General features: G+C 42.4%; 2 protein-coding genes across 2 annotated transcripts; one reads left to right on the top strand and one right to left on the bottom strand.

The window, feature by feature from the left end:
* Positions 1-9,581: 9,581 nt before the first annotated feature.
* Positions 9,582-22,364, top strand: LOX (lysyl oxidase). Its single transcript, XM_056848512.1, has 6 exons — positions 9,582-10,251; positions 11,471-11,579; positions 17,081-17,218; positions 18,391-18,547; positions 22,073-22,168; positions 22,245-22,364. The coding sequence occupies exons 1-6, from the start codon at positions 9,582-9,584 to the stop codon at positions 22,362-22,364; spliced, it is 1,290 nt and encodes a 429-aa protein (XP_056704490.1).
* Positions 22,365-31,551: 9,187 nt separating this feature from the next.
* Positions 31,552-101,978, bottom strand: SRFBP1 (serum response factor binding protein 1). Its single transcript, XM_056849000.1, has 8 exons — positions 101,949-101,978; positions 78,363-78,451; positions 71,507-71,579; positions 42,397-42,468; positions 35,829-35,910; positions 33,393-34,122; positions 32,568-32,605; positions 31,552-31,735 (listed from the first exon to the last, which is right to left on the bottom strand). Exons 1-8 carry the CDS (start codon positions 101,976-101,978, stop codon positions 31,557-31,559), a joined length of 1,293 nt encoding a protein of 430 aa, XP_056704978.1. The 3' UTR covers positions 31,552-31,556.
* Positions 101,979-144,179: the final 42,201 nt, after the last annotated feature.

The raw sequence follows: 144,179 nt of genomic DNA on the forward strand, positions 1-144,179 counted from the left end.
AAATTTATTTTGAAGTAGGTAATAAATTCTTCTGCCCTGACCTGGATAGCCCAGGCTAGCCTGATCTCGTCAGATCTCAGAAGCTAAGAAGGGTCAGCCCTGGTTAGTATTTAGATGGGAGACCACCAAGGAAGTCCAGGGTTGCTATACAGAGGAAGGCACTTGCCTTGAAAACCCCATAAGGGGTCGCCATAAGTCGGCTGCGACTTGACAGCACTTCACACACACACACACACACACAATTCTTCTATTTCAGATCCAGAGTGGCTGTCATTTGTCACTTAAACAGTGACTGAAGTCTCCTACTAGGAAAATAGCCACCACTTCTGACAGACTTCAAAGTATGTCCACAATAATGTCAAATTATACTGCAAGACAAAGATTGTGACCTACCAGGCCTGTTTTTACTTCCATTCTGTGTTGTATGGTAGTGAGACATGGGCCTGTTCTAGCAAACAAGAACATCATTTATATGTACACAGCATCCAGGAAAAATAAGAACAGTAATGAATATGCCTTTGTCCAAGCAAAGAGAGTGAAATTTTGAGTGTGCATGTGAGACAGAGAGCAAACAATTGAGGGACTGCTGTACTAGCTTAAGGAAGATAGACACAAGATGGCTACATTCCAACAAGGTAGCCATCGCTAAGAGAAAAATGGGCTGCCCATACGGTAGCTCAAATATAAGGCAGTTTGCAATCATGACTTGACAGACTTTGACATTAATGGGAAGAGTAGGAAACTCTGGCAAGCTATAGGAACATCTGGAGTTGCAAATTCTAGGTTGGCATGCAAATTTATGATGAGAAATCAAATCTATAGCACCAGAAAAAAGTGTGAGCATGAGATCAGAGCATCAATTTGTACCTTTCCATTGAAAATTGTAGCTGTGACACATCCAGATGGTCCTTCTGATTTAGATGGGCCTCTAGCCATCAGAGGAAATGAGTTTCAAATTAACTGATATCATTCAAGAAGATGCTGCAAGCAAGTCAATCTTCTTACAAAAGCAGATAATTGGTGCGGATAAATTATCAGAAAACCAATTCCACCTACAAACCTATGTGTTTCAGTAAACAAGAGAATGGGGAAGGAAAAGGCCATTAAAAACAAAACAAAACTAGAAATAATCACCAGACATCTAAAATCCTTGACAGGGTTTGATTTGTCTTGATGCTTAAATGTAAACTTAGAACAAAGGGCTATACTGAGCAGGCTGGATTCCTCTTCATATTGAATATGTACATAATCGAAAAAAAGACTTTTACCTTCGATGGCTTTACAATATAGTGATTGATATAATGACATGTAGTTACCATCTCTCAAATAAGAGATTTATGAAAGCGAGTCCCTCCAGTGCTTCAGAAAATGGAAAACATATTGTAATAGCAAACTCCAAAGCAGCATTTGCAGAAGCTTAAGGAAGGCATCTGGGCTTCGCTTTCCAGATGGCAGCCATACAGCAGAAGAGGAGATTCTTTCTAATATATATTTAAAAACTGTCTGAACACATGAGAATTTTAGGGAAAAATTGTAACATTCTCACCTAAAGACCCTCATTACTTGTAATGTGCTGAGATAATAACCACTGTACTTGAAGGATTAAATGCTAACAGGAAAATATGTATGCGTAAGAAGAGTTTGATGCCTCTGAATTAGTATTTCCCTCAACATTACTGAACCCTCTGATTTTCTACAAGGAAATCTATTACACAGCTTTCAAAATGGAATTAAAACTTGTTTCTTTATTGATCTCACTAGAACAAATAGAGATGTTCGATAATTGAGTCCTTATAACTGTCTGTAATGACTTCCTGCTCCACATGCATTGTCTTGAGTCTGTTCTAGACATTGTACGATAAGCCTATGCTCAATAAAATTAACTGTAACTGGATATCAAATAATAGTTGGGAACAAGAATTCCGGAGTTAAGCACTTTAAAGTTGCAATGAGTTCAGTTGAAAAGGGATTCTGATTTTAATTATGTCATATCAGAAATGACTGGGATTTAGAAAAGAATCAAATGTGATGAGTGGGGAATCTGCAAGAACTTGTGGAGGGCATCTCATTCCCCTCCATCACTACTTCCTCTTTCCCTTCCTTGAAAGCACCAATAGCCTCTCCCCTTTTCATGCCTTCTTCTCTCTTTCCCATCCAACTGTGAACCTACCCCCCCTTTGGTTTTCCCTCATTCCCTGCCCCTAGTGGACTCTTTCTGGGAAAGTCTGGTCAAGTTGTGCAGTGCTGTCCACCAAGCCAGACTCAGTTCTGTGGTGGGGAGCCCACAAGCACTTGTGTAGGGCCCCTCGTATTCTCCTTTACCCTACTCCCCAGTTCAGACTGTATTAGCATACATTTAAAGTTAGGGGTGTGTTTTTTTTTTTTTGTTCCAGCAAGCATCACCTTACAATTACCCAGGGCTTATCTGATTGGTTTTTGCTGCAGCTCATCTTCTCAACTCCTGTGTTCTCCCCTCCCTCCTTTACGCAGTACCATTTGCCAGTCATTGCTCAGCTGGAAAAAAATCAAAAAAGTGAGGGGAGAGCTCGGACCACCAAACAATACTGTAAGGGGAGGGGGGATGATGGTTTTAAGAAGGTGAGCTGCAAAAAACATCTGCTGCAGAAAGACTTCTACACTGAACTTTTTGCCATGTTGTTGTCCTCACCCAATTTAGAGATCCTTCTGTAGCTCTTCACAATCCACCTTGGTTTTCACCATCCTGAATAATTTGGTATCATCCATAAACTTGGTCACTACACTGTTCACTCCCAATCCAAACCATTTATGAACAAATTAAATATCACAGGTCCCAATACCAATCCTTGTGGGAACCCATTGGTCACTTCCATCATTATCAGATCTGTCTATTTCCCCCTTCCAATTCTTTACTTCTTGCCATTTAGCTTATTTTTAATCCATAACAAAACCCATCTTCTTATCCCTTGAGTGCTAAAATTATTCAGGAGTGTTTGGTGAGGTACCTTCTGAAATGTCTTTTGGAAGTCCGTGTTTATAATGCCTGGATCACAATTTAGTGCTATACTTGTTCTGTTTCCTGGTTTTCCATGTTGTCAATACATTCTTGCACACACCTGCTTTATTTCAATCTTTTTGGAAAGAACACAGGTCAAGCACATTAACATGTCATCTGGAAGTAATGGTGCACATTTTTCTGCCCTGCAAAGGACTCACCCAGAATGCTGTTATTTTTTAGCTTCCAAACCTTTCACAGGTACCATTTCCCCAGCATTTCCCCCCACCACATCAGTGGCGATCTTTTTGACTTTTTTTTAAAAAAATCAGCAACTGCTATTGATCTATAATGACCTATTGCCACTTATCTATTTAAACAATTAAATAGAGCCATTTTAGCATATAGTGCTATAGCACTGAAGTGCATGTGTTAAGAAAAGCACAAAAAGGGGTAGTGAGTTTCCACAGCAGCCATGATGAGCCAGTGCCAAGCTGCATGTATCATGCAGTCCATGTATCATACAGTCACTACTAGATTGGCTTGGATGTAGTTGCATAAATCTAGACTACCCAATGGCAATATCCAAAATAGATGGCCACTATTTCAGGTATAATGCAACTAAAATTTGCTTTGCAGTCTCCACAATTGTGGACCTAGTGCAATTATGATTCAAAAACTCCATATTCAATAAGAAAACACAAGCTCACTGGAAAAATAGTAAAAATCAGTGGACAGCAAAGTCCTCAGCCATTATTTTATTTTTTCATCAAAACGGTAAATTCGTCAGGAAAAGCACAAAAGCTATGGCTGGAATCCCATTGTGAGTGGAATTTCCCCCCCTAAAATCACACATTGGAAAACAACAAGCTGTTTGTGAAACTGGTTAGATTTATGTGAAGATTAGAAAGACAGAGGACTCATTTTATTCATGGTTATATTTTCCAGCTTTCCCAGTCTTTCCATTTTCCTCTGGCTTAGTCATTGTTGTTCATCTTAGGGACAAAGAGTGAAGAACAAGATCAAGTAACCACAATGGAAAAAGTTTAAGGGCCTTCAACTGGCTATCTGAAAATAACAAATGCAATCTGTTTTGCAGAATACTGTTCTAAGGTCTCATATACATAAACTGAAACTGTAATACCAGTAGAAATATAACTTCATCCAAGACAGGAGAGATCTCAAGTCCCTGGTCTGCCTTTCTACTAACTCAGAGAACTTCTGTCTCATCAAGATTATGTTTCAGCTTGTTCACCCTCATCCAACCCATTACTGACTCCAAGCACCGGTTCAGAATATCAACCGTATCTTCAGAATTAGGTGGAAAAGAAAGGTAGCGCAGGGTATCATCTGCATATTGATGAAACTGCAGACCATTCCTCCTCATGACCTCTCCTCGTGGCTTCATACTGATATTAAATAGCATGGGGCATAAGATTGAACCCTGTAGAACCCCACAGGCCAATGGCCATGAGGCAGAGCCGGAATCCCCTAACCCTACCCTCTGAGGCCAACCCCTCAGATTGTACTAGAACCACCATAACACAGTGCCCCTTAGTCCTGGTACCGAGGCAGCTCAGTAGGATGCTATGATCAATAGGATTGAAGGCCACTGAAAGATCCAGCAGAACTAGCATGGCCATCTTCCCCATTGAGTTCTCGATAGAGGTCATCAACCAACTTGACCAAACCAGTCTCTCTTCCAGATCCCAGCCTGAAGCCAGCCTGAAATGGGTCCAGAAAATCAGTCTCAGCAGGGCAATTATGTGCAGCTGCAATGGTGGCAGAGAAATATTGCCTTTTTGCTGTCATCACTGCAACAGAATAGGTTCTAATATCTCTATGCTGGGTTTGATCAGTATCTCTTCAAGTTGTAAAGACTCGTTGAGTTCCATTTTTATTAAGATCAGATCAGATGTCTGCCCATGGAAAAGGTGGGGATCTTCCATCTATGCACACTATATGACTATACAGGTGGAAGAGAGGAAGAAATTATATCACCAATAATATATCAGTTTTCACTCTCTCCTCCTGAATCAAGGGTTCTCAGAAAATAGGAGAAAATGGGAATTATATAAAATACTTTTGAATGTTGAATTACTGTCATGCCTTCAATATTGTCAACTGCTCTTTTTATTTAAAAGGGCACAGATATTTTTGTACATGTTTTGTCTTTGTGAGAGTGTGGGCACAGAAATACTTAACTGTGAATTCTGCACCATTTATTTTCATATGTATACTTCTGTCTAGATCACATTATATAATAGAGTTTGAACTATTACAGTTGTATGGTGGATTTTTTAAAATCTAAGCTACAACAGATATTGTTACATTGGTCCAGTAGATAAACATATTGTCAGATTGCAGTTCTTGTAATACACATTAAAATATCACAAGAATATATAGTATATGATGCAAGGACACATACTTATTGAAGAAAGCACGACAGTGAAAACTTTTTACTTACAATGAACATTTTCTTTATTTACAAAATGTATACCCCATCTTTCTGCCCTCATCAAAGCCACCAAGGCGGAATACAGATTAAAAACATACATAATAAAATCATCTCTCAAAAATCATTCAAGTAAAAACAAACACATCACACAAAAATGCACAATTAAAACCACAGCTAAAATACACAACGATTGAAACATAGGGCAGGAAGAAGGGATTACTGAGGAAATGCCAAATGAAACAACAAAAAAAGGCTTCACCTGCTGATGGAAGATGGTGACAGATGACAGCCAAACTAAATGTTATGCTAGGTACAGGTCCAAACCGTGGCCAGTTTAGAGGAGAATTTAACCATTTAAAAATCACCACGAGGAGGCTGTTTTGGCACTTTAAAAGGCATGAGGGGACGACACTCAAGATTGCCTGGTGCCAATCAGGATTGGGCCTTCACAGTAATTCTTAAATGGCTAAATTCTCCTCTAAAATGGCGCCGGCAACCATGGGTTGAACCTGTAACGTCTAGTTTGGCTGAATCTCCCTGGAGAAAGAGTTCAAGAGTTTTAGTGCCATGACCAAAAAAGCCCTCTCCTGGGTTGTCACCCACTCAATCTCAGAAGGCAGAGGCACCCACAGCAAGGCCTCAGATGACCACAGCAGTCAGGGGGGGTAGGCAGCTCTTGAGGTATGTTGGTCCCAAGCCATACAGGGCTTTAAAGGGCAACACCAGCATCTCGAATTGTGCCCAGAAACAGATGGGGATCTAATAGGATTCTCCAAGACTGGAGTGCTATGGTCCCTACGACTCATTCATCAACATGCTGGTGGCACCATTCTGCACCAATTGAAGTTTCTGAACACTTTCCAAGGACAACCCCACACAGAGAACTTGCTGTAATCTAATCTAAATGTAACTAGGGCATGTACCACAGTGGGCCAGATCTTTTCTGCCCAGAAAATACCACAGATGGCTAATAAATCGGAACTGGTAAAAGGTACCCCTGGCCACAGCTACCACCTCCTTATCCAGCAGTAGGCCCAAACTACAGACCTCTTCCTTCAAGGGGAGCGCAACCCCATCTAGAAGGGGTGACATCTTTAATCCTCGGTTAGACTTTCCACTCATCAGTAGCATTCGTCTTGTCAGGATTAAGCTTGTTTATTAGCCTGCAACCACTCCAAAACTGCCTCCAGGCACTGGTTCACGGTTTCTATAGCATCCCTGGGATCAGCTCAAAATGCAAGACAGAGCTGAGTTTCATTCCAGCCCAAATCTCCAGATGACCTCACTCAGAAATTCCATGTAGATTAAAAAAAAAAAAAAAACCCATAGGGGGCAAGATGGGACCTTGTGGGACCCTACAGGCCAAGGAGCTGATCAGCAGTTCCCCAGCACTACCTTCTGAAACCTACCCTTCAGATAGGACCAGGATAACTGCAATACGGCCACTCCCCATCCTAGCACAGAAAGGTGGTCCAGAAGGTTGATGGTATTGAAAGATATTGAGAGATCCTGGATTATCAACAGTTGCACTCTCTGTTCATCTCCTGGCACAGGTCATCCATCGAGGTGGCCAAGGCTGTTTCAGTCCCATAACCAGGGCTAAAACCAGTTTGGAAAGGATCCAATCTGCTTCATCCAGGAACACCTGAAGTTGTCCAGCCATCACCTTTTCGATCACCTTGCTCAGGAACGGAACATTTGAGACTGGTCTATAGTTATTGAAATCTCCTGGGTGCAGGTTAGGTTTACTAGTGATGCACCACAGCCTGTTCCAAGGCTGCGACAACCACCCCCTCTCAAGGTGGCATTAACTACCTCTTGGACCCAATCAGGAAGCCACCCCAGCAAATTTAAGTAGACAGGAAGGGCAAATGTTGTATAAGGTGGTCGTAGGTCTCAGATCTCCAAGAATCCTGTCCACATCCTCAGACTGAATAAACTGAAAATTATCCCAGACAGCTGGATGTCAGCTCCCTGGCAGCATCTGAGTTGTCACTGCTAATGACCAGTCCAAGTTAATATAGATGCAAGAGATTTTATCTGCAAAGTACTGAGAAAATGGTCACAGTGGGCCACCAAACAGTCCACTTCCTCCGGCAGGCCAGATCCCAGTAGGCCTCTGACCACCCAGAACAAATGCACTGGCCTACACTGTGCAAATGCAATGGGAGTGAAAAGGTGTTGTTTCTTTGCCACCGCCACCTCTATGGAATATGCTTTCAAATGAGCCTGTGTCATATTGGGATTGTCCTGAGTCTTCCTCCACCGTAGCTCTAGCTGTCATCCTTCTCTTTTCATCGCTGGCAGCCCCTCAGCAAACCAAGTTTACTGTAAACACTTGAGAGAGGGTGCCTAGGAGTGATCATGTCAACTGTCTTGGTCATTTCCTCATTCTAGAGGTATTCCGCAAATAGCATTATGGATTTCAATACATCCAGCATGATTTTTGGAAGATTTAGATCAGCTAGAACCAAAATTCTGCTCTTTGTGAGCACCAGGCAGTATAATTGTTTAACTTCTTAGGTGCTGTATAAATTAATAATTGCTGTATTACCTTTCAAGGACATGCACTCAAGATCACTTAATGTGGTTTAGTTACCCCCCCTATTGACTGTCTTTGCATAGGCAAGGTAAGATGGCAAAAGAACATAAAACATCATGTTTTTACACCATTCTAATGGCTGCTAGAAGAATGAAGTGATTCTAATTTGCATTTGAAATTGTGGATGCAAAAATATACCATGCCAGCTATGATTAATGCAAAATCAAACAAGAAATTGTGTTAGTGAATATGTGGAATAGCTTTCTATGGTGAAGCAGGAGCTAATGACAACTCACTACAGGTAACTAAATTTTACCAGGCCAAATACTCCAGTAATCTAATGTGTGTGCAGGCTGTAATGAAGTGGTTTAAATCTGCAATCCTAAATACAGGCCTGACGTTAAATACTATTAAAACTGAAGGCCCTGTCTTCAAAATAAATGTGTTTATATTGAGATGAAAAGACTCCACTCTTCTGATCATTCTTTTGCAATGATTCATGAGCAAATATACCTCAGCCTATAACAGACACTTTAAAAATGCATGGAGTGTCTGATTTTTAAAATGCCCTCTAAGGAGAGAAACAGGTTAATAATTCATTTCAATGGAATGCTGGTAACACTTTGATTAGAGAAAAGTGGGTGACGGTCTTAGGTCTTTGACCCTTCCTGTCCCTTTACTCGATGGACAGTCCATCCCACGGGAGACACGTCCGTCACGAAGTTCTCGTGACTCGCACCGAGAAAAACAAAACTTGGCACGCATGAGTTTATTTGAGGCGGATTTGGACCAGAACGAAAAGGGCATCACAGGCGAGCACAAAGCCGTTGCTTCATCCTGCCTCAACCAACTTTCCCTGCCAGAGATTAAACTGCGGGAGAAGTCTATGGCGAAAATATTTTCCCAGAAAACATGCCTCCGCTTTCTTCTCCCTGTAGTGGTGCTGATGACCTAATAGCATTTTTCTGTATGCATGTTTTGGCAATGCCCCCCCAACCTGGCAGCCGGAGTCGTCTGAGGGAAGCGGAACGGCTGCATGCGAACCCTCGCCTGGGAGATGCTCGCAGATTGCAAGAGCCTCCGCCCGGCCAAGTGCGTGTGTGTGTGTGTGTGTGTATGCAGCCAGCTCGTCTTGTTTGTCTGTCTGGAAGCTGCGGGTCAGGCAGAAGAGGCTGTCCGGGGCGGGAGGATGGGAAGGGAAGAGGGCAGCCCCGAGGGGGACTGCCGGGCCCGCACGTTTCCCATCGCATTGCGCGAACCAACAGCGAGGCCGCCGCCTGCCAAAAGGGGCTTGTGTCACTTTGCAAGCGTGCCAGAGACGTTTTTTTTTTATTTAAAAAAAACCCTCCTCTCCTCCCCCTCCCGCCCTCCGCTTCGCTCCAGACACCAGCCAGCCCAAGCGAGAGGGGAGAGAGCGCGCCGCCTTTGCAAACTTTACAGAGTACAATATTGCGAGGAGGAGGAAGAAGAAGGCGGCGAGAGGGGGAGGGGGACCCCGCTCCCTTCTCGCGCGCTGCTTGCCAAAGCCGCCTGCTGGGGCGCGTGCGTGAGGGTGGGAAACCCTGCGGCGGCGCCGACCCCTTCCTCGCCCCTCCGGCCCGCGCGCGATGCCTCCCCTCTCCTCGCCGCCGGTCCTCCTGGGGCTCGCCCAGCTCCAAGCCTGCCTCTTCTGGAGCTGCCTGCTGTGGCTGCCGCCGCCGGCCGGCGGGCAGCCGCGGAGAAGCGCGCCGCCGCCCCCTCCCGCCGCGTGGCGGCAGAGGATCCAGTGGGAGAACAACGGGCAGGTGTACAGCCTCCTCAGCCTGGGCGCCCAGTACCAACCGCCGCGCCGCGCGCACGCCCAGGAGCCCGCGCGAGGGGGCCACGTGCTGCTCCTCAGGGGCAACGACACCGCGCCGCGCAGGGCGCGAGCCGGGCCCGCCGCCGCCGCCACCACCACCACCACCACGACCAGGAGGCCCGAGGCGCGGCACTGGTTCCAGGCCGGCTACCAGCCCTCAGCCGGCAACAATGGCGGCGGCGGCCACAGGCCTCAGCCCCGCGGAAGCTCTCCGAGGGAGCCCCAGGCGCGTCCCCTGGACAGCGCCCCCTCCAGGGCGGGCAACGGAAGCCGCCTGCGGCCTCCACGCCGGGAGGACGCCATGGTGGGAGACGACCCCTACAACCCCTACAAGTACTCGGACGACAACCCCTACTACAACTACTACGACACCTACGAGCGCTCCCGGCAGGACGGCCGCTACAGGCCCGGCTACGGCACCGGCTACTTCCAGTACGGTAAGAGCGCTTCGGGAGAGCGAGGAGGGCAGCCGGAGGGATGCGCATGCGCGCGGATCCCGGCTGGGCGCGATGGATGAAGAGCGGCCTGCCTGAAGCGGCCGCGTGGCAGCTCCCGCCTCCCTCTCCCGGGGGCGCGCTTTAACAGTGGCCCGGTTGGCATCCCGCTCCTTCCTCGGCCGCTAGTCGGTATCTGGTCCCGCATCCCTTTCCCCCCCCAGTGGCAAAGAAGGACCTAGTAACCCTAGCCGTATCTCTAAATTAAAGCACAAATCTCAACCTGATAATGCCCAAGGCTACATTGATTCCTTTGTGTGGATAGTTTCTTTGCAGGGTGTGGGGGGATGGTGTTAAAATATTTCAGATAAGTTACATAAATGGCCAAAGAACTCTTCCCCGACTGTGAGTATCTAGCACAGCACTAAATATAGTTAGCAATTGGTTTTATATTAATAGAATAGTGCATTCCATACAGATGTAGATATCACATATTTAAAATAGTTTTTACTGTCTCAAAAGAATACAAAGCTTTTTCAGAAATGCCTATGTTAATTATGTTACTATGTTGATTATGATACTTTGAGATCTCTCCCGGGAACGCGCTTTAACGGTGGCCCGGTTGGCATCCAGTTCCTCGGCCACTAGTCAGTGGGCGAAAACGCACGGTCGCTTTAGCCTGCTTTCTTCCCTGTTCCAGCCAGGATTCAGCCAGGATCGAACGCACGACGGTTCAAATTCAAGAACTTCCTTGAATTTGGATATCTGAGTTGGTTGACTGATGTTCCTAATTTTAAGGTTCATCTTTTCTTCTAAAGGACTTAATCCAAAACACAGTTTGCCTAATGGCGATTAAGCTTTTTGTTTTGTTTTTGCTGCAACAGAGTTCCAGTTCCATGAAAAGAGCACAGCATCCCTACTATTTTGACCTGGCAAACTGAAGATCTCTTCAGCTGGCGTCCTTATGGGAGAGTGCCTTTAAGATTTATGACAAAGTGTTAGCAAAATGGGATGCTGTGCAGTTATCTGCTGATCTGCAAGACATGTTGTCTTTTCATACTTCTTTTGATTTTGAGAAAAAGGACTGGTGGCTTAATTTACTAGCATTGGGTGGGGGTCTTAGAGAGTCAATCTGGAGCCATCATGACCCTTTTCAGCTAAGGAAAAATGTAGTGTGCTGGGCTTTATGCTGCTATTGTTTGATTGGTTTGATGTACTGCAGGTCTTCCTGACTTAGTACCGGATCCTTATTATATCCAAGCATCCACTTATGTCCAGAGGACATCCATGTACAACCTGAGGTGTGCTGCTGAGGAGAATTGCCTGGCAAGGTAAGAGGCCACTGCCTCTTCTTGACACCATCAGATTCCTTATTGAATTTAATGGGAAGGTCTAGTGCCTGAGAATAAGGAAGCCAGTAGTGTGTACAGGGAAAAGGCACCATTGTTTATACAGCACAGATAAAGGTGGGCTTGCAAAGGTTGCTGGGGCTGGGAATCAGGGAGTTTAATTTCAACTGCTTTAAAGCAGAGAAAAATTACATTTCTTCCTGCCTTCACAAATCACAGTTTTTATTATCTGCTGTTGAGAGCTTAATGATCAAATGACACAGCTTCCATGCCCTTATTGGTTGAGACTTTTTGCCTACGCAAGGCCTTGTTTTCATTAATCCAGCATTTGGTAATTCTTTTAAAACACAATCTAACTTGGAACTGTAAAATATTTGTTTCTTTTAAAACACTTGCTATTTTTATTTGATTTTGTAATTTCCAGTTCACTGTTTTTTAAATCATTGGTGTTTAGCTCCTAGGTTGATTGATAATCAATGTCCTAGTGACACTCATTTGGTAATTAGGCTGTAGTCCTGTGCACCTTGACTTGGTGTCAGAGCTCTGAATTCTGTGACCTAATTTATGAGTAAACACCAATTGGCTCAAGCTAGGAGGATGCTAATACACAAGGCTTAAACCAGTTTGAGCTAAAAACTGTCTCTAATGCAAATGGAACACCTACATGATTATCAACATGTTTGATATTTTTATTTGCAACATTCCTACATCATATGGGTGAGGGCAACCCGAAGACAGTTTGTAGCATTTTTTTGATAATATTCTCTCTCTCTTTCTCTCTCTCACTCACTCACTTCCAATTTATGGCAACCCTATGAATTAACATCCTCCAAAATGTCCTATCATTAGTAGCCTTGCTCAGGTCTTGTAGACTGAAGGCCATAGCTTCCTTTATTGAGTCAATCAATCTCATGTTGGGTGTTCTTCTTTTCCTGCTGCCTTCACCTTTTCCTAACGTTATTGCCTTTTCCAGTGAGTCTTGCCTTCTCATAAGTACAATAACTTCAGTTTAGTCATCTTAACCCCTAGGGAGAATTCAGGCTTGATTTGATCTAGAAAAAAAACGAAGCTTGCAGGCATGTCCTGGGTTTGATGATGCTTATGGTAGGTTTGATTTATTGGAATGATTCAGTTGGAAATCTGTAGGCAGTTTAGCTAATATATACACTTGAATAAGGATCATCTCATTTTGGTTGGAGCTGAACTCAAAATGGCTTTTTGTCAAGGTAAATTAGGCAAAACTGACTTTAAAAATGAGCTTCATAGCAGTACCAGCCTAGATTTGGAGATGATATGTATCTTTGGTAATTTTAACAAACCTATTAGAACAGGCAGCAAACAAAATATTCTTAGAGGACTTGGATGCAATAGACAAAGGTATTCCACAGCAATGAAGTTAAAATGTAAGGAACATGGAATGTGAGAAATATGAATCAAGGTAAGCCCAAAATTGTAAAATGAGAAATGGAACGATTAAACATTGCTACCTTGGGAGTGAGTTTAATAAAGTGGACTGGATTAGGATATTTTCTGTCAGAAAATTACGAAGTGTTCTACTCTGGAAATGACAAACACAGAAGAAATGGAGTAGCTCTAATAGTGAGGTGAGATATAGCACAAGGAATTGGGCTATAATGCAAAGTGTGACCGAATAATAACAGTCAAGCTTCTTGGAGACCCCATCAACATAACCATCATTCAAGTTTATGCCCCAACTACAGATGCTGACGAAGAAACTGAAATCTTTTTCAAGTGTCCAAGAAGAAATTGATCACACACCTAAACAAGAGGTACTAGTAGGTGACAGGAAAGCAAAAGTGGGAAACAAAGCAGAATCAAATATAGTTGGAAGACTTGGGCTAGGAGCATGAAACGAAGCAGGAGAGTGTCTCTTACACTTCTGTGAAGACAGCAGTGTTCATTGCAAACATGCTTCAGGCAACCAAACAAATGATTATAAACATGGAAATCAATGGACATCACTTAGATTACACATTTGGAAGCAGAAGCTGGAGAAGCTTTATTCTCTCTGCTAAAACAAGACCAGGAGCTGATTGTGGTACCGAGCACAAATTGTTAATATTCAAAATTAGAATAAAGCTGAAGAAAAACACCAAAATATTCATAGTGCCAAAATACAATCTAAACAACATTCCTGAAGAGTTTAACAATGTAAAGAGCATATTTGCTTTACTAAGTTCAAGTGAATGTGAACCGGAGGAACTATTGGTTGAGACCCAAGGAAATTATCAAAGAAGAATGCGCTAATGCTATTCCTGTAGCCAAAAGAAAGGAAAAATCTTGATGGATGACTGATGAAATTCTTAAAATTGTGAAAGATAGATGAGAAGCAAAAGTAAAAGGCAACAGAAATCGAACCAGAAGTCTGAGTGCAGTGTTCCGGCAACTTGCTTGTAAAGTTAAAGAGAACTATTATAATAACCAGTGTAAAGAAATAGAACAACAAAAAAGGAAGAACAAGAGATCTGTTCCACAAGATCTAAGAAATCAAAGACAAATTTAAAGCACAGTTAGGCACGCCGAAAGATCAACATTCGTTGAACAGGACAAAATAAAGAAACAATGAGAACAATTCATTAAATAATTATACAGAAGAGATGAAAGGATGACATATTCCTTAAAAAAAGAATATTGTGAAGAAGAATCTGCAGTTTTAGAAAGTGAAGTGAAAATTGCACTGAAAGCAACTGGGAGAAACAAATCACCAGGAGTAGATGGGATATCAATAGAGCTAGTTCAAGCCACAGAGATGGAGTCCATCAAAATTTTAACAAGAATATGCCAACAAATATAAAAACAAAACAATGCCCCACAGACTGGAAATGGTCAATCTACATTTCAATTAAAAAAAAAAGAGACATCAAAGACTGCAGCAACTATTGGACCATCACATTAATTTGTCATGCAAGCAAAGTTATGCTCAAAATTTCTCAACAAAGACTGTGGAATGAGAAATGCCAGATGTTCAAACAGGATTCAGAAAAGGAAAAAGCTCTAGAGATCATGTTGCAAATTTACATTGTTTACTGGAGCATACAAGAGAATTTCAGAAGAAAATCAGCTTGTGTTTCATAGATTACAGCAAAGCTTTTGACTGTGGGGATCATGAAAAGTTATGTTTGGTTGGTTTTAAAAGAAATGGGTGTTCCATAACATCTGATTGTTTTGATGTGCAACGTATACTCTGGACAAAAGGCATACAAGAGTATGGAGAAACAGAATGGTTTTCAATTGCAAAGGATGTATTTTATCTTCTTACCTCTTCAACCCATATGCAGAACACATCATAAGGAAAGATGGAATAGAGTAAGATGAAGGTCAAGTGAAAATTGGTGGAAGGAACATCAACAATTTGAGATTTGCAGATGACACCATATTACTGGTAGAAAATAGTGAAGACTTGAAATGACTATTGGTTAAGGTTAAAGCAGAAAATACCAAAGCAGGATTACTGCTAACATGAAGAAGACAAAAGCAATAACTACTGAGGAATTATACAAGTTTAAGGATGAAAGAAAATTAATGAAATTAAAATTAATGAAATAAAAATTGAAATGTTTCAAGAGTTTCTGTTCATTAGTTCCATCATCAACCAAAAGGGAGACTGCAACCAAGAAATCTGAAGGAGATTGGAACTGCAACAGGCAGCCATGAAGGAACTGTGTTGGGAGGAGAGTTTTACAGATACCGTGGACTAAACTGGAGGAATGGGCATTAAAATGGCAAGTGAGATCCAATGCAAGTGTAAAGTGATGCATATTGGGGCAAAAAATCCCAACCACATATACACTGATGGGATCTGTGCTGGCAGCAACAGACCAAGAAAGGGATCTTGAGGTGATAGTGGATAACTTGATGAAAATGTCAACTCAGTGTGCAACTGCTGTGAAAAAGGCAAATTCCATGCTGGCCACACTTGGAATACTGTGTACAGTAAAAAGGATATTGCAGAGCCTGAGAAGGTGCAGAAAAGAGCAACCAAAATGATCAGGGAGCTAGAGCAACTGCCCTGTGAGGAGTGGTGAAAATGTTTAAGGCTGTTTAGCTTAGAAAAGAGGTGGGGAAAGGGAGACATGATAGAGGTCTATAAAATTATTAATGGTGTGGAGAGTGTGGCAGGGAGAAGCTTTTCTCCCTCTCTCATAATGCTAGAACACGGAGTCATCTGCTGAAGCTGGAGGGTGAGAGATTCAAAGCAGATGAAAGGAAGTACCTCACACAACGTATAGTTAAATTGTGGAACTCCCTGCCCCAGGATGTGATGATGGCTGCCAACATGGAAGGCTCTAAGAGGGGAGTGGACATGTTCATGGAGGATAGGGCTATCCATGGCTACTACAAAAATGGATACTAGTCATGATGCATACCTATTCTCTCCAGGATCAGAGGAACATGCCTACTATATTAGGTGCTTTGGAACACAGGCGGGATAATGCTGCTGCAGTTGTCTTGTTTGTGGGCTTCCTAGAGGCACCTGGTTGGCCACTGTGTGAACAGACTGCTGGACTTGATGGGTCTGATCCAGCATGGCTTTTCTTATGTTCTTATGACCGCCAAAAAGACAAAAAAGTGGGCTCTAGATCCACCCAAGCCTGAACTCTCCTGAGAAGCTGAAATGACTGAACTGAGGGCATTATACTTGGTTCTGCTATGAGAAGACATGAGTCACTGGAAAAGATGTTAACGTTAGGAAAAGTTGAAGGCAGCAGGAAAAGAGGAAGACCCAGCATGAAATGGATTTATTCAGTCAAGAAATCCATGGCCCTGAGTTTGCAAGACCTGAACAAGGCTGTTAACAATTGGATTTTTGAAGGTCATTAATTCATACAATTCATAAGTCAGAAGTGACTTGACAATACAACACACGAAGTGTCACAACATTCTATAAGATTCTCCACTGACATTTTTAAAACGAGAGAATTGAGGAATGGACTGTAAGCTCTGCTGAAATTATTAGGAGGGGACGAAATACTGGGAGTGAGTGTTTGCAGCAGATTTCTATACATTCATCACTGTAATTATAAATATTAGCACATATTTGAAATTAATCATGCTGTTTGGTGAAATATTTTTGCTAAATGCAGTCATCTGGCACAGTTCAAACGAGGTCCAAATCCTAAAGGCTATTGCTTTGGATTCAAAAGGTGCCCTTGCATAAGTAGAAGGCACTTCCAGTTGTAAATGGGTGCCTGTGTCCCTGATCACCAATTTCTCTTTCCAACACCATCTCTCTCTAGAAGATCTTATGTAGTCGGTTACGGTTCCCTGACCCCATGTTTTGGGGTGTAGGAGGTGGCAGCAGGAAGGAGGAGATGGGAAAGTCCCAGTCTGTAGGCAGAACTACTCATAGTAGTTAGCATAAAAAGCCATCCGGAAAACGTTAGTTGATGTCACCCTTGTTTTTAAATACGACTGCCAACTTAAAATCTATTTAATGCCTGCATGTTTCTATATCTTTGCAGTTCAGCTTATAGATCAGATGTCAGAGACTATGATAACAGAGTGCTTCTGAGATTCCCTCAGAGAGTGAAAAATCAAGGCACATCAGATTTTTTACCAAGCAGACCACGATACTCTTGGGAGTGGCACAGCTGTCATCAGTGAGTGGAGTGTTCAGTATGGTACTTTAAAATTATGTTCTCTCATTATTTGTTGTGATGTGGCTTTTTCTCTTTTCTACTGTGTGGAAAGAAGCTACAAGTCTTGGAACCCTTTCCATGAAAGACGAGTTTATGATCTTTTCCTAAGAATAGAAAATAAATAATGAGGAGGTATTTCAGATGCAACGTAAATGGGTTTGAAAATAATTTTGGCACAATTGGGTTTAAGAAACATAATTATTCAATAATTAGAGAGGAATTTAGGTGAATGACATCACTTTTCGTAATATAATGTTGATACCAAACTTGAAGTTGGTCCAAACCTCTTGTACTGGATGGAAGTTTCTTGCAATTTTTCCAAGTCAAGTCATCTGAACAGAGTACAAAGATGCAATTTAAATGGTGATGGTTTTTATGATGTAACCACCACCACACATCAGAAACAAGCTTGTGGTCCTCATCTGCTTAGACCACACACTTAGAAAAATATATCCTTTCCTGCTTTAGATCACAAGGGGAAACATTTGTTCTAAAGAACTGATTAATTCCATCTTGTATTGTATATGCCATAAATAACAATAGTGGAATGTTAGAGAAGATAGTGAACTGATTGGTGGAAGTTACCATTGAGTTACTGTTGCCATTAAAACAGTGCAGTGATAGAACAAATGGCACATAGAATATGACCGAGCAATAATCATAAATACAACAAAGCAATCAGAATAAAATTAGAGTAGGATACAAAGGTAACAAAATGGGGCTTAAAGAAAATGTTCGAATAATATAGCATAATGACTGGGGCTATTGATTTTAAAAAATCCTTCAGAGATAGAATGCCTTTGCAACGTTAGCATTTTCTGTGAGATAAATAATGCCCAGGAGTAACAATTGGAGGTTGTACTAATAGGCATTTTGGTTCTGCTTTCTCTTTGGAAAAAATAATCTGGTGCATATCTTCAATTTGTTTAAACTTTTATTTTTATATAATGCCTGAATTTGGCGAATGTAATCTGTTGATAATATAATCCCTGTACAAGATATTAACTCATTAAGTTTTGAATACCTAATAGTACATAAAGGTAATTGTGGCCCAGCAAAACACTTATGGCTGTTGGTTTTAACATGGGGTGGGGGAAGGAGATTTTTCTACTAATTTGCCTGTGGTTTGGCAGGCATTACCACAGTATGGATGAATTCAGCCATTATGACTTGCTTGAAGCAAGCTCACAGAGGAGAGTAGCTGAAGGACACAAAGCAAGTTTTTGTCTTGAAGATACTTCTTGTGATTACGGATACTATAGACGATTCGCATGTACAGCACATACACAGGTAAGACACAGTTATTAAAAATTATGGTTCCTCTTTGGTGTTAGAATACAAGCCATCTTCAGTAACTTTTAACATAGGACTTTAGCGCAGTGTACAAATAATACATGGCCACCCTTATAACTTTTGCTTGCATCTTTTTTTTTGGTCTATGGTAAATAGGTTTTTAGAGGAGAATAGTCAAGGAAGTAAACAAAGTGGTCTTTGTTGGGATTGGTGCATATACGTTAGGGCAATGTTGGGACCTGGACTGCCTTATTTTGGATGGCTCAGGCTAGCCCAATCTTGTTAGATCTTGGAAGCTAAGCAGGGTCAGCCCTGGTTAATACGTGGATGGGAGACCTCAAAGGAAGTCCAGGGTTGCTACGCAGAGGCAGGCAATGGCAAAGCCTCTCTGTTCGACTCTTGCTTTGAAAACCCTTCTGGGTCACTATAAGTCAGCTGTGATTTGACAACACTTTCCATGTCCTGTGCAGGAAAGCACAGTAGGCTTAGGATGTCTAAAAGCACCTTTTGTGAAGAAGTGCTCTGTTAGTCAAGCCAAACATTGTACAGCATTCTGGGGTTGCAACATATTTATTTAAAATATTTGTATCTTGCCTTATCTGCTTAGACAAGGTGGCTAACAAAGCAGCAATGAGGGCCTGCACGGTGTAGTGGTGAGAGTGTTGGACTATGATCTGGGAGACCAAGTTAATCCCCACTCTGCTGTGGAAGCTTGCTGGGTGACCCTAGGCCAGTCATACACTCTCACCTAACCTATCTCTCTGGGTTGTTTGTGAGGATAAAATGAAGAAAACCATTTAAGTCAACTTTGGGTCTCCATTGGTGAGAAAGGTGGGGTATAAATGAAGCTAATAATAATAATGATATACATAAAAACAATGTAACAGTCCATCAAAATGAAAACAACGCATAAGATAAAAACACGGTTCCCTTAAGATTTTTTAAGGGGTGGTGGTGTCAAATTTCACTGATTCCTCCCTCCCAATTCAGCCCACTTGGACCCCTGAAATTTTGTTCTGGGGAGTTAGTGGACCTTTAGGAATAACATGGGGGTGGTCTGCACTGGGAGGGGGAATAAGCAGAATTGCCCTTCAGAAAACAAGATTTGGATCCAGGCCACCATTTTCTCCTTCTTTTCATTAAATTGGCTAGTATTAGATTATGATTGGACAAAAATGTTGTATAACACTCAGTTTATGGAATCCACTGCCACAAAATCTAGCGAACTATGGGAACTATACAAATACATGTAAAACCGTCAGTCAGTGGCTATTAGCAGTGCACCTCTGAGTTCCAGTTGTTGAAACTGTGGGGGGGGGGTGCTGAAGAAGAAGGTTGTTGCTTTCATTTCCTGATTATCGGGTTCCTAGAGACATCTGGTTGGCCTCCTTAATAAATGGTATGTTGGACTAAATAGATCTTTCATTTTATCAACAAGAGCTGTTATATTTTGTATGGTTCTGATTTTGGGAATATTGTATTCTGTATGAAACATCTGTTAGAGAACTCTTGCAATTCATAAGTAACTGTGGTAGCTGAGCAATGATGTTCTATTCACTGCTTCTGCAAACATGTGAATTGCAGGCACCTGTAATTATGCTAGTTCTAGCATGGGAAAAAGAGGCTAAATTTGTTCTATGGAATGAAAGCAGTTCTGGCACAATTTTAATTGAAATCCTTGACTCAATATTATGAATTAATATTAGTTACAAGTCTAGATCATGAAAATTATTCATAGCATGTGGAACATACAATGTATGCCTCTTTAACCAGGCTTTTAATCCAGTTTGGATTTTATGCTCTCATTATGACTGGCCATAGATATTGACATGCTCTGGACCCTTGTACCCTGAGCTGAAGTTTGGAGGAGAATTTGTTTTTGCTTTCACTCAGCTGTTTTGTGAATCTGGTAGAAGTGTGTTGTAGGTGGCAAGCCAACTGCAAGCATGGTCATCGTTGTACTGAATAAGTTACCTAGGATCAGAGTAATCCCAAAAGAAACATTATGTGTAGAGATCATTGGGAACTATTGAATGAATGCCCTGGGGCATATGGGCCATTCCTTCTACAAACAGCCTAGCCACGAGGCATTATAAAATATGTAATGCTACTCCATTAGAGTTTTGTTACAATTTTTGTGGCTACATGTGTTGCTTCAAAATTTGTGCTTGTATGAAGTATTTTTCTGAGCAACCAAAGACTACATCCAGATTCCAGACCAAGCAAAATATGTAAGCAGTTGCCAATTCTCAATATACCCATGACCTTCCTCTCCATAGCAAGTACTTAACTCCTGCCAAGTGACACACAGTCTGTGGCCAAACATTGTACTTTTCATAGGGGCAGTCAGACTCCACTTGGAATGATTTCAGAGAGAAGAAACCTGGACCTCGCTTATTACATAGAATTTAAAGGCCTGAGTGTACATGGCTTAAATGGAGCCGTTATTTAGGACAATCATAGGTTTTGTGAAGTTAGTATAGAACCTTCTTTTAATCCATGAAAATACCAATGGGGAAATAGAGTGAGCCAGATGTGACCTCTCTGTTTTCTAAATCACTGCAGATTAGCCAACGGGAATGGTTGCCTTGATTTGATGCAGTGAAGTAAGGAATGGTTAAAGGATCCTTGCATTTTTCAAAAAGCAAAACATTTCTCTAATGATAATGACATTGATATTGGAGGAGGAGATAATCTGTCCTCAACAAAAATGAACGGTGGAAATAAGTTTCATTCTAAAACTTCTAAAAAAGTTAACACCACTTCTGAATACAGTAAAAACATCATTACCAGTCATAAGGTCTTGGGTGGGGGGTCACCAGTTAATCAAATGTGCCAGACAATCATGCTTCTTGCTTTGCCCTACCTGGAGAAATCTAGTGACCAAACACTGCCCCACAGGGAATGTCATGGTGACAGCCCCCACATCAGAGCCATGGAGTCATCTTGTACAGCAGGGAGAGAAACAAGCCAGCTGCCCTGGGAGCTCGCCAGGAGAGCTGGCTTCTGACAGCTTGAAGCAGACTGAAGGAGAGGGAGGCACCCAAGGATGACATTAGCTGGCAGGGCAGCTGTCAGAAGCCCAGCAATGGCCCGGGGCATCAGCCTGGCCAATTAGAGAAGTGGGGGTATATGTGCATCCAAAGAGGCAACAGTATGGAGGCTCAGGGGGAAGAGCTTGCCTTTTAGACCATGCTGAGCATTTTGGATAATCAAGTGCTAGATAACAAAACCTTTACTGTATTTGTCAGGGGGTAAATCAGGTTTGATATTGGAAAGGCAAGTCTTGATTTACTATTCTGTTCACCAACATGAGCAAAATCATTGTTAGGAAATTAACTGTATTAGTTTTCCAAAAGTACAGCATGGTGTTTACATAAAAATTACTCCATTGTGTTGCAAAACCATACTTTAAGAAGTAACTAAGTTTATACATCAGTTTGTTGGCATTTGTCACTTCAGGTGTGCTATTATTTGTTGAGTAAAAATAAAGTAGTCTCTCTTGTATCTGTCCAATTCTAGGGATTGAGTCCTGGCTGCTACGACACCTACAATGCTGACATAGACTGCCAGTGGATTGATATTACAGATGTAAAGCCTGGAAATTACATATTGAAGGTATCCGATTTTATTAAGCAATATTTTGTACAATGATACATAAAACTGTTAAGTATAAAGTATACTTTTTTTCCAGGTTAGTGTAAACCCCAGCTATTTGGTACCAGAATCAGACTACTCCAACAATGTAGTACGTTGTGATATACGTTATACTGGCCACCATGCGTATGCCTCTGGCTGCACAATTTCACCGTAAGTGTTTGCTCTTTTCCTTTAAATATTTTGTAGTGCATTATGGTATTTAGGAACAAGCGTATGCTGTAATGTCAGGCTTTATGAGTACAATATCGTGTGTTTCCTCAATATCTTTGCTATTTCCCTTCACTTTAGAGTTGCTGTGCTTTCAGATCAGAACAACTTCTAATTAAATGAAGTATTTTTGACCCCCCCCCCCCAAATCAGTACAATTGTATGGCCTGGAATGAACCTACAATAATGCTAATGTTCATTTTCTTTCCCAATTGAGGACATAACAGATTCTTTATAAAATAGTTTTGGTTTTGAAATCTTGTTTTGAGGATTGAAAGGGGGGTTTGCACATTCCTACTGTTGCCTAGACTCAGTGAGGTTCAGCTGTTATTTCTGGCTCCAGTCTTTCTTATAGTTTGGGTTTACAAACTCTCCAAAAACGGTTACTCCCAAAGCCATGAAAAGAATCACTAAGAGACTTGCAATCTAGTCTACATGTGTTACCTTCATGGGAGGATTGGGAGGTCAACAGGGCTCTGCATTCTACCCTGCCATGACCCTTTGATGAGAGGACAAAAGAGCCAGCGAGAGTAAAGGAAGTGCTATCACACTTCTCAACAGTCAAAAGGCGCACTACATCCTTCTTTACTGATCTCATCAGATTCAGGCCAGCAGGGAGAAGATGGGTGCCATAGTTGCTCTGCACCTGAGCCTGGCAGCAGCTGCCTCCATGTCTACCCTACCAACCCAGCAGTGATGCTGAAGCAAAACTAGGCGCCGTAGCTTTCCTCCACCGAGCAGCAACAGCTTGCCCTCGGCTGGGCTGGCCTCCTTACCCGTCCCCAAAGTTGAGTGGGGTTGGGCAGTGCAGTTCTGGGACTGTATTTTAATAGGGCGAGTCATGCCTTCAGTTCCCAGTTGCCCGAACCAGAATCAAGCTTGCTGTTGTACTGTTTTTGCTGCAATTGCTTGGATTAATTTCTAAAGCCCTTGAGTGAAAACCTGTCATCAGTGCAAGAGGATGCACAGGGCTTGAATCTCTTGCTAGTGGATTTTTGAAGGTATTCTTCCCAACCACAGCAGTATCTGTATGGTGGGCAGTAGCAACAGGCCCTGGTAGTCTTTTGTCCCAGCATATGGCTGGAGTTTGTCAAGGATGAGATGCCTGGTAGGAGTGGAGGTTACTCTGCTTGACATTTTTTGCAGAAGAAACATACCTTACTATCCATACTGTTGGAATTTTAAAACTAATCATTTACTTATTTAGAACTTTGGATCCAATACCTGCTGTTTATTTTCTCTTTACTAGATACTAATGTTTATTGTTTATTTTCTCTTTACTAGATACTAAGTTGAAAGAAAAAGTACACACCATTGCCTGAGATTTCGAGAAGTTATTTCATAAACTGAAATAGGATGTAAAAACTTTTGAAAACTGAAGAAAAAAATGACCAGAATATATGCAAAGAATTTTAATGCAACTTTAATGCATCAAAATGAATTCTTTTGCTTTGTTCATGCATTCAACTTTTGCAAAGTATGAATTGGTGCTTTATATATAAATGTTTTCAAATTCTATAGGAAAGTTGTTCACAGAAATACATTCCTTAGACTACTGGAAATCTGTGAATGAACTTACAGAACAATTTATAGGGTGCTCAGGTAGGCTGGGATACCAAAAGCATATTTGTGCATGCTCGGTCAAATCATATAATTTGTCTTAAAAGACATCTCTCCTCCCCACCAATGCCATATCACAAAATTTTGATATTGCCCCCACCAATGCTTCATCTCAAAACATTTTCACATTGCTCTCCATTTTACCAAGCAAAAGGAGGGTTGAGGAACTATTGACTAAAGCTTCTTGGTAATTGTGGAACTAATTTCGTACAGTGGTTCTCAATCTGGGGGTCGGGACCCCCAAGGGGGTCGCGAAGTGTTTTCTGGGGGGTTGCCGCCACTGTCCTGGGACAGCCCCCATCCCGGGTTGTCCAGGACTAACCCAGACGCCCTGTAACCCTGATCCGTCCACAAGGGCAGTGAAGACCCCAAGCAGAGAGGTGAGGAACTGGCCGACCGACAGCCAGAAGGAGCCGGGCTGCAGAGATGCGGCGGCGTGCCGCCGCACACCAGCTGTAGCCCCATTGCCCAGCTGAGAGGCGGGCGGTCCAGCCCTGGGCGCGGTTGCACCTGCGCCGGGCGGATGATGCGGCAGGATGTGTGGGAGGCCGAGGAAGCTCCCCTGGCTTGGCCAGTTCAGGTCTCGGAGTAGAAGACGGCGGTCCCCCTTGAGGCCGCTACAGCCACATTGTTTTTACTTTTAGCCGCGCTCGGGTGGGGCGGGAGCTTCAGCCTGGAATCCAAGTGCGCATGTCTGTAGTGTGGCTTCGCTTTTCTGCCCTGAGTCATAGTTCCGCTCTGGCAAGGCCAAGGGGGAGTCGAGGTGCATGCGCAGTTCGGGATTTCCCCCTCGAGCACGCAGGTTCGGTGAGGCGCAGAAGGAGCGGTGACTGGCGGAGGGGAGAAAAAGGCACGAAAAGTCCGAGCGGGATAAGCGGCCCTCGGCTCTTTCCTGGCCCTTCGCTCTCGTGAGGTGATTAAACGGAGCTCCACTTTGAAGGATAACTGCAGTTCTGTGCACAAACAGTGTCCCAGTCACAAGAGAGGGGGTTTCCTTGCAAGAGCCCCGGCCTGCTTGGAAGAGTTTTTGGGGAGAGAGGGGAGGACAAGGAACGCAGTGCGTGCTCAGAGGCACTCTTTCCTCCGTGCCAGGTTGCCGCGCCACACAGTCACAGCCGCTGCGCAACAGGTGGTAGTACCGTTTGCTTGTTTGTTTTAAACTTTAAAGTAATTATATATATGGATACCCTGGACTGCCAAAAAAACAAATGTGTTTTCTTTATCCTATTGAAAATCATTTATGCAAATTTATGCAAATGTGACGAGGGTCACAGGTTACTTGGCAATTGTAAAAGGGGGTCGCGACTCGAAAAAGGTTGAGAACCACTGGATTAGATACAATACTGAAAGAGCAGAAGGCTTCCGTCAGTGCAAAACTAGTTTCCCACATTTTCTGCCAAAGACAGAAAGGCATTGTTCCCTTTTCAAGAACTCTTAATATTTAATGGAGCAATGTCTGTGCACCAGTTAGTTACACCCTTATGTATGAAACATGTTTACATTTAAAATGTATTAGCAAGTGAACCATTTTTGAACGCCAAAAGCATACTGAGATTTTGACATGAACCACTTGTTGAAGAACACTAAGCAGTCCTTTCCCAATGCAGATAGTTGTATTTGCACATTTTTTTCTTACTTGGTCTCTGAGGATGGAAAGCTTTCTAAACAGGTGTCCTGAAACTGCTTTATAGGAATAGGGTTTGGGTAACCTACATCAGTATTTCCCAACCTTGTGGGTCTTCTACTCAAAGTAGGTTGGGAAGCCTAAGGGGGTCCTGGGTTTTTGCTGTTTTATTCATTTGTGCATGCTCTCTTTAAGTGGGTCACCATACCAAAAAGGTTGGGAACCACTGACATCATTAAAATGATGTATGTTCAGTTAAAAACAAAACCCTGCAGTAAGACACTCAGGTGGCATCACAAACAAACAAAAACAAAAAATCGAACCCTTGAAAATATAGCATAGGTTTAGTGGGGGAAGGAGTAAGATAATTTAGATTTCCCAAGAACCTGCAAAATACTGTAATCTGTACGTTTAATTAAAAGGTGAAGCTTTAAGTGTTATATGAAGCAGTATCCACTGAGTAGTCTGTCATAATATAACTGACATATAATGCATTGTTGACCGAGAGCCAATCTTGGAATATTTAGAAAAATTACAACCCCCAAACAACTCTGGTTGCTACTGGTAGGTGATTTATTCTCACTACGAATAAAAACCAGTGAGGATTTTTATTGAAAACTGAAATAATTTCTTACAGAGGGAGCCCCCCCCCCCCATGGCCCAGGTTGTAAAGGAATGGGCCCTGAACGCACTCATTGTTGACTATGCTTGGGTCGCTGCCTGATTTTTAAGAAGGGCTGTATTTTGACTACATTCCACATAGTACAATATATAAGAAGTGGTGTACTTAGTCTGGCGCTTACAAGGTATTTCATACCACTTCATTATTCTTCTCCTTCTCCTCCTCTTTAATGGCTTTAGACACCAGTCCTGTCCATTCGTGCATTCGGTGGCCTTTCATATGTGAACAACTACAGGTAACCACATACTACCTGGCTTGTTTAGTTGCAGGCCACCTTTTAAAAGAAAGTGCTTTAGCAATATATCAGGAAAAAAATGGGGCTGGTATCAGGTAGCCATTGACTACTGAGATCAATTCCTGGGCACAGGAATCATGATGACCATATAATGGCAGGTCAAGGGTTGACCTACATGATAGTTTTGAGTAACTGCTACACAGGATCACTATGCAAATCTCTAATTCCAGAATATTTCCTATACAAAGGTTGTGTTTTCATTTGTCAAGAGCAGAGTTTATGCTGATACTTATGATGTGAACAGGACTCATATGTTACTGTTGGACTCTGGCATTAGCTAAGGTTAGTCTAACATTAATAATTTATGTTGATTCATTGTCATATGAGAAATTAGCAATGACATATCAAACATTGTTAAGATGACAGTCATTTTCTTAACTAATCTTGGCTACTCCATAATTTTTAGTACAGAAAGATTTACTGCAAGCATTTCATGAACCATCATAAATTGTAAGCGATTTCTGATAAATAGGTACATGAGCAGGCGTTTTGGACAGTCTTAAGGTTTTGGACAGACAAGCCTGAAGAATACTCATTTCATTGGACGTGGTCTATCCTGTGCCTTAAAAGACAACCAATACATTGTTTTCATATTCCAAATATTTGAAGGTGCTTACATATTTTAACTTGAACTGAAATAAAATAGCTTGTTGTCAGGAAATCTATAAGCAACAAGTGTTACAAATTCAATGAAATGCCACTTGATATTTTTGAATGAACTTTCAATATTTACTTCAGTTTTTTTGAAATCTTTACTCTAAAACTTATGCATCTTTCTCTGAAAAATTATTTATAATTATTCATACACTAGCTTTGTATTCTTCATTGTATTTCCATATTCTTGTGCTACATTCTTGTATCATGGCTGAAAATTTGTGAGGATGACCTGAATAAAATGTTTTAAATGCTCAGTATGTCTCTTCAAACTACCACCAAAACATAGTACTTAATCCAACTCCCTCTCATTGGTTAAGTGGAATCTTCTATTTGTTAGAAATATCTCTAGGTTGGAAGACACATCTGCATATCCAATAAAATAAAAATATGCAGTTGTATATAACACAACATTGAGATCCCCTAACTTCAGGAGCTCAATAGATTAAACTCAATAACATGGGGTGGGAGGAAGTCCCAAAGCAGATTGGTGATTTCTATCTGCCTGCTATGGTAGTAATGCCAGAAAACTCAAGAAGCTTAATGCTGTGTGCACACTATCTGAAAATAGGGGCAATAACCCACACCTAGCCAATAGTGACACATTTCAAAGTGCTTCAAGATACCAGCCAACTTTCACATGATTTTATCAAACTGAACAAGAATAAATTATTGGATGAAGTAATTACACTTATGGATAATTGGAACTATACCAAGCTTCGACTGTGGCTCCCATTAATTATTACTTTAATGATACTGTTCATATGGTCAGTTCAGCCCTGAACAATGTCACACTGAGATCAAAATAAAAAGAGGAACTATCTAAATAGCCCATAAGAAAATTAGTATTTTTTAATCTGGATTGACTGGGGAAGAAATTTGGCGATTGCCAAAATCAACCCCTGCTAAAAGAACCCTCAGATTATCGAATTTAGAGACATTCCCAGAGAAAAGGCTTTATCCGTCTCTCTCCTCATTGAGCAAGTTGCAGCTAAACAAAATGCTGGAGAGTGTCTATTTGGCCAGAACCACATTGACATACGCTCTCACAGTACGGTACCCTATTTAAATAACCTATTAACTCCCCTGATGGGATGGCATTCAGTCTAGCCAACATAATCTTCTGTATCATGGGATTGTGGCAAGCTTAGACCTTGGTATAGAGGTGAGTACACTCTACATGCTCTTACTGTAGTGCTTGCAGAATCCAGTTTTTGCAGGCAGCTCAAGATGGACGAAAGTGCTTCCGATGGCCTGTGCTCTTTTAGACCATTAATTATCTGTCCCTGAAGATGTATGGATTCAACTGTTTTTCAAACAGCCTTAGGGAATTTGACTGACTGGTCCAGCTATTCCATTGAAGCCCTAATCTGTCCCTGCAACAAACTGTTGACAAATTGCTCTGGCAACATCCTTTCCTTGCCATTCAGGCCTAAGGATCGGAACTGTTTAACTACGAACTATGAATATGACCAACGGAAGAGGCAGAAAGGGTGATTTCACCCCATTCCTCCTCCCCAGTCTCTATTAGTACATGTTTGGATCATGTTTGAATATTTGAATATTCAATTTGAATATTTTAATGATTTTATTGTAATTTTATGAACTGTTTATTATATTTGTGAGCCACCCTGAGCCCAGCTTTGCTGGGGAGGGTGGGATATAAGACAAACAATCAAATAGACCAGCGCCCGGACCTTTTCCTCTGCGGCTCCTGCTCTGTAGAATGGCATCCCCCCTTAAGGTGTGCTGGTTCCAGGTCATACAGGGCTTTAAAGGTCCATACCAGCAACCTAAATTGAGCCTGGAAGCCAGTATAGAAGGAACAATAGTTGAATGATATGGTCCCTGTGACTCCCCTCCTGGGCTGCAGCTGGCTTACCAGCCGAAGTTGATGAAGGCAACCCTGGACACTGCTGCCACCTGGTTATCCAACAGGAGGCCCGGGTCCAGGAGCAACCCCAAGCTACAAACCTGCTTTTTTAGGCGGAGTGCAACTCCATCCAGAACAGGGGATAACCCATTCCCTATGTCAAACACTCCCCCCACCAGTAGCACCTCCGTTTTGTCAGGATTGTTAGCCCTCATCCATTCCAAAACTGCTTCCAGGCACCTGTTCATGGTTTCCACAGCCTCCCTGGGGATCTGTTAGTAGCTGAGTTCCATCTACATATTGGTGGGAACTCAGCTCAAATCTCCTGGATGACCTCTATATGCCTCTCACACCAACTACTGCTCTTAAAGGCCCCACAGTAGCTGTAGGGAAGAGTCACAATTCAAGGGCAGGGACAACCATGGCCAGGTAGCTCCAGTTGTTCCAGTCCCTAGGGCATGAGGCCTTTCTTAATTCTTGTAGATAGGGCCCTTCCCATCAGTAATGGTAAATGACTGCACTGAGGGGATATTAATGAAAAGTATCCCCTCTCCAGTCCTTAGATCTGACAAGAACTGGTAAAATGCGCTCCCTATAGCCTATGCTATTCAATTTTGCTGCTGCATTTTGCACCATCTTGCAGCCTCAGCACAGTATTCAAAGCCCCCATACAAAATGCTTGACACTATTCTAGCTTAGATGTTACAAAGCAGGGATCACTATGGCCTGCTTTTGATTTTCAAATAAGAAGTTGTGACTGGAAAGTAGCAAATGCAACACCATTAATGTTTTCTTTAAAGGAATCCAGAGCAAATCCAGGAAATTACAGACGAGTTAGTTTAACTGCTTTTCTGGGTAAATTAGTAGCAGAAGCTGTGCTGATAAAAACAGAATTATTAAGCACATAGATTAACAATGTTAACACAAAGGAAACTTCTGCCTCACCAATCTGGAGTTCTTTGAGAGAGAGATTACAATACTGGCTGATCTTCAGTCCCTTTCATAACAATCCCTGCCATGGTGCTTTCTTTTCACTAATGCCATACATGGAGTCCAACTTGGATAATGCAACTCAGAGTCAAATCCCTGTTTAGTCTTGCAGAATACTAAAACTACATATCAGTATGATTAACCAGTGAGTGCATTTATTTAGACATTTATTCTCAGGTTTCATTTAACCTGGTTAATGCGAATTTTAGCTTTGTGAACAGGCAACAGATACATTCAAGATTTCTACTTTGGTTATTCATATTGTTGAACCTCACTGTCTCCACTGGAGTCTCTACACACAAGAATTCAGGAAATAATTATCAAATGGAAGGAGTTCACAGGTCAAGGTAAAGGATTCTTGAGGTTTAAACACGTAAGAATTTATCCACTTGATGGGAAGCCAAATTACAGCTGAAGGTTTTTTTTTAAGCTGCCTTAATTTAAAAACAAATGAAGAATGATATTTTAGAAAAATCAGAAGGTAGAAATACAAGGCTTTAAATACAAAAAGTATATACATACATGGACATCTGTCAATAAGATTTCCAAATATTAGCACCCAAGAAACATGTCACTTTTAATGCAACTTCCCATTAAGTTATTTAAAAAGTCATTTAAGTCATTTAAAAATACACCTGCTGAAATACATGTGCCAAGAGGACTATTTTTTTTAAACCCTCTTACAGCTACTGGGTTGGATGCAGCACAAGAATTTTTCTCCCTCCCCATAACATCCATTTCTGACTCATTAAAATTTATTCCTGGGGTTGTGGGAGCCATGTGGAATAATGCAGGGCCGTGGGCTGAAATGAAAAGGGGGAAAGAGGCAACAAGGCAGATTTGTCACCCTTCAGACTCCTCACTGCAGCCTCTCAACCCACATGGCTATTTGTCCACATGGATTCCATGAACCCAGGAATAAACTATCTTGCGGTCAGAAAGGACTGCTGGGAAGAGAGGAAAGTGGGTAAGATCCATGACAGCACAGGTTGCCGGAACCAACGCAATCACTTCAAGGTTATCACTGTCTTTATCCGACAGTTAGAAAAATGAAGCCTACTACATAAAAATAATTTTTGTCCACAAAATCTCAATATTTTTATCTTACATAGCTTGTCTATTAACTACCACAAACAGAATGGAGTTTGTGAAAAAAGTGTTGATGATTCCTTTTTCCCCATGTGGCCTCATTCTCCCTTGAGAACTCTTTTTGAAAGCTGGAGTCATCAGGGAATGATGGGGATTTTCCTTTCTTCTGTAAGATCTTGGCTCTTATCACTTTCCCCATGCTGATCACAAGGCTCTCATGACCTTCAGAAGTAGTTTTTGGGAGAGGCTGCAGGCAAAGTTCCTCTCTATGAGCAATGTTAAAGGTGCAGCAGTCTGGATTGACAAGAAAAATTAGTCTTCAAATATAATCTTTTTTCCTTGGAATACTGTGATCTGAGAAGTTTGCTCTCGACGTTTCCTGCTTGCTTCCCATGAAGGATGAAGGGGTTTTGCCACCTGTTCTCTCTTAAGATCCTGCTTTATAGCTGCACGTTTGGGCAACTGTTTCTGTGGGCTTTTTCTTCCAAAAACTGTACAAGAATGAACAGAGAGTGACGTTAATACCAACAAGCCTAAAATAGGGTTTGTCTAAAACCAAATATAAACAGATGAAATTTAGCAGTGTTAAAGTGTATTTTATGTTTTGTTTTATTTTGCTATAAGCTATGTAAGGATTTTTTTGTGGAGAATGCAGTTAATAATCAAAACAAAAAAATAGCCATACGGGAAACAAAGGGGACACATACATCCAAGTGGAAGTTAATTTTCATTTTAATTAGCCATTTATGAAATACGGATACTAGTAATAGCAATTTATATCCTGATGTAGATAGCCCAGGCTAGCCTGATCTCGTCAGATCGCAGAAGCTAAGCTGGGTCGACCCTGGCAAGTATTTGGATGGGAGACCTCCAGGGAATACCAGGGTTGTGACGTGGAAGCAGGCAATGACAAACCTTCTTTGAACGTCTCTTGCCTTGAAAACTCCACCAGGGGTAGCAGTAAGTCAGCTGTGACTTGACGGCAAAAAAAATTAGCACTCTATGCCAAAAGTAATTTTACAAACTCATGTAAATGGAGAAGAAATGGTTAAGCAGTATACAAATTTGGCTTTCAATCAAATGTAAACATTCTTCACAAAGCTAGGAGAGTTACAACTGGGTTGGGTACAAAAGTCCATTTCTTCTAACTGTCCAGGAGACTCCAATCAGTTAAGGATACTTCTACAGCCAAAGGAAGGCTCCAGCATTAGAAGAAGGGACCTTTGGACCATAGTCAGTGTTGTTACCCTTTTAATGCAAAATGATACCTCACTTCAGATACTGCACAAATCAAAATGAAGCAGCATTAGCAATCTGACTTACCCATTATTTTGTTTTTGGAAAGATGATCTCTAGGAGTTCTAGGAAAGAAGACAAGGTTAGGTGACAGAAGAGGAAAACTATTCTGTTTGAGTGGAAGATGTACAATTCCTTCTTATTTGACTTTAAAAAGTCAAGATCACATTGTTTGCAATCATTTTTGATAACATGTAAACCATAAGGTGGAATTGATTAAGTATTTTGCATACTCTTTTAAAATGCTGTTTTAATGTCAAAATAAAATGTTTTGATGTTCATTGCGCTGGAGACCCCATTTGGGAGGAAAGGCAGATAGAAACGTTTTTAAATAAATAAAATAAAGAGGAATATAAAGCATAAAACCAATTCAAAAGCTATTGCTTATTATATCTAACAACCAAACTGATTTTTGGCCTAAATAATACTTTGAATGGTTTGTATGGTTAGAGCTAGAGTGGTGCAGTGGTTATGAGTGTCTGAAACCCCCCCCCCCTTGTGCAACGGAAGCTCACTAGGTGATCCTGGGCCAGCCACACTCTCTCAACCTAATCTTCCTCACAGGGTTGTTGAGAGGATAAAAGGGAGGAGAGGACAATGATGTAAGCCGGTTTGGTTCCCATTGAGGAGAAAGGTGGGGTATAAATGAACTAAATAAATAAGTAGACTGCATTTCCCCCAAAACCAGTCAACACATGGCATTTTCCCAGACAAATCTTAAACACAAATTGACCTAAACAGGGCAGTTGAGAACAACTGAACCGCTGTTGTAAGAAGCCACCCATTTTTCATTCAACTTACCCCAGATCTGCCAACAATATTATTGCAATTTCTTTTATGTAAAAGCCTTACCTTTTTACATTCTTGGATTTCTGTTTAGAGTTGGACAATGAAGAGTAAAATGTAGATTCTAGCTTCTTGACTTTTGCACTTGGATAGCTGCCTGGTACATCTGGCTTTTGAATTGAGTCAGATTGTGAACACTTTGCTTTTTTTACCATCATGCCTTTCACTTTATCTTTGGCAAGTGATGAGAGATCAGCTGCCCCCTTCTTCTTCATCCTTTTTACTTTGCCAATGAAGAAATCATCATCATCGTCACTTTCATCCGAGCCAGAAGATTGATTATAGAATCTCTCTTCTGTGCTGTCATCAAAGTACTCCTCCTCACCTGCATCTTCTTCAGTGTTACCTGCATCGCTATCCGATTCATATTCTGCCCCACACAGGAGATCTCCTGGACATTTCTTTCTTTCTGGGCATACTGCCATTTCCAGTTGACTTTCAGGAACTAATTTATGATGCTTGAAAGCTCGCAAAGTAGAATCATCGGAGAGGCATTTCTTCTCAATGTCCATTGCTTTTTGCTCCTCTTTCTTGCAAATGTGGTTCTTTCCCATGTCAGTGCCTGACTTTTCTCTCACCTCTGTTTTGCCTTGTTTAAACATTTGGTTAAGTTCACTGCTACTGGAATGCTGGGTCACTTCGGGTTGTTTGGTAAGCTGTTCTTCCGATTTATGCTCTTCAGAAGAAATAGTTCTAGCAGGCTTCTGTCTTGCATCTTTGAAGGCTTTTACAGCAGCTAGAAAAAAAACACAAGTGGCTTAAAAAAAACTGTTGCAACAAAGCCAATATAATGCATAGTAATGCCAAAGGGGCTTCAAACTAATTTTTGAGGACAGAGTTTTATATTTCTCAACATATCATTTACAAGTCTGTATGTTCCGATACCAATCAACTGGGGAAAAAATGGTAAACTATTGCCTGTCTATGCATGTGTTTTTTGGGATGGGCTGTAGCTTAGAGGTAGAGCAGTTGATGTTCATGCTGATGGTCTCCATTGCCAATAAAGGGATTGAAATTTGATGGTCTCCATTCAAAGTTTTCCAGGAGCGAAGATGGAAAGATCCCTGTCTGAATCTCACAGAGAACCATTCACTGGCAGTCCAGCAGACAGTAGCAGGCCTGAGAGACCTAAATTATGATTCTGCTTTACACACTAATGTTGGTTTACCAGGTACAGTCAATTTTATACAGCAGAGGAGGCCAAACTCTTGGGTTCAAGTGTACCACCAGCTGAGTCCAAAATAGGAAACAAGGCTACCTTAGTGCTCACTACAGTGCACATGAAGCCTCCTTTGCTCATGCCTTTGCCACTAGCCTATTGAGCCACATAACAGGCAGCAATGCTTGAAGCACTGGAGAGGGAAGAGATGATTGTCTATTTCTATTTGCTGTGCAATGACTGAGTTAATACTTCCCAGAGTATTATGCTGTAGGCAGACCCACAGACGTTGGTGCTCCTGTCCAGGCATGCCAACAAACTGATGCTGATGGGGTCACTTGTGAAACCTGTGCAGCAGGTTGGTTACCCCAGCGTACAACACAAAAAAGACAATCCAGAGAAGGGTTCTCTTCTGCTAGGATAGCCACCAAAGGAATTCTGAGATGCCAGAAGTTGCTACCAAGAATATTCATCATTACATTCAATTGTGAACTGGCTGTTCCCTATACAGATGATGAAAGTTGTACAACGGGGCCTTCTGCAGATCAGATAAAGTAAGCATCCATGCATGCGTTACATTCAAATTTCTCTGTTCATCTTTTTCAGGCAGCATATAAAACATTTACATATAAAGCTGCATTACACGGAGCTACACCATTAGTCAATCTACCTTAGTGCTACCCACCTATTTTGAGGGGTTAACTATACATTATGTTTTCCTCAAGCACACCCCAAGGACAAGAAACTTATTCTGGAGTTCTGTGCTTCCCAGGCATGCACAGACCAAACCCCTCTCCCCTCTCACTGTTTTCCAGAAATGAATTGTAATGCAGAGCCTATTAGTAATTGTAGAACCCTTAATGGGGCTTTTTGGGACTGTTTCAGGTTACAAAAATTGCCTGACAAAAGGTCTAAGCCCCTTGTCTCTGCAGTCCTGGTCCAAATCAGGGCTGCATACGACTGGTAAATGCAAAAGTCCACAACATATCTCTCAGGGGAACCCAGGGATGTCCCCTGAGAAAATGTCAGATGCAGTTAGGCTTTGACTAGCAGCAGTTCGGCAGGACTTCAGAGAGAAGGTTTTTTTTCCTAACAATTACGCCAACTGTTTCCAACAATTTCAACTTCAATTTCAAGTTCAACAATTTCAATTTCAATTCTTTTAAGTGGTTAGTATTATCTAGACACATTATAGCTCAAGGAGGATTAGAAAAAGACAACACATTTTAAAAATAGATACAATTTCAAATGAAGACTGATCAGCTGGACTAATGTGGATTTACCTTTAATATCAGCAATTTTTGTCTTCAGGAGTGGGTGAGTTGCTAGTCTAGCAATTGCTCTGTCCATTGCTGTAGAATCAGGCTGCATTAATAAAGGCAAATCTTGTTGAATGACAAAAACTTAACCAGCCACCAGGGTGGTGAAATGAATATACATGCTTTATGTTAAGAAACTTATGATTATCATTCGGAAAGCACTTATTTGTAATCTACCAATTCAAAGAAATACTTCCAAAGTACTTACAGAATTAAAATCCACTCTGGTTCTCTTAGAAAAGCAAATGGGACTAGTTTTTGTTGAGAACATTAGCTCTAAATTTATGAGGCAGAAAGCAGATCCTGCCGTCTCATAAACAGCAGCAAGCAAGGGAGCTAAGCACACGCTCCATTTATTTCCATTTGCTACACAACCGGTGTGTGGGGCAAGATGTTGACATGTTAATTATTTAACATGGGCTATTACACTTGTATTAGACCTTCATTTTTTTAAGTATTTGCTTGTGTGTGTGTGTGTGTGTGTGTGTGTGTGTTAAGTGCTGTCAAGTCGTTTTCGACTCATGGCGACCCTATGAATCAATATCCTCCAAAATGTCCTATCTTTGACAGCCTTGCTCAGGTCCTGCAAATTGAGGGCTGTGGCTTCCTTTATTGAGTCAATCCATCTCTTGTTGGGTCTTTTCATGCTGCCCTCAACTTTTCCTAGCATGACTGTCTTTTCTAGTGACTCTTGCCTTCTCATAATGTGACCAAAATACGATAGCCTCAGTTTAGTCATTTTAGCTTCTAGGGTCAGTTCAGGCTTGATTTGATCTATAACCCACTGATTTGTTTTTTTTTGGCAGTCCACGGTATCCGTAACGCTCTCCTCCAACACCACATTTCAAAGGAGTCTACTTTCTTCCTGCCAGCTTTCTTCATTGTCCTGCTTTCTCACCCATACATAGTAATAGGGAATACGACGGCATGAATTAACCTAATCTTGGTGGCCAGTGACACATATTTACACTTCAGAATCTTTTCTAGCTCCTTCATGGCTGCCCTTCCCAGTCTCAATCTCCTTCTGATTTCTTGGCTTCAGTATTTGCTTAGAATTTAAAAATATGATGTAACAGTAGTTATATTATACACTGTTATAGTTATATTATATATAGTTAAGAGAGCCACTATAAAATGGCTACGAGGGAGCTATGGACAATCACAAAATGGCTGCTACGGGACAGGAGCTAAACATGTTTCAAGCCAAACATCTTCTCTGCTTTAGAGAAGAAGGACTTGGACACCAATCAGTGGATGCCATGGCACAAAGGGGTACCACATTGGGGAGCAATTCAGATTACAGCTTCCTAAAAAACTGCGAAGAGGAGAATATATTGGTAGAACATACAACTAATATTACAGAAATGAGTCCTTCATGCTGGGACCAGATACAAACTCATTGTTACAAAAGAAAAAAATGACTTTTACAATATTTGGATAGCAATAATGAGCAGTAACCCAAAAGGATCAATGTAACCAATATAACAATAATTCATAAACTATGTGGGATAACATGAAGCCAGAAGCAGTGTTAATAACAAATTCTTATATTATTCTCCAAGATTTTGTCATATATGCAAATCTCTCTTTCACAGATATACAAACACAGCACATGGGAACAAAACTATTGATGAAAATTACTAAGTGACTTCCACATGGGCTTTTTGCTCCAGTTTGGACTCCCAACTGCAGCAGATTATTTCCAAGTTTCCACACAGCTTTGTTGAACATCCACTTTCCTTTTGTGGTTTCCCATGCTTTATCAAATCATCTTTGCTCTGATGTATCCTCCTAGTGTGCAGCTGAAGGTATGGTATGGATCAAAAGGTGCCACCCACATTTTAGCACTGACATTTTGTGGGGTGATCAGGTTGCCCAAATTTTCTTTTTAAAAGTATGTACTTATGGTTACGTGATCATTAGACAGGCATTTTAAAATGTTCAGAATGTATTTGTTATTTAATTTACTTAATTTGTTGTTGGTTCTTATAGTGAATACTTATTGCATTTTGACACATTATGAACAGCTAAGCAGAAAGGTCCCTCCAGAGAATGTGACCAGTTGGGGATGTTTCTCAATCACCTCATGGGCCAACAACCAGAAGAGACCCTTTGCCAACCCAACTATAGCCTACAAGTTCAGTGCCAGGAAACCAACTGTACAATCACAGCAGACTTGAAATAGAGGGGAGCTGGGTTACCACCAGTACCCAGTGAAAAATTAGGCGGTATGCATAAGGGACAGAGTGCTATAAGAACACTACAGCTCGAGGAATGAGCAGATTAGAGAACAATGTGGAAGCTCTGCTGCTACAGCACTTCAGCAGGAACCACGGTGGAATCTAAAATACCACTGAATAGAAAAACATTGCTGTGTAGAAGACTCCTATGTGTTGGGCCCAACATATACGGCATGCCAAATGTTAAATCTGATTTCCCTTAAGGCTAATAAATTAAAGACCAGCAGGGGACTTGCCAGACTCTTAGCCTGCCACTGCTTCTGCCAGGTGGGCACAATTCATGGCAGCAGCTTGGGCTCCCCCCCAGCTTCACAGCAACCCACGAAGAAGCTCATGGAAGAGATGGAATCTGGTTCATTCACCTCTTCCCCACTCTGCCTGCTTCCCTACCTGCTCTTTTCTGCTGCTGCCTGCCCCTCCCCTCCCTGCCACTCTGCTCCCCTGCCCCACTGTCCCCCTCCCCACCTGCCTCTCCACCAGTCCCTCTTCCTACAGGCAGTTAGACTGAATAGCAATTCCTGCTCTTCCCTCCTCTCACAGCCTCTGTCTATCTGGCTGATGTGGTGGTGGCTCTCACCCATCTTCCACTCAGGCTGAGCTAATGGAGAAGCAGTGTCTACACAAGCACAGACAATACCCAACTGTTGGGAGGATTTAACCCCTTTTTAATGTTTCAGGTTTTTCTGCAAACCTGGGAGTTCCTCTATGTATGTTTGTTGGAATATCTCTGTTCTCTCTTCATGGTCCCAGTCCTTGGATCTAAGTATCATTATATGTGTACATGTTGAGTATTAGATGTAAGGACGGCTTAGTAAAATTGTGGAACTCCTTGCCCCAGGATGTGGTGATGGCTGCCAACTTGGAAGGTTTTAAGCGGGGAGTGGACATATTCATGGAGGAGAGGGCTATTTATGGCTCCTAGTCAAAATGGATACTAGTCATGATGCATACCTATTCTCTCCAGGATCAGATGAGCATGCCTATTATATTAGGTGCTTTGGAACACAGGCAGGATAATGCTGCTGCAGTTGTCTTATTTGTGGGCTTCCTAGAGGCACCTGGTTGGCCACTGTGTGAACAGACTGCTGGACTTGATGGGCCCTGGTCTGATCCATCATGTTCTTATGTTCTTATGATGGTTTCTGGATGCCCCAACAAAAGATTCAGCAATTCTGCCAATTAATCTGTTGACACCCTAGCGGACCTCTTGGAATAGAGAAAATAGAGAACGCGCACAGGCACTTGTCACAACAGCTCCTAAATGTTCCCCTTTCTTGTCAGAGCATAAGCATTTCCCTTGTTTACTGGGAACATTGTATTACATTTCTTTTAACCAGCTTTTTGGAGGGCATGCAAAAAGCTACTCGTATCCCCAGTGGTATTTTTAACTCCCGTCACCCAAATAGCAGTACCCCATGTGATATCACAAGTGGTTTCTGAAAGTTCCCTCACTTCCAGAAGACGTTTTCCATGGAAAACTTGGAGGGGGGGGGGCTGCTACTCAACAAACACCAGTCCAAAGCCCTCAAGGGTGTGCTGTTCCACTACATGACAAGACATCATGATGATTACTTTTCCATCAAATATTTTATCGTAAGCAGTAAACAGCACAAACATTTCTGAAATAACTTGCCTTTGAAGGAAAGAAGAAAACAAGGAAAACCTTTTATGTGACCAAAACTTGTTATAGTAACACTACGCCAAAAAACTTTGGTAAACCTTCCAAAGAATTCAAGCTATGTAGAGGCATAGCACATTTAAACAAATAAGATTTTTGCCTGATATTCTTGTGTTTCTTAAAAAGTGGCCAACTGGGTTCAATGGGATTTACACCCAAGTAAAGGAAAATAGGTTTGTAGCACTTTCTCATTTATATCAGCCCGGTTACTTGCTTATTCAAAACATTCTGGGTAACTTGGCCTCATTTGTTTTTTGATTCCTCTACCCGTTACATCTACATTTAACCTACCCAATCTTAAATAATTCATAAATCGATATTTAACATCTGTCTGCTCCTTTTGACTTTAATAATGGTCATGTATAATGCTTTTATTATTTACTGAACCCTACCCAATGGGGAAATGATGTAGGTAAAATTCTTCTGGTGCTATTCATAAACCGCTTTGGGACAAAATTTATTAACACCATAACCATTCACAAAAGCCAAGTAAAATATTTTTTAAAATATACAGTGTTACGAAGTGTATAAGAATTAACCTAGTCTTGTTAAATACTAGTTATTAAATGCTTACCCCCCAAAAAGGGTTTACAATACTTCCTACACTGACTTTGTACTCATCGGAATAAACGCTTCAACATTCCTTGCTGTCTGAAGTATGCCTAACTTCTTAAAAGAACTAATAGTCTGGCAGGATTTTGAAATGGAGGGGAAGAGGGGACAAAAATTCTGATTCAGAGTTCAGCTGAATTTATCGTACCTGAAGCCATGAGAAAAGAATGACCATGTCCTGAAGAACTTAACATTGTAATAGCACATGTAAAAGCTGCTGCATAGCAGCTATTGCACAGAGTGGCCATCAGATGACCCACAACAATTGTTCCCATCACAACTATGCTCCCCGAAATCACTGGCGAGGAGGAAATATTCTATTCATGAGGCAATCCATTTGGCAAACTGCTGCACATATTTGGTTGGATCCAATGCAAAAATTTCCATGTGCAAGCAGAAACTCAAGAAAAAGACCACAGTAACTGCTTGCACTAAGTCAAACTTATCATATCCCCACTTGTTCTACCGCAAGATCTTGTACAACCAATCATGGGGTTTCAAGAAGCGTACTCAGCGGCACAGAACCATAATAAATCACAATGGCAAATTTAAAGCATCTGGTTTTATATTCTTCTACTTGCATATTGATCAACATATAGAATTAATACTTAGATATAACTCTTGCAGCTGTTTTTAAGCTAGCCCATGTCTGGCTCAAAGGCGAAGGTCACAGGACAGAATGTGTACTTTTTGCATAGTGAAGACATTAAATTAAACGTCAAAAATTCTTCAGATTGCATAAATAAGTGCACAGTTCAAAAGTACAAATTTGAGGAACACAAGGCTGAATCATCGACATTACAGGAACGGTTAGTCATAGGCAGACAAATCTTACACCTTCATGCAACATTCCCACATCACCAATGTTCTCAAAGTAACCACAGCTATTTGAGTTTGAAGTTAGCATCTGTTTTCCATGGCCATTTCTCAGGAAACAGTGGTTTGCATACACCGGCATTGTTTCCATTTAGACAGATTCAGAGGAATGTTTCAGCTGTTTAAGGTTTACACATAAAGTAGTTTATCTTTTTTCCTACTAGATTTCAAATAAACTTATTACATTTGTATCCAAAGAGCTTGGAGCAGCATTTTATCCTACTGTGCAGAACATGGGACAATCCAGCACTAGTACTGCTCCTAAAGATGTGCATACCATCAAAGTACTGGCAAACACAACTACCTCTTGCATGCATCTTCTGACGTGTCATTCACCTAGCAAAAAGTCTATTACTTGCTAGAATCCTAAATACTCGCATTGTAGACCTACACATCATTGAAGTGTGCAATAAGAACACAATGTTGATGACAAACAGTAGCTCATAAGAGTCAAGCCGCATGAATGTGCATAGTTTATTTCTTTCTGATTGTTGGGCTGCAAATGATTCCCCCCCCCCCAAAAAAAAGTAAGGAATGCTAAGAATCCATATTACATGATCTATTACCAATGAGGTAATACTGACTTTCTACCAGTAACAGAAAATATTGGTTTATAAAAAAGACACTGCTGAAGTCAGTAGTTAAGTCAACTATTGTTCGTTTTGCAACATGCTTTCAAAATTCTGTCTGATCTGGAAGAAAAAAAACTAGATTTTTTTTCCATACAAAAACTGCAAGTGCTAGCAATCTAAGTAAGCACTTGTCAGCTACTAAGGAGCACTCGATGGGATATATGAGGTCTGCAGGCCAAACAGCAGGAATCCTTATTTTGCAGTGTAACTGAAAGATTCCTGCTCAGTTCCTCTTAATCATAGTATGGCATAGCTGGGTGGCCAGAATATCAGAATAATGTCCTGAAGCATCTGCAATCTTATATTCACTAACATAACATCACAGACAACATAGCTCTGAACAGCAAAAAAAGAAGAAGCTTAATCCAGCATGTATTTGTTACTGTGATAAACATTGTATATGGCTTTAAAATATATTTGCTTATATTCAGTGTATTTTTCCAATTACTATTAGCAGGCATATGCTAATAAAACACACACAAACAAAATCATACCTTTTTGCAGACAAGCTCAAAATTAATTTCTCCACCAAGAGCTAGTTTGGTAACTTGATCAAGTTTTATTTCCTATGAGAAAGAAAAAAAAGAGTTGATTCATTCTTCTTAGACACATGTTAACTGCAATTATAAAACCCCTTCTCTCACTTCCATCCAGGAGATACTGTACAACCAGAGTTCATGTTTTCCTTGGTCAGCTAATATCTAGCAGTAACGATTCCCAAACTTTCGTAGAAAACATTGTAAGTCATTGAACAGTTCTGTCCTTTCCTCACATTTCTTAACATGGTGTAATCCTAAACAGAGTTATGATATAGTAGAAAAGGGCAAGAGTCCAGTAGTACCTTAAAGACTAACAAAAATATTTTCTGGTAGGGTATGAGCTTTCTGAAGAAGTGAGCCTGTGGCTCACGAAAGCTCATACCCTACCAGAAAATATTTTTGTTAGTCTTTTAGGTGCTACTGGACTTTTGCCCTTTTCTACTACTGCAGACGGACTAACACGGCTACCCACTGAGAGTTATGATATATCTAATTCTAAACCAGGCCATAGCATGTGGATCGATATATCTACAAAATGGAACAAGGGACAGATATAAGGGATTTCTAAAAACTTGAAGGAAGTCCTGGGTGCAGAAAAACCTGAAATAAAAAAATAAAATAAAAATACAGCAGGGATTAACTCCCCTTCAAAAAAAAAAACATAACAGAAACAATGCCTATGGCTTTAGGAAAAGAATGCCTACTGAGCTCTTGGTCACCATTTTGGAGGTTGCAAGGCAACCACAACAATATTGCTGAACCTACTAGGTCCTGGTTTTTGCAAAGCATGGATGCTTCTGCAAAATCCTTGGAGGCCAAAACAGTATTGCAAAAGGTCCTGTTCCCCTCCCCATCATGTCCACTGATGGAGGAGGACTCTCTGGGGATAAACCCAGTGGCAATCATCAGTGACAAATAACCTCTGTAACTAGACCCAGTGAATAAGAATGTTACTGATTTGCCATGCATATCAGACAGACTTTTACCAGGGAGAAGCTGACAGGGTGGCGGAAGGAGGTTGGCTGGTGGGTAGGAGAGAAGGAAGCAGGAAAAGTCGAGAGGCTATAGGGGCTGCCAGGTAAGGGAAAGAGGAAATACTGGGAGAGGAGGATACAGAGGAAAATAAGATATCCCCTGCAAATCCTTGTAGGTCGCCCACTTATACCCTTCTAAACCCATTAATTCTAATGGATTTACAAGATTATAACTCGATTTAGGATTGCACTGTTAATGTGGCAAGGCTCAGAACAGCTCACCATGTTTTGAAAACCACAGGTCAATCCAAAATTAAGGAATTACGGTAAGTAACTTGGAGCATATGTAGAACATATTTCCTTCCCAAGTACAGCTTATTCCCACATATATGGTTCAGAGAATGTTTAAATGCTTCTCTGAGGCATTTCTCTCTTCAGGAATTAAAACACCATCAATTCCAATAGTTTAATCTCCAAGATAAACATTTATTTAATATTTTGAATATGCATATGCTGCCTCCAACTGCAGCAGCCAAAGCAACAAACAATTCATAACACGTTACCATAAAACAGTTCACTTTTCTAAAATACAACACAGCCACTTAAAAAAACTTCCTAGACTTCAACAGGTGACAGATTAAATAAGCATATTGCTAACTTCTTGTCCATTCTAGCCCTACAGTCTATTTTGTTTTCTTTATTAATCTCTCTATACCACATTTATTTAAATTGGGTACTTAAAACTGAACATGAAAGTCCAAGAGATGCATAAAAACACCCCTCAGAAATATTCTACTAACAAAAGGGAAGGTAATTTTTACTCCAACTTCCCTATGCTATATCTCTGGAGGTGCCCTATCCCCAAGGAGCAACACGTCACTGGGCTGCAGAGGAAGCCGGGGATTGAGGACGCCCTGTTCCACTGATGAAAAACTCTTCCATTTGTGCTTTCTGGAGCTAATCCAAGGTGACCCAACTACATTCCTCCTTTCATTTATTAAAACATTTATATCCCACCCTTCCCCACACCTCAAAGGAATTTATGACCTCAAAAGTAAAATATATATAATTTATTTAGATAGTCATATTCTACTTTTCTCTCCCTTGGTGGCCCAAAGCAGCTTGCTTTGTTCTCCATTTTACCCTTGTAGCACCCCAGTAAAGTAGGTTAGGGTGAGCCTGAACTCACCCAGCAAGCTTCCATGGCAGAGTGGGAATTCAACTCTGTGGTTAGAGGGCCGAGAGAACCAAAGGCCCTAATTTATATAATGATACAATAAAACCCCATATAACCCCTTTGTTTTATCCTTGCAGCAACCGTTCGAATATACCTCAAGCTTCATAAATTATTTTCCCCAAAACGTTGAACAAGTTTCATTTCTGAGCATGGTACTGTCGCATGTCCAAACCCAACACTACACAAGCTTCATTAATAACACAAACATATGTTGTTTATTTTAAGTATCATATTAATCCGAGATCAACAGTGGTATATATTATGCCTTGGGCTTCACTTTAGATAACAGCCTTTGAGCCCTTTTACATTTTCTCCAGTTTCACACTCAGAATTATTTATCTATCTTCCAAAGCATTTATAGACCTCCCAATTTTGTATCATCTACAAAATCTCACATTTCAAACAAGGTTTCACTGAAAAGCACTCGGACCAAGGGCATCCTTTGTGGAACTCTATTCCATTTTTTGCCCATCTTGATATTCCTACTTATCGCTTGCACCAGTCACCATACGACAGGGGTCCCCAACCTTTAGGAGCCATGCAGGCACATTTGGAATTCTGGCATGACATGGTGGGCGCAGCAACAAAAGGGCTGCCCCAGGAGGCAGAGCCTCCCACAAAACGCTTGCCACGGCTTACCTTCAGTCACACAGTGCCGATCCTTGTGCTGCGGAGGCAGCTGCTGCCAAAACAACATTAACAAAAATTCTGCACAGCTAATCAAATCTCCAATAGCCAATTAGAAGCCTTTCTGGACAAATGCCCTACCGGGCCTCACCCACTTTCTAAAAAAAAACACTCAGCGGATACCAGAAAAGGTGTCAGCAGGTGCCATGGCGCCCACAGGCACTACGCTGGGGACCCCTGACATAAGTTGTCCTGGCACCAAGATGGGTAATTTGGCAGCTCTTATTTGTACAGCATTCATTTGCCTAAACTCTTATGTTCAAAATAGCTATAAAGAATTATAAAAATATCAATGTACTAGAGAGGACAACATTACTCTTACTCTTTTACACTATACTGTGGCTGATAAAGGAAACCACATAACCTAAAACTCAGATTGAGTGACAAGTAGCCATCAATGTACTTGTGCCTTATTGAAAACAATCTTTTAAAGAAGTTCTGTTGGGAAGCCCTGGAAACCTACACCATCTCTCTGTTTTGCTTCAAATCTCAAATTCTCCTACAATTTTGTATCAATTTGATCTCATCCTGTTTTTTACCTATGCCTGACATTATACTCCAAAGACTATAAGGGATGATCCCTGAGACGTGAAATCCCTAAAAAAGGGTGAACACGCTGTTCCATCATGGGCTAAAACAGACAGAGGGGCAGCAGAATCCTACTGAGACGGCCGCATGACTTTCTCCTTTGTCTCTAGAAAGGCAGAAAATGCCACAAACTAATTCATTCTTGTCCTGATAGGAACCTCTGGTTTATCAAAGCAGCAGTCTCTTGCTTACTCTTCTAAGCTTCTGCGGGGACAGGGACCTGTCTGTGTTTGGGTTATGAAACTCTATAAGGCGCTGATGGTGCTGTTTAAGCAAACAATAACACTTTGGCAGCTATCATATTTGCCTAACAGGAGGCTCTTCTAAGGGGCCCAGTACCTCAATTTGTTGATAAAACATCTTGAACTGCTACATAGCCAAAAACAACAGGTTGATACATAAGCAATGAAAATTTAGCACAATGGGGAAAAGACGCCTTCCTGACTGTGAGATCCATTCGCTTATAAAACACCTCTGCGGCACTGATGGAAGTCCAACTGCTTGGCCTATTGAAAAACAGATGGTGTCATATCAGGCTATAGTGTATCAAGAAAAACAATCTTGGCCTGGCTTGGTTGGTAAATGGAAAAGATGATCTAATAGGTATGTTCAGTATCTATTCTGAGACAAAACTACCCAGAGGTCCAGTATCACCTTAAAGACTAATAAAATTTTATTTCAGCAGAAGTTTTTGTGAGTCTATTTTCTCAGATATTATCTAATGCTCGAATTCACAAAAGCTTAGACTTTAAGGTTCTATTGGACTTCGGCATGATTTTACAACAACAGACTAATATGGCTATCCCCTAGATTCTCTGTGGTCAAAAGGAACAGAACTGGACAGCATGGGCCTGTCCCTCTTGGCATACATGTTATTGCCAGGCTCAGTCTTAGCTCTAGTCTACTGTGACTAGGGCTCTGTACAGGCCCAGAGTCCATAAGCACAGAGACCACAAATAAATACATTGTTAATATAAGTTTAAAAGAAGAGCAACTAAAATAGTCCATTTCCTCCCCCTTCTAGACTGGGTTAGATCTATCAATAGTCATGTATTTGAATTTGAGCTTGATATCAAAATTTCATTAGAAGAATACAAAGGCATTTACTGGGTTTTTTTTTCAAATTTTTCTATCGATGCTCTCAACGTATATTATGATCAAAACAGAAACTAGATCAACAAAGGTGGCAAATAAGTATTGTTTCCTTCCTTTCTCTAGTATATTTGTAGCTCAGATAATTGAGTGCACAATGAGAGATCTGCCCTCACAAAAGCCAACCTGTGGCACAATAGACTGTTCAAACATACATTTAATTAGTAAATGTGAGATACAATAATTTAGCAGACAGAATGCTCAGCTAACTGGTCAATAGGTTATAAAAATAGGAACAACAAAAGTGGGAAAGGCTGTTAAAACTTACCTGCTAGGGTCATACAGCAAAGTCTGGGACCTATGAGTGCATTTGCACAAATGAAAGATTTCTGCCTGCGGAGTGCAATTTTTTTGCCTCCCACCGCCTGCCCAAAATGACCCCATATATTCTGTCCCTACCTCCAGGAATAATCTTTCAAGGGCATTTTGAGCTGCTATCCGAGGGGAAGGTAAGATTGTGGAAACGCTCCACAGAGCAGCACTAAAATGATAAAACATCACAGGGAAAGATATTTATATTCTAACACTGCCACCAAGTCTTGAAGAAAAACTTTAATACAATACATTGTGAATGCTCATTCCTACTGATAGCACAGAAACAAAGAAAGGCGTGCATAAACTTTGCTTTTTTGAGAATTCATTTCAAAGCACTGGGTAGGTAAAGGTAAAGGTCCCCTGTGCAAGCACTGGGTCACGTCCTGATGTTTACTAGGCAGACTTTATTTACGGGGTGGTTTGCCAGTGCCTTCCCCAGTCATCTTCCCTTTGCCCCCAGCAAGTTGGGTACTCATTTTACCGACCTCAGAAGGATGGAATGTTATAGATATGGGATTATGTTGGAAATGTGGAAAGGAAAGAGGTACATATATGCATGTATGGTGGTTATGCAAAAAAATTAAAAGCTTTTGGGAAAAAGTACTGAGGGAAACGAATAATCTGATTAATGGTAGAGTAAAAAGGAAGTCAGTATTCTGTTTATTGGGAATTCCACCAAAAATATGAGTAATAATGATAGGGTCATTTGCCAATATAGTTTTGCTGCTGCAAGAATTGTGATAGCTAAAGTTTGGAAGCTAGCAAATAAACCTTCAATTATTGACTGGAAAGAAAAATTATGGCTGAATATGAGGATGGCCACATTAATGGAATTCCTACATGGAAAAGATATGGAAGAATTAAAAAAAACATGGTCTAAGGCCGCTTCATATTGGGATAATTTGGCAAAAATGGATTTTACAGTATTAATTAACGAGTTATAGAAACTAGTTTTAATAATATTATATTTTTGTGTTATTAAGTATAATAAATACTGTTTAGACACTTCTTCGGAAGTCGGGTGAAGGGTCACTTTTTTAGGTGGGTGGAGGGGGAAGGGGTATATTTTTGAATTTTATAATTAAGTAATCATGAATGTAATAATTAAGGTATATAGATACCCTTCTGTATTTTGCTTTGCTTTTTTTCTTTTTGTATTTTTTATGTTAATTTCATTGTATTTGTTTGTTTTTATGTTTTGTTATAAAAATTAATAAAAATTTATAAAAGAAGAAGAAGAAGAAGGATGGAATGCTGAGTCAACCTTGAGCCAGCTACCTGAAACCAACTTCCACCGGGATCGAACTCAGGTCGTGAGCAGAGCTTGGACTGCAGTACTGCAGCTTACCACTCTGCACCACAGGGCATGGGGGGGAGCAATAACTGCAAAAGGGTTGACAAGCTGACCATTTGAATACTCACTGTTAGACTGACTATTATTTGGCCGCTGTGTTACGCCAAGCACAGAGAGTCTCCTTTATTTGGGGAAATTAGCTGGAGACTTAGATAGAGCTATGCAAGAGGCTGGCATGGGGATTTTGTTAACCAATTATGCGCCAGTTGAGCAAACCAGTGGAAAATACCCAATAAAGAGGAAGCTGTTATGAATTTTAAGGATTTTATTAGATAATCAAATTATTGCACACAAACAAACAAACAATTTCCAATATACACAGAGCTAAGAAAGTAAAGGGTTGAGATTCCCAAGCGGTACATAGGCACCTTTTCTGCAGAACAAGTTTCCAGGATAGCAGCTGCACGAGGGAAGGGGGAAAAGGACTACACGCCAGGTGTAGGACTCACATCTTGTGTCTGGATCCAAAATGAGAAGCCCCTGACATGTGCCAGGTCTCTCGGTTTTATAGTCAAATTCTGCCCCTGGGGCAGACTGATTTACAGGGTTTGTGAGCAGTGGGGCACAAAGGTAAGATTGCTTCAAAATTGGAGAAAGATTGAGTGGTGAAAAGGTGAGAGCCAGGGTGATCGGAATATGAGGGGATTATTGATGACTGTCAATCACTCAGTGATTGTGTTATTGACAGCTGGCAGGAACTGGGAGCAGAGAGGGGAAGGAGAAGATGGGATTAGCCTGCCCTGAGAAGGAATGTAAGGTGTGGAAGGGGGAAACGTTATTGTTCTGAGTCTGAAGTCGTTAAGCAGATCTTGATAGGCTGGCCCTCTTGGTTATGCAAAGGTGTCCATGAAGGCAGCTGTTCCAGGGGCGATTCACAGGTGGGGAGAGGCAGGAGCAGAATCTGGAATCCTCTGTTCTGCTGTGCATCCACCTCCAAGATGGAGTCTAGGCCCACTTCCCTTCTCCAGGTCCAGATGCTGTGTGCCATTCGCGGGTCCCTGCTGGCTCCGTACAGTGACGTCCGGTGGGGTGTCTGGGGTGCTTCTGTGCCCTGGAGTGTGGTGCTGTGTCTCTCTGTGCCTCCCCTGCCATTGAGCAAGAGTTCCAATGTACAGACATGAGAGTCCAATGGGGTCCATATTACAGGGGGTATAAAAGAGTATTGTTACAGCTGTCCAAACAATCCAGAATGCCACTATAAACCTTTTTTTTAAGCATCTCAATGAGTCATTTGTTAGCAATGGCAGGAGTGAGGGCTGCTTGCCCTTTAGCTCCACAATGGTCAGGGGCAGATCTAGCAGAAAACCAAAACTTCTACTGACCATCTACTCTGTGTGTGTGTGTGTGTGTGTGTGTGTGTGTGTGTGTGTGTGTGTGTAAAGTGCCATCAAGTCGCATCCGACTTATGGCAACCCCTTTTTGGAGTTTTCATGGCAAGAGACTAACAGAGGTGGTTTTGCCAGTGCCTTCCTCTGCACAGCAACCCTGGACTTCCTTGGTGGTCTCCCATCCAAATACTAACCAGGGCTGACCCTGCTTAGCTTCTGAGATCTGACGAGATCAGGCTAGCCTGGGCCATCCAGGTCAGGGCGACCATCTACTATACCTGCAGGCATTTCCAAATAGAATAAGCTGGCCCGGTAACTAGTTAGTACAACTGCCTTTAGAACAGGATTTTTAAAAAATGTCATGCCTGTATTTGTTTTAATTTTCTTAACTCTGAAATTAAAGGATGACACTGGGGTTCCAGGATAAAAGCCAAAGTGAAGAATTTTTCAGTGAGTTATTTGTACTTAGATACATCTTAACTGTTCAAAGTTATATTTCATTGTAAATGCTTTAAGATAAATTCATTGTTTCACAGTAACAGTGAACTATTTTTTAAAAATTAGCGTAAGTACGAGATCTGTTAATTACCAAAATATTTTTGTTCTAAAAAAACGAATCCTTTGGACAACAGGATGAATATTTGATCAAATTTTATGATAAGCCGCACAGCCAGTCCTTAGTCATAGTGTACTGACCTAGTTATTGGCTTGCAGGTATGAGTCCTTAATTATAGAGAGTTAATGGAAAACACGGCATTATCATCCATCCTCTATTTGTGGGGAAAAAAACCTGAGGAGAGAACTGTCAGCTCTTGTACGAAGTAGCCCTTCACAGAATTTGTCAGAAGTTGCTCAGAGAGAAAAGTGCATGACAGTGCCAAAACTTGTATAGGGTTGGATTCAACAAGTCTCTTCCATGAAGATTTCATCCAACAGAGAAGGATTTCCTCTATTACAGGATGAGAGCCACTGAATTCAACTCAAAGAATTCTGGATTGTAACGTCCAAACAGAGCTTTTTTTCAAGCTCCTCATACTGAACAAACAGGAAACATAATGACAGATTAGAAGGCAAGGCAATACACATTGTGGCTAGGATCCTGCTCCCCCAAATATGAACTCATGGATTTTGAACTGGAGCACATCAGGCAAGATTTGTGAAGTTATAGCAAACTCACTGGAAAAACAAGTTGATGCACACTGCACAGCAAGGCAAGTGTACTTTTGTGAATTTTTAGGAAAGGCATAAAAAGAATATGTTAAAATTGCCATTATAGTATACACCCCATCTAAATTTAGGCAATTTACAATTCTGACTGCCCTACCATGAATGGGAAATTACATTAAAATACTCTGAATCATTAAAGGAAGTATATCTATTTTGCTGTGATAAGGGCAAAACATCTGGTAGTTTTAAATGGGGGGAAGGCAAATGTAGATCTGACAGATTTATAAAGAGTGGCAGTAGAATCAGCAGTAAATTTAGCCAATGAATGTACAAGTTTAGAACAACCAGTATACTTCTACAGCATTTAAATTGATCCAAAGATTTTCCCCCAGAGGTGGCTGTGAAGATAAGCCTATAAGTGACTTCTAGCTACATAGTCAAAAAGCCAAGCCAGTTGTCAAGGACAGCTGACTTCCTGTTAGTAGACACTAAAAATGAACAAAATAATGCTACCGAGCTCTGCTTATGAACCTCATCGAGAATACTGCGTACTTCCATGCCAAAGCTAGGAAAGGATAAGCAATGATCCTTGCAGAGATGACTGAGAAAACAGACAAACCATGCTATTACGATGAACTATTGCATGCCTGCCAAGATGGGACAAACCTCATCTATGTAGACGCCATCTATGGGATTTAATGTGCCATTCAGTGAAGAAGACAACTGCAGTATTCTCAAGAAAGCCACGATGGCAGGAAGAAAGCCACAATGGAGTGCCATACCCCTCCAGTCTGCTACCAGCACCAAGCAGGCAATCTGTGTTATTTGCAAAATGTACCTCGACTTGTGACTCTCACAGGTAAGCAGCCTGAGTGCCTCCATAGACTGGCCATGACTGGGCAACTGGAAGCAAACAATAATTGAACTGCTTTGTTAGATGTTGGAATCAGTGCATGGACAGCTCGCTCACACTGATAAATTTAGCAGCCTAAGGAGGAATACCACAAATTTCACTGAGCGTATGAAGCCTGGATTTCTTTGCCGGTCAGTTTTGTATTTGGGATCCTCTCAGCATCCCAGGTACAAACCGATAAGCATTCATGTTTTTTTAGGAACTTTGAACGTAGAGACTCAGAACTGTATTTAAATACCAACCTGGTTCTGCTTCACACAGAGACAACGATGCCCCAGAAGTTTAAATGACTAATAATCTAATTCTAATAACTGTAAGGCATTATGTTATTTGCAGTATCTGTTCTTCTGCACATTGGCAGCTTCATAAACAGATATTCCCAGTAGGGTTGAACATGTAGTTCACTAGAGCAATCTGACCATTTTATATACTAATTATTTCCAAGTGTACTACAATACAGAAAGGGCTTGGATTCACTCCATTTGTTGAGCTTCAGGTTTCCTAGTCTATTTTAAAACTGGTTGTTTATTGCCTGATTGGTGGTAAGAAATGTGAGCAATGTGTCAAAATCTGGAATGGATGATTTGAAGCAGCAAGGGGAAAATATTTTGTCATAATATGGTGGCAAAAGTTCCAGTCTTATGACCACTACTGTGGTCCAAATTTATGCTAACTTATGCAGATGGAAAAATCATTTAAAGTTCATTGCCAATGGAGGGGTACACAAATTGCACTGCATCTGAAAAAACTATTTTACCAGCTGTAGAATAATTTATCATTGACAAGAAGTTCAGAATCTTTCTATACCCACAGATGTGTCAATAAATCTAATTTGAAATTCACAGCCCATTATTTGCCAACTCAATAAATATGCACTTACACTGCATACAATAACCATCATATGACTAGCCAAAGAAACAACATAATTGAGGTGCCTTGTCAGAGAAATATGGCTGAATTGGGGCACCTCTTCCATAGATCTATGTTGATCAAAATGTATGCGACTGATGAACTGATAGCAAATTGCAACTAACACATCATACAGCAATAGACAATTACCCTAGGAGCTTTTGTAAAGATGCTGTGATGGCAAAACCATGGACCTGTGTGCAACTGGGATGGTTTTTAAAATCAGCTTCACAGTTTCACATTCAATAAAAGAAATTTTACATATGAAAGCTGAAAAGTTAACAGGAAGAAAACACAACCTTAAATATCAAAATGCAAATAACTTTTTACCCTAAAACTTGGACAATTTATAAAAATATAAATAAGGAAGAGGAAATGAAGAAAAAAAACCCTAGGCAAAGCAATTTTGCTGCCTGCAAACCAACATATTCCTGAGAAAGTAAACCTGGATCAGTTTATTATTTTTTTTGCCACATTGTTTCAATCTGGTTAAACATTGTACCAGTCTCTATACTTTTTCAGCATTACTTCACCTTTCACTGTCTCAATATCTCAACTGCAAGATGATTTACAGGTTAGTAAATCTGGAATTCACCTATGCATAAATGCATGGAACATTCTTATACCAAGTCAGACCATTAGTCTATCAAGGGCAGTATCGTCTACCCGGGCAGCAGGTCTTCAGCATCTCAAGGCAGAGGTGTTTCACATCACCTCCTAGTTGAATCATTTAACTAGATATGATGGGGATTGAATCGTGGACCTTTTGCATACCACACAAATGCTCTGCTACCGAGTCACCCCCCTCCCCAATACTAGTGCAATGCACAAGAAATTGAGAACTTGGCATGTATAACATGAATGGATGTATGGAAATCTATTTGTTTCATACATTATATTGCCCACGCACCCCCTTCCAATATCATTGAAGCAAGTACTGGATTCATGACTATTCTGGCCTTCAAAAATCAGTTCCTGTAAATAATGGAGGCTGCCCATTCATAACTATAATCTTCTGATATCTAATAAAATTATGGAAGTTTTTTAAAATGCTAATTTACAACAATTTATAGTAATACAGAAGACCACAATGAACAGCAAAAAAACTTTTTTTTAAAGGGAGACAAAAAAATCATTTTTTACATTAACAGATGTCAGACTTTTCTGATCTTCAGCAGATGGGAGCTAGACTTGGGAGCATTTAGCTAAAATTACTTCATACTGAAATAGTTCAGCAGTGTGAGCAAGCCTCTAAAGCAGGGGTGGGGGACCTTTTTTCCACCAAGGGCCATTTGGATATTTATAACATCATTCGTGGGCCATACAAAATTATCAACTTAAAAATTAGCCGACCAAGCCCCAAGCAGGCAGCTGCCCCAGATGGCCACCCCCCCACCCCGGGCACGGGCAAGCATGCAGGCATCCAACTAGTGGTGCACTCACCAGGACCTACAGCCAGACCAAATGATTTTGCGGGCCTTAAACGGCCCCCGGGCCTGACGTTCCCCACCCCTGCTCTAAAGGATGGACAGACCCCACTTTCCTTTTTCTTCCCACTCTTATAGGAGACATGGTAATTAGTTACTTCCTCTTTCATAACAAGTCAGTTTTTCCATTTGAACTGGCAAACTGGAGTTTGGGTTTGGCCTACAAATCAGGATTCCCAACAGCCTAATTTGGAATCCAGGCTTTCAGGGAGAGCATAAACCACAGTTTGCTGGTTCAGATGCACAGCAAAGAATGATTTGTCACAAAAGAAGAAATAAACTTGCTTATTAGGTGGAGGAGGAAGACCACCTCATGAGAGCAAGCATGAAGCTCCTTCAAGACTTGGCCACACAACAAAGCATGGGTTATTGTCATGTCTGAATCATGCTATTGTGTTGATTTGCTTTTTAATATTGTGGCCTACAATTCTTAAGAAGCCTCTATTTTAACACAAACTAGACAGGCTGCTAAATGCTTTATTCTACAGACAAGGGAAATAAATTTCCTGAATGTCTGGGAAAACTGTACCAAGGAAGTATGTGTGTGGGGGATGAAGAATCTATGTGGACATGGCTATCTTATCCAACAGTTTAAGCAATAGAAAATAAAACATGACTGGAGAAGCCCAAGCATACCCCAGCAGCCTACTCACCAGTCTTACTCAGACCCAAGCAATGACTTGATAGCAAGTCCTATAAACTATCACTCCCACCCAGGTTTAATTCAATATAACTGGAGAGAAAATTAAGTAAAATATACCCTACAACTTTAATGTAATAATCCAGTATTTACAAAATAGAAAGAACTTACAGTACTCATACTTTATATATTAGCAAGGAAAATACTATTTTAGCTGGAAGCCCAGCTGAAATAAATAGGATTTTCTTCCTGTGAATCACCAGGCCCCAGCCCACATAGTATCTGCTGATTTTATTTTTGTATCACTGAGTAGAAAGATGTAGTCTCAATCACCATTAACAGGGGCTATCTTAAGGACTAGGGAGTTGGTAAAGGTAAAAGTTCATTGTGCAAGCACCAGGTCATTCCTGACCCATGTGGTGACAAGCTGGGTACTCATTTTACCGACCTTGGAAGGATGGAAGGCTGAGTCAACCCTGAGCCAGCTACCTGAAACCAACTTCTGTCGGGATCGAACTCAGGTCGTGAGCAGAGCTTGGCCTGCAGTACTGCAGCTTACCACTCTGCACCACAGGGGTCCTTATTAGGAGTTGGTAGAAAGCCTTTTTTGCAGCTATGTTAACTTGCTTCTCCAGCAATAACGTTGGGTCTAGTATAACCCCAAGGCTCTTAACTTGAGTCAGCAAATGTCAGGTGAACTCCATCAAATGTGAGGAGAACAATATCCTTCAAGACCTCCACCTTCCCAGCCAGCATTCCCTTGGTCTTTTCAGGAGATCTAGATAAGGATATATAGAGCTCGGTGTCATCTGCTTATTGATGACAGCAACCCTAAAATTACAAAGGATTTGCCCTAAGGACTTTACATAGAGATTGAAAAGCATGGGGGAATAGAACTGTAATTTGTGGAAGTCCACAGGATAGGTACCACACTGATAACTGGTTTCCAGTAGCAACCCTTTCAATCTGATCTGTGAGGAATGATTTGAACCAGTTTAGTGCACATCCCCTAATACCCTCTTCTGCCTCCAAGTGCCTCAACAAGATGGTATGATCCACTGTATTAAAGTCTGCAGATGTCCAATAAGAGCAACAAAGGCATGGCCTTTGTCTACACTCAGACAGAAGTAATTAACAAAAGCTAGCACAGCCATTCTCTGTCTCATAGCCTCAAAGGAATTTAGAGCAGATGAGTTATCCAAGAAGATCTAGAATTAGTCTGCTTCTGCTCTCTCAGGTGAGTGTAAGCTGGTTTGATTCTTCCTTAAGTGGTAGAGAAAGTCAGAATATAAAAACCAACTCTTCTTCACTTTGCCCAGAAAGGGCAGGTTAGACACTGGTCAATAACTGGCCACATCATTTTTCTGCATGGTTTTTTTTAAGTAGCAGATGGAGAACTCCCTCTTTGAGTGGCTTTGGGAAGGTGCCTTGAGTTAGTGACTGATTTATAATATAATGATGTGGTCCTCACATGATTTTAGCTGCCCGGATGGGCAAGGATCCAGAGTACAAGTAGGGGCTTTCACCGATCCCAAGTTCTTGTTGACATCCACCATGGAAACTGGGTTCAAATGATCCATAAATATATCAGGTGGTATATGAGACTTTTCTTCTGTTATGCCGATGTTACAACTGATATTCAGATCAAGGCATACTTTTAATATTTTATCAGCCAAAAGTTTGGGGAAATTATCACAGCTAATTGTTTTTGCCTTAGACAAGAAAGGCTCAGATTTTGGTGTCAGCAAATGCTGAACTACCTTGAACAATTGGGATTGTTCTGAACTAGCTGATGCTACAGTAGCAGAGCAGTAACATTTCTTTGCTGCCATCACCACTGCTTCATAGTTCTTCCAATGAGCTCTATAGCATAATGTATCAAATTTGGTACGAGTTCACCACAAGTGTCATTCCAGATGTCTCTCGATCCCCTTTAGGTCGCCCAGCTCCATAGTAAACCAGGGGGCAGTTTTCACCCCAAATATATTGTGAACATGGCTTAGTATAAAGGCTTAAAAACCCCTTCCCCCAATGCTGTGGCCCTAATTCAAATTGTTGCCTGTATATATATTTTTTTTTTAGTGTTAAGGAAAATGCTGAGGGGGGGTCTGTCCATGGGTCTCCTACATAAAAGTGTAGCTTGGCCCTTAATAAGAAAGGTGAACCTATTATTAAACACTGGAATAAAATTGGGGCACGTATTTCAGATTGGAGCTGATAGTGGATGCGGAGTCTCAGAAAGCAGGATAACATAAAACATCCATTAAAGGCTGTTGAAGACTACAGAAAGTTTTAGTTGGAAAGACCCCATTCATATGGAAAACTTATCAAACCATCTTTCTTCTAAGGTGCAAGCATCAGTAAGCAAGACAGTAATTTTGTGGCAATTTTAAATGAAGTAGCTCCTTCAAACTACTCTTTAAAAGCTACTGCAGGAAAGTATCTCAGCTATCACATTGCAAAAACCAACTTCGGCAAAAGGAAGAAACTAGGTCATAACATCATTCAGTGGGGCAATCAAAAAAGCCAAAATTATAATGCTTGCACATTCATTTCCTTAGAAAGACCTCAGCTTTGAATGTCAGCATTTGCCTGGGATAGTATCCTCTAATTTTGACTTGCAGTGCATTCCACATTATCTCTCCCAAAGTCACGATCGTTACAATTATGAGCAATACCAGCGGTAACAAGCTAGCAACTTCTCTGGTGTGTGACTGGACAGGCTGTTTAATTCTAGGTAATCACAATTCCAATGACATAAGGAGTCAGATGGTTTCTGTCCTTGTCTCCTTTGAATAAATATAGAATCAAATAGGAGAACTGTGCATGCAAATGCCTGCTATTTTTATTCTTCACTGGCTCCTTCCTTCTCTTCGGGGAGGGGCTGTGGCTCAGTGACAGAGCATCTGCTTGGCATGCAGAAGGTCCCAGATGCAATCCTCAGCATCCTCAGTTAAAAAGATCAGGTAGTAGGTGATGTGAAAGACCTCCACCTGAGACCCTGGAGAACCACTGCCAGTCAGAGTAGACATTACTGACTTGATGGACCAATGATCGATTCAGTAGACGGCAGTTTCATGTGTTAAGTGTCTCCTTACTGTTGCATATCACTTTTTATTCTACAAGTGAAGCACCACTGTGACACACATACTGCCTTCCAAACATCTATGAATACAAGTAGTTTTCGCACCTCCCCCTTCCCCCAGTATCTACTCAAAAAGCTGCTGCTACTGATGGGTGGAGGACTTCTCAATATGCCATGCAGCACAAGAGGGAACTTCATCAAGGATGAAGAATCAGCCAAAATAGCCAAGCTCCCTTCAATCCGTGTGAACAGCACATGAGTTTGAGGAATAAGTACCATTCAAATAACAGTGAGGGAGATTATTTTGGCCAATTTCCCCCCTTTGTGCTGCAATTCCCTCATGTCACTCTATTCTGGAGAGATAGATCACGATGGGTAGCTGTGTTAGTCTGTCTGTAGCAGTAGAAAAGATCAAGAGTCCAGTAGCATCTTAAAGGCTAACAAAATTTCTGGTAGAGTAACTTGCCAGAAATATTGTTAGTCTTTAGGGTGTTACTGGACTCTTGCTCTTTTCTACTCTAGAGAGACTTTCAATGGTGTTTTTTTTAGGGGGCAAAAAGTCCCTGCTATGGGAAGGTGGGAAAGGTCTGCCTTTGTGAACTCAATGCATTTAGAGGACCTACCCCACTGCCAGAAACTATTTTTAGGAAGCAGTGAAGGAAGTCACAAAATGGCAGCATGGATACTTTCCTTCCTTCATTGCTGCAGAGATGAGGATGGACAGAAACAATTAGGGATGAACAGACTCTGCAAATTCAGAACAGTTCTTATGAAATGAACAATTTGCACAAATATGTAAGATAAACCCAAACTGGAATACCACCTCTCCTTGGTGCTTAGAAGCATCTGGGTCACAAAACAAGCTTACACTACATACAACATTCACATCAGTCACTGGAAGGACATTCAAATTGACTTAATTTGTGAAGGCCTTGAACCCCAGCCCCACACTAGAGTGGTACACACAGAGCAGCCAGATGTCATCTGATCCATCACCACCACATGCCCCAATCTGGAAGACAGGACTCTCCAAGATTTGTCACAATGGGTTCACTTCAAAAGGGGCAGTTTCTGGAGGTCTGAAAGCCAGTTGGAAGTGAAGTCCACTAAGACGGGCACCATCTTCTTCCCCTAAAATCTGTGGGTAATTTCTGAATCTGGCAGCAAATTTCACAGCAATATTGGTGTGCTAATACTGAACCGTTTCAAATACCATCGAAAGAGAAACTGTTCAGTGGATCAACCCCTGCTTTCAATCCAGATCACTATGAGTACCTTGAAAGGACTTGCTGTCTGTGCATCACACTGGTGCACAGCAGTGCTCGCAAGACTGTGTTCCACCTTTGCTGCCATCTCTCTTGGTTTTCTCCCTCTACTAGGATCTCCACATCCACTGCCTTCCAAACCTTCATCGGCTCCCACAATTTCTCTTGGAATCAAGCGTTTGATGGACTAAAAGTTATTTCTCTAGTCAAGTGTCATTTTTGGAATGAATGATGGCCCAGAACTGGAATACTTATCCTTGGCCACTGCTGCCACACAGCCACTGCTGCCAAAACCTTTTCTGATAGAACAATTATCATCAACATATTTCAGCTAAGACTTTCAAAGTGAATACTTGGCCTGGATTCTGTTATTTCACAGGCATGGGTACAGTACTTTAATCACTGCAACTATGGCACAACAGGTGTGCATGCCCTGCTGTAAAGCAGGGCAGGAAAAGATCCCTTCCTTTAAAAGTCTGTTGCAAATCTATGAAATGTTTAGAGATGTTTTACTTCCCCCACCATAGGAATGATGTGGAAAGCTTTCAACTCAATTTTTTTAAAGGGAATTTTGAATTCAAGTTATTTGGAAGTCTTTGCTAAACACATAAATTAACCTCTTCTCTTGGAATCAGGTTGTGGATTCCTGGCACACATTTCACAGACTGCTAAAACACCGATGAAACTAGGAACAGCTGACTTGTTGAGATTGATGGAATGAAAGCAGAAAAAAAACTTAACACAAATCAGATTTTAAAATTCATTTTTAGGCACAAGGGTAAACCATTGAGCTGCTCTGCATTTTATTAGCTCTTATTATTTAATATTTATGACAAAGCTTATGACATAGCTTTCTGAACTGAGAAGGAAAATAATTCCATCTGCAAACCATGTTTTCATATCTTCAAGAAACTCTATCCAATACTGCATCAATCCAATACTGCATCATCACAAATTCAATTGGATTACTGTGTGTAACAATTTGTCTTCCCGGCACAGTAGTGTGTCTAAGAAGAAAAGCAATGAACTGCAACTTAGAGCACTGTCACACATTGCAAAGAAGCACTGTAAAAGCCCCATGACTTTCCAGGTCAAATGCACAAAGAGACCTCACAAACATCTTCTGTGAAAAAACTCCAAGTTTCTTTTTGCACATTAGTTCAGAACCAACCCCCCCCCCACCAGTAATCTTGCACTTTTTCTTTAAGAAGCTTTTTAAGGACACCAGTGATATCACATGCACAAACACATACAGGCACCATAGCACTGGCTGCAAAACAGAGAAGGAGCTCCCCCACATACTGTGAGAACAGTGTAGTGCTCTGTCACTGTGTGTGAGCATATACACTCTCCTTCCTCCATCCTTCAGCAGCAGTTGATCCTTGAGATCAGAAGAGAGAAAAAGAGCTGGATCCAAAGGCATTTTTTTGCCAACAGAAGGGTAGTTTTTGGCGATTCCTACCTCCCAAATGAAGACTCCCTCACTACCCCCCAAGCAACAGCAGTTTGGGGAGGTCAAAGAGATGTGGCAGGAGCGGGAAACTGATAAAAGGTGCCCCCCCAGAAGTGCCTGATAGTGGCTCCAACACAAAGACTGAATAATTATTCTGATGTCCGATCCTAGAGACTTAGCTGGCAACAGATGCCAGGGTAGTCTTATTACCTAAAGAAAGGGCAAGTGAAAAGGCTTGAATTTATCCTGGGCAATCATTTCCCCCTTCAGTTATCATTCTAGAAGAGTCATTTGACTATTCTTAGTGTACTTCACATCTGCCTAAACTGATAACCTCTAACAACACTCTATTAAGTAGTTTAACATAATATAGTATTCTTGTCAGGCAACCTGTTCCTGTTTGAGTTGTTGCAGCTAAAATGGTACCCTACAGTGCACAAGGAGAAGCATCCCCATCAATAAAGTGGGTTATTAAATGGTACAAAGGCTACTTCACTGTAATGATTTACTAAAACAGTGTTCAGAAAGAAAGGCAAGTATCTCTTACTTCAGTAATGTTGCTTGCCTAAAAAATTCAGCTCCAGCAACAATAGGTCAGGCATCTTTTCATTATCTTGAGGATTCCCCCCCCCACCTTGTTCTCTGTGTCAAATACAGAGAAAGGACAACAGTAAGGCAAGATCAATCTGCCTTTAATAGTTGCCATGATTTAAAAGAACATGAAGACAATTTTAACATAAAGAACTACAAGAACATAAAAATACAAGTGTGCACAGAAGACTGAGAATATATATTCCTACACAGAATGTTCACACCATCCTAACCAGCTTCAATCTCTGATGAAGAATCCAGGTTACAGAGGGAATATACATTCCTTTGGGATGGGGAAGTAGTTCAATGACAAAACATCTGACTTGATGCAGAAAGTCCCAGGTTCAATACCCAACATCTCTAGTTAAAAAGAAAAATCAGGTGATGTAAAAGACCTCTGAGATATAGATAACTGCAGCCTGTCAGGTAGACAAAACCAATGACACACACATGCTGTGAGTCACTAGCCCTCTATTCATGACTGTCCTGTGTATTGTCCACACACGTATAGGGGAAGTGGATACGAGCATGTGGGCCCTAACGTCTGCCTCCATGTGATCCTTGGCTCATAAATGTGGCACCTATGTATGGAGGAAGTATATAAATATATCCCTTTGACCATGAATATTCAGAAAGGTACATTGTTTACTCACCGAGAAGGTCCTTTCCGCTCTGAAGTAGAAGGTCATCTTGAGCTTTGGGTGTTTCTCGTCCCGTTGCTTGGAGAGGCAGGACTTAATTTTAAACTACTTCCTGTCTCGGGGCGAGGAACACCCACACTTCCAGTTTTTCTACTAAAAGCTCATGAGAGACAATTAAAACAAATAAACCAACATAACAGCTAACACATCGTAACTGTCTAAACTCTGTAACAGGAATGTGACAATAACCCTTATAACATAGGAACACAACTCAGTGGTTAACCACAGACGTTAACAAGGACTCTGTACATTAGTATCATTTATCTTTGTATACCAGTAACTGCTTGGCTGAGTCCGGTTGGTCAGCCACCATGGAAGATGATGATCCATCTCCGGGTGGGCAAGATGACCTTCTACTTCAGAGCGGAAAGGACCTTCTCGGTGAGTAAACAATGTACCTTTCCCGCTCTGAAGGAAGGTCATCTTGAGCTTTGGGATGTCCAAGAGCAATTACATCGGGTGTGAATTAGTCGACATCATCTTCCACCACGAGTTGTAAAAAACCGTCTCCCGAAGGCTACTTCTGCCGATGCCATTGTATTGATACGGTATTGCCTGAAGAAGTGGAGACATTGGACCCCGTAGCTGCCTTACAGATTTCTTTTATGGAGGCTTGCTTAAATAAGGCCGCTGAGGTAGTAGTACATCGCAGGGAGTGTGTAGTGATGCCGGATGGTACGTGCAGGCCACTGGCCAGGTATGCTTCTCTGATACAGCTGCGAATGGTCGAAAGTATCGCTTGGCATGACATGTGTATGCCTTTGTTGGGAGCTGATATTGAGCTAAATGGCACTCCGTTTTTTTTTTAATTTATTTATTGTAACTGTTCTTGAAATATATATGTACAATGCCCGACATAGATCTAAGGTATGCCAGTTACGTACTTGGGATTGGTTGGATTGGGGCAGAAGGAAGGGAGATGATTCTCCTGAGCATGGCGGTAATGTGAGTTCACTTTGGGAGTGAAGGAGGGGCCGGATCGAAGGACCACCTTATCTATGTGGAATATGCATAGATCCTTGTGTATGGAAAGTGCTCCCAACTCCGGCACGCGGCTGGCCAAGGTAACCACCGTTAGGAACAACGTCTTCAGTCTGAGGAGACGTCATTCTGAGGAAACGTAAGGGAACTTCCCTCATTGGCTCGAATGGTTTCTAGGTGAGAGCTAAAGGAATCGCATTAAGCCGCCGAGTTGGAAAATGATGCGCCAACATGGGGAGTGGATTGCGCCACTCCCTGATAAGGTTTTAACCTCCAGATGAGAAGACAGCGGAATCTCGTCAAGCTTTGGAAAATATTGAGGCAATAGCTGAGATTGCTTCCGGAGAGTGGATGCTCTGAGATTTTGACGTACTCTGCCCTGGAAGAATACCAACAGTTGTGGCAAGGAAGATGATCTGGGGTTGGCGGACTTTCGTCCATACCACCTGGAGAAGGTCTCCCAAGTATATTCATATATCCTTTTAGTGGAAGGTTGTCTGGTTTGTAAAATGGTTGAGACTACATCTTGTGACAGGCCCGGATCTAGAAGCCTAGCCTTCTCAACCTCCACGCGTTCCACTGGGGCTATCCTCGGACATTAGACTCTGAGGCCAGGGGAAAAATAGAGCGTCCGCTTGCTCCATGTTCGGGTGGAAGAACTGGGAGAAGAATCTGTGAACTTGTCGATTCTGTGCAGAGGTGAACAGGACCACATTGGGATACCAAATCGGTTGGTTATTAAGAGGAAGATATGAGGGTCTAATGACCACTCCCCTTCCTGGATGGACTGGCGGCTGAGCCAATCCGCTTCTAGGTTGTGTATGCCTCTGACGTGTTCCGCTCTCAAGGAAAGTAGATGTTTCTCCACCCAGATCATGATGATGGAGGCTTCCTGCGTGAGGACCTGGATCCGCCCTGTTTGTTGATATGGGCCTTGGAGGCCGCATTGTCAGTCCGTATGAGGACACGATTGTTCTTCAGGATGTGATGGAACTCCAGCAGAGCTACCTCACTCTGAGAGATTGATGTGGAGTTGGTTTCTGAGAGGCCCGAACGCCCTGAGCAGAAGACTGGATGGGAGGTCTCATGTAGGTAAGTCTGGCCCGCTGTCAGATTGGTCTGGTCTATCCACTGTCTTAGGCTGGATCTGGCTGTTGGCAGCAGGCAGATGTGCAAAATGAGCAGCTTGAAGGATCGTAGAGCTACCTGAAGGGGCCTGGTGTGGAACCAGGACCAGGACACTAAGTCGATGCAGGATGTCATTAATCCTAGAAGTCTTGTGAGAGCCATGAGTTGATGTTGTGTAGCTTTGGCTGTGGACTTGGGCAGTAAGGCTATCTTGAGTGCCTTGGCCTCGGGTAGAACGACCTTGGAGTCTATGAAGGCCCCCAGGTGAAGGATGCGCTGGGCTGGAATCAGGTAACTTTTGGCTCTGTTGATTAGGTAACCAAGACCTTGTAAGGTCTGAACAATTCGGTTGGTGTGTCTGGTGGCTAGCTGCTTGGAAGTTGCGAATGTGAGGAGGTCATTGAGGTATGGATGCAGCTGGATCCCTTCCTTCAATAGGGCGACAGCAGTCACTAGGACCTTTGAGGCGGATGTAAGACCAAAGGACAAGGCTATGAATTGCATGTGGGGGTTCAGGTAATTGAACCTGAGAAGGCGCCGAAGGGCAGTGCATGTAGGCTTCAGTTTTAGATCTATGGAAGTCATGTAGGTGCCAGGTCGCAGGGCTTCGACAATGGTTCTCAGTGTCTCCATAAGGAAACGTCTTGTCCGGATGAAGCGAATGACAAATTTGAGATCTAAAATCGCCCTCCAGACCCTGTTCTTTTCCTATTTGAAGGAATGAAGAACGGCCTCCATAGTTCTGTTGTGTTTGTCTTTGGTTCGATATTGTGGGAACTCCACACTTCGATCTGGTAATTTCCCTTAAAACTCTATTGCATATCCCTGTAGGATTAATTGCAGAAACCCAGGCATTTGCCTGGGCTCTGCCCCACTGTGGGAGGGGCATTTGCAGTCTTCCCCCCACTGCTGTGACGTTGGCGTCACTGTTTGTACCTTCTTGGGAATTTGTCCGATTTGTCCCCTCTGAAGGTTGGGATGGGGGGGGGCGGTTGAATCTATCGAACCTTCGAAAGGAGCCTCTCTGGGAGAGCCGGGAGGAACGCCTTTGATCCTGTCTAAACCTAGACAGCATATGGGAGGAATAAAAAGGACTGTTGGTATTGATTTGGCCTATAGTCCTTCCTATGGTTATTTAACGTGTATCTGTTCTTGTCCTTGGTGTCGAACAGCATCTTATCTAATCTCTCTCCGAGAGTTTTTCCTCCCTTAAAAGATGAGCCAGCAAAATTGGCTTTAGATCTATAGTGAACGTGCGAGTTCATAGCCATAAGGCCCTTCTAAGAGCTGTGTTAGAAGCCACAGCTCTGGGGTCAAGACTAGGGCATCTAGGGATGCGTCTGCCATGAAGGAAGACACCTGTAGAACTCTAGAAGGCCTTCAGCTGCCCTTTTATCGGCTGTGGGCAGAAGCTTAATAAGCTTTTTTTGGTTTAAGCATTACTGACCTGGGTGGCCCAGGCCAGCCCGACCCCGTCAGAACCCACAAGCCAAGCAGGGCCAGCCCTGGACAGGATCCGGATGGGAGACCACCAAGGAACACCAAGGTTGCCGCGCAGAGGAAGGGACCGGCAAACCACCCCTGCCAGTGTCTCGCCATCAAAAGCCCAAAAGGGGTCACCATAAGTCGGCTGCGACCTGAAGGCACTTCACACACACACATTAGTGGCTTTGGTTATGGATGCTATGTTTGCGTTAGCCTGAATCGCCAAGGCTGAGACCTCGAGCGCCTTTCTAGACAGGAAGTCCATTTTTCTGTCCACATATCTTTAATAAATCTTCCCCCATCTTCAGTAAAAAATCCAGAAAACTGCAGGGCTGTAACTGGGGCATCTACAACAGGTAATACTAGCATACCCATGGCCCCAGGATCCATCTAATACAGTTTCTTGGCATCGCCAGAGAACTGTTAGTTGTGGAGAGGCTTTACCCACTCGGACCTTATTAGGTTCTGAAAGGGCAATGGAACCTTAATAATGTGTGAGACACCTTGAGGGAAATAATCCTTGGATCCTTTGCGCCTGGCTTTTGGTTTGGGGCTCGTCAGAAGCCTCTGGCTTGCTTAATAGATCCAGGGCAAATAAGGCTTAGGCTAGCAGGGATTGAAAAATCATCAGGGCTAAGCAGCCTAGGCTGTTGCTCTTGAAATACAGTGAGCTCTTTGTCAGAGACAAGAACTCCTTTTCTACCTCCTCGGTTGCGGATCCCCGGCCGAGAGAAAAACAGTCGTCACCAATGGTCAATTCATGCCTATTGGGGACTGATTTTTAGGGCAGCCTTAGTTTACCATTGTTTGTTAGTGATAGAATGGCTGCAGCATGGCTCCTCTTGCTTGGGATCTGAGCCTGCATAGGCCTGAGAAGAGACTAGGCCCTGGACTCTCCCTTGAGAGTGAACTGTGGCGCCCCCTGGGTTTGGGATAGATAAATTCAAGGCCTACAGCCTTTCAAAATGTTTTTCCCACTATGAAAATCACCTTTTTCTCAGATAAACCCTTTTCTCAGTTAATTCCCCTGGGGCCCCACTCCCATCCGGGGGTGGGGGTACTTTACCCTTTGAAGTCTTGGAAGGATTTTGCCAACTAAGCGATCAGAGGAACCGGCAGGGACCTTGGAAGGTCGAGGCGGCACTCAGCTTAGTATATCTTCTTGAATGTTTCCCGCTCTTTTTCGCGGTCGCCCTTGTTGCCGCTTTTGCTGCCGTGCGGGAGGCGAAGAAGCTTTCTTGGCGTCCCTCTCTGAAAGTCCGCCGGAGCGGCTAACAGTGGGAGCCAGCTTGTTATGGCCGCTAGGCGCTGCATCGTGATCTGAGTCGGAGAGAAGTTCTACTTCCTCCGCTACTGCAGTCGCGGCATCCATTTTGGGCGTGTCTTTTTTCCCTTTCACAAGCCCGATGCAAACCGGCTATGCCGCTGTGGAACGGACTGGGAAGGCAAGACACACAAAGGGAGCCAATACAGAACAGTTAGGAATGGAGGAGGGGAACAATGGAGTAAAACAAGAGGATAGAAGAACTCCCCTAGCCAATCTCCTAAGATTTAAGTTCCAGCTATGGCTGGAGCGTCCTCTCTCCAGCAAGGCAGGAGAATAACTGGAAGTGTGGGCGTTCCTCGCCCCGAGACAGGAAGTAGTTTAAAATTAAGTCCTGCCTCTCCAAGCAACGGGACGAGAAACACCCAAAGCTCAAGATGACCTTCCTTCAGAGCGGGAAAGCGGTGTCCATGATCACAGGGAGGGAGTGTAGGTGTGTACTCTTACACTCCAAACTATGCTCATGAGCCAACAATTGCATGGAGATAGGCCAGAGTGCTTGTACCCACTCTTGCTGATTGAACAAGTGGAAAGATCATGTGTTGAGGACAGCTTCATGTGTTCAAGGAACCTGTTTAGTTCTAACTTCTGTTAATACTGGTGCCAATGTTTTTAATGACACAAAATGTTATTTTCCTGTCATATATTAGCTCTAGTTCTCTAACTCAAGAAAAAGCATATCCATAAAGTAAAACTGAGCAGTCTTCAATAACAAAGAAAAAATGTTGTAAACTGTCCTTCCTTACAAACAAAGTCTCCCATGGCCATTTTTGATGTCTACATAATAAATCATGTACAGAGGAAGAAATAGCTAGGATCATAGTGTTCCCTGTCTCCTCCTTGAATTTTAAAATAAGTGTTTTATACAGTTCTGGCAATATAAACCTTGAAGCATACAAAAACAATTTTTGTTCCAATAGCTCCAAGAACTCCTGCAAACAATTAACCCAGTTTTTGCATCCACGTAGCTGAAATTTTTAACCAGTTTCATTTTCTCACGGAGAAGGGCATTTCTAGCTTTCAAGCTTGATCATTTGACTACTGAATAAACCCATTAGTTGTCTTGAATAGAAGTCAAGTGATAATATTGAGGGAAAGGAAGTTTCTGCCAGGCCAAATCAGTGGAATTTACTCTGAGAACAAATTTGCTGTACACACATTCTTCTGCTTAACACACAGGAACTTCTCAAGTGCCAAATATGCACAGTTCTGTGGGATGGACCTTTGCAAACCTCTTACACTAACAGAAAGACCTTCCCCAGTGAAGAAGCCTCCTCCTAACACAAGAGGCTCTTCAGCGAAAACATCTCTTTCCATCCTGCAAAATCTCCTTTTATCAGATGGAGGTGCCACTATTAGCAGAAAAGATCCGCCTATTTGCCAGCAACCCAATCGCAAAAGTGTGAGTGCTGCCTGCAACTGTTAGCAACTAACAGAACTTTTGAATTTTGAGAAGTCTTTTTGTTTTTAACACGTTTTCAGATAAACCTGCACTCTGAACATGAGGAGATAAATGAAAGGAGGACTTCCCCCCCTAAACTTTCATGCAGCACAATTTACACGCTTAAATTGAAATAGTTTATATGAAATACTTTATGCCCCCTCAGGCTGTATCAGGATGCATTTCTTAATATGGGCAGCCCATTCCTGCTGGGAGCAGTGCAGCTGCGGCACAGCCACAGAGGCTTCCCAGCTGACGCAGAGAAGAAAAAAACCTATTTTTTAAAATTAAAAAATAGAAAAAGGGCAAAAAGCCCCATTAACTTTAGCAGGGCTATGCCATCCAAAAAGGTAGCCTGGCCACGCTACTGTGCTGAGGGGCATTCCTGAGCTAAAAGGGGTGAGGAAGCTGCCTAAAGGCAGCTCCACTCCCAGGAAATGCCAGCGTGGGCATTCTCTTCTGGAATTTAGTTCCTAGCATGGTTGAGCTGGCAGCAGGGGCCAGCGGAACTCCGTGGCTCCTGGATGCCGGCGTGTTTGCTCCTGCATAGGTGCCACTTTATTCCGGCTCCTAATGAGATTCGCCCCTCCCCTTCAGCACTGCAGCCTTAGTTACAAAAGGGATGCAAATGTATCCATGTTCAGGTACAGTACATGAAAGCACTCCTTAAAAGGATATAAGCAAAGACGTAACACCCACTCAGTGCAACTAGACCCTCAGAGATCCTGAGTGGGTTATAGCACTGGAATGGACTGAAGAAAAATACAGGTTCAAACCCCTGTTCTGGCCATAAATTTTGCTGAGTGTTCCTGGGCTAGTCAGTCAGTCACTCTCAACTGCCCTGTCCTGCAGAGATGTTGGAGGGGGAAGCACCACAAGGGCACCTCAGTGGAAGGATCAAATATAAAGGTGATGAATGGATGATTTAGATACATATAAGCAACAAGAGTCTGAGGGAAGAGTGGCAACACACTCCGTTCAAACACCTGATAAGCATTTGTAGAAAGGAAGCTCCATAGCTCAACAAGGAAAATGTTCTGCTTTGATAATGTTCTTGTTTCGTGGTAATCTTTGTTGTAATTAATGCAGACTAGATCCTAAGCTGTTACAAGCAGATCAGCATGGCTAATTACTAGTATCTTTCCGATGCCTCTTTTTTTCCCTCTGACTTCCGTCTCTTCCAAGCAAGATTCTTGAGATTCTGACACTTACTTGTAGTGCCTATTTTATGACAGAATCAGAACCGGAGCCTCCTTCCTAAGACCACTTCCTAGTTCATGAATGCTCACCAACTTGACATGACACAGCAGCTTCACCTTCATAATCACAAACTATTGTATCCTGTTACAATGCAGTATATAATGATTTCTTGCCCCCTCAAACATATCTAGTTAGAATAGTTTTGTAAACCTTGCAGTGTTATAATCAAGGAAACTTTCTCACTTTCTCAATTTGTGTAACACCTGCTCGAATTACAGAAAATGCAGAGCTCCTGAGTTCAACTTAAGGCTTCACCTTTGTTTGACCAGCAAGGCATGCTTGCAGTTCCAGAGACACTAAAGCGCTTGTCTGGAGATGGTGCTTAAAAGTCATAGATAGGAGATAAGAGTTGAAAAGAGTTGCAAACGGGAAAAATATAAAACCCCAAATAAGGAAATTTTAAAGCAATTTAAAAAAATCTAATTTATTTTCTATAGTTTTTAATAACTTCCACTGTGAACCAGCGTGGTGTAGTGGTCAAGAGTGGCGGACTCCAATCTGGTGAACCGGGTTTGATTCCCCACTCCTCCACATGAAGGGGAGGGGAAGGTGATCGTAAGCTGCTTTGAGACTCCTTAAAGGTAGAGAAAAGTGGGGAATAAAAACCAACTCTTCTTCTATGTAGTTTTAAGTGGCACTACAGACCTTCAGCAGGCACACAGAAAATGTTTTTCATTTTTTCATTTCTCTGGTGAGAATTTCTGGTTTTGAAATTTTTCTAAGTGTTAATATCTAATGAAAAATTATGGCCCATCTGTTTATGATAATAGGATATAACAGCGTTCCTGCAGACTAATCAGATGGTTAGACCTCAAAAACAGTTCCTTTAAGTCAATTTGCAAGATCTGAGCAAGGCTGTCAAAGATAGGACATTTTGGAGGACTTCCATTCATCGGGTCGCCATGAGTTGGAAGCGATTTGACGGCACTTAACACACACACACACAAGTCTGTGCAATATTTACAGTTTTTTAAGTCAAAGAAAAGTCATCCTATAATTAAGCAGCTCATTAGTATCAAAAACTTCTTGTACACAACAGTCTGACAGATATTTTATAGCCCAGCATGCCAGTGTAAGAGAAGCAAAAGAAGCTTGCAAATGTTAATGAATGCCTTGGCTAAAGAAGAAGAAGAAAAATACTCTGGTTTCAGTCCATTTTGTTAGTTACTACTTCACACACGAGAGCAGTGAAAGCTCCACCCAAAAATGTAAGGATCTGGCAACTAGGAAGAATGACGTCAGTCTCTAGAATGGCCATCCACGATTCTGACTAGCATGGCCCCTTCACAGTAATTGTTTAGAACAGGAATTAAAACTGGAGGCTTCTTGGACAAAAACACAAGTTTAACTTGGCAATTCCTAAAGTCAAATTAGCCTAGCACCTTGACAGTTAACAGCACTAAACAGTAACATCCAAATTTAAAATAGTCTCCCACCAAGTTCATTCTGTTGGTCTCTCAGACATTACACTGACAGCCAAAATTTAGTCTACACACAATCTCAAACGAGTTTATTCAAGTGTATTTCAAAAGAACCGGATGCACATGTTTGCAATTTGAGCACAGTATGCTACATATTCAAGGCAGGTGCACAGCATTACCTTCATAGCATGAATTTCTTCCAGTAGCCTCTGCGCACGTTTATGATTTTTCTGTACTGCATCTTCAGTACCCCTAAATGAGAAATTAGTTAATACTATAATAGCACATTTATTATGTTCCATTATTATGCACTGTAAAATATTATGCTAATGGTTAACAATTGAATGCCAATAGTTCCCACCCTATTTTTTCCTTTTCCTGTATGTACATCTGCTGAGGATATGCCCACGTGTATGAAGAAGCGAACTCTTGTACACAAAAGCTTATGTGAGTATCTTTAAGGAGCCACAAAAAATAATTTACATTAATGCTGGTACATAGTAGTACTATGTAATCTGGGAAGTTCCTGTTAACATCTTGCATCTGCTCTGAACTTGCTAGCAAGTCTTAGGCAAGCTATTTTCTCTCAGCCTCAGCTATCAGCTACCTGACTTGGTTTACAAAGCTGTTCTAAGAAGAAATGTGCAAAATACTTAGAATAATGAAAGCACTGGGTTGGATCCAGCAGTCACATAAGGATTGTGGCTCTTTGCTTTATCTTCCTCCTCCCCACAGCAGTCCCTTCTGACTCCCACTGCGAAAGCTGTTTCAGCTAGCTAAAGCCTATTTAATACAAAATATTCCCCTGGTTAGTAGCAAAGCCCAACCTACACCTCGTACAAGTATTGAGAAGATGGGTCTTGTACCCACAGCAGGAATTGTCTTCAGAAAATTAAGAGAAAAAGAGCCTTGGTTACTCACCGTGAAGGCTTCTTCTGCTCTGGGATATGGAGGCCATCTTAAGAGTGGGTGTTTCCTCTTCCTCTAGTTCCGGGAGGCAGGACCTAAATTTTTAAGTGCCTATCTTTGGAGGAAACGCCCCCTCTCTTTTCAGTCAAAAAACTTTCCGAGCAAGGAGCATAAACAATTAAGCATAGAACATCAGTAAGAAACAACAGTAGGAAGATAAAGCAGAATGCTTAAGATAACTGTAAGTTCAACTACAAACCTATTAATAAAAACTACCTTTAAACTCAACCTTGGATTAGCATTATTTCAATGAGGCAATTATTTTATAGTATCCAATTTGTGAAAAATTCAATTGAATAGCATCCTCCTTAATTTAATTGAGACGTCTGGGCGGGCAAGATGGCCTCCGTATCCCAGAGCAGAAGAAGCCTTCACGGTGAGTAATCAAGGCTCTTTCTCGCTCTGGGAGAGGAGGCCATCTTAAGAGTGGGACTTAAAAGAGCTGTCCCTGCCCGGGTGGGATCAGACATCTTGGAGAACGCTTTGAAGAACCCGCCTGCCAAAGGCGGCATCAGCTGAGGCATACAGGTTAAGTTTGTAATGCCTCACAAATGTGGAGATTGTGGACCAAGTGGCGGCCCTACATATCTCCTCTATAGGAGCTCTGCGGTCAAAGGCCGCTGATGTAGCAGCGCTTCTGACTGAGTGAGCTGTCAAGCCAGAGGGAACTGGAATTTTTGCCTCTTTATATGCTTGAGTAATACACTGAGTGATAGTGCAACTAATTGAGGTGCGGGACCTAGGTTTACCCTTGTTAGGTGCCGTGATATTGATAAAAAGCGTATCATATACTCTAATGTGTTCTGTGCGAGAAATATATGTTCTAAGGGCTCGCCGAAGATCTAAGGTATGCCAAATTTTCTCTTGCGGAGCTTTAGGGTTTGGACAGAACGAGGGGAGAATGATGTCTTGGTTCCTATGAAAATAGGAGTTAACTTTAGGTATAAAGGAAGGGTCAGGAGCAAGGACCACCTTGTCCTTGTGGAATGTGCAAAGGCCTGGTCTGACGGATAGGGCCCCTATCTCTGACACCAGCCTGGCTGAAGTTACAGCCGTTAGAAAAAGCGTCTTCATTCTTAAGTAGCTTAATGTGGCATGCTTCAGGGGTTCAAAGGGAGGGCGAGTAAGGGCTGTTAATACAGTGTGTAAGCTCCAGGTAGGGAATCTGTGTCTAACTGGAGGAGAGATCAAGGTAAGTCCCTTTAGAAAGGCCTTAATATGTGGATGTTTAGTCAAGGTGTAACCTGAAAGCTTTGGGATAATAGTAGCTATTGCCGCCAGCTGACGACGTAGTGTGGCTGGAGACAGGTTCTGTTTTTGTCCGTCTTGTAAGAAGTCCAGTATTTTGGAAATATATGGTTTGATGGGGTCCACATGTTTTCTCTGGCACCATCTAACAAAAGCTTTCCAAGTTGTGTTATAGATTCTTTTTGTAGAGGGCTTTCGGGATGAAAAAATAGTTTCTGCAACCTCTGTGTCGTAACCTAGTTTTAGGAGGCGACTCCTTTCAATACCCAGGCGGTCAGTCTGTACCAGCCTGGGTCCGGGTGATGGATCGGCCCTTGAAGGAGAAGATCTGGTCAAGGTGGAAGCATCCACGGTTCTGCGACGGACATCTCTAGCAGAGTGGGGAACCATGGGCGACGCGGCCAGTAGGGAGCCACAAGAATGACTGTGGCCTGAAGTAGGTTGATTCGTCTGAGAACTCTGGGAAGGAGTGGAAAAGGTGGAAAGGCATATAGCAGTCCCGCTGGCCATGGTGCTGTGAGTGCGTCTGTCTGCTCCGCTCCCTTCTGGACATACCTGGTGTTATACCGTGGAAGCTGATGGTTTTTGTTTGACGCGAAGAGATCTACCAGGGGCATGCCGCACCGATTCGTGAGGAGCTGAAAAACTTCCTTGTTCAGAGACCACTCTGCTTCGCTGAGACTTTGTCTGCTGAGCCAGTCTGCGTCCACGTTGAGCACTCCCTGAATGTGTTCCGCTGTTATGGAACATAGGTTGGTCTCCGCCCAGGACAGGATTCTCAGGGCTTCCTTGTGTAGAGCAGAGGATCGCGAGCCCCCCTGCTTGTTGAGGTGAGCTTTGGCTGCCACATTGTCCGTTCTCACCAGTATGTCCGTGCCTGATAGATGATGTTTGAAGTGCAGAAGGGCATAAAAAATTGCGCGGAGTTCTAGGATGTTGATGTTCATCCGTTGTTCCTGAGTGGACCAGGTGTCCTGTGCTGGATGACCGTTCAGGGTGGCTCCCCAACCTGTGAGAGAAGCATCTGTAAACACCTGGACTGGTGCTTGCCGGATGTATGGGACCCCTTTTTGAAGATTTTCTGGGATGGTCCACCACTTGAGGCTGTGTCTTGTAGTAGAAAGAAGCAGGGATTTGTTCCTCTTGATCAATATGTCCTTTTGATAGATCTTTAAGAACCACTGTAGAGGTCTGGAGTGTAGACGGGCCCACTGCACCGCCGGAATACAGGATATCATCAGACCCTGTAACTTCGCCAGGGTCATGAGGCGGACCGTGGTGGTTTGCATTGTTGATTTGGCCAGGTTGCAGATTTTGTGAATCTTGTCTGGAGGTAGGATGAAGGTGTTGGCGACGGTGTCGATATATACGCCCAGATGACGTAGATGTTGAGTGGGTTGAAGATGACTTTTCTTCTGGTTCACTAGAAATCCGTGGTCCTTCAAAAGTTTGAGAACAAAGCTTGTGTGTCGGACGCTTTGTGTCTTTGATGATGAACAGATTAGGATGTCGTCTAGGTAAGGGTGGATCCTTATGCCCTCTTGACGTGCTAGCACGACCAAGGTCACCAGGACCTTGGTGAAGACCCGTGGTGCGGGTCCCAATCCGAAGGGGAGGGCTTTGAATTGAAAGTGGTGCCCATTGTGAAGAAATCTCAGAAATCGTCTGTGTTCTGGATGAATGGCGATGTGCAGATAGGGCTTCCGATATGGAGAGTAGCGTCTCCATCCTGAATCTTCTGTATGTTACATGCTTGTTTAAGTATTTTAGGTCGAGGATGGCCTGCCATCCCCCGTCTCTTTTTGGCACTGTAAAGAATACGGAATATATGCCCAATGATTGTTCCGATGGGACCACATATTCTATTGCCTTTATCTCCAGCAGATGTTGTATGGCTGTTAGGGTTCTGAGTCTTTTGTCCGGTTGGCGGGACACAGGGGACACAACTAGTCGATCTCTTGGAATTTTGGAAAATTGTATTCTGTAACCGTGTGAGACAATCTGAAGAACCCAATGGTCCGGATGGGAAAGGGACCATTGGTTGTGGAACAGGCTGAGCCTGCCCCCTACTGGGTCGGATCTGGCGTCACTGTCTTGTTTGACGAAAGGGCTTTTCCCCTCTGTCACTTTGAAAGTTGTTAACTCTGGAGTTCCTAGAGAAGCGTCCTCCTCTGCGAAAGGAACCCCTGCTATAACTCCATTGTCCTCTCCTCTGATCAGGTCTATATCGTGAGTATGGATGAAATGGACGAAAGGAAGTAGGATTAGAGAATCCCTTTGATTCCTTATGTAGGCTTCTTGGGAGATATTTCTTCTTATCTTTTGATTCTACTAGTATCTCATCTAGTTTGTCTCCGAACAATTTCTTGCCCTGGTAGGGGTATCCCATCAGTACAGATTTAGATCTGTGTTCGGTTTGCCATGGACGTAACCATAAGGCCCGCCTAGCTGCAGTTGCGGTAGCTAGAGCTCGTGCTGAAAAACACATAGTATCTAAAGTAGAGTCGGCCAGAAAGGATACTGCCCTCAGGATTCTGGAAACTCCCTCCATAGCGCTTCTGTCTTCTTCAGGAATAAGCTTGGACAGCTTTCTAGTCCAGACTATAGCTGCCCTAGAAACTAAAGCGGACGTAATAGAGGAGCCAATAGCCATGGCTGAGGCTTCATGGGCTTTTTTACAGGCCAGTTCAGTTTTCCTATCAACTGGGTCTTTTATGGAAACTAGGCCTTCTTCTGTAACTGCATCAGAAGAATGCAATGCAGTAATGGGGTTTTCCACTAGAGGGAGTTTGAGTAACTCAGAAGCATTAGTGGCCACATTATATAGTTTTTTAGTAACTGGTGGAAACTGCTTTCCCCCCATAGGTCTTTCCCATTCCCCCTGTAACAAGGACAAAAAATAATCTGGTACAGGAACCACTCTGTCAGAGATATTATGCATGTGAAAAAATTCTTTTGCACCTTTTTTGTTGTCTTGGGAAGGGGTTGAGTCTTCATTAAGGTATAAAGCAGCCAGGACTTTAGTTAAAAAAGGCTGAAAATCCTCAGCCTCAAATAGTCTATTTTGTTTGGTAGGTTGGGGTGAAGGCTCTTCTCCTTCAGAGAATTCACCCTCCTCTCTATCAGAAACCTCATTATCAGAGGAGAAGGGAGAAGCAACCTGCTCAGATTGCTGTGGTTCTCTGGCCCCCTGAGTAGAAGCATTGGCTTTTAGGGCTGCCTTAGTGGGCCAATTGCTGCCCCCCTGCAAAGTATTTTGTCCAATCTGCTCCCCGCCGGCTGCCTGATTGCTATCTCTAGGACCGCAAAGTACCCGGTTAGGAATTTGCATGCCAGAAACGGAGGGGGGTGGGGAAGGAAGCTGAGCCGCCCGCAGCCCCTCTGCAAATGCGTCCTTAATTATAGATGCGAGTTCTGCCCTGAGGAGAGCAATCTCACTAGCGGCAGACTGAGAGGGAAGGGGGGGGAAGTACTTTACCGGCTCCAGGCGCAGCTTCAGACTCGGCCGGACCGGGCTCTTCTGCTGGCGAGAAGCCTACGGCCTGATCCTTATTAGTAGAGGGGGTAACGGCCGAAGCCGCTGTTTTCCCCCGGCCGTGCCCGGATCCGGAGGATTTTTCTTTCTCTGCCCCTTTTGCAGTTTTAACCGCCGCAGCCACCGAGGCGCGGGCGCGAGCTGCAGAGAGGAGGCGTTTTGCGCTGCCTGAGTGAGAAGATCCTCTCTTACGTTTGTTTGAGGCTTTCTTTGATTTGCCTAATAAATCACCGGAGTGATTGTCAATAGGCGGATCCCGGGCGACTGGCATTGCCTGGAGTAGACCCGGGTCCAAATCTCCCTCAGAGATATAATTATCGAGGCGATCGGTCGCCATCTTGTTTTGGCGGGAAGGAGAAATTTCCCCCCTGCCCCGCCTCAGACTAACACTAAAAGGAGAGATAGAAATAAAGAGAAACAGAAGGACAGACTAGAACTTTTTTTTTAAAATAGATTAAGATAGGAATAGAAATAGAACGAGTGAGAATAGAGTAGCTCGAGGTAGAGAGCTGTGGCTACACTGCTCTTCCCGGGCGAGGCAGGAACAAGACTGAAAAGAGAGGGGGCGTTTCCTCCAAAGATAGGCACTTAAAATTTTAGGTCCTGCCTCCCGGAACTAGAGGAAGAGGAAACACCCACTCTTAAGATGGCCTCCTCTCCCAGAGCGAGAAGTTGACTGAAGAAGGAAAACCCAAATTTTGAGGAACAATACATGGAGTGGCTCGATCCTGACACCAGTTTTCTGAAGTGTATCGCCCCATACCCTAGCTTATTTGCACAGTAAGAATAATATGCCCACATGAACAGTGTGTGAGAGTGTGTGTAAGAATTTTTACATGGTCCCAATCGAACCCAGGTACCCCAGCAGCCGCTATTTTTAAGAGTTTACAAACATAGGAGATCTGATAAAAGATTCACAATTCCCCCCCCCCCCCGCCCAAGATCAGAACCCAACCAGAATGAGAAGTAAAAGAGCCTTGGCTCTTCTTCAGGTAAGTGGCTCCTGGAATTTCCAATTAGTGGGCCATGGGTCTACTCTTTACCCCAGATTGCGGGAGACTGAAGTGGAGTGAGCAACACCCCCCAGGTGATGCAAAGTAGTCTTGTTGCTGTGATCTAATTCCAAAATCATCCCCAAATAAATGGCAGATGTACTATTTTTTTATATTGCGTGGGTTGGGGTGGGGTGGGAAATCTAACCCAGAAATGAGCTACTGTGACACTGGAAAAAAAACCTGCACTTTATAGTGACATACATAACGGGGGGAAAGGAAATAGCTCACTTTTTTGCCTTTAGTTTTGTAATGTGTCGAGTTAGCTTGCGAATTGTCAAAACTCTGGCCTTCTTCACTTCTCTTCTCATCTTCACAACCTATTTTTACAAAGAACAAAATAAATTATTAAATAACATAGTTTGCATTATTCAAGCTTGAGGTATAGTTCGCCTCCTTAAGTTAACAAAATTCTATATTCAAATTTCTGTTAATCATCAAAAGGCTTACAAAAACAGCCAGTTGAGGAACAAACCAACAGTCTAAAAGCATGTCTGGATTCTGAACGGAAACAGGCTATGAAAAAGCCAAGACATTCCTACGTAAGCATGTTTAATGTTCTCAGAGCTAGGCTAGGCTGCACAGTGAGACAGTTCGTTTTTGTTATTTGTTCACTTCTGCACCCACCACTGCCGCAAACACACCTGTACTTTCTGCTAACCCTTTTTTCCCCTTCAAGACAAGGCTTCTTTCAGTTCATATGATAAATGGTTTTCAATTAAGATGACCCTAAAGCAAACCCTTATTCCTTCTTCAGTAACAGGCTCTATCAAGTGTCAGTTTAAGGTTAAAGGCCAGTTTTCTGTGCTAGTCTAGCAAACAAGTGAGAGACATAAGAACATAAGAAAGGCCAAGGCCCATCAAGTCCAGCAGTCTGCTCACACAGTGGCCAACCAGTGCCTCTAGGAAGCCACAAACAAGACAACTGCAGCAGCACCATCCTGCCCGTGTTCCACCACACCCAAAATAATAGGCATGCTCCTCTGATACTAGAGAGAAGAGGTATGCCGCATGACCAGCATCCATTCCAACTAATAGCCATGAATACCCCTTTCCTCCATGAACATGTCCACTCCCCTCTTAAAGCCCTCCAAGCTGGAACCCATCACCACATCCTGGGGCAGGGAGTTCCACAATTTAACTATGTGTTGTGTGAAAAAATACTTCCTTTTATCTGTTTTGGAGACGACATCTATGAAGGCCCTGGTCCAAATTTTATATCAGACAACTACTGACCAAGAGGCTTTAGGGAAGCCACTCTTTTCTGTCATAGTTCGTCATATGTAGTACGTGGGGAATACCGTTGGCCCCCTTTATAGCTCTGCTGTAAGGATTCACAGGAGGTATGTGAAGTACCCTGCGCTCTTGAAATGCACCATATGAAAGCTAGCTGCTGGCCACAGGAGGTGGCTGTTATGAGGAAAATCATTGTAAAGCAAAAGCAGCACCAAGACAAACTGACCCCTATTGAATTCCCCTGAGATTAATGACTATCCAGACATAGTACTGTTCTTTGCAGTCAGCCTCCGACTCAGCACCACTCACACATTCAGACTAATCTGTGAATATGCATTTGCATGTGGCGTGTGTAAACCGTTCCCAACGAGGTGATTTAAACTGTGGTTGAAATACCCACAGATATCAGCTTCTTCATGGGATCTGTATCTACTTCAACCGTCAGAAAAAAAGTTTCATGGGAAATAATTTACCTCGTACTGTTCTTTGTAATCTACCCCATCATGATTTTGCTGCTTGTGGGACTCAACTTTGGTGGGGTGGAACCCCATCTATTAAAGACCAATGCCTTACAAGCGTAGGCACCTGACTTGTGCAACCCTGCCTTAAACAAGATTTTTCCACTTTTTTTCTGTGTCTTCAATCTCAGCATTAAGCAGCTGTTCAATAGGGATAGTTCTTTTGGAAAAACAGTCTGTCATGCAAATAATCCCAGTGACCTTTGGGCTTTCATATTTCCTCACCTCTCCCATTGCTTGCAGTCTAATTAAAGACTTCACTTTATAAAACATATTTTGTCATCTATGTATCTAATAGCCATATCTCCTCCCCCTGCCCCAGCAGACTGAGTGGGGCAAGAACCAAAAACATCTCTTCAAGATTCCTGAAGGTTTCAAATGGGTACATTCTGAGGTTCCCATGAGTGTGATGTGAAGAGTCCATGAAGAAGATTTGCAGAAAAATATGATGGTGTGTGTGGGGACGACGACGACACACATACTAAGAACAGTATTATCAATTATAAGGCCTCTTCCTTGCACTGTGAGTAATCACTGTCAGTTTCAATGACCTCTGCCAAGGATTAAAACCGCCTAGTTTACCCAATATTTAGCAGAGGTCACTAAATCTTCGGCATATTTCCCAAAATTCAACATGAGGTGGCAACCACACTGCTATACTGTAATGGCTGCAGACACAAGGAAGACAACAATGTGGCAAATGATGTTCAATGTACGTAAGTGTAAGGTGATGCACTGGAACAAAATGTCTCAACTTTAAGTATAGGCTAACAGGGTCTAAGCTTACTGAGACTGAGAGGGAAAAAGGCTTGTGAGTCACAGTGGATAGCTCATTGAAAGTGTCAAACCAATGTACCACAGCAGTAAAAAAAAAAAAGAGGCAAACTCAGTGCTGGGGATCATTAGGAAAGGGATTGAAAATAAAATAGCCAATGTTATAACGCCCCTGTATAGATCTATGGGCCCTGACCTGGATGGCCCAGGCTAGCCTGATCTCGTCAGATCTCAGAAGCTAAGCAGGGTCAGCCCTGGTTAGTATTTGGATGGGAGACCATCAAGGAATACCAGGGTTGCTGTGCAGAGGAAGGCACTGGCAAACCACCTCTGTTAGTCTCTTGCCATGAAAACCCCAAAAGGGGTCGCCATAAGTCAGCTGCGACTTGAAGGCACTTTACACACACACACACATAGATCTATGGAATGACCTCATTTGGAATAATGTGTGCAGTTCTGGTCACTATCTCGAAAATGTATAGAAGAGGGCAACCAAGATGATTAGGAGGTTGCACCACCTTCCCTATGAGGAAAGGCTAAAGAATCTTGGACTTTTCACTTTAAAAAAGAGATGACTAAGGGGGGACCTGATGGGTGTTGCCATCAAATCATGGCAACCCTATGAATTAATGATCTCCAAAATGTCCTACCGTTAACAGACTTGCTCAGATTGGCAATCCTGATTTCTTAGAAGCAAAGCAAACTATAGTCGATAATTCAGATATAACAACAAACTATGGTTTTCCATAAGAAGCACCTCAAGCACATACACCACCATGTGATGAGGTAAGAAATATGAAGAATTTAAACTGATGCAAAGGGGGGAGGATGATGAACCATGAGAACCCAATAATCTCCCAAGTTGTTTTATGTAATGAAAAAACATAGTTTGCCAGGATAGCTGAAGGGTCAGAATCTCCATGGCAGAAATAGTTGCACCTCTAAACGTCTGCTTTTCATTCTGCAATTAAAAGGCCTTGGGTGGGGTAAGCGAGTATGGGAATGTTACATAAAACTGAAGAAAAATAATATGAATCAGCCTTATTCCAGGGATGCTTTAGTTGATGTGAAGAAGAAGCTCACAAGGTATAATAAAAAAAATCCACAGGCATATGCAAAGCCCATAATTTAAGGAATCACAACAGATCATTATATATTCAAACACACACACACACGTGTGTGTGTATATATATTCCTATCCAATATTTAATTTATTTTTTCTAGGACTACGTGATGCAGTAGTATATTTTAGGAACCAAAAGTCAACTAATTGCTGGTCCAACAAAGAAAATATAAAGTATACTCTTTCCAGTAGGTGCACAGCAACATTTTAAGTTATCTTCTATAGTGGAAGACCATTGGGACACTTAGTACAGTACTGTCTAGCAGGACAGAGAGCTATTCATCCAAGGGGGAGTCAATGAAGTCTACATGCAGCTAGAAATGGCAGGACAAACTGATGTGACACTTTCAATACGCATAGCAGTGTTTAAAAACCAAAATAATACTATTTCTAAATTTAAATTTTAAATAATTGAAAGTGTTGACCTGAATAACAGCTGGATATAGGAAAATTATATGTCGTGGACATTTGGTAAATACATAACTTGGACAGAAAAAGTATAAATGTTATAGCCAAGTTGGCAAGCCAAGGAAGTACACATGGAAAGGGGTAAAACTATGCAAGATAAAGGTCTGGACTGAGCTACTGCTGGAGAAAACACAAAAAATTGGGATGCTGATACAGGCCATGGAAGTTTCTGTTGTCAAGTATCCACTATGCCTTCTGAGAAAAATTCACAAGTACAAATCCCTTTAAGCCAATATGGCATGTAGCAATGATTCTTTACTGTAGACTGCTTTTCAAGCTTCATTTTATACAACTCTCATGCAGTTACTCAACAACCCAGATCTGGCAGTTAAAAAGAACCTACAGATCTAACTTATTTGGGAAATACAGGTTGAGCATCCCTTATCCGGAAATCCAACATCCAAAATACTCCACAATCCACAGAGGATAATAAAATGGCACATGTGCAGGCCAGTTGCACCAACAGCAAGTTCCCCACAATACCCCACATGCACAAAATTATTAAAGATATTGTATAAAATTACCTTCAGGCTATGAGTATAAGAGCTATATAAAACATAAATGAATGTCTTGTTTAGACTTGGGTCCCATCCCCCAAGATATCTCATTATGTATATGCAAATATTCCAAAATGCAAAAAAAAAAAAAAAAATCTGAAACACTTCTGGTTCCAAGCATTTCTGATAAGGGATACTCAACCTGTATAAGCAAATATATTTTCAAGCCCCTCCCCCCTGGCCCATGGCATATAAAGCATCTGATTACTTACATTCATTACAAGTATAGTGCAAGTGTATGTATGGGGTGCTTTTTTACTCCAGCACATCCTATTCAAGTTAAAAACGCAGAGAAGTCTTGTGCTTGGTAAGGGGGGAGGGGGAGGGAGCAACAAGAGGGTGTATCCAGGACTCAGTGGTTTACGGCCAAACATTATACATTGCAAAGCCCTTGTAAGGGGTGGCAAGTATGGAAAGAAAGATTACATTAACATAAAATGTTATGCTTGGCTACTTTGGGGACTTGCTTTAAGTTTGAACTGAGAGAAGGGATCCAACCTAAGCTAACACAAAGCCAAGAATTTAAGAAGGCTATTAGGAATGTCAAACCAAAAGGCACGCGGTCTGGAGGAGACGGTCCTATGAAAGGCACAACACCATCCGGGTTAAACAGATACAGAAGTTAAAACTATGCTATCTTTTAAGAATCAAACCACTCCTGTTGAACAGCCAAGCAATAAAAACATAAGAAAATACTGATTTTATTGTATAACAATATGATAATTTTAAATGACTTGGATGGCTGAATCTATAAACCAGTTAAGCCAATCTGACTGATACTAAGTCTCCATTAAGTAAATGGATGCCAGTCTCACTGAAATTGATAGCAATGAGGTCCACGTGATAGCTGGGCACTACAAAATCCCACACATGCCAGCACCCTGCCCATCTGTGGCACAGCTGCTGTCTTAAGCTAACTAAATGCTGGTGTCACTTCAAGCATTTGCAGCACCATGCATAATGCTTAATTCTGCACATGGCAATATCTACACACAATGGATAGTTGTTGGGGTAGGGAGATGACACATGCAAGATCTACCATGCCCCCAGTGGCAGTGTGAAATGGTGCCAAACTGGCATACAAGGGAAGAAAAACAATATATATAATTGAGGCCCAAGTGATGCATGTCTTAATTTCAATTTCACTTGTTCCAAGTTCGCATACAACTTATTTTCCTTTGAAAAGGAAAATTCTCACACTCTTGTCCAGACCTAAAAAAGTTTTCATATATTCTCAGGCTATTCAACTAGTTATGCAAGAGTTCATAATGACATCAGTTTCAGTTTAATTCCTGTTCGATACATGTGTTTTCCTTTAAGACAGCTAGGGATGTGAAACTGGAAAACATCTTGAGTGGCATGCCTTTCTCATTATATGAACTACCATAAAAGGCAATGAGGTTTTACAGGCCCTGCAGCCAGGGATTAGAGGGGGTTCTTCTTCCAAGCTAGTGAGCTTGGGGAGCTCCCGTTCAGACCACTATATTGTCCTAGGGTCCTGTTTCCCTATTTAGGAAATGTCTGTCCTGACTTTGGTGGAAAAACAAGACAGTGCAGCTAACAGAAATAATCTAACAATATAAACACAGTGGACAGTTTCAGTTAAAAACAAATATAATGATGTAACAACAAAACAAATGCATTAGAAGTAGTGTACCCGTTGTGTACATGCAATTAAAAGTATGGGTAAACAAGATGGACTTCATAGGCGCCAGGCCACGTTCTTTGGGGAGGAAGTTGCACAACTGGGATGCCATTATGAAGTCAAAAGAAAGCTGAGCCAGACTATTAGTTGTAAAACCAAGCCAAACAAGGAGTACTTCTCATGCCTTTAGAGCTAACCCATTAACTATCATAGCAAGATATTTTTATAATACAACAAGCATGTCACTCATATTGTGTTGTATACTAGATTTCATTCCAAATAGCATCTCTACAATTTCTGTTCAGTTCATGCATAAAACTTCCTTTTGTCAGCAGCCAGGTCCCATTGGTACCTCCGGTCAGTCAGGCATTTTTTTTTTTTAATTAAAAAAAATATCAACACAAAGGCCTCATTCAAATTAATGTCTTTGTTCAGGCACTGGATACATACAAAGAAGTGTGGTGAACACTTAAACTATGGATATGTAAGCAGTATGCTTAACACTGAAGGGAGCACTGAAAGACCGACATGTTGGAGAGGTGATCATCACCATTTCTGGCGGATATAGTCCTCATTTCCAAGTCTCAGCTGAGCTACAACAGCTTTGTATCTGTGGTTACTGAGAGCTTCAATTGACCATTCTCTACATATTTGTTTGAAATAAATTGTTGTTCTGGCTTTCCCACTGCTCTTGTTACTACAGTATTTACATCTAAAGATCTGGATTAAAAAGTCTCTAACTGGGACCTCTGTTTGCCTAGAGGCATATTGCAATCCTGGCTGATAGCTCGTTACTTTTAACCAAACACATTCAGGAACCCAGCAAAAATAACATGACCATCTAAAGAATGAAGTCTCCATCTGAGAAAGATGGCAGAAAGCACTGTATGCATGCAGATGTTGACTGAATGGAAGACTGCCATGAACTGTCAATGTATATAACGAAGATATTTCCAAGCCCAAGAATTTAATGTAATTTAAGGATAGTGGCACAAAAAAGTTCTGATTACTCATCAGGAAGCTTTTTTGCTACATTTGGGTGCTTGTTAATAAATGCTCCTACCATATGCTTTTGGTGCAATTACAGTATAACTGTTATGGCAGGATTGCTGTTCAAAACACAATTGCAGATACTGTTTAGGAAGTGTCGCAATTTATGGAAGGCAGGCAAATAAACTCTAAGAAGGGTGTCAAATGTAAGGCCCGCAGGCCGGATCTGGCCTCTTGAGAGCTTTTATGTGGCCCGCAAGCCTCTCTATCTGGGCTGGCGAGGCATGGCCCAACAAAGTAACATTTATGTCATATCTGGTCCTCATAACAATTGAGTTCGACACCCCTGCTCTAAGAGATCCCTGTGCCGGAGTGGTCCAAATTGCTTTACCAAAGCAACATTTTCCAGTGATGAAATTACATTTCTCCTTCAACAGCTAGAATAAAATGCAAAAGGAGGAACTGAACAACTAGAGCAGCAAACAAGTTTCCATATCAAGGCATGAATGCTATGGCTGGGATCCCAAGCCTTTCTTCGTCTTTTGCTGAGCTGCTGGTCCTATGCTTCAGAGCACATTCCTTGGGTGCTGGGGCTGTCACTCATGCAAGATTAGCATATTTCAACTAGCCAAAAAGCACTTAGCGCCAGAGGAAAGCACTATGCAGCTGAGGAATGCCTCAGCAACAGATGGAGGAGGGCATAAATGGAAACAAGGCTTAGGACTCAAGCCAGTGTCTCAAATGGGGTGCTCAATCAGGGACCACAATTTGGCAGCATGCTGCAGGGACAGTTTCTCTTTGCAGCTTTGCACAGAAGAATGCCATATTCTCTAAAGCACAGTCAGAGGCCTCATAGTTCATAACAGAATTGCAGGTTCTGTTCAGAGAATGTCAAAGGTTATCAAAGCTAGGCAAGCAACATGCAAGCCTCCAGAGACCCCTGTGTCCAGGATGATGGAAAACGGTTTCAAGGCAGTCTTGTTCTTTAGTCAGATGAATTTACAGGATGAAGAAAACAAAGCCACAGTCCACTAGGAGCAGACCAGCACCTTGCGGATCTACAATCTGCCATTGTGAGTTAGAGGAAAGTTCTTGAAGTAAATGCTACAGTATGATGACATTGCTCTCTACAACAGCGCACTGCAGCCTTCAAACAAGCAGAAACCAAGCAATGGGCTCCCCAAAACTCCTTTATTCAATTTTTTCCAGTTGCACCAACAGGCCACGGATCTGTATGATGCTGGTGGGAATGGAATTCTCCTGTGGTGATGGCTCAGGTGCTGAACTGGAGAGTGTCCTGAAAGGTGTCCACCCCAAACTCTGCTGCCCAGCAGCGATGCTCAGAAATATTCTTTGGCGGGTGAATGGATCTGGTTTCAGATTTTGAAGACGGGCATCTGCCCATATTACAATGGCTTTGCAGAAATAGGAGCGAACTGCAGAAGTCCTAACAGCTAGAGAGGAGGCTTCATGCAACTTCTTCAGTGCTACTTCATTTTTTCTGTCTGCGGGGTCTTTTAAGGCACTGTGTTCATCCTTAGATAATACAGCCCCGGAATGCAGAGCAACCACTAAGGCATCAATCAAGGGAACTTTTAAGTCTTCCGTTAACAGAGTCAGGAAGGGAGTAGAATTTCTTGGCTATAGTAAGCAAGCTGTTGCCTGAACCAGGGGCAGTTAATTCTGCTCTCATAGCCTCCTCAAAATTCTCAGGGAAGGGGCAAAAAGGTGAATCCCACAGCTGTTTCTTAAAGTTTCGCTTGTCTAGACTGTAAGAGGCCAATGGTTGGTTTATTTATTTATTCATTTAATTCATTTATACCCCACCTTTCTTCCCAATGGGGACCCAAAGTGGCCTGAGTAATCCTGTTTATAGTTGACAGCTTGAATGAGTTTGGGTAAAAGTCTGGTAAAGTGTTCTGCCTGGAATAATCTAGTGGAAGTTTCAGTGGTAGAGATGTCCTCCCCTGACCATTCCTCTTCTTTGCCAGAGGGCTACTGACTCAGTTCCCATGACTGTCGTTCCTCATTATGCCTAGCAGATTGTAGTAGTGCCTTATACTTGTCAGGCTCAAGCTTACTGCCCTCTGAGATGGTGAATGACTCAAAAGCCCCATGAGAGTGGGCCTTTCCTTTAGCTATTGCCCTGGGCTCTGGAGAGGATTCACCAGATATTGTAAAGAGCACCTTTTTTGCATCTGCCAGGGTGTCTTTTTGATGCACAGAATGAATGGTGTGTTGGTTGCTACAGTGCCTCTTACAGGGCCTGCTCTCCCGCTTTTTCCCCTTTGGAAACTGCCAGTAGCTGAGTAGAATATTGTCAGGGAACAAAGCTCTGGGGCCAGATGTACCTTCTGAAGGCAGAGGATTGGATAGGCATGGCAAATAGAACATCTGGGGGATACCTCTGAATCCCTGCTGCAACCAATCAAGGGTGGTTAGAAAAGGCAGGAAACCTGCATAAAAGGGAAAGGGCAGCACCCCATTACACTGGAAGGCAGCCTGAGGGAGTTGCCACAGCTGCACTGCTGTCAAGCCACCTGCACAGGCACTGTAGAGCCAAAGGGGAACCATACCATGGAGAGGCCTACCTCTACCAACGATGAAGCACAGGCTGCTCCAGAAACCACCTATGTGCCCATCCCAGCTGAGGCCCTGGAGGAAGGGACTGTGAGGCTCACCTGAAAGCTGGAAGCCCAAGTGGCCAAAAACGAAGCCTCAGCTGCTGATGGGCCTGGGGAGAGCTGTGGGGGATTATCTGCAGGTGATCCTAGCTGATCACCACAACCCTATAACTGAGCAATGATGGCTTGGTTTGGCATGGCTCTGGAGAGGCAAGTGGCAAAGAACCAGCCCTGACATGGGGCCTTGGTCTTCCTCTTGGTTGCTGATGCAAGAAGCTTTAACTACCTTTGAAATGGTTAATGGCTGGAAGAAGGTAGTCCCAATAAACTAGGTCTCTAGGTGTGACCTTTGGGGACCTACAAGGAGCTGGCTAAGCGAGTCTTGACTGGGGAAAGTCTGCCTCCTCCTCCTCCTCTTGGGGATCAGTTATATTTGAATAAATCTTGCCTTGGAGCAAATAGGAGGCGCCACCCAGAGGAGGATAACTCCCCCCCCCCACTGAAGGTGAAACCGCCAATTTTAGACTTGAAGAAAATATAGTAAGCAGGATATTATTAGTGTTATGGGCTATACAAAAAGGCCAAGTATGCACCATGGCAAAAAATTAATATAAGGCCCCTGATTCTCTGGATTCTTCCCTGAAATGTTTATTTGTGCTGTTTTCCTTCTTTTTAACTGGATGAAAGACACGGTTCTAATTTAGTCCATCATCTTTGGAAAATGAAGGCCATATGAGCTTTCATGTGCAATATTACTAAATACAATTTCCCGTAATTAACACGTTACAGTTTTTCATACATAAATAACAACTTTTTTCACAGACAGGAAATAATCTTTGTATGTTTTTGTTTGTCAGCACAAGAGACTGGAGTAGCTAAAGCTATCCCAAATGAAGAGTTCAAAACTCCACACAGTCATAACATCAATAACTTTCAACATAGCATCTAAAGATGTTTAAAATAGTGGGTAGGTACACTGGCAGTTAAAAAAGGTTTTATAAAAAAGCAATGAAAATCTGTAAAGGGAGTTTTCTGAGTGATCGGTTCCAAAAGAGTGTTTGTTGTATTTTAAAGCCTAGATTTTAGTCCCCTTTTGAGGCCTTCTTTAAACTGACGTGAAAACATCTGTAGCAAACTTTATATAGAATACACATGCTATGGCCACAATTCTGTTCAGTTGGCAGCAAGCTAGAAATTTCCCTTCTTGGCATCTTTGCTTTATATTCATTGATGGTATTTATTCAGATTGGGTCATCCATTTCCATCGCTTGTATTAAATGCAAACACAGAATAAGTGTTTTACTTGATTACACTACTTGTATTTACACAATTAAAGTCACTCTAGCAAAAATTCAGTGTACAAAACTGTTATATTGAGAGAATATCAAAATGGGAGAAAAATCTGCGGAATGCAGCAGTTTAAAAAAATGAAGAGCCAAGACTGAAACCACATGAAGTACTTCCATTGATGCTTGCCTCTGATACATGAATTAGGGAGTACTTCACTTTCTCTGCTTCTACCACTTTCCATCTGTAACTCTCCCCCCTCCCTAGAGTTTCTCACCTTGACTAGAAAATCTAATCATGTAATAAAGTTAGGAGGAAGGGCAAAGATTGAAGAGAAAAAAATAGTAGCAGTATTAGTTAAATAACCCTTCCTAGGAATCCACCGCTTTCCCCTCCAAATGTCCTCTCTTCTCTTTGCAGGTCAGATGCAAACACCAATTGGGAATGCAATATTTCCACCAAACTACTACTGTAACCCTGTGGGGTATGATGAGTGTTTAAAACATTCCCTCCAAGTATGTATCAAATTCATATTTAGGGTTATCTTTGAATTTACTCTACAATGTTATTTGCTGAAAAGGCCTCAAAGAACTCCTATACGAATACCAATGAAACTATGAGATGTATTCACATGGCTAGACCCTCCCCCCACCCCATTTTTTAGGAGACTAGCAGTACCAGTCATTCTTCCATGCGCTTGGGTTAGGTTGGCTTCCTGGGAGCTGATCTCAGTTTTGGTGGTAAATGATGTTCTTTTGGTAATTTCAGTTTATATTCTTCCCCTCTCTCATTACTGAGCTGTTATGTGTTCTTGCTTTTATATGCCAGTGTACTTCTACCTTCAGTTTTAATACGCTATTTTAATCTACTTCAGAGGAACTTATGATAAAAAGTAGGGTATAAAATGTGAATAAAGATGCAGGCATGTATTTCCTCCTATGGCTCAGATAAGGAATAAGAATGATGGTGATCTTGTGATCATATTCAAGCAATCTGAAATAGTATTGTCATACAGAAAGCTAGTGATTCACCTGTGGAATTTTTAACTACACTAGAGTGTTTGTAATTTTACAAAACTTTTGTACTAGAGCCAGTTTATACAATCATCATCATCACCACCTTTATTAGGAATTTAGTTTATACAATCAACAGAATTAAATGAGACTACAGAGGCTTATTTTACCTCAAATAGCATACTGACCTCACCTTATAACACTCCACAATTTCAACTAGAATCATGTAGTAGATTTCAGACTGCAACATAAGATCATAATCCTAGGGAAACATGCAATTCCCTTTTGATTTATTTATTTGAGCAGCAATTCCCTACGCCAACACCAATCCACTATGAAAACTTCAAAAACTATTTGCAATAGAGGATGGCAAAGTGATGGAGAAAGAGTCAGAAATGCCAAAAGCTACACCCAAGCTCTTGGCCATACCTAAACTGGATCTCTGGATTGTGGCCTAAAATTGCAAAAGAACATGCTTAGGTAATGCTGGCTTATGCTGTGGTATTTCCAAAAGACCTCTCTCTGAATCTTATTTTCACCATCATCTACACAATGGAGTTGCTTTAAGACCATTAATTATTTCTTATGCCAAATCCAAATTTGGGCCATTTCATACTGGAAATAAGAAACAGAGATGACACTTCGAAGCTGCTATGTGAGAGGAAATATAAAATGGAAATGAAGTGACTTGGACTTAACTTTATTTGCCAAGTCACAAACATTTAAAAATTTGCTTGTTGGCTTAATCAGTACTACCAACAGAACTGTTTGCCATACTATCTAAATATATCCTGACGACTAAGAAAATCACAGTAATGCAGAAAAACTATGAAGTAAATACCAAGAACCAATGCCTATCTTCATTTTTTTAAAGTATGTGTAATTACTTTGTATGAACATAAAGACATAAATATATTTTGACAGTGTCATACCCTTTATAAGAACAGCCTCTCAAGCAATAGGATTATGCTAAAAACCAAACCTGTACAAGTCACACCATTATAAAATCTTTCAATTAAACTTCCTTTGATATCATAACATTGAACTCATTTAAAGTATTCATTCCTTAATCCTGTGAAGTAAGACACTTATCATCTCCTTTTATAGATGGACCGCAGAGTTAGTTCAGTCTAAACCTGTCAATTTCACTGAACTAACTCTGCAAACAAGTATACTGTAAGAAAACTGCTTCTTAGCTAACAACTACCTAACAACTTTGTGGCTGAGGTAAAATTTGCACTTGAGGCTTCCTGTCTAAAACTATATTGCGGCAGTTAACATATTTTTTAATATCAGCTATTTGAACTACTAAAACAGGAGTCTACAAATTATGGCAGCCAGTACTTTATATCTAGCAGTGTTTGCCAATTTAATTTTATTAGGCTACTACAGAAGAGTTGAGAACACTGATTGCCAAATTTTAGTTTTGCTGTTCCAGGCCCACAGTCTTGTTATTTCCTAAAACTTATTTTTCTTCCAATGGGGAAAAATTACACAATAGTAAGGACAACTATCCTCCTAGACTCTCAGAGAACAAATGAAATTTACATCAGAAAAGAAAATTTATTTCAACTATTTTCTTTATTGATGTGTGTTGTGTCATGCCGTCAAGTCACTTGCAACCTATGGAAACGCTATGAATCAATGTCCTCCAAAACATCCTCTCGTCAACAGCCTTGCTCAGGTCTTGCAAACTGAGGGCCGTGGCTTCCTTTATAGAGTCAATCCATCTCATGTTTGATCTTGTTCTTTTCCTTCCACCACCTTCAACTTTTCCTAGCATTATTGTCTTCCAGTGACTCTTGTCCATTAAATTAAGCTTCAGAATTATTAAGATCTACTCTTTAAAACACTCCATGGACCTCAAACATCAAAGCTTGAAGCTAGAACTTCCCATTAACTCATTTGTGTTACCACAGTGATGTACAAGACCTGGCAACTCCCCCTTGCTGCTAATAAACTCAACTACCATGCTAGGCAAGTAGCACATTACAAGCCTGCTCATGGAATTTTAATTGGATATACAGCAGGAATGTATATCAAACTGATAATCATTCAAAGGTATTTTTACTCCCTCTAGTAACAGACTCCCTTCATCTATTATCTGCCCTCCTTTTTTTTGCCATCAAGTCACTGACGCGGAAGCCAAGCGGATTAGCAGTCTTGTCCAGGATACCCATCAGAAAGTCCACGGCCACATAGAAAAGTGTAGTTTATTTGTACAGTGCAGAAATATATACAGATACTCCTTTCACACTCTCCACTCATAACATCTCGCATAGAACTGCGGTTTCACTTCATTATATACACCTGGTGGACGCAGCCACCAATCACAGTAGATATCCAATTATCCTGGTATTGCTACTGCATTGCATCAGCCACCTGGCTCTAACTGGATCAGGCCAGCTTTCTCTAGCTCCCCAGGTACTTTCCAGGCTGATTACATCATCCTTAGATCTCACTGATCTATCCTGCACCTGTCAAACTATCTGACAGACTTGTAATCTTGACAGTCACATCTGACTTATGGTGGTGTTTTCAAGGCAAGAGATGTTCAGAGGTGGGTTGCCATTGCCTGACTCTGCATTACGACCCTGGTATCCCTTGAGGTCTCCCATCCAAATACCTGCCAGGGTCAATCTTGCTTAGCTTCTGAGATCTGACGAGATCAGGCTAGCATGGGATATCCAGGTCAGGATACTGATACCCCTTTCCACTACCATTCTAGAACATGGACTATAACTGTAATCATTAGAGAATACTATTGTATAATAGTATCCAGTGCTGATGTAGCATTTTCTTTTCTTTTTTGACAAAATTGCCATAACCTTTTAAAAAACCTAATCACACTAAACCTAACCATCATCCCATGGCCATAACTTATCCTGTGACCAAATGCACAGTGGCCCGACAGGGCTATAAGATGTTCTGGTTGTTACTGCCAACTGCCTGCAGCTTGCAATCATCAAAAACTTGGAACAGAGGGACTAGAGAATTTAAAAAAAAATTATTGTAGGGACCAGTTAAAGAACAGAGCACTTGTATCTAATCAGGAAGACTCACCTCTCACTTTGAGAAGGGCTACTCCCAGTAAGAATCAGAGTCAAGACAGAGGCTGACAAGTGATCTGGTGAACTAGAAAAATATCTAACTGAATAATTGACAGTGTTGCAATAAAACCTACTATGACTGGCTGGTAGCGTCTAGGAAAACATTCCAAGCTGGGGAGACAAAACCCTATTTATTACGATTCAAAATAAAACTGAATTATGTAAACTTTACAACTGCAATACTAATTAACACTCAGCTGTCAAAGTTAGAGAAATAACAGCTGCATTTGTAGACAGACAATTGGGGATAAACTGCGCCAGAAAACCTTTAAATAGATCCTCTACAGATATCTGTACATATGCCAACAAACCATAGCTGTTGTCTTCATCATAGTTAAGCTACAGGTCCTTCAAATGTGGTCTATGACTTCATGACTGAGCTGCTTTTTTAAAAATTATGCACTAGCCTAGAAAGCAGCCACATGTTTTATTTTTGGCAACCTCTAACTAGCCTACGTGGCTCAACCACATACACCATTATACAAGCCACTCTGCAAAAAGTAAACAAGAAACTGCTTTTCAACAGCAGTCTATTTAACATTGTTCAGCTTATGCTAAATATGCAGATTGCTTCTGCATGTTTAATTCCTTTATAAATTGCTCAGAGCAAATGCGTTTGAAGTGCTGATAGCAGTCTGCCTTTAATGTTCTTCTACTGATGATGTGGCAACTTGAACTTGAATAATAACTGCTGGAGGAGTTCCTAGGAAAAATGCTGTTCCCCTGAATTTTTCAATCTCTGTGAGTGCAAGTTGGAAATTTCATAGGCTGTTGAAACTATTGCTTAGAACACTGACCTCTTCTGTGAAGGAATGCCAGATTTTTCAGCAAACACAGCCCATCTCAGGAAATTCTCTAGGTACTAGAGGTGTTGTGGTCATAGTAAACTATTTGAAACAAAATTTGTGGCACGCATTCCCAAAGAACTAAAATGGATTAAAATTCAAAGATTAAGATTTCTTAGTTATGTTGCCAAACCGAAATAAAAAGTGGTACCCAGACCATACTTGCAGCAGATATTAATAAAGTTATCTGAAGCAGACACTTGGTTGATTTAATTATGAATATGTTAGGCAAGTCTACATTTTGCTTACCTTACTTAACCTGTCTCAGCAGAAAGAATACTGAAAAATCATTTACTTTCTGTCTTTATGCTGGAACAGCCTTGCATTCACTCAGTCTCACTAGATGATTAAAAAATTCTTCTGGACAACTAGCTTGCCAGAACCCTTGCTGAAACCACCCACGTATGAAAGAATACACCTGAGTGGGTAAGCCTAAGTGTTTTCAGAATCAAAGACATCACTGGATATTGTAAGGCTAAGGGTGCACAGAGGCAAATTAAGTTCAGCTCTAATAGTTTGCTTCTGAAAGCACTGCCTCTTCCTTTCACAGAACATGGAGATTTGCCAAATGGCCTTCCAACTTCCCAAAACTAATATGGCACCTTTTATCATTATGCTATAGTCACTGATAAAGTTATAAATATAGATGTTCTTTAAAATGTTTTAAAATGCTTTAAAATTGTTTATATACTTATGAGTGAGCCACCCTGAGCGCAGCTTGCTGGGGGAGGGCGGGATATAAATAAAATTCTGTTCTATTCTAAAGTACCAGAAATGCAACAATTTTTTTTAAAAAATGCTGAAAAGTACAGGATGCATTGTTTTAAACATCTATATCTATTGGCTGTGAGAGGTCTAATATTAATCAATGAAACAAGCACACCCCACCATCATTAGTTTAACTAGTTTGGCATTCTGGACCAGTTAAAGAAGGCCTAGGGGCCAGGAAAAAGAAGCAAGCAGCACTATTACTAGTCAGTTTTTGGAGCCCAGCCATATGAATGGGTGTTTGTGTATCGCAGAATTAATAGCACAAATAGGCCCAAAAGTGGGAGTGAATGAATCGGGGAACAGATATAGAAAAGTAATGGCATACATCATCTATAATTTTTGCTAATCTTTGCTTGTAAATATAAAACACAAGCAGAACTGTACTGATAAAAAAAAAAATAAGATAATATATTTTTACAAACATTCTGGGTACAATACTTATTTTCTAAAGTAGCTATCCATCAAACTAAAATCATTAAAAAAAAACAAGGCCTACCATTTTATGTTTAGAGCAACAACAGGTAATAGTATCCAGTGAGGCTGACAAATAAACTTCATTTCAATAACTAACATTAAATTCTTCTGCCGTAAGAATCAAGTTTGCAAGGACTGACATCAGATATCATTGCACCAAACAGTGATTAACAGTAGAACATTTCTATCAAAAATTATGTCCCTGCTCCAAATTATCTTTTTGTAAATATGCTTATATATGCCCTCTAGATACACAATGAAAGTTACTGAAACATGAGTCCTGAATGCAAATGGGAATACTACCACCGTAACATGTTATTGCCACCAACTTCCATGTGCCTAAGTTCATTAGCAAACTAGGCTTATTCCATGCCATGCCTGATTCTTCCAGTTTTCATTAAAATGGAGGAAGGGAAAACAAGGCTCTAAGCCACTTTAGGTTCCTACTGGGGAGATAAGTGGGGCATAAATAGCTAAAGAACAGTGTACAAAAAACTGCATAATGGTGGATTGGATTAAACTCTTCCTTCCATCAGAGGGCAACGTCATTTAACAGAAAGGAAATCACAAAATCCAACCCAGTATGTGCTCAAGACCACAACAAAAGTCTAGATAAAAAACAGGCAGTCTGTTCAAAGCTGACAGTCTCTTTACCAAGACAGTGCAAAATTTGAAGACTTTGCCCATTAATTACATGTAGTTCCATCACTTCCCCTATTCCTAAAGTGAGTGCCCTATATGGAGTCAGTGGGTGGCATGAATACAGGGGAAAGCAGAGATGGAGGGGTCCTTAACAAGGAAGGGATTCTCCAAGGACACAAGGAAAACTCTGCTCTTTTAAAGAAAAAGTGTCATGTTCCCAAAGCCACCAGACTAGACATGAACATTGCTTTTATGCCACTGAAAGTTGGCAGCAGAAAGAAGTTCAGGTGTGGATTAAGCTAATGACTCCTGATCAGTGAGTGATAGTGGAAGGCTGCTTTAGCACACTGTTGACTTTGGTTGATCAGTGGAAAAGCAGTGAGAAGGGTCTTCCTTTGTAAAAACAACATGGGTGTGTTTTTGTTTTGTTTTTAAAGATGGCAGGATGGTAGCTGCAACTTATATGGAAAACGAAAAGAACATGTATTTTAATCATAGATGGCCCCTTCCACCCAATTCTGAGTTTCTGATCTGACACCACTTGTGCCATCCATATCTCAGACATCTTTTTACAACCCTTAAAGCCCAGGACCCGACGTTTGATTCTAAATGAATGTTCTGACTCTCAGGACTGACTTACTGCAAATATACCGTAATAGCTGTGCCAATTGCTTGTGTTCTTTGGTGCCTATAGTGGAACTCTACTATTGTATTATATTGAACTTGATAAGTATTGTACTATTTTAACATGCTCTTTTTATGCCATTAAAGGTTTTTGACTTTGACTTTTCACTCTCAGGACTGAGTTACTGCAAATATACCGTATTTTTCCATGTATAAGTCTATGTTTTTTTCTTTAAAACTTTGCCCCAAAATTGGGGGTTGTCTTATACACGAAAGACGATCCCTATTTTTTTCCCTTAATTTTGGGTTTTAAAAAAGGGGTTGTCTTATACATGGGGGCGTCTTATAGACAGAAAAATACAGTAATCTTCAGTATACTCACTATGAAATAAGCCCTACTGAGCATTATGTGTTGTTGGATTTCTAGCTTTCAATTCAGCTTGGATTGTTATAATTATATGTAATAAATTAAACTATAGACAAACCAGAGCAGTATTCATGGTACCAGCACACACACACCTTAAATAACATGTTGTGAGATTTGCTATTTCTCACCTACAGAAAGCACAATGAAATTCTGAAGTATCCAGATAGAGCTATGTATGCACTACAGTTAAAGGTTGGGCACTTCAACACATACACAGAGAACAAACATCTTACTTATGTTTGGAAAACATAATTTAAATATATTAAATATTGCATACACAATATAAACATTGAATTAAAATGTGAGTCACTTTTCATATTAAGCATATCTGCAAGGTATTCCATGCAAAAAGCGATTACTGATTATGTGCTGCCACCTAGCCACATTGTCAAGAATAATTTGCACATCAACAGAATTATACAATTTTAATTATTTTATCATCATTCTGCCCTAAAAGCATACTCTCTAAAAATATAAAATGTAGAAAATGAATACGTAAAAAAGTATACTATGCTATAGATTTATAACTTGTTCTCAATTGTGTTTAAGGATTGTTTAGTTCTTTGGAAAAGGCTGCTGCCAAACACTGTTCAGTTGCAAAACCTTATAATTCTCTCTCCTAAAACTAACTTTGCATTAGATTGTTTTAATTTCTGAGTAGCCATCTGTAGTAAGGCCCATATAATGTTAATTCCCTTCCAAGAATACACTTTGTCATCATGAGAAAGAAAAGTATTCAGCTGGATTGAGGACCTTCTATTGCCCTTCAACACCTCTTGTACCAGCACAAACACGCAAGTCTCAATATACTTGAGAGTTTGATATCCCACATTCTTTGAAAGCCCTGGCAATGCTGCTGCTTCTACACGAGAATCTGGAATTCTTAGCCAAGGCTATGTTTTCTATGCTTAGCCCTGGTGGCGGGAAGCCAGGGCACCTGTTTCCCTTGCCTGCACGTATTTTCAAGAACCCAAACACCAAGAGCCCCATGCTCCCGATAAGGATTGGACACCAGTGGCTTTTGTAAACAGAGGAAATTTCATCCCTAAAATAGCGAAGGCATATCCATGGTGGACTCATTGATGCCATCACATCTAGTTTGGCTCTGTGTACCTCTGTAATGATGGACTGACTCAATAAAGGAAGCCACAGCCTTCAATTTGCAAGATCTAAGCAAGGCTGTCAAAGATAGGACATTTTGGAGGACTTTCATTCATAGGGTCACCATGAGTCGGAAGCGACTTGACGGCACTTAACACACATACACCCTCTGTAATAGGTTTATCCAAACACACTTGGCTCTAATTCTAAGTACATGTGATGAGGGACAGCCTCTCGCTATATTCATAGTTTGCTAAATATGCAGTCCTGAGAAAGGAGAAAATGAAAGAACTCAGGGAGCCAACCAGCAACTCAGCACATCTCAGAAACTCTGCCATGCAAGCCTTCTGGCTGACCTTGCGCCAATCACTCTCTCTCTCTGTTACATCGACCTCACAGGGTTGTTATCAGGATAACATGAGGAGAATGATGCAAGCTGTTGTGGGTCCTTGTTGGGGAGAAAGATGGGGTATCAATAGAGAAAATAAATAATACATAAAGCTGAAGATTGAAGTGGGGCAGATAAAAGAAAGGTTAGTTGGTGAGTGGAAAGCAAAACAGGAAGCAGGGAAAGGGCAGAAGATATGGGGGCTGACAGGATAAGAAAAAGAAGAATAGTGTGGGAAAGGGGTTACACGAGGAAATAAAAATGATCCCCACAAGTCCCTGCAAACTTCCCCACTTGCTTAATATATCTACAAGTATGAATGCTTTGACCATATCTTGGATGCTCCAAATGTCAGTAATCTCTGTAGGTGGAAGGGATTTCCATCCACACACCCTTGCCCCCTCCCAGCAGCCAAAAATGCTAACTGCAACACAGCTCCTGGGGAAGGTGGGGAGCTCAAAATTTTCAGCAGAAGGAAATTGTGATAAATCACCCCTCTTCTTTCAGAAGCCCACTGTTGGGTCCAAGCCAGTGTGTTTTTTCAGCTCTTCTTAAAAAGTTCGTTACCAATAACATAGCTTTTGTTGTCATACTTTCAAAAATGTGAATTTCATTTCTCTTTGCTTATTGTTTAGTTACAGGTAAAACTGTTTTCAGAAGGTTTATACTCATCTCTCTACTAAAACAAGCACTATAGGTGATTTACCTATTAAAAATACCAATAAGATTTTTATTTACTTATTTTATATCTTACCCTTATCCCCAAAGGGTACCCAAAGCAGCTTGCATTGTTTTCCTCTCCTCCATTTTATCTTCACAACAACCCTGTAAGTTAGGTCAGGCTGAGAATGTGTGACAGGACCAATGTCACCCACCATACTTCCATGACAGAGTGGGGATCCAAAACTGGGTCTTCCAGATCCTAGCCTGCCACTCTAACCACTAGATCCCAAGGCTTCTAGTGATAAAAACCAACCAACCGTGTGAGTAATAACAGGAATATTAGAGTGAATGGTACCACCAAATGTACTTGAGTGAAATATTTTTAACAGATCTCCACAAGGCCTCGCTTTTTGGAGGCCTCACTTTAAAAGGGTGTGGACTGAATGGAGTAGGTGCAGAGGAGAGGGACGAGGATGATCAGGGGCCTGGAGACCAACTCTTGCGAGGAAAGGCCAGGGGACTTGGGAATGTTTTGTGTGGAAAAGAGGAGGTGAGGGGGGACATGATTGCTCTCTTTAAGTACTGGAAAGGCTGTCAGAGGGAGCTGTTTTTGTTGGCAAAGAAGGATAGTACTCGAAATAATGGGTATAAATAACAGGCAGAAAGGAACAAGATGGACATTAGGATTTTTTTTATTTTTTTACAGTGAGAGCAGTTCAGCAGTGAAATTAGCTGCCTAGAGAGGTGGTGAGCTCAAATGCTCAAAAAAGCATTTGTCAGGGATGCTGTAGGCTGATCCTGCATTAAGCAGGGGGTTGGACTAGATAGCCTGTATAGTCCCTTCCAATTCCATGATTCTAAGGCCAAGAGCAAGGACCAGGAGGGGCAGGGAGTTGGCTACTGCAACTTTCCCAGAACCTCGTCCAGCACTCTTTAATCACTACTTTATGCTGGCTCTCACAAATGAATATGCACACAGCAACTGATAATAGTGAAACAGTGAATGGCAGCAGACCAGCTTGGTAAATCCAGAATAAGAGATGAGTGGTCTTATGCATTAAATGGCCACACATTTCTTCAGCTAGAGCCTGAAAAGGCCCTTTCTCAACCTACTACACCCTGTCCCGAACACTATTCACCACATTAGCTACTGTTCTGTAAATGACATGGATCGATTCTGAAGCCTTCCTTTCTACGTCAATGAGGTTCCCATACCCCACAAATGTGACCGCTACAATGATTCGTGGCAATACTGTTGAGGTGCGCACAAGTAGTAGGAAAAGATCTTTGCCATACCACCAAGAGCCTCACCTGTTCATAGCTCATCAGCATTGTGCTACAGCGGTGCACTAGGAGAGACCTGCCAGCTGCCAGCTTGGAGGGCTTTAAGAGGGAGGGCTTTAAGAGGGGAGTGGACATATTCATGAAGGAGAGGGGTATTCATGACTGTTAGTTAGAATGGATACTAGTCATGCTGCATACCTATTCTCTCTAGTATCAGAGGAGCATGCCTATTATTTTGGGTGCGGTGGAACACAGGCAGGATGGTGCTGCTGCAGTCGTCTTGTTTGTGGCTTCCTAGAGGCACCTGGTTGGCCACTGTGTGGACAGACTGCTGGACTTGATGGGCCTTGGTCTGATCCAGCAGAGCCTTCCTTATGTTCTTATGTTAATATCCACACAATGAGTATTTAAAACTGCTATAGCAATGATACTGGCTTTCAGTTTGTTTCCAGGTCCAATTCAAAGTGCTGTTTTGTTTTACTTTTAAAGCCCCAAACAAGTTGGCCACTGTGTGAACAGACTGCTGGACTTGATGGACTTTGTTCTGATCCAGCATGGATTTTCTTATGTTCTTAGGTTATGAATGTACGTCTCTCCTGATTATAAACTCAGTTGGGTGACTGTGGTGGACCAGAACATCACACATTGTGATCTGGCCTGTAGACTATTTCTGCTCTGGCTTTGGAGAGTTTAATTGCTGGGCTTTCATAAGGTTGCCCTCAGACATGCTCATCTGGCACAATTATCCCAAGGCTAATCAAGTTGACGTCCGCAGAAGACATCCGGGACCCTGAGTGATAAATAGACCATACTTGCCCACCATGTGTATAGACTTTTCCCTCTCAGCTACATCATCCTACCTCATATTGATTTATTTATTTTCTTAAAAGACCTTTCATACATACTAGAGTGGTCTGATCCAGCAGGGCCTTCCTTATGTCCTTAAGTTCTTATGACCTCAGCTCCCACCCACGCTTAGCCACGAAGTCCCTCCAGGTCGTTAGACCCATCTCACCGCCTCGCCCTACTCTACCCCACAAGGCTGTTGTGAGTCTAAAGGGCGGGGGAGGGAATGAAAGCACCGCGAAAACGGCAAAGGGTTACACCAATGAGTCAATGAAGCGAAGGGCAGAAACTGGCGGACGCAGTGCGCGCGCGCCTTCTCCCAGCCTTCTCCCCCCCCCCCCGCCACTCTGCCCCATCTCGTGAAGCTGCTTCGGCACCAAGGCAAAAGAAGCAGGCAGGGGGCTCACCTCATCGTTGAGGTTCACGACCCGCGCCATCGCCCCCGCCGCCTGGACCCCTCACGCGGCCCTCTCGGGCCGGCCCCTCCGCGCACGCTCCCGCCGAAGCCAGGCCCCCGATCGCCCGCGCGTGCGCCGTTCGCCCCGACGCCGGGCCGCTTCCTCTCCCACGTGACGCTCAGCCGTCCCCTCTGCGGGACACTTCCGGGTCGAGAGCGGCGGAAGTCGCTTCGTTGCTGATAACTTCGTGCAAGATAACGTTCACGCGTTAGACGTCATCTGAACTCTTTTTTTAAAAAAACTGGGTAAAAAGCTCTTGGTCAGGATTGAACCCCAAGTCTCTAGTTCGTTACAAACATATTCTTAGGAAGTAGAAAAGAGCCAGAGTCCAGGAGCACCTTAAAGACTAACAAAGATATTTTCTGGCAGGGTGTGAGCTTTCGTGAGCCACAGCTCACTTCTTCAGATACCAGTAGTAGAAAAGGGCAAGAGTCCAGTAGCACCATAAAGACTAATAAAAATATTTTCTGGCAGGGTGTGAGCTGTGGCTCACGAAAGCTCATACCCTGCCAGAAAATATTTTTGTTAAGTCTTTAAGGTGCTACTGGACTCTTGCTCTTTTCTACTACTGCAGACAGACTAACACAGCTACCCACTGGGAATTATATTCTTAGGCAGATCTACTCAGGTCCCACTGAGGTCAATAGGACTTACTTCCAGGTAAGGATGCGTAAGATCGTAGGCACGTTTATTTAAAAGTCGGTCCCACTGATTTTAATAGCTCCAAATAAGTTCTCACAGATTGCACAGAGAAGCCATTGAAATTCATAAACATCAGCACAACTTTAACAGAAAAGAGGAGAGTTTAAGAATGAATAAGGCTTGGCTTCCTGTCCTGAAAACCTCCAGACTAACAAAGCCAACAGTCAACAATAGCCATGCAGATTAGCCTTGGATTACACACATTAACACTTCAGGATACAATGGTTCCATATTAACATACCATACCCTCATTAGCACATTATCTTGATACTTACAGGACAATGATTAGCACATTACTTTTGAAGGACAGTACTCAGCTCAAACCCAACCCCTTTCTGACTATATATTACTCTTCCTACACACTTGACACTGAGAGACGCTGCCCTTCAGTGTTAATCCTCTGAAGATGCCTGCCACAGTTGCTGGCGAAACGTCAGGAAAGAAAATACCAAGACCACGGTTACACAGCCCGGATAACCTACAAGAACCAAAGTTCTCACAGCTTTGCGTCCTGAATGCTGCTTGTTTTGCCCCGGGTGTTGATCTTAGATTACAGCAAACTACCATAGAGCAAAGCCATATATAGCCTTTGTCCTGTGACAGTACCCCAGAGATCTCCCGGTAATAATTGGCTTCCACACTGCCAGGGAAGGAATTTCTGCCTAGCTACAAGCCTGCTCTGTGCACTGGGTAACTGGGCTAAGAGTCATGGAGTGTCAGAGTGAACGATAAACAATGATAGGAGAAACTGGATGAAACTGCAACTGTACTGAGTTTCTGTCTGTTTCTGTCTGTAATACAATCAGATATGCATAACCTGTTGATGTATCGTCATAACTTGAATTTGGAATTTGCAGCAAAACAAAATAGACTCTTGCGACAGTTTCTAAATAGTGTTATTAAGCCCTAACATTTATATAGCACCTTCAGTGTTTCAGTGGTTTTCTTACGCTATGTGGTTGTAATCCACATGACAGCCTAGTAAAACAGACCATTGTTCTTATCCCCATAAAGGTAAAGGTCCCCTATGCAAGCACCGGGTCATTCCTGACCCATGGGGTGACGTCACATCCCTACGTTTACTAGGCAGACTTTGTTTACGGGGTGGTTTGCCAGTGCCTTCCCCAGTCATCTTCCCTTTACCCCCAGCAAGCTGGGTACTCATTTGACCGACCTCGGAAGGATGGAAGGCTGAGTCAACCTTGAGCCGACTACCTGAAACCAACTTCCGTTGGGATCAAACTCAGGTTGTGAGCAGAGCTTTTGACTACAGTACTGCAGCTTACCACTCTGCGCCACGGAGCCATCCCCTATATCCCCATACACCCTGCCAAATTGGGTGCAGGCTAAGGGGCACTAGTGTGCCTAAGGCCTTTTTGTGATTGCATGAAAACATCTAGGTCGGAGATTCTTGTCTTTATGCTGCTTGTCTTTACACTAAGCTATGCTTCTAAAACTTTCTATGCAATCCATGGTAGCTGACTTTTTCACTAAAAGTGTTAGGTCAGCAGTGAAACGCTGTAACATAATATCTTTGTTGTAAACACACAATACTATGGGTCACTGTAATGTGTAAATGACCAGTATGTTAATGCCCTTATGTTCATCTATCATGTGGTTGCATTTGAAATATTATGTACAGTTTGGGTTGCTGGTCTCTACAAGAATATTGTAGCAGTGCAAAAAAAAAAATGCAGAAAATGGCAACCAAATTGATCATAGTTTGGAACCTCCTTCCCTGCAAGGAAAGGCTGGGTAGTTTGGGGCCTTTTAGTATTGAAAAAAGACTAATGTGGGCATGATAAGAGTTTATAGGGATCAAGTACTTTATGCTTTGTATACCCATTCTGAAAATTGTTGTATGGATGTTTTTAAAGCGGAGCCTTGACACCAACAATACAAGAATGCAAAGCAGTATGTGTGCTTCGTGTTTATTCAGGACTGAGAACTGAAGCCAGCATACTTCATTGGTTTAGAAGCCTAGGTATTTTCTTTGAATGTAATTAATTCCATTTAGGGTCCTGAGCTAGCAGTAATTGATCGCCCTCTAGGTGGCGCTGTTGTTTAGGAATTGCAGAATTTTTAAACTGCTATTTTTTCAGTTAAATTTAAATGCATATCAGATCCCTCTCTTATTTATGGTGTGGCGTTTAGATCTACGTACCTTTTGGTGTTAAGAACATAAGAAGTGGCGTGCTGGGTTACAACAATGGCCCATCTATCTCAGCATCCCATCTCTTGACAGTGGCTAGACAGATGCTTCAGGCAGGTTCACCAGCAGGACATGATGGCTAGATTCATCGTGCATTGTTAATTCCCAGCATCTGGTGGTCAGAGGCATTCTTTCTCAGAAAATGGATGTTGGCTTAGTGGCCACTGATGATTTATCTTCCATGTATTTGTCTAGCCCCGCAAACAAGTAATTTGTGCTGCCACCCTGTAATAATGAAATTCCGCTCCTCTTGGCTAAAGAGTGTTGGTAGATGCATGTGGCTGGAATACTGTGATTTTTTTGCAGCACTGTACAATCAGTGCATAGTGAAGTTTGCCAATTTTGAGGCAGAAGCTTCCAGTTAAACTCAGGTGCTTCATTGAGTATTCTGGTGATTTACTAGGTATGCCCTTGCTTTTAAAAAGTGCTTTCTTTAAAAGTCAGCGGAGCAATTCCATTTTTCTACAGAATGAGCTTTTTTAAAAAGAAAAGTTAAAACTGAGATGCTGCAGTGCAGGTAGCTCCTGTCACTGTGCATATATAATCACTATGGTTTTCATTTTATCCTGTCTTTCTTCCAAGAAGCTCAGACTGGCATACATGTGTACCACTCCCATTCTATCCTCACATCCATCTGTGAGGTAGGTTAGGCTGAGAGGGAATTATTAGGGTTACCCAGTGAGCTTTATGGCTTAGTCAGTCTACAGTGAACTTGTTAACCCCAGTACTATACGTGCTCTCTATGTGATAGCAATGTGTGTGTAGCTGTTTTCTCCTCCTTTGCAAAAAGCAGTTCTGAGTTCAGAGTATTCACAGTGGGTAGCCGTGTTAGTCTGTCTGCAGTAGTAGAAAAGAGCAAGAGTCTAGTAGCACCTTCAAGACTAACAAAAATATTTTCTGACAGGGTATGAGCTTTCATGAGCCACAACTCACTTCTTCAGAAGAAATGAGCTGTGGCTCACGAAAGCTCATACCCTGTCAGAAAATATTTTTGTTAGTCTTGAAGGTGCTACTAGACTCTTGCTCTTTTCTACTACTGAGTTCAGAGTGTTGGGGAAAGGTATGGCTCTGTGGGTATGGGGCTGGAGTGGTTTATAAACTTCTAGCCTAACCTTTGGCAGGGGCTCATGGATGTTCTGCACCACAACATAGGTAGGCAACACACACATCAAAGTAAGCCTGATTCAGCACAGTCATCTGCCCAGATAATTGAAACTGAAGATGTAAGGCTGCAATATATTCTACTGCTGATTCTACAAAAGTATGTGTGAGAGATCCCCCTCTCTGAGTTTGCTTCTCCAAATCAGTTGCTCAGACGTTGATACAGAAACAATAGATTTATTGAAGCCTTCAGGAGATGAGACAGGCACAGGTAGAAAGTTGCAAGTGAGGGGCTATACGGGTTTACAGAATATATTGACTCCAGGGCACTGGGGCACTGGGGTTCACACTTATTGTTATGGGAAGTTACAAGCTTGGCATAATACAAAACATCAGACGGATCCCAGGAAGTCTGGTGCGGCTATCACACTTCCAAGGCCGCACCGGCCTGAGGGAGTACTGGCAGGAAGAACAGCGGGGGGGGAAGATACATGGGCCATCAGGCCTGGCGCCTGAGACCAGAAGGTGTGAACTGCTTTTACGAGTTCACTGATAACACCGCAGGTGATGGAAAGCAGAGACACAAAGACAGAGACCCTCACATTCTGCCCCCCTTAAGGCCCCCCTCCGAGAGGACGAGGCTTATCGGGATAAGCGAGGTGGAATTCTCGGACCAAGCGAGGAGCTGCCATGTGGGGTGCGGCCACCCATTCGTCATGAGCGGAGCCAAGGTTTTTCCAGCGAACAAAGTAAAACAGTTTCCCTTTCTTCCATTTGGAATCTAAAACCTTGGATATTTCCAAATGGGTATCCCCTCCTACTACGGTAGGAATCTCATGAGCGGGAGGGGGGTGGAACTGGGGAGCTGCTACATAAGGTTTGAGGAGGCTTATATGGAAAACTGGATGAACTCCCTTGAGAGTCTTAGGGAGACTCAGTTCCACGGTAACCTCGTTGATCACTCTGGTAATGGGGAAAGGTCCTACATAACGGTCGCTCAGTTTTTTGCAGGGGCGAAGAGAGCGGAGGTTTTTGGTGGACAGATAGACTTGCTCCCCCACCTTGAGTTCCCATCCCGGAGACCGGTGTTTGTCTGCCTGTTCCTTGTACTTGCTTTTTGCCCTTTCCAGATTTTTGAGCAACCATGGCCAGGTGGATTTAACCACTTGAATCCACTCCTGAAGATCAGGGGTAGATTGGAGCTCTGGCGAGACGGGGGCAGAACCGAAAGGGCCAAAATCCGTCCCGTATATAACTTGGAAGGGACTAAAGCCGGTAGAGGAATGAGGCGCATTGTTGTACGCATATTCGGCAAATGGCAGCAGGTCGACCCAGTCGTCCTGGTGGAAATTTACATAGCAACGCAAATAACATTCTACTACCGCATTTACTCGTTCCGTTTGACCATCCGTTTGGGGGTGATAGGCGGAAGAAAGGCCCTGTTCCTCCACTCCCATTAACTTTAGGAAAGCCCGCCAGAATTTGGCAACAAACTGGACCCCCCGGTCGGAGAGGACCTTCCTCGGGATCGAGTGTAGCCTGAGGACGTGCGTGATGAACAGTTTAGCTAAGCCCTGGGCTGAAGGAAGACCTGCACATGGAACGAAATGAACCTGTTTGGAAAAGAGGTCTGTGATAACCCAGAGAACCGTTTTCCCCCGACTTGGAGGTAGGTCGGTGATAAAATCCATGGCGATGACTTCCCAGGGACGGGAGGGGTTCTCAAGCGGTTTGAGAAGCCCCGGGGGTTTTCCCATCCGTTTCTTGGCTGTGGCGCAGGTGGGGCAGCTGCGCACATACAACTCTACATCAGATCTCATACCGGGCCACCAGAATTGCCTTCGAACCAGGTGAAGCGTTTTTATGAAACCAAAATGACCCGCTAGCCTGGCCCCATGTACAAGTCCCAATACTTCTTTGCGAAGGGAAGATGGGACATATAGTTTCCCCCCTTGCACCCACCAAGTGTTGGTTCGTTCCAAGCCAGTGGGGAGGAGATGGTGCTCCTCCTCCTGTAAGGAGGCGTCCCGGAGTCGCTGTTGGAATGCTTCCGGGATACCTTTGAGCGTAGGGGGGGTCTCCGGTTGGCGGGCTTGGGATCGGGTGGTGACGGCCAAGCCAGGGACTTCCCCTCGCTGTTCGGGAGTGAACAGGGAGTCAACGGGGCGATCGAAATCGTTGCGATACTGGGGAAGTCGTGACAAAGCATCAGCTAGGGCATTTTCTTTGCCAGGGACATGTTTGAGGGTGAACCGGAATTTTGCAAAAAATTGGGCCCACCGAATTTGTTTGGCATTGAGTTTTCTAGCTCCCTTGAGAGCCTCAAGATTCTTGTGATCTGTGCACACTTCGAACGGCAGCTCGGCCCCCTCCAAGAAGTGTCTCCATATGGTAAGGGCATGTTTGACCGCTGCTGCCTCCTTCTCCCAAATGGCCCAGTTGATTTCGGACTGGGAAAACTTCTTGGAGAAGTAGGCGCATGGCCTCAACCGTCCCCCCTCATCCCTCTGCAATAGGGCCCCGCCCATGGCTACATCCGAGGCATCCACCTGCACCACGAAGGGCTTGGTGCAATCCGGGTGAGCCAAAACGGGTTCGGATGAAAAAAGTAGCTTTAAACGTTCAAAAGCTTGCTGGCACTGGGGAGACCATTGCAGACGGGCTGAGGGGAGTGCGGCGCTAGCCCCCCTGTCCTTGGTACGCAACAGGGCAGTGAGGGGAAGCGCAACTTGGGCAAAGTTGGGAATGAAATTCCGGTAAAAGTTGGCAAACCCCAAAAACTGTTGAAGTTGGCGGCGGGTAGTGGGGGTTTCCCAGTCCCGCACCGCCTGGACCTTGGCGGGGTCCATTTCCAACCCTTGGTGGGAAATCACATACCCCAGAAATGTAATAGAAGGTTGGTGGAATTCACACTTGGACACCTTAGCATACAGTTTGTGCTCCCGCAGCCGCTGGAGCACTTCTCGCACTAGGCGCACATGTTCTTCCATGGTCTCAGAGTAAATAAGAATGTCATCGAGAAATACCACCACCCCCCGAAACAGTAAATCATGCAAAACTTCATTAATTAATTGCATAAAGACACTCGGAGCCCCCGAAAGTCCGAACGGCATGACCAGGTACTCAAACATTCCAAAACAACTGGAAAAGGCCGTTTTGGGTTCGTCTCCTTCTTTGATGCGAATGCGGTGGTAGGCTTCTACCAAGTCCAGTTTGGTGAAGATTCGGCCCTCCTTTAATTGTGCTAAAAGGTCAGGAATAAGAGGGAGGGGGTAAGCATTAGACTGGGTGACTGCGTTCAGTCTGCGAAAGTCAATACACAGTCTTAAATCTCCCGTCTTTTTCTTTACAAAGAAAGCTGGGGCTGAATAAGGAGCCTTGGAGGGGCGTATGAAACCCCTCGCCAGATTGACATCCAGATAGTCTCGCAATACAGTCTTTTCACTAGGGCTCATGGGGTAAACCTTTCCCTTAGACAGTTTGCCTTCCCCTACAATCTCGATGGCACAGTCCGTTTCTCTGTGGGGAGGCAGTTCGTCGCACTCTCTAACATCGAAAACATCAGTAAACTGCGAGTACTCAGAGGGTAATTGGGGAGAGACTGGGGCGGGGGACCCTACCAGTGCGGCGGCTGGAGTTCTGAGTACCCGTTCCTTGTCATGCAACCCACAGGGGTTTTCGGGGAAGGAAAGCACCCGTTTAACCCAATCAATGGAGGGATTGTGTCCCCTTAACCAGTTCATCCCTAACACCACAGGGGTTACAATAGGGGCAATGGTGAAATACAACCGTTCCCAATGTTCCCCCACGGACATAATCACGGCTGCAGTTCTGTGGGTCACAGGGCCCCGTTTAAAGTCACTCCCGTCCATTTGGGAAAAACGGAGGGGTCCCGGAAGCCGCTTGCGCCGGACACCCAACTTCTTGGCAGTTTCCTCATTTATCATGGTGCGGGCACACCCCGAGTCGACCAACGCGGGGACCTCTAACGGGGGACCCCCTTTGGGTAGGGACAGATGAACACGCACAAATACATTGTCCTCTTGGGCGCTTACCATCGGTGGAGCTCCTTGCACAACGATAGGGACGGTCTGCTGCGGAGCCCCCTCTACAGCAGACCGACGGCGTTTTTTGCCGGCTGTTCCCACTCTTCCTCCTCGCTGGAAGAGGGGGACGGGGTGGTGGCTTCCGGGGAGCCGTCCGAATCAAAGACGGTATTTGTAATCCGGGACCCCGATGGGACCGTAGAGTCGGATGCCCCATCCTGGGGGCGCGCGTGGAGAGCGGAGGGTGCGCCGGAGCGCCGGCTCAGTGGTCCACTTCTGCGGCGAGGCTGGCTGTCGGCGGCCGGTTTCGTCGGCCCGGCCTGGGTTTGGCGGGGGGGGGTCGGACGGCCTGAGCGAGAGGGGCATTGCGATGCAAAGTGACCCTTTCCCCCGCAGATCAGGCAGACGCCGGCCTCGAACCGCTTGCGGCGTTCCGCGGCCGAGAGGCCCCCGCCACTCCCTTGCCGGAGTTCCCGGCCACGGTCACCTCGGGGCCTGGGGTCTCGCCCAAGCCGTTGCTTGGACAAGTTCAGTAGTTGTTTGCGATTCTCGATGTCAGCAGCATGGCGAACCCAACCTTCCACATCCGGGGGGTTCCCTTGCATGAAGGCCCAATGTTGGAGGTCTGGGTTGAGACCCTCCCTGAAACATTGTACCAAGGTAGCTTCACTCCAGTCCAGAATTCGGCTAGCCAGTGACTGGAACTCACTTGCATACTGCGCCACCGACTTAGTCCCTTGGCGCAGTTGCATCAGGGAGGCTTTAGCCCGCTCACCCAGAGTCGGGTCCTCAAAACGGTTTCGGAGTGCTACCATGAACTCGTCCAGGGTTCGCAGCACCGGCGAGCGGAGTTCATACTGCAACACCATCCAGGCAGCCGCCTCCCCTTGCAGTAAGGAAGCCACGTACTGCACCCGGGACTCCTCAGAAACGAAGGTTCGGCCTTGTTCCCGCATAAAAATGTCTACTTGGACCATAAAAAAGGTCAACTGGTCTCCCGACCCGTCATACGTGACTTTCAGGTCCCGACGGGCCGGGGGGGCAGGGGTTGCGGGCGGAACTACCGGCGCCCCGTCTGGGGGAGCACCGGCTGGAGGTTGCAACTTCAGCGCATCTAGGGTCGTGGCCATCTCACCCATTACGCGTTGCATGATCTCCATCTGCTCCTGCATAGCCCGGCGGTCTTCCTGCCACTGCTTTCGTTCTTCCTCCATGAGGGCCTCTTTGCGGGCCGGGTCCCCTTCGAGTCCCGTGCTGGGGAAGGCCAACCGGCGATCCTTCGCCGCAGTCCGCGAGAGCGACCAGCCCTTGGGAGAGTCCAGCCAATAAGTAAGCCCCCGGGGACGTTCGTCCCGATCTTGGTCGGGGGCGCGACCCTTCGGTTTCTTTGGCTTGGCTCCCTCCTCCTTCGGGTCCGGCTTCTCCGGCTCGTCCGGTTCCTTGGGGGCATCGGGGTTAGGAGTGGTGTCCTCGTCGGCTGACATTCTGTCCAAAGCGGTACAGCTGCAGTCCGAGAGGCAAGGACTTGCAACTTAATGTGAGAGATCCCCCTCTCTGAGTTTGCTTCTCCAAATCAGTTGCTCAGACGTTGATACAGAAACAATAGATTTATTGAAGCCTTCAGGAGATGAGACAGGCACAGGTAGAAAGTTGCAAGTGAGGGGCTATACGGGTTTACAGAATATATTGACTCCAGGGCACTGGGGCACTGGGGTTCACACTTATTGTTATGGGAAGTTACAAGCTTGGCATAATACAAAACATCAGACGGATCCCAGGAAGTCTGGTGCGGCTATCACACTTCCAAGGCCGCACCGGCCTGAGGGAGTACTGGCAGGAAGAACAGCGGGGGGGGAAGATACATGGGCCATCAGGCCTGGCGCCTGAGACCAGAAGGTGTGAACTGCTTTTACGAGTTCACTGATAACACCGCAGGTGATGGAAAGCAGAGACACAAAGACAGAGACCCTCACAGTATGGGGACTGATACCAAGCTCTGAATTCTGTGTTCTTACAGCTCAGTACTATGTAGGCTTACTTTGAAATTCCACTGAATTTGCTTACTCTCAAGAAAGTATGTGCATGATTAGCAGCCTGCTTTAATTATTTTAAAGAGCTAGTCCTTCTTTCCTAAGCCTCTGTCACTAGGCTTGAGATCTGTGCCATATGCAGTGCAATAAAAATGGGGCAGCAAAAACAGAAGGCTGCTTTTGTAATAGTTCAGATTGACTCAAAATTGGCACTGTGGAGGCACTGGCAACGTTGGGAACTCCAGGATCCTTATGTGCCATGTTAAGCCGGGAGACTGGAGACGCCTTCCCCTGATTGTGTGTAGATGAACCATTCTTCTACAGACCAGATGTTGCATCTTGCCACAGTCCTGGTGTAGTGATTAAGAGCGGTGGTCTGGAGGGGTGGAGTCTGATCTGGAGAACCGGGTTTGATTCCCCATTCCTCCACATGAGCAGCGGAGGCTAATCTGGTGAACTAGATTTGTTTCCTCCACATGATGTCAGCTGGGTGACCTTGGGCAAGTCACACTCTCTCAGCCTGACCTACCTCACAGGGTGTCTGTTGTGGGGAGGGTTTGAGTCTCCCTTAAGTGGTAGAGAAAGTCGGCATATAAAAACCAACTCTTCTTCTTAACCAGGCACATTTATTTGTTCATTAAAATATGCTTACCCTGTTTTCTCCAGCAAAGTTGGACTCCAAGCAGCTTACACAACGGAAGTCCACAAATTACAATTCAGAACAAACAGGCACAGAAAACAGTCTTTTCTGTTACCCACAATTCCACTAGACCTTAACAAAAAACATACCAGGCAAGGCAGAAAGCAGTGTTTTCCTCAGGCAGAAGTTAAGGCACAGGGGAAGGTGGGGCTGAGCAGCTAGTCTCCATCAGCTGACTGGAACACATTGTTTCCTTTAACAACAGCAGCAACCAAGTCCTAGGAGAAGGTCTTGCAGAGCCTTAGGCACAGAGGAGGGTGGGACTGAGCAGCTGGTCTTCCTCAGCCCTGGCTGGAAACACACTTTCCCATGATGGAAGTAGCCCTGGATGCAAGGGCTTTTGTCATGTCACCAAGTTTCCTTCTTGTAAGGTAACTCTTACACACTATGCTGCATTACAGGTGATGTGCTGCCAGTCCCTTCCAACTCTTTTCAGCTCCTGCAGACTCCAGGTGTTCTTTTGGGTAGGAGACCACATGGCCTGGAAGATGCTGAATAATTGGCAGCATTGGTGAAAACAACAGCAACAGCTTTCAAGCCTGAGCCATATGTTTTGTAATGCAATTTTCTAGAGCCAGGATTTCTTTCAACTACTCTGACCAGGCTGATGGTTGTTGCTTGGCCACTGGGGAATACGGCCTTCCAACCCACAGATATTCATATAATTTAATATGACTTGGCTTTCTTCATTGGAAAATGTCAGTGCAACTGAGTTGTTCATAGATCAGTTTCCATATGGTGATTTGTTTCATGTTAATGTGGATGAAGCAAATGGTAAGGCCCAGACAAAGTGACAAAAATATCTAACCTTTTCAAGAGGCGGTTTAATCTGATTCCCCAAAAGGGGTCTAGTACAACTACCTTTAGTCACAATATTTCCTCAGCAACAGTTAGGAGGTAGTACCTGTTTTCTGAGCTGTGGGAGAATGTTGTGCATGGTTAAAACATGAAAAGCACAATATTATTACAAATAGTTCTGAAGTGAGATGGATATAAATGATAGAAAATCTGTAACATAGGGCTGTCTATATCCTGGAGCAATATACTGTACAAGATAACTCAATTGCTGTACCCCAAAATTTTCAACCAGTATAGATTAATGCATGGTAATTTAATTTCTTTTAGTCACCGACAGGAGCAAAAAGCTTTACATAACATTGAAGTTCCATCTTTTGACTGCTAGAAATTTTGCTTAGCCTGGCTTTTGAGATTTCACTAGGTGCCTTCCATATGCTTTCAGTTGAATCTGCCATATTTCATTTCCAGAGTTGTATTTTCATTATGCAAATTTGGCTCAAAATAAGAGGAAATGTATTCCAAACAGATTTCTTAGGGGGGAAATCCTAAAATGTAGCAATCACTGCAGGTGAACCGACAAGTAGAAATTACAGGAGTATATTATTGTATGCTCCCATGTCTCTGAGCAATGAGAAATTCTAGATACAGTGCTTCTCGTTTGATTTCTTTGGCTGAGAAAGCACTGGAGACTTAGTAGTATTAGTTTTATTTGCAAATATATAAGTAATTTGAAAATATATAAGTAAAGATCTGCTTCCCTATATAAGAATTACCAAGAAAAAGGAACTCTGCATGCCAAACGGGAATTCCTTTTCAGTCAATCTCACTTTCATTGAGACTACCTCACTGGCAGTCTTCAAGCAGCAGCTGGATGAACACTTGTCAGGGAAGCTTTAGGATGCTGCTGCATTGAGCAGGGGGTTGGACTAGATGGCCCTTCCAATTCCATGAATTTGCATCCTGTTCTTTCTCTGGCCCTTCTAAACTTGTTGCTTCTCACAAATGCCCATAGGTAGGCATGCAAAAGCAGACACATTCACACACCTGCTGGAGGGCAGCAGTTTCTTCAAGCTTGATGGTCCTTGAAGAAGAAAATGAAAGAGGTATAAGCCTCAGAAAACCATCACCTGACAATTATATTCCATTGATGATTATATTCAAACTGATGTTTGAAAAGCAGGTTGGCACAGTAGTCAAGAGTTCCTTATATCAGCTGCATCTGACTCACCAACTCTCTCCTTTCTTTTCAAAGGGTAGCCATGTTGGTCTGTAGTAGATTATATTAGATTAGAGACCAACAAGTGTTTCAGGGTATAAACCTTTGAGCATCAAGGCTCCTTTTGTCAGAAACCTTTCCTTTCTTAGACTCTGCCAATCTGGCCATGCTGACCCACACTTATGTAACCATACGGTTGGATCGCTATAACGCTCTATTCTGGGCTGGCCTTGAAGTCAACCTGGAAACTGCAGCTAGTCCTGGCCCCACCTGGATGTTGGCAACCCTAGCTTGTTTCCTTCTTTTTCTGTTTTCAGTATTCTAATGCAGTATTTATCAATTTTTTGTATCTTATGTCCTACCAATCACTCCACCAAAAACCCTGAGTCCAACCATTGCATGTGTGTGTAAAGTGCTGTCAAGTCACAGCCAATTTATGGCAACTCCTTATGGGGTTTTCAAGGTAAGAGACTAACAGAGGTGGTTTGCCATTGCCTTCCCCTGCTTAGGAACCCTAGTATTTCTTGGTGGTCTCCCATCCAAATATTAACCAGGGCTGACCCTGCTTAGCTTCTAAGATCTGAAGAGATCAGGCTAGCTTGAACCATCTAGGTCAGGGCAGTCCAACCGTTACAGAAACAAAAAAAAATGTTTTTCCCAAGAAGGACATATGTCTACAGTCATTGTGTTATTACTACTAGCATGCCAAAAGATAACAGCATGACTGCCAACCAGTGGCTGACACCTGGCAGGAGACTGGAGGTCAGGGTCATCAGAGGTGCCATTGCTTCATCAGCTTGATGTCATTTCCAAGGCAAATCTGAAAGTGGCATCACATCATCAACATGACCATCTGGAATTCACTGGAAACTGTGTTATACCATAGTGTTTCTGATTAATGCTAGGACATTGTGTTGAGTGCGTGATGTCACTTCTGGGTTTACCCCAACAATGCAATCGTACTGGCATTTCTTTATTCATTTCCCCCTGCTGCCGTACAAAGCAACAGTTGGGGTTAAGGCTTGCCTAATTAAGGTTAAGGAGGTCTCCCATTACAGAGACCTGGCAGCCGTGGGTGACAGATAACCCCTATCACTTAGGGTCAGCAGGAAACTGCATATCACATTTGTAGGTGGACATGGGGATTGAAGGATAGTGAATTATTAGTAATTGCTATGACAACCCTGTATCCCACCAGTGATATGGGTACCACTGTTCTGAGTGACTGGTTTTTATCTTTGCAGTTGTAGGCTGCCATTCTCTTCCTCCTTTTTCCTCCTTGGCATAGGTGCAACTTGATATCAGTTCCACACAGCACTGTTGTATCCCTTCAAATACATCTGGCATTCTACACAGGATGCAGACAAGAAGTCTTCAGATCATGGCTTGAAACAATACCCCCTCCCTTTTAACATCCAGTCTAATGAAGAGTTTCAGGGAACCTGAACAACGTTTTGTCTTATTTTGGTTGCTCTTATTAAAGGTGTTACATGACTTTTGTTTTTTGACCGTACTCATAGCAGCTATTAAGTCTTGTTGGAAATCCCTAATTCTCATATTGGTGTCTTTGTTCTGTTTTTAGTTGTGTTAATACTGAAATAAAATTACAGGCTTCCAGTGTTCCAATCAAAGTGTAGTATTTTCTCCCACCTTAACACGAGCAAAAAGTCTTGTTGTGATTGCTGTGTAGAATGTGCAGCTATCAATATATACAGCCAAAAGCTTTATGAGAGGAGATTACAGCATTCCAGACTGATAATAATGAAAGCAACAGTTCAAATTTCATCGTCCCATATCGTCTGGAGCAAAACAAATAACGCACAAGGCTTATGCTTCTAAGATACTACACGGATATTTGGAAATACATTCTTATAGAGAGTTTAGAGTCAAGGACCTGAAAGTGATGTGATTGCAAAGCAGTTCCTTAAGTACTAAGATAAGGAGAAAATATCGCATCAAGAACTTTTGTTTCTGTGTTTTATCATGACAATAGACTGATTTATATATGTTAACAAAGTAGACGTAGCACAGCTATGGAGGATGATTTTTAATGGCATCTGGAGGCCTTTTTCGCAGTTAAACCAGCATATACCATGACAAGTTACAAGTTGCCTTAATGTAGCTGGCAAGTATTCCAAACACTAGAGTAAATCTTTGAGAAATTCAAGTGGCAATGCAATGTTTTTCTTCTCTTTTTTTACTCTGTATGTAAATATTGTCCAATCTTGGTTTTATAGAGAGCTAATCTATGCATGGCCCAGGCTAGCCTGATCTCGTCAGATCTCAGAAGCTAAGCAGGGTCAGCCCTAGTTAGTATTTGGATGGGAGACCACCAAGGAAGTCCAGGGTTGCTATACAGAGGAAGACACTGGCAAATCACCTCTGTTAGTCTCTTGCCTTGAAAACCCCATAAGGGGTCGCCATGAATCGGGTGCGACTTGACAACACTTTACACAATCTATGCATCTAATTCTGAACTTTATCCCAGAAAGCAGATCAAAACGTCCACACAATGAGGCCAGGTACAGAAAGAAGAGATTTTTCAATACCTGGGGAACACATCAGGTTTACAGAAAAACCGAACTAGTGAAAGAAGAAACTGGGAATTCCTTGCCTTACAAAACCTAGAAGAAGAGGAAGAAGGGGAGGAGAAGGAGGAAGAAGACACCTTGTGAAGTAGGTGGGGTTAAGAGAGTTTGGAAAGAACTGTGGCTAGCCCAAGGTCACCCAGATGGCTTCATGTGTAGGAGTGGGGAAACCAACCTGGTTCACCGGATTAGAGTCTGCTTCTCGTGTGGAGGAGTGGGGAACCACACTGGTGAGATCTCAGTGTAAGGAGCCAGCAAAGGAGTCAGTCTGACAGGGGCGCCTGGCTGATAGAAGTGGGAGGGGAGTATGAAGCATACCATTGTATTGGCCCTGGTGGAGCCCTCCCCACTCCAGAACCATAGTGGGGGGAGGGGGAGAGTAAATTCCATGACTGCTGACACCTGCTCATCTTGGTTATGTCTGGCCTTGGGAAGATGAACCCACTGGTGGGGGAGTAGGAGCCCACTAGCTGGAAGCTTCCTCACTGTTCCTTCAGTGAGGAAGTTCAAGGGAAAGGAATGGCATCAATGAGATTTCCCCTCCCCTGCGAGTCCTCCTGAGTTCCCCTTTTGCTCATGTTGTTGAAGTGGAGAGCAAACTTCCTAGGACAACCTCCGCAGGCGTGCCCTCCCAATGATTCCTGGAAGGGATGGAACAGCCCCCCTCCCCCAGCCATTCTTTAGACTACAAAAGTGCACCTGCTACAACTGTTCCTGCAGTTCTGCTTTCAGAGCTTTGAAGATGCCTAGAAGGTGGGCGGGGACAGATTTTTAGCTTGAGGAAGCGTGGCTGCAAAGCTGGAACTAAAAAGAAAAAAAATGTGCTTATATAAAATTAAAGCAAGCATTTACAAGAACTGCAGCCTTCTTCCTGAACATTAAATATCCACCCACTAAAAAACAAAATTATTCTGAAAGATGGCTTGGGGCACTTGCACACTGCAAAACTGCTTCATGGAAGGAGCTTTTTCTTTTTTGACAAAAGAAAAGGGCCACAAGGTTCAAGCAATAGTTTCATCAACTAACTCTTTAGCTGATTGACAAGTAGCACTCCTGTTTAACTGATGACTTTGGATTATCAGACCGAGAAGACTTGTCCGATCAGTTCCTTCTCAAGTGTTTATGGGTATTTCTGCTTGATTAACTACTAGGCTGGAGGAAGAGCCTGGTCTTGAGGCCTCGGTGACAGGAAGATGCACATACCAAGTAGCACATGCTAGCTCTGCTGGCTCCCCATATGAACTCCCCCCCTTTTTAAATGGAAGCAAGTAATGTCAACCTAATCAAATGTTGGAAACAAGGGCCAACATTAATCAAGTTAATCACAGAGGGTCAAGTACAGGCATGCTTGTTTATTTTTGAGTCTACTTAGACTCCATTAAGTTATTTAAGAGGAAATTTAAAAATATTATAAAAAGCCTTTTTTCTTCCAAATAATGATAGCTTTTGTTCACTAAATTTATTTACAGATGGTGTATATACCATTCCTAGAAGGTCTTTCATCTAGGCCACACACCTGTACTGAGTTGCTGGGTCTAGGCACATTTCTTTGAACTATTCTATTCGTTTTATTTAATTAAAACAGATGATGAATCAAAATTATTTGATATGTTAGTGGACCAGAAATTATGTGATGGAAAGCTATGAGCAACTGTAGCATGAGGACATGCAATAACTATCATGCCTTCTAATCGCTTGTTCTGCTCAATATCATCAGTTTTGGGTCTTGTGGAAAGTCTAACCCAGTTTCAAGGGATGTACCGTATTTTTCGCTCCATAGGACGCACCTGATCATAAGACGCACCTAGTTTTTAGAGGAGGAAAACAAGAAAAAATCTTGTTTTCCTCCTCTAAAAAATTGTCTTATAGAGTGAATGCCAGCTGGGCGCGTGCGCATCAGATGGCGCGAGCCGGCGTTTCCCGCACGCGCCCAGCCGGCTCTGTGTGGCACCGCCCACCTCCCAGCTGGCCGTCGGGGCGGGAAACGCCGGCTCGCGCTGTCCCGACGCGCACGCGCCCAGCCGGCATTCACTCCATAAGACGCACAGACATTTCCCCTCACTTTTCAGGAGGAAAAAAGTGCGTCTTATGGAGCGAAAAATACGGTAATATAATTATGAATCAACAAGGGTTGTCCTGACTGTTAGTGCTGCATACTTTACAACATACGAGAGCTGCCAAAGGATGTAAGGACTTGCTAGATGTAGAGGAACAGCAGAGGCCATAGCCAGCACTGTGATCTGCAAAGCCAGGTCTACAAGGTGTCTCCCTCACCTGGCTGAATATGGCTCAGTAAATCCCACTGTTGGACCTACGTGTGTCTCCTCAGCAGAATGAGCCTGCTGCCTGGACTGTTGGAAATAGCAGTTCTCTCTTATAATGTTAAACCTGGGATCAGTGGAAGTACATCCCCAAAGCCCTGTAATGCAATCCTATACAGAATTACTCCAGTCTATGCTCATTGAAATCAGCGGACTTAGAGTAACTCTGCATAGGCGTGTGCTGTAATTGGCCCCTATAACATTCCAGGTATTGCTTCGTCTTCTGCATTTTCACCATTTTCTGAAAGAGCAGCAGAGGAATCACATGACAGGAGAAGCAGCATTCAGGAATGCAGTCCTTCATTAGAGATTTGTGTGACTGACACCTTCTTCTCATTCATATGTACCAAGTAGCCCCTAAGGATGCTGATATGTGAAAGGGGCAAAAAGCCACCTTTATTTGCAATTTTCAATCCCTAGCCTTCTATCCCTGAAACCCTTAAGTGATATCCATCTGCTTTTGGCGCCAGTTAATTTAAATTTCATTTGTATAATAAGGGTTGGTCACTGGAGCAATCAACTGGGAAGCCAAATCTATAATTAAATATTTAAGACAGGTTTTTTTGCATTCCCTCGTGTGAATATATTGAAATTCTTATTTAATACCTGAGCAATTTTACTGATTCCTATGAATTTATATCCTTTAATTGTAGAAAGAGTATTTCAATCCCCACTTGAACTTATCTGATTTTTTAAAGGCAATGATGAAATGTCAGAAGGAATTGTTAATATTTATTGACCTTTTATGCAGTGCACATTTTAACAAAAAGCTGCATCAATATTTGTTTATTTTTGTACCATTACTTGTCCTTTGGAGAATGTATTCCATAAAACTTAGTTCATATGAGGGGCAACAATTGACATTCCACAGAAATCGTTCTGGCTGAATGGCAATGAGCTAAATAGCATAAGAATGTTTGGACCTTTTCTGACATATTACAACTTCCTCATTTCATACTGGGAAATTTCCCAGAGCTGTGATTGCTATGGTAGGCAGTAGTGCAGCTACAATACTGAAGGAATTATTGCCACCTCATTAAACAATGCCTCCCAAGTGGTCACAATTTAATGAACACATATGCCTGTGAGACTCCAATGGAATTCACCTGGTAAGTATATAACAATGGTGTTACAGAGGCTAAAAACCTGTGAAGTCATCACAGTTGTTTTGCACTGCCTGTGAGATGTATTTGCTTATGCAGCAGGGAAGGCAGCATGGTATAGCCCAATCTCGTCAGTTCTTGGAAGCTAAGCAGGGTCAGCCCTGGTTAGTATTTAGATAGGAAACCACCAAGAAATACCAGGGTTGCTATTCAGAGGAAGGCATAGGGAAACCACCTCTGTTAGTCTCTTGTTTTGAATGCCCCATAAGCGGTTGCCGTAAATCAGCTGTGACTTGACAGCACTTTACACACACATTTGCTTATGCTGTCTCTTCCCTGCCAGTGAACTAATTTCTCTGAGGTCAGCATCTTGATTAATATTTCAGTGTTACTCCTCTGAAGATGCCTGCCACAGCTGCTGGCGAAACGTCAGGAAAGAAAATTCCAAGACCACGGTTACACAGCCCGGATAACCTACAAGAACCAATGAACTCTGACCGTGAAAGCCTTCGACAATATTTCATTATATTCACATTTAACAGACATGCCGAATCTAATTTAGAAGTTTTCGCACCAAATCTGCAAGCTGCTTTTTCAACACGAGGAATAAGAAGAATGCAGATCTAGCTCAGCCACCTGCTACTTCATTAGAAGGCATAAAAAGTTGTTAACCTTTTAAAAATATAACAGTAAATATACGTGTCTATGTGGAAAACACTTGTAAGTCTTGCACCCTGGAAATTGGGACCAAAATCTAAAATAGAGAGTACTCAAATGGCCAAATATTAATACTTAAAGGGAGGTTCAAACTGCACTTTCCCGAGATTAGTGAAGAGGATCTGCAGATGGAAGGAAGACTCCATGTATGCAGCAGATATGGCTATGCATCTGGACCTCTTTGCCTGCTGGGGAAATGGACTTATTATTTACTTAAATGACACTGTAAAGCACCCTAAACTCAGATGGTGAATTATTTTATAATTCTAAATGTTTTTTTATTTGCTTAAATGTTTTAATGCATTTTATGTTTGTCGCCTTGTGGACCCTGATGGAATGGAAAGGCAGCATAAATGTTTTAAACAAATTTTAAAAACAAACTTTAAAAACTAATAATCTATCTCCATTTGTGGATATTTAAATCTGGAAACTTGGGGCCATGGACAGGTTTTGAGAGCCAGCTTGGCGTAGTAGTTAAGTGTGGTGGACTCTAATCTGGAGAACTGGGTTTGATTCCCCACTTCTCCACATGAGCAGTGAACTCTACCCTGGTGAACCAAGTTTGTTTCCCTCCACATGAAGCCTGCTGGGTGACCTTCAGCTAGTCACAGCTCTCTCCAAACTCTCTAAGCCCCACCTACCTCACAAGGTGTCTGTTGTGGGGAGGGGAAGGGAAGGCGATTGTAAGCCACTTTGAGACTCCTTGAAGGTAGAGAAAAGCAGGGTATAAAAACCAACTCTTGTTCTTCATCTTTCTACAAACCTGAAAAATGTCCCAGGTTTGCAGAAAAATATGAAATGTATAAAAATATATACATGGGGTGGGGGTAAAAACCCCAAAATGATAAAATGAGTGTCTGTAGCTTTAAAAACCAATTCCCTCAGTGGCCATTGCTAGCAGCTGCAGCATTCTAGGATTGATGTCTGTCAGTGAAAGTCAGAGCCCTTTCCAAGGCTCTTTTGACCTTTGAGGGAAGACTTACTGGGGTCAGGCCTAGCATCAGCCCCTAGCCAATTTACTACCATGCAACTTGAATGATTTTCACAGACCCAGTTGCTTGCTGCTGTTCAACAACAGCCACCCCACAAAAGTCAGTGTACTGGTTAGATTTTCAGACTAGGATCTGGGAGAGCCGGGTTCAAATCCCCACTCTGACGTAGAAGCTCACTTGGTGACTTTGGGCCAGTCACACATTCTCAGCCTAATCTACCTCACAAAGTTGTAGTGAGGATAAAATGGAGGTAAGGAGAATGATGTAAGTCGCTTTGAGCCCTTGTTGTGGAAAAAAAACAATATAAATGAAGTAAATAAATAATAAATATTGCTGAAGATGGAGGGCAGATAAAAGGTAGGTTGCTTGGTGGTGGAAAAGAGAGAAGGAAGCAGGGTAAGGTACAGGGGCTGCCAGGAAGAAGGAAAGAGGAAGCAGTGTAGATAGGGAATACAAGAAAGTGAGGTGCCCTCTGCAAGTCCTTGCAGGTTCCCCACTGCATGACTAGGCCAGTGCGCAGCAGGCACTGAACTGTACTGTCTGTTCATGGCTCCAATGTCTAGATTTAAGCATCCACAAATGGGGCCATGTTGAGAAGTAGATATATTGACCAGTGGGGAACCTGCAAGGACTTTTGTGAAGCATCTCATTTTCCCCTTTCCATCTATTTCCTGTTCCCTTTTCCTGAAAGCTCCCATAGCATCTCCCCTTTTTGTTCTTCTCTTTCACATCAATCTACCTACCTACCTACCTACCTACCTTTATCTCTCTTACCCCCCCCCCCCATCTTCAGCTTTCCCTTCTTCTTTTCCTCTGGCAGACTCTTCCTGGGAAAACTGGCCAGTTATGCAGTCCCAGTCACCAGGGCAGGCCTGATTGGCAGCTATCCTTAGTACACAGTCCTGAGAGTACACTGCATTGCATAATCTAGAGTGTGCAACAGTAGCTGCCTCGTATCTCTCCCCTCATGGGTGCAAACTGTTAGCCTCAGCTGCAGGTGTCTGCATTTTGAAGCAGTATCAGTAGTGGGGGGAAGGGGGAGGTGGTAGCCAAGGCTACCAGGCTAAGGATACTGGATTCCCGCCCTGCTCACCTGTGCTGTGCTCCCCTTAGCTTTGCAGGGGCACCCTTTGATGTGACGGGATACCTATAAAGGATCTGGCATGAGACATGTTAGTCACCTGCCAAAGATGTTTGGACTCCCCTCGGGGTGTTGGCGTTCTATTTGTGGCCCTAAGTGCCCTCTCTGTGCATCTCCACCATCTAAGTGCGCATTGCTGGGACATCAAAAGGCACAGATCTATTGTCTGAACTATGAGGAGTCCTGCCTAGGGGTTATGTCGTGATGGGGGTGTCTGATTGGGTATGCAGAGGGGTGTTCCTGGGCATTGGTGTGTGTGTGATTGGCTGTGCCTGTAGTCAGCCCCACCTACCTCACAGGGTGTCTGTTGTGGGGAAGGGAAGGTGATTGTAAGCTGGTTGGAGTCTTCCTTAAGTGGTAGAGAAAGTCGGCATATATAAAACCAACTCTTCTTCTTTCTTCTTCTTCTTCTACTGCCAGCTGCCATAGCACAACTGTAGAGCAGCAAACCAGTACTTCTCCCTGAATGCTTCCCCACTCACCCCAGATTGCACTGATATTGGAGGAAAGAGCCAATTTCCATCCATCCACTGATTTATGTACTTTATTTGGCTTTTACTGTGTCCAATTTGAGAAAGTAACAGCATATTTACAAATCACAGTTTCAATCACTATGTATGAGACCATTCTTGTTAGAGTTTCTTTACCAAACAGAGCTAACAGAGGCACTATATCATGTATCAGTGATTATATAGATATATAGAATATATAGATATATTCACTTGAGAAAAAGTGGTGTCATCATACAAACTTGGACACATAGTGGCAAATTCCAATCCAGCTCTGTAGACACAGATAATTTATTACTATGCACCGTATCTCACAAGACTCCGTGCAGCTGAATTTAAAGCAGTGACCAAGTAGCCATTTGTTTGCTCACATAAGTGTCAGCTAGAAGTCATTGGTCCATGGGATTTGTGCATTGGGAGACCTAAAACTGATAGTGTGGCTAATGATGAACTATTTGACAGACAAAATAATAATGGTAGTTAGCATTTATAGAATGCTTTAATATGTTCAGAACAATTACACACATAGGTTGGATCCAAATAAGTCCAAGTGGAACTTTCTCTGCAGAATGGATCTTTCCCACATCCCCCTGTTTTCTGAAGTTCCCACAACACCTGTTCCTGAAGGTCAAGTGATACAGCACGAGGAACTGCAGCTTGAGTGGGGAAACTGCTCACACAACCCAGTGTATTTTTGCAATCCTTATAAGATCCCATAAAGTAAATTAATAATCTTGTTATTCCCATGTTGCAGCATGGGAATAGGGGTGTTTGTGTGTGTGTGTGTGTTTTGTTTTTTTACAAACCAGAAAAGCTCTGTCAAATACCATTGTGAGAATGCAGTGGTGGCAGACAACTGATCTGACTTTACTACCATCACTTCCAGGAAGAGCATACAATAATGTGTCTTTTATCTGTAATGTTAAAAGACATGATACAGCCCTGTGTATAATGCCAAAAGAATAGATTTTCTGACAGACTCAGTACTTACTACCCAGTGGGATACTTGTTCCATTAGAAAGACCCACATGTTTATCGCAAGTCTAGGCTCAGTCATGTGCTTGCTAGCCTGCAAAACCACAGAAAATTGCATCCCATATTACAATTGTAACATTTAAAGTGGCACTCATTATCTTTCGCATTCTGTTTTACTGTGACTTTACCATTACTGCAACCTAACAAATTAACTTCTCCCTCCTTCCTCATTAAAAGACAATCAAAGCCCTTCCTATAATCCACCTAATAGACATTTGTGATTTCCTCTCTTGTGATTTCACCATCAAATGTTCTCATTCCTGATCATCTTCCCTTCCCCATAGTGTGTCATGTGTTTCTTCTGCCCTGGAGTACTCTTCCATTGGTCAGATGGTCCGAATGTAATGAAAAAAATTATCTCTGTTGCCCTGTCTTCCTGCAACAGTTTGTTCTGCACATGATCTGGCCACATCTATTCACGATTTTTTTTTACTTTATTACATTAGGTGGATGTGTGTGAGTGTATGAAAACTGATCTATTAAGGTAGAAAACAGCAACTGTGCACAGCAGCTATATTTCTGTTGATTTATAAGTTTAGGCACTACTCAATACTATTGATCCCCCCAATACATCTACAACTTGTTGTTAATAGCTACTCCCAGCATAGTATGTAATAGCTCTGATGGTGAGAGTCACTGAAATAACTGCCTACTGAGATATGAAGTGTTATTTCAACATTTTCTCACATCTGTTTTTTATTTCAGTGGCCTCCAATCTCACTCCCTCCTTCCCTGTCCTTTGTGGACTTCTCAGCAGTCTTGCCAATAGAAAATAAAATGAAAGGAACATATTATTCTTTGGAAACTTAGGGAATTTGTCTTGTATGATTGTAATAAATCTATGTGCTCCTCTTTTCAAGTGCTACATTGAAAAAAATTCTTTGAACTTGTGTGCATTGGACCATCTCATGATTTCATATCCAAGTCCTAAAACTAACAACCTGATCCTAATGGTGCACTGTACTGACCGCATGAGTTTGCTTTTCTTAGATCTATCCCATAATATATTCATCCTTGATCATTTGAATTCAAGCGCACATCAAATGTACCCCCTACCACACTTTGGAGCATAGAGTTCACTCTCACAGTTACAGTTTCTGTCTCCATGGTTGCCCCTATTATTCTTATATTCAGAGTAGAGGCTGTTTTCATAGAAGTGGAAATATTTCTGTTTTCCAGAAAAAGAAAAGGACAAAATCTGTTTCAAGGAGGGATCACTGTGGTTGTTACAGGAACCAATGTTTTAGCCAAGGAAAGAGCATTACAGTGCCACATGATGAAAAGTTATAAACAGCACAAGATTACAGTGAAGTACATTTAAAGCTCAGCAGTAAAGGAAAGGGTGAGGATGCCCATGTGAAAGCATGTAGGATAAACAGAAATCTACATCCCATACTAGATAGCCAAATAGAGGCAGAAAGCAACATATATTAACAGTGCAATGTGGAAGGGAGAAAACGTGCACAGGGAGCCAACTGGGCGCTATACCAGCATATCACTGGGATATGCCAATGGAGTTCCCAAGTGGCTGTGTGCCTTGGTTGGGCACCAGCATGGCAATGCTGTAGAGCAATGCCAGAGCAAGTATTTACTTCTGAGTATACCAAATAAAATTGTTCCCTGGACCTCTCAATGAAGTGACATTGCTTATTCTTGCATTGATTTATTAAACGGATTTCAGTCTATTTTAATTTCATATAAGAACACAACATTGGCTGTTCTTCTGCACCATCATTAAAGATATTTCAGGATGCCTGAAAACCACCCACTCCTTGATAAACAAAATCAACTTGCTTCTCCCCAGAAAAACATGACTGAAAATAAAAGCATGACCAGTGGTGGTGGAAAGTACTGTCAAGTTGCAGCCAATTTATGGCAACCCCTTAGGGTTTTTAAGGCTAGACACATTCAGAGGTTGTTTGCCATTGCCTGCCTATGTGTAGCAACCCTGGACTTTCTTGATGATCTCCCATCCAAGTACTAACCAGGGCAGATCTGACAAGATTAGGCTAGCCTGTCTCTTGTTGGTTCCTTAGGATTTTGTTAACTTTTTATGAGCCCTGGTTTCTCTGATTGCTTTATCTCTGAGCTGACTGTCTGATTGCTTTATCCCTGATTGTTTCCAAAAATCAGATTTTCAGGCTTCTGGCTCTACAGCTCCTGGATTAGGTATCAGAGAATGTTAATGGTTTGGTTCTCCATCCTCCTGCCCTTTAGATTGTCTCTTCCTAAAGGGACCCTGCCACTAAGGAGTGGTTGACCTCTGCTTGAGATTAGGCATCTTCAGGGCTTCTCAGCATCCATCTCATTTGGCTCATCAGAGGGATGCTACAAATGCTGTACCAAAGAGCCTGACTGTTCTTGCAGCCTCCTCTGTGGTTGATGAACCTCTTCTCCTTTCTCCATGCAGTTCCCCACTAGTTTCCAGCTGCTTGAGTGAGCCTTCATTACTTCCAACAAGGCTTCTTATATATGGGGCAATCTTTTCCTGGCCACTGGCACCATTATGTCAAACTTTCAGCCCAGCCTTGTTTCCTTCTGTTTGAGCTGGTCATTAGGGTTGCCAACCTTCAGGTACTAGCTGGAGATCTCCTGCTATTACAACTGATCTTCAGCCAATAGAGATCAGATCACCTGGAGAAAATGGCTGCTTTGGCAATTGTACTCTATGGCATTGAAGTCCCTCCCCTCCCCAAACCTTGCTCTCCTCAGGCCTCGCCCTAAAAACCTCCTGCCAGTGATGAAGAGGGACATGGCAACCCTACTGGTCATGCCACAGCCCTGGCAGATGGCTACCATACAGAATTTGAAGGATTTATTTATGCTAGAAAGAACTACATTAAAAAAATTAGACATGTTTTTTTAGAATCTTTTTTTAAATATATAGAACTATTCCATGTAACGTTGTTCCCTGTCCCCAAGGTATAAATGAACTGTTTAAGATTTCTTCCCAAGGCAAACAAGAAGAAGCTGTTCATCTTTCATTTTAGAATCACTGGGGGTTAAACTCCAGGTGCCAGTGGCTATTGTTCATGCAAACACAGTCACTTCACCCCATCCAGAATGAATGTGTCCAATCCATGTCTTTCTTTTTCCTTTTCTTTTAAAAGAAATGAATCCATTCTTTTAAGTCAACCCAGTTAACAGTAACTGTTTCTGGTACTCTCTTATAGGTTTTCATTGGGAACATCTTAGTAAAATTTATTTCTCAGGCACACAACACAGTATTTCAATTGATCACCATGACCTGATTAGTTTTACAGTGCAATCATAAGAGAGTTACATTGTTCTAAGCTCATTAAATTCAAGAGACAGAAGGATGTAACTCTGCTTATGATTGCACTGTTAATTGCCAGTTAGTACTGCCACTGGAGGCTCTGTTTTAAGGGTATTTTTCTTTCATCAAGAATTTTGCATTGTATAATGGCAGTTTAACAAACAATGTAGGATACTTTGTGTTTCAAAGCATATGATGCCCTTATAATCCTCCCAAGCCTGTCCTCTTTTAACAAAGCATGTGTTTATTGTAGTGCAAGTGTATGTAAATAAATGTCATTGGCCACTTCAGTTTTGCATGATATCATTTTAGAATAATGTACATGGCAGTCTCTTTAAATATTAAGAAAAGTAAATCTCATTTCTTAGTGAAACTGTTGTCTATATTATGAAACAATGTTTGGCATATAGCATAGAAAAGAGTAGTTTAGTTTACAAAAAAATTTCATATCATAAGGGTGTGAACATCTGAGGGAAGGTAAACAAACTCAAACAATATAAGCTCCGTTATCATTATCTCCACTGTGTAAAATGTAAAAGCTTAACAAATGAAGACAAAATAAATTCAGGGGATCCCATATTTCGGGGCACAAAAACCACTGACATAGATGTCACAGTGTGAATAAACAATATTTGTTCTTTCTCTCAAAAAATCAAGAGGATATTAAACCTAACCAAGCAGTGTTTTGTCTTTCACCCTAAAAAGTATTACTTTGAAATATTATGATTAGTCAAACCCATGAAAAAAATTCTTTGGGCAACCCAATCCTAAGGGAGAGGGGTACTTACGAGGTGCCTGGGGACGGCACAGCAGCACTGCCTCCCAAGCGTCTTGCAGTGGTGTAGAGGGGAAATAAAATCGATTTCCCCCCAGACCCATGAAGCTCGCCCATAGACTTTCACAGGGCTATGCCAGGTATTTTGCAAGTGTAACTTTATGCCTGCAAAATGGCACATTCCCAGGGTGAAAGGGCTGTGGAAGCTGCCTAAAGGCAGCTCCATTCCCGGGAATGCCCCGGGAACGCCCCCCAGTTGAGCTTGATCAGAAAAGCACTGCAGGAGAGGCAGCAATGGCACACAGGGCTCGCCCTGCTGTGCTGCCCCCCAGTGTAAATCACCCTGTGCTGGCGTCCGTGCCACTCTGGATGGTCCAGACATTCTGTAGCATTCTTGACATAATTGCTAATACACAATTTGCTCCTTGCCTAGTGCAAAATTCCTCTCTTTGACTTATGGTTAAGATTCAGATACACTGGAAACATGTTCATATGGGCTAAAATTTTCTCAAAACTATTCAGCCCGTTGGAGAGGTTGAAGCTCTTTTCTTTCAGCACTTGATGTCAATTAAAAACTCACAGAATATCTCAAAGACCACACAGAATAACACCTGAGAGAAAAGATATCATAGAAAAAGGTGAAATCAACCCAGGACTAAAAAAGAAAGAAAAGACAATCATACAGTTGCTGGTAAAGAGGACCATCTAGCAAGTGCCCGCTTAAACAGTGTGGATCAAATTTAACAAGAAGTTGGGAATACCACATTCAGAGATGCCAAGTAGTTTTTCTTTGTGAATAAAAGCTGCACAGGGTCCTGGTTTGAATTGGGATCTTGGTAGATAGAGGAAAGGGTCTTTTGCAATCTGAAATGGCCCCATAGAGTTATTGTTTTGACATATTGGGCCAAAAATACAGGCAACATAGAGGGTACCTGTATATTTGTCCAATGGCCCCACAGAGCTGCTTTTTGAAATATTATGACAAACATCCAGGCACTCTGTATAATCTTTGCTCCAAATGGCGGAGATAGCATCTCCCTGGGGTCACTTCATGGCATAGTGGCCCAAGGGGGAAAGGTTGACCCATCTGCAATTGACAAAGAAAATTCTTGAAAGTTCTGATATGGAATTTTCAGCACCCCATTTAGTTTGTCTCTCAAACATTAGTAATTGCAATATGACCGAGACTATAGTTTTAGGGTACTTCACTGGGCCAATCTATACATTACATAGAATATGTATATTCAGAATTTTCTGACATTTCTTTACCATTAAAAAACCCTCCCTGAAATCTTGTAGGAAATTGGATTAGGGACATAGTTCTGGAGAGGGATTATTTAATTATTTCCTCCTATGTCATTTTCTCATTAGAAACCACCTTTCCCCCACTGCCCATAAACACTTGAAGCTGCTAGTAGCCAGTTTGGGGGGGGGGGAATGGGTAGAAATAGACAGAATGAATTCATTTTCCTTTGTTTAAATAGAATATTCTGGGAGGACAGGATATGTTTTCATCTAGGTAACTTCGGTATGCTTTCCTTCCCTTTGTGCAATTTTTCTGTTGTAGAAAGATGTTGAAGGAGGCAGATATAGAAAACGACAGCACAGAGGGTGGCTAGGCTAGCCAAAACCATGCACCTTTATGCTAAATTGACAGTTTAGCAGACAGCCAAGGGATAAAAATGTGCTAGTGTTTATTAAAGATAATTTAAAGTGTGTGATTTTTTAAAAAGTTACCTTAAGATGTAAGCATATTGGCAAGTAAACACATTTCCATTTGATTTTTAATCTTTTTTAAGACAAATGATTACACATTGCATTTAAAATAATTCAAGGGGGAAGCAGAAATTAAAACGAAGAGGAAATTGAAGATGAAGCATTAAAACCATTTTACCATGTACGAAGGCATAATCATACCATGCTGACTCCTGAAAAGAGAATCTACATTTGTGGGATGAGGACATGCTTTTACATTTGCATAATATGATTATTTTTGTGTGCTGGAAATATACATGGAAACATTTTTAAATTATAAAAAAGGCAAACGAATCTGGGGCTTTTCAGTTTAGAAAAAAACAACCATGAGGAAAGATGGTGTATAATTGTTTTAATTAATTGATTGATTTAATTTAACATTTAGCCTAGCCCACAGAAAAGCCCTCCACTATTTTGGGATCGTTGGTTGATAAAAATAAGATTTGGGGGGGGGAGAGGAATACCAAAACAAAACAGTGTAGAATATACTCTATGAGCCCTGCCAAGAGCCAACTGATGGTCTACTGCCTCCGGGGCTCTGTCTAAGGATAGTCTAGCAGCCTGTGAGCTAATAGACAGGTGGAATGAAGAGGACAGCTCTAAAAAAGAAAGCTTGGATTCAAGACTGGATCACGAGTGTGCAACATAAAGATCTGACCATTTTATCAATATCTTCAGAACACAAGACCTTCAAATGAAAGTAGAAAGCCAGCTTCCAAGCTTGGCATTCTGCTGATCCCAAGCCCAGTTCCAATCAGAGAACCACTTTTCAGTTTAGAAAAAAACAACCACGAGGAAACATGGTGTATACTTGTTTTAATTAATTGATTGATTTCATTTCACATTTAGCCTAGCTTAAAGAAAAGCCCTCCAATATTTTGGGATGGCCAAAACCATGCACCTTTATTCTAAATTGACAGTTTAGCAGACAGCCAAGGGAGAAAAATGTGCTAGTGTTTATTAAAGATAATTTAAAGTCTCTCTCTCTCTCTCTCTCTCTCTCTCTCTCTCTCTCTCTCTCTCTCTGTGTGTGTGTGTGTGTGTGTGTGTGCGTGTGTGTGTGTGTGTGTTAAAGTTAACTTAAGATGTAAACATATTGGCAAGTAAACATATTTCCATTTGATTTTTAATCTTTTTAAAGATTTTTAAAACCAGAGAACCAATCAGAGGGACCATCGCTCAGTGGTAGAGCATCTGCTTGGCATGCAGAAGGTCGCAGGTTCAATCCCCGACATCTCCAGTTAAAGGGACTAGGCAAGTAGGTGATGTGAAAGACCTCTGCCTGAGACCCTGGAGATCTGCTGTTGGTCTGATTAGACAATACTGACTTTGATGGACTAAGGGTCTGATTCAGTATAAGGCAGCTTCATGTATTCACCAGGATGGCCTGCTGCTGTTTGAGGAGGGGCTGTGGCTCAGTGATAGACCATCCGCTTGGCATGCAAAAGGTTCCAGTTTCAATCCCTGGCATCTCCAGTTAAAGGAACTGGGCAAGTAGGTGATGTGAAAGACCTCTGTCAGAGACCCTGGAGAGCTGCTGCTGCCGGTCACAGTAGACAGTACTGACTTTGATGGACCAAGGGTCTGATTCAGTATAAGGCAGCTTCATGTGTTCACATGGTTGCTCAAGCATGGGGATGGTGGTCTCTGGGTTTCTCACTTCCACATAGCATTGCTGGTATCTGATAAGGTATGCAGCTTGATGATGCTGGCACAGGGGACCAAGGGTAGATGCAAGGGAGCTGCTGCCATGGGTGCAGAGTAGATGGGTTGTGGTGTAGCATCCCTGCTAAAACGATGGGCCTCCAGGGCAGCTGTTGGTTGAGCCATCCCATTGCCCTTATTGTAGATGCAGGGGCAAACTGTGAGCTCTGAGGCTTTTGTTTGCCTCTCTCCTCTCATCATGTGGGTATTGAATCAGAAACCCTGGCCAAGCTGATCCAGTGCCTTTCCACTGAGCCATGCCTGCCTGTGCAATTGTCTCTGGCCCCATGTAGCTGGTAGTGATGTTAGGGCTGCAGTGGAGCACATACTACTTAATGGCATACCTCCTTTGAACCTACCCAGACATTGCTTTTATGATTTCAACACTCCATGTATTTATAACAAACAAACAAACAAACAAACACTCCCTGTCTGTGCATAGCCCCATTGGGGACAGACTACTTCCTACTTTTGCATTGCTATAATGGAATAAATCATGAGCAATAAATATATACGATTACAGTTCTTTTCAGCTAACTACAGATATCTGCGGAAAAGGCTGCATCCCTTCCAAGATGGCTTCAAGAATACTAGAACTCCTCCTCTTTGCACAATGAAATGTGATTACCGAAGAGCTTGCACTTCACCTTAGATATAAAACAAGGAAGACACAAGAAAGATAAACTGAGTACTAGAAGACAAGAAGACAAACTTGGAAATATGAGACTTTCAAGTTTTGTATCATACAGTCTTCATTTAAGTACATAATGATAATATTCTCAAAGAGAACTGATTATGGAGGGAAAAGGCAACACAAGGATGTACGAGCAACAACTTGACAGGAATGCATAATAATCATACGAGAAAATGTTTTCTTTGGAGCCAAGGAATAGTTGTCACATTTGATAAAGCAGGACAGTCATTTCACAGCTTTAAAGCTTATTATAATTGTTTCATCCCTGATGAAAGAGAAAGAAGATGAGCTTCTGTTCCATTCAGCATCAAAAGTTTTGTTATGCTATGACGTTTGGTTTGGTAATTGTCAGACTGAAGGCTGAGGGACAAAATGTGGGATGGGGATCTTTGCCCTTTGTGTTCTTGGAACATTTCTGTTGTGGCTGTGTGTTCACGAGTGATTTTCGTCTGCCTTCTAATTACAATCCAGCGCCACATAAAAGAGGTGTGCTGGGGTTGCAAGCAGCAGGAGATATATTCCAGTGTTTCTGCCTTTTGTGTGTGTGTGTGGCGTATCCAGGGAGGAGCAGCTGAAAGTGGTGTGTAAGGACTGTTTGCATATCTTCACCAGTCCATGGAGTAACAATGTTATTAGCCAAAATCATAGGTGATACTCAGTGTTTCCCAGTTATAGTCATAGGGATTTCATGTTGGCACAAATCACACCACCTTCACAGATACGTTTCTGAAGGCTTATTTTCAGTGAACCAGGATGGTTTCCCCGCTCCTCCACATGAAGCCAGCTGGGTGACCTTAGGCTAGTCACAGCTCTCTTAGAGCTCTCTTAGCTTCACCTACATCACAGGGTGTCTGTTGTGGGGACGGGAAGGGAAGGATTGTAAACTGGTTTAATTCTTCTTTAAGTGATAGAGAAAGCTGGCATATAAAAAACCCAACACTACTTCTTCTTAAGGGAAAATAAGCTTTTGCTGGGCCTGGAGGGTTCAACATTCCACACACGCACACACCCTCCCCGCCCATGCTGTTTAACAGACATAAACACAGAAACTGATGTTAGCCTGGTTAGGAAATAAGGCAGTCTTTAGATCTATTTTCCCACCCCTGTTGGGTTAGCAGGGCAGATCTGAGAAGACCATTTCTGTCCAAAAAAAAACAGTATGAGGAAAGGGTTAATCTTTCTTATCTCAGTTTGGCTTAAAGAACTGAAGAAACTGGGAGATCCACTCACAGATCTCTTGTTAAATTGTGCCCTGGTTGTGCTGGATTGTTGCTACCACTTCTGATCTGACAGTCCTAGCCTGCAGAAAATCTAGGGAAGAGGGTCACTTTGGGTCTATATGAATGTCAATTTCCCTTCTTTCGTTTCAGTTACACAGAGTATACCAGTGAACTGATACTTCTAAATATTTCAAAACTGTTGACAGGACAAATATATCTCTTTGCTGTTTTCCCAGAGTTAAATTAGGTAAATCTCTTCAGAATGTTTCTCAAATTATTGGTCCTCTGCACCATCCTGGAGCCTCCTCAAAGTTAACATCTTAAACTGTGGTGCATAGAATCAAAGTATTCCAAAGCAAACCTCAGCAGCACTGCACAGAACTCCAATATATTGTTCTAGGTTTTGAAAACGATATTGCCATTAATTTAATTCTGCTGTGTTTTGTGCCTCAGTTCCTCAAGCACAGGGGTTGAGTTTGCCTTCCATTATAACTCTTACATGTTTTTCAGACGTTATTGCCACATACCAAGTTATGAATAAGTATGAGATGAGGGATTTGAATCTTCTTTCCTCTGTGTAACATTTTACATTTGTCTTTGTTGAGTTTTATTTTTTTACTACCTGCCCACCTCTCCAGTGGCTTTGAATTTTCCACTTTTCCGTGCATTTAAGTAAGAGTGGACAATTTTATGGGTGTTGTTGAAAAGGATCAGAAACAGCTTGATTTATCCCTTGGTAGCAAAACGCATGCAGCATGTATCTATCTAATAAAGTGTCCCTCACTTGGACTCATGCATGATGTTTATACATTATTTAGTGTTCAATCAGCCTAACAGAGTTACGGTATTAATAAATGATGTTCATTTGTTAATGCACATCAGCAGCTTTCTAAAATGAAGTCAGCTAAGAAGGCTTGTATTCAAGCAGCATAATCCTTTCTGGTGTAAATATCTGTACTATCATTATGAGGCCCTGGAGATTGTGAAAACAGTCATGTACAGGTCACTGTTGATTAGGGAATGGAAACATTTCCGGAATGGTTTCTGTACTTGATATTAATACATGAAAAAGAACTTAGCGTTATAGTCTTGTTCATTTAATAGTGTCACATGATGCACCTACATTTTAAAGTTATTTTCAGAAGACTAGGATTGGAATAATATAGTAATTGCAACATTATTTTGTTTTATCTGTATATGATTCCTGTAATTCCTCTTCAGCAAGCTATGTTCCATAATTATTTCAAGCTAGCATATTCCATATTGTTCCCCCCCCATGTGTACAGTATAGATGCCATAGGAATTCAAGCTCCTGTAAGACTCATTGTCCTCCGAATTCACCCTGAGAGGAGTAGCTGTTACCATAACATCCTTTATCGAGTTATTCCAGTCTAAATCCATCAGAATCTAATCTCTGAGGGCCATTTAAGACCTTACACATCCGCTATGCAGAGTAGCCTCTCACATAAAGCTTATATGAAGGCGAGAACTACTGACCTAGCATACCCATAGTAACAGATTTGGGGGGGGGAGGGCAATGTAGATTAGGTGTGGTGGCCAAACAATGGACCATAGATTCACTGCAACACTTACAACTTTAGAGACACTGGATCCAGCGTTAGTTCATCTATGAGATGGTTATACATAAAGAAAATTTAAACATTGGTATCAACCTTTAGGGATAAATTGTTGTAAAGAGGCAAGAACAGAAATTTACCAGGAAAGATAATCACTCTTCAGTGAGTTAAAATGGCTTGGTTTTATGTGGAATCTACACACTATAGCTTTGGAGTAACACAAGATAGTCAGGTATGATAGGCTAAAAGGTTTATCTCTGGTTCTAGCAGACATGCTGTTATAGAAAACTGGTAGCCATATAGTGTCAAAAATGTTATGGTCTAAGGGTGGGCAGGGCAAGAGACATTTTTATAAACAAATCTTGGGATTCCAGGATTTATATGCAAAGTAAACCTTACTTGGGAGGGAAGGCAGCATGGCATATAGCCTGATCTCATCAGATCTCAGAAGCTAAGCAGGGTCAGTACTTTGAAGGGAGACCACCAAGGAAGACTCTGCAGAGGAAGGCAATGGGAAACCACCTCTGCTTCTCACTTGCCTTGAAAGCCCCTTGCTGGGGTTGACATAAGGAAGCTGTGACTTGACAGCAATTCGCACACACATAAATCTCACTTCCCTTTGTCAACGGACTCCACATACAAGCATGTGTAGCAACTGTGACCTTTGCAGTGTTTTGTGTTCCCTCCTGTAAGAAGGTAAGAATTGTATCTGCTCAAGCTCAGGCTTTTTCAGTGGTGGCCTGGAACACAGTGCTAGAGGCTGTAAGCAAGGCACCCACCCTCCCATCTTTTAGGAAAAAAGAGAGCTCTTTAGAAAAGTGTTTAGAAGTGGCATAATTGTTGTTCGAGTGACTTACATGGTGCAGGTTGCCATTGGTATCATTGTTTTAGAGGGAAAAGGTAGGTTAACTGTACTTTAATAAATAAATGAAAAATCCTTCAGTTAAGTCAAGGAACCTAACCATTTCTGGAAATACATAAACCTGGGTCTAACATCCACAAAGGGGTTTTGGCAGCCTAATATGAAACATAGTCTGCCTAGTAAACGTCAGGATGTGACGTCACCCCATGGGTCAGGAATGACCCGGTGCTTGACAGGGGACTGACTACCTTTACCTTTAATATGAAACACTGCATGATTAAATGACAAATGTTGGCTTCCTACTAACATGTAATGTTGTATGCTCCACTGTTTCAGTGATAAAGTGGCAATTAGCGCAAATAGAAAGTCTACAGAGTCACGTTAAGTCAGCAGTAAAGGTGCCCAGCTAGAGGCATGTTAACATTGTATGAAAGAATGAAAAAAATCAGGGAAATATAGCCTCATTAAAGACTTCAAAGCCCTAGTTAAGTTTGCCAGGTCTCTCTTCACCAACGGCGGGAGGTTTTTGGGGCAGAGCCTGAGGAAGGTGAGGTTTGGGGAGGGGAGGGACTTCAATGCCATAGAGTCCAATTGCCAAAGCGACCATTTTCTCCAGATGAACTGAGATCCACTGTAATAGCGGGAGATCCATTGTAATAGCAGGAGATCTCCAGCTAGTACCTGGAGGTTGGCAACTCTAGCCCTGGCATCCCATATTTCCACAAAATATGAGATGATAGACTGAGCACATACACTGAGCATGTATTACTGAGATGGTAGATGAAGCCCACACTCAGAGACACAGCCATTGTAGCTTGTTCTACCTCACTTCTCACAAATGAGCCAGTTCTTGTGGACCTTTAGGCCAACAAATGTACCAGTGGTACCCTGTCATAAAACTTCTTTTGAAGCAGGGCTGTAACCGCCACCCCTGTGGCATGCAGGCAGCAGAACTGCCTCTCCTACCCGGCCCGCTCCTCCTATAGGAGAGGCAGTTCTGCCACCCTCTCTGCTTGCCACATAGGGTTGCCAGCTCCGGGTTGGGAAATACCAGGAGATTTTAGGGGAGGAACCTTAGAAGGGTTTGGAGAGGGGAGGGACTTCAACGTGATAGAGTCCAATTGCCAAAGCGGCCATTTTCTCCAGGTGAATTGATCTCTATTACCTGGAGTTCAGTGGTAATAGGGATGCCTGCAGGTTGGCAACCCTAATGCCACAGGGGTGGTGGCTGCCCTCCTCATGCCCCCCCCCCAGCTACAGCCCTGTTTTGAAGTTGCAATGTGTATCCAAAGGATATTTTCTGCCATCAGAAGAACATTTCCCCTGGTGGAGGAAAGAAATGATTTGTTACAATTCCCTTTTCCACTGTGCCCCCTGGATACTAGGGGTGTTTTGGGCTAAAGTGAGAAGGAAAGTTGAAACTCTCCTGTTCCATGAGCTCCACTCTGCTTGCAGTTCTCACTAAATCCAGGTCATCATAATGCTCACCTGCTTTATCCTTCCTTATTGTTTTGCAGGCTTTTCAAGTTTACAAAGCACTGTACAACATTAAATCTGACAATAACTGCAATGGACTGATGCTGTCACAAAGGGCCCATCATATTTATCTTATGTGCAACAAACCTCCCCTCTCAATAAGACTAGGAGCTCAGGGTATAGTCATAATGAAATTACATAAATGATACTTGAAATATAATTTAATAATAAGAAAGATACTTTACTGTGCTATTTTGAAGTAGAAAACGTCTTGAGAATTAGACTTCACATGTGTCACACTTCAGGCAAATAAATTATCATATCATATATTCCCTACAAGCCAGTAAACAGTATTTGCATATCTCTGTATTGAAAAAGAGATTATTCTCTAGTGCCTGATTTCAAAAGGGGGAGGAACCCAGCAACCTAATTTTGTAAAAGACCTTAATTTGCTCCTACGAAAGGTTGTGAAAACAGAATCTCTCAAAAAATAAAGCTGTTATCATAATTGCTGGGAAACTGGGAAAGACAAGGGTAGGTTACTGACAGCTTATCAGACTGTCCAATCACCCAATCCAGAGTTTAGCAGGGTGCACTGTGCTCCCTCCCCAGTATACACTATGTCCCCATGCAGTGTGCTGCCATACCTTCCTTCATTTTGCAGTGAGTGTTCCCTTTTTGCCCACGGCTGAGCCTCATATTAGCTTGAGGTATTTTCCAAGAAAGATAGAGTAAGAAAGTAAGTTGGATTTAAACTAAGAGAAAAGCGATTCCACCAAAACATTAGGAAGAACTTTCTGACGGTGAGGGCTGTTCAACGGTGGAATGCGCTGCCTCAGAGGGTGGTGGAGTCCCCGTCTTTGGAGGTCTTTAAGCAGAGGCTGGATGACCATCTTTCGGGAGTGCTTTGATTGTGGGATCCTGCATGGCAGGGGGTTGGACTGGATGGCCCTTGTGGTCTCTTCCAACCTTGTGAACTTGTGAACCAGGGAATCATATGCTGGTTTCCTAGCAATCCATTAACACATCTGTAATGTTTCTGAAGAGACCAAAAGAATGAGGAGTAGTTCAAACAGCTTTACTCTAAAGAGCAACTCCAACAGGTGCATGCAAGCACTCTCGTCTAAGTGAACTGCCTATGAACATGTGACCTTAGGGAAGGTCTTCAAATTAACACACTAGACTAACATTAGGAATCATCTTGAAACATCCCATAAGTATCACACTCTTTTAAAATGTAATTAGTTGCAGTGAGAAGGTCTACCAATTCAGATTAGTTTGTAATTCTAGAGAATTTACCATTTCCCCATGCCATTTTCTATATCTCAGTCAGCCTGGAGCTGCAATTTATTCCATATGGAGAAACCTATAGGCCAAGAGTGTCAAACATAAGGCCTGAGGACTGGAATGAGAGTCTGTTGATTTAAAGACTCCAATAGATTCCCATTTTAATTATTCTGGTTGGTGTCCTACTACACATGCTCCCAAAGACTCAGGATGCCAACTAGCAACTCATAGGGTTAGCTAAGTGTCAACAACTTTCCATGATATGAACCCACTATATTCAACCATTTCACCATTTTGCCAAAACATGTCTTTTACCAATTCTATCCTACACTATTACAAGTACCTCTAAATGTTTTAGGAATGGAATATATTTGTTGGCCTCTTACACAAATATTAATCAATGCTAGCAGAAACATTCTCTAACAGTTATGATGCACTGTCATCTTCAATCAGCCCAGCAAATTTGTGTATGAAGTCAAGTTATTAATGTACTATTACTGTTGGAAGGGGTGTATAATTACCCTTTGGCTTACCGGCTTGCCAATATGATGTGTACTAAATGTTAATGAGTCTAGCCTCTGTCACATCTCAGCAGGATGCATTCAAAACAGAGGTTAATCCCAGTTTGGACCTTTGGAGACTCATTCATCACCATGTATAATTCATTTTCTGTATGTAAATGCCATAAGCATGAAGAGTTTTGGCTTGCAGTAAGGTAGATTTCACAAAAGAATGCAGTTAATTACTTACTATCCATGTCCTGCTGTGCATCTCTGCGTGGTCCTCTTTGGCATGTGAGTGATAAGCAGTTGTCACGACACCTCTAATTAATGCCAGTAGGCAGAGCTTTCCATATTAAAACTTGTACAACTCCTTGCCTTGAGCATTGGCTAATTTGAATTTTGGAATCACAGAAAGAAATAGTATCCATTGCTTCCAGTTGCACTTATTTGAATCTCAGATTTTCCTTTTGAACAAACAAACACAGAGCTGTCATTCACTCTGTGACAGCAACAGGGAAGTGACCTTGGCATGCAAGTTTATAAAGACACCACCCAAGAGATATGTGGGCTGCCATTTTGTAATCAAACACTTTTCGCCTGACAACTCAAATTATCTAAGTTGGGAATGCATTTGAAATAAATGAACGTTGAGCCTTGTGAAGAATGCTAGTTTGCACAAACCTGAAGTAGTGTTGTTTTAACATTGCTAAAGATACGTCTTATGGGAATTAAACCCTTGATATTTGTTTCTGGAAGGCTGTTCTTCAAATGTCAGTCTTACCCGAGCCATCTCATCCAAATTACACTGGATGTAAGAAAATGTTTGGAACCTTACTTGTTAAAGCAATTCATATCCAGGCAGGTGTCTCCCCACTTTCAAATTTTGGTAAGCACAGGCCAAGATATGATTCTATGTGGAAGGTTTTTTTTTTTTTTAACTTTACTTGTATTTGCAGTCATACAAAAAGGAAGAAAAAGCATACAATTTGATATATAATTTTTGCTTATCAGCTATTGAGCAAAGTGAAAATAAATGTAATCTATCTCTCTATTCCTGGAGATCCCCATGCCCAACCTGGAGCCTGGCATCCCTAACTCTGCTTAGTAATGCAGGTATAACACTGTTTGGTGATGCACTGCTAGGCACCCTTAGACTCCAGTCATTCATCTGGAAGGAAAATGACTGGTCTCTCTCTAGGAGATTTCCATGAGCCCATTGTTCATGAATCCTGAGGCCACAAAAGATAACCGTTTGGTTCTAATGGCTACCATTCTTAAGGGACACCCACATCCAAAAACTTGATCTGCAACTTTTTACCTACCTGTAAAGGTGGTTTAAGGTTAATCTCTGAGTGTAAACAGTGTGTATGTTTTATTGTCCAAATGTATAATTTTTTAATATATATATATTTGAATGAATATGTCATTTTACCTCAAGAACTATGTTTTCTGCTGTGACTTCCTTGGAAGAAAGATGCAATAAAAAAACAAGATAGATTAAAAGTATGTTAGCTATGGGTATTAATTAGCTAAAGTATGTTAGCTATGGGTATTAATTAGAAAGTACTGTACGTATCAGTAAAACAATTTGTACATCTTCAAATGGAAAACATACCCCAGCCCAAGTACAAAATTCCCAGATTAAAACAAATCAGGTTTAATTAATTAATATGGCAGGAGGACATCTATAACACATATTTTACAGTGACAATTTTTGCTAGGACAGATAATGAATGAGATTTCATATTCCTGCTAGCTATCATCCTATTATTTTAGCAATTACTGTGAAAACCTGGAAGAGTCAAAGGTTGAAAGGCATATCCAATGCATGTCTGAAATCGTGTCAAAGTAATTTGAAAGAACCTGGAAACAACCTCTAGGTGGAATCAGTTCTGTACCTTACTCCCAAATTCTGCATATTTGCATGCAGCAAATGTAGCATTTTAATTGCATATGTCAAATGAACAAGAATGTGCCTTCACGCACAATTAAGCTCTTAGTTATAGGCACTTCTTTTTTCCTGTAAAATCTCTGATTAATTTAATTATCTGCAAAGCACAACTTTTGTTTGTTCTTTTAAAGCAATGTTTCTGTTCCTGATGCTTGAAAGAAAAAGCTGTAACAGATGAACTATAAAACCTTAACATCCAAAATACAAATTGGAAACAATTACAGTTTAAGGTCACATGATTGTAAGGTTGGTGGTATCAGAGACATGTCTAGGATATCTGAGCAGGAAACTTTCTTCTGGGAGAAAAACATAGTAAGTGGAGCTAATGGATGTCGCTTTGAGTAAAACCTGAAGCCGCTTGAATCCAGCCTCTCTGGAGCTTTGTTAGGAAAATGCAAAAGAGATTCAGAACTTTGGAAATCCCGTTTCTCACCAGATTTATCAAGTCTGCTGTGTTAGAGTATCAGGCTAGGATCTAGGAGTGTGTGTGTGTAAAGTGCCGTCAAGTCACAGCTGACTTATGGCGACCCCTTTTCTGGGGTTTTCATGGCAAGAGACTAACAGAGGTGGTTTGCCAGTGCCTTCCTCTGCACAGCAACCCTGGTATTCCTTGGTGGTCTCCCATTCAAATACTAACCAGAGCTGACCCTGCTTAGCTTCTGAGATCTGATGAGATCAGGCTAGCCTGGACCATCCAGGTCAGGGCAGGATCTAGGAGACCCAGTTCCAAATCCCCACTCTGCCACGGGGGCTGTCTGGGTGTCTTGGGCCAGTCTCTCCCTCTCAATCTAACCTGTCTTATAGTATTGTTGTACGGATAAGCTGGAAATGGGGAGCATGATGCTGTAAGCCAGGGGTGGGGAACCTTTTTTCCGCCAAGGGCCATTTGGATATTTATAACATCATTCATGGGCCATACAAAATTACAAACTTAAAAATTAGCTGACCAAGCCCCAAGCAGGCAGCTGCCCCAGATGACCCCCCCCCCCCAGCGTGGGCAAGCAGGCAGGCGATGGCACAGGATGGAGTGCGGTGGCGCACTCGCCCACCTGGTGGTACAGGAGGTCTGTTGCACCAGCCGGGCATAGCCTTCCAGCCGCATGCAGAAGTTGCTCCTGCTCCGCATGGTCGGGGCCAGATTCTACAGCCGGCTCCTGCTACCTCCTCCTGCAGGAGTGAAATGAGGACACACTGGCTAAGCACCTGACCCCTCCCCGCACATTCTGGCCCTGCTCCCTTTAACTCCTCCATTGTCGCCTCTTCCACCCCCAGCCCTCTTGTAGGGCCTGGGGCGGAAAGGGTTAACACAGTTTTTTGGGTGGTCCTAGCAGCTCCATAGGTAACGACTCTTCTGCAAGGGGGGGGAAAGGTTCCTTTTCTTGGCAAAACAAACTCACATCCACCTTGAATAGAGGCTATTCCTGTCTGAGGGAGGGGGCAGATCACCAGTTTAGATCCTTCTGAGCTAGAGATCTGCCAAGACCCACGAAGGGCCAGACCAAATGATTTTGTGGGCCTTAAATGGCTCCTGGGCCTGACGTTCCAACCCCTGTTGTAAGCTCATTTGGGTCCCTACTGGGGAGGGGCTGTTGCTCAATGGTAGAGCATCTGCTTGGCATACAGAAGGCTCCAGGCTCAATCCCCAGCATCTCCAGTTAAAGGTAATAGGCAAGTAGGTGATGAGAAAGACCTCTGCCTGAAACCCTGGAGAGCCGATGCCAGTGTGAGTAGACAATACTGACTTTGATGGACCAAGGGTCTGATTCAGTATAAGGTAGCTTCATGTGTTCATGTGTTCATATAAATACCTAAATAATAAATAAAGATAAACGCTGGAAGAGTTTCAGCAGAGTGCTAGCATGCCCATAGCGAACCAAGCTGCTGAGGA

Source organism: Euleptes europaea, chromosome 4 (genome assembly GCF_029931775.1).
Source record: "Euleptes europaea isolate rEulEur1 chromosome 4, rEulEur1.hap1, whole genome shotgun sequence".
Lineage (NCBI taxonomy): Eukaryota > Metazoa > Chordata > Lepidosauria > Squamata > Sphaerodactylidae > Euleptes > Euleptes europaea.

Excerpts from the sequence above, each read along its gene's own strand:
- SRFBP1 (XM_056849000.1), bottom strand. The coding sequence starts at position 101,978 with ATGGCGCGGGTCGTGAACCTCAACGATGAG. Across the intron at positions 32,606-33,392 it reads AAATCCAAGAATGTAAAAAG|AACTCCTAGAGATCATCTTT; the intron begins GTAAGGCTTTTA and ends CTTCTTTCCTAG. Across the intron at positions 31,736-32,567 it reads TTCCAAAAACAAAATAATGG|TTTTTGGAAGAAAAAGCCCA; the intron begins GTAAGTCAGATT and ends ATTCTTGTACAG.
- LOX (XM_056848512.1), top strand. The coding sequence starts at position 9,582 with ATGCCTCCCCTCTCCTCGCCGCCGGTCCTCCTGGGGCTCGCCCAGCTC. Across the intron at positions 11,580-17,080 it reads GAGGAGAATTGCCTGGCAAG|TTCAGCTTATAGATCAGATG; the intron begins GTAAGAGGCCAC and ends ATATCTTTGCAG. Across the intron at positions 17,219-18,390 it reads GAGTGGCACAGCTGTCATCA|GCATTACCACAGTATGGATG; the intron begins GTGAGTGGAGTG and ends GTGGTTTGGCAG.